This window comes from Notamacropus eugenii, chromosome 2, assembly GCF_028372415.1.
Source record: "Notamacropus eugenii isolate mMacEug1 chromosome 2, mMacEug1.pri_v2, whole genome shotgun sequence".
NCBI lineage: Eukaryota > Metazoa > Chordata > Mammalia > Diprotodontia > Macropodidae > Notamacropus > Notamacropus eugenii.
The window spans coordinates 219,773,650-219,917,828 of record NC_092873.1 but is presented as its reverse complement, the minus strand read 5'-3'; the positions used below and the strand labels follow the sequence as shown (position 1 = coordinate 219,917,828).

General features: G+C 37.1%; 2 protein-coding genes and 1 long non-coding RNA gene across 5 annotated transcripts; 1 reads left to right on the top strand and 2 right to left on the bottom strand.

The window, feature by feature from the left end:
* Positions 1 to 33,768: 33,768 nt before the first annotated feature.
* LOC140526831 (uncharacterized) lies at positions 33,769 to 35,600 on the bottom strand. Its single transcript, XR_011974552.1, has 3 exons — positions 34,985 to 35,600; positions 34,357 to 34,472; positions 33,769 to 33,894 (listed from the first exon to the last, which is right to left on the bottom strand). It is a non-coding gene; the product is annotated as an uncharacterized lncRNA (long non-coding RNA).
* On the top strand, positions 34,466 to 107,342 carry SLC2A12 (solute carrier family 2 member 12). Its single transcript, XM_072643391.1, has 5 exons — positions 34,466 to 34,810; positions 63,288 to 64,637; positions 92,480 to 92,602; positions 96,211 to 96,343; positions 103,212 to 107,342. The coding sequence occupies exons 1-5, from the start codon at positions 34,687 to 34,689 to the stop codon at positions 103,324 to 103,326; spliced, it is 1,845 nt and encodes a 614-aa protein (XP_072499492.1). The 5' UTR covers positions 34,466 to 34,686; the 3' UTR covers positions 103,327 to 107,342.
* On the bottom strand, positions 106,981 to 136,347 carry TBPL1 (TATA-box binding protein like 1). Of its 3 annotated transcripts, XM_072643394.1 has the most exons (8): positions 136,215 to 136,298; positions 134,982 to 135,188; positions 113,082 to 113,271; positions 112,262 to 112,344; positions 111,770 to 111,833; positions 110,107 to 110,210; positions 109,913 to 110,007; positions 106,981 to 107,517 (listed from the first exon to the last, which is right to left on the bottom strand). In XM_072643394.1, exons 3-8 carry the CDS (start codon positions 113,214 to 113,216, stop codon positions 107,438 to 107,440), a joined length of 561 nt encoding a protein of 186 aa, XP_072499495.1. In that variant the 5' UTR covers positions 113,217 to 113,271; positions 134,982 to 135,188; positions 136,215 to 136,298; the 3' UTR covers positions 106,981 to 107,437. The 3 variants fall into 3 exon arrangements, with proteins under 3 accessions (XP_072499495.1, XP_072499493.1, XP_072499494.1); XM_072643392.1 differs by lacking the exon at positions 134,982 to 135,188 and having other exon boundaries at positions 136,215 to 136,347; XM_072643393.1 differs by lacking the exons at positions 134,982 to 135,188; positions 136,215 to 136,298 and adding an exon at positions 135,681 to 135,770.
* Positions 136,348 to 144,179: the final 7,832 nt, after the last annotated feature.

The following is a 144,179-nucleotide window of genomic DNA, read 5'->3' as shown; positions in this document are numbered from 1 at the left end:
ATATAATGCATTCTAAAACTTAATACAAATCACGCTACTCTTACATTGGAGAGAATATTGGTTATGGAGTCAGAGGCCCTAGGTTCAGATCTATACTCTGATGCTTGCTACCTATGTGACCCTAACTATGTTACAACCTCCTTGGGCCTCAGTTTCTTCTTCTGTAAGGTGAGAGGGCTGGTCTAGATGGTCTCTGAGGTTCCTTCTAGTTCTACATTCTCATGAAGCTATGAACTGCTATTTGAAATTGTACAAATCACTGTTCCCTTTCATTTTTTGTGGTCCATGGATGGTCTTGGGAAAGATAAAGAAATAATAATGTTTATCTGGAGACTCCCTCCACCCCCATTTTTGTACTTCCTTCTCCCTTTCACTATTCTTTTCCCTGAAAGGCATTAAGGATCCTCATGCCTTGCTTTGTACATGGTAGACACAAAGTGTAAGCTTGCTTATTTGAATTTGACTGCTCAGGGCCCTAGCTCATCACTCCTGAATCATGTATATATTTCTTCCCTTTGACCAAAAGTTTCCCAATCTGTATTCCATTCCCTCATATCTGCCTAGATGACTGACTAATTTAGTAAGCTAAATTTTTTAAATTAAAAACTGTTTTTTTCCTTAAGGAACACACTGTAAGCCCAAATCGCTCTGGTTCTCATTGATTGGCCACCAATAGGTCTCAGGCCAGGCTCCACTTGGTCATTGTTTGGGCCTGACTGGCTCAGAGTGAACCTAATTTTCGATGTTTCTATTTTGGCCAGAAATCCTGAGGGTCTTCCCTGCCCGAATTGATTTTTTTTTTTGACTAGGTAAAGAGGCCATACTTTGCCTCATTTTTTACCTAGTCTTAATCACAGAATGGGCATTAAAAAACAAACTGTTAAAGACCTTAGCTTAAAAAGGCCAAGGTCTCCCACTGCATCCAGGGTCATCTCCAGTCACACTGGACCCAGATGGCTCTGGAGAAGAAAATGAGGTTGGTGACCTTGCACAGCCCTCCCTTCCTGAAATCAAAGTTAACTAACTGCAAGTCATATCATCATCTTGATGTCATGGTTCTCTTTGAGAATGAAGGACAAACTCAGTATCTTGCCACTGGACATGATGGCTCTGAAGGAGAAAGTGAGGCTGGTGACTTTGCACAGCCCTACCTCGCTTAAATCCAATTCACTTGCATGTCATAGCATTACCTCCCTCATATCATGGTCCTCTTCAAGAATGAAGGGCAAACAACATTTTCTGTGAATAGAAAGAGGAGCTGGTAAGGACAAACAATTAATCAGAAAGCTAATCAGAATTATGACTTTAATGGTTGGCAATTATCTTTTGGTCACCCCCTAACAATTTATATTTTATCTTTGACCTCTTTAGTGGCACTGGTAATATTACTCTCTTTTTTACAGGGAACAAAGAACAGGGGAAAGATTGTGTCTGAATATTAGGTGCTGTATGTCCCAAGGTAGGTCTTTATATTTGTTTGTTTTTTCAAATGTGAAACCTGGAGTATAGAAAGATATTCCCAAAGGGAGAAACTTGAACAGTGACTCAGCAGCCTGAAACTCACTGTAGAGAGGAAAAATAAGGACCAAAGCCAGATTGCCTTTGTGGACTGTCTAACAGCCCTGACAATGAGCTAGGCAAAGTGAGGAGCTGAAAGAGGAACAGGTTTTCAACAGGAAGAGAATCTCTGTCATTGTGATGGAAGAAGCCTGGAGGAGTCAGGTTCAGTGAACAGAGAGATGGTGTATTAAACAACCTCCTGAGGGAGGAGAGCCCAGGTGTCAACTTAAGGTCATTGGGAAGGAAAGCCAACTTCAAAACCAGGACCAAGTCAGCTGTTACCAACAGCTAGAGGAACTGCTTTAAATCAACAGGGACACAGAATCCTGGTCAAAGGCAAGAGAGAAGGAATTTTTCAGAAGGCCAGAGCTCAGGAACTCCAAGAAAAAGGGTGAGATAGGAGTGTCAAGGTGATGCAGAGAGCCTGGAGCCCGAAGTGGGATGCTTAGAGGGGCCAAAGTGGAGCAGGGCTTTTCATTCAAGGAAGTAGATACAATACCTTAATCTTTGTCTATGATCGGGGAGCAGAGAAGGTCACTTGGGAGATATTTCGTAAAGCTAGAGAGTTCTGGACAGGGAGCTGAGGGCTAGGTTAGCTGAATTTAGAAGGGCTTAAACACCCATGGCCATGCCATAATGAATCCATTGACCAGACATTGAGAGCTGAAATAAAACCAAGGCCAGAGAATGGCTGTTTTGGAGAACAAGTATCAAAAGAAGAATTTAAGTTAGAGGAGAGAAGGAATTAGGAAATAATAATCCTAGCTGCTGGGGGTAGATTCAGGATTAATTATTAGTTTTCCCACTATTTATTATTTTATACCCTTTTATGTACAGCTGAATTGTTTAATTCTAAATCCACTGGAAAAAAAAAGCAGAACATAAAGAAAGTGATTTACAGCTTTCAGGAAACAGGAGAAGGTGCCTGCACCATCTCTGGCAGGTTAAGTTGAACTACTCAAACCCCATCATCAGATTCAAGAATTTGGAACTAGAAGGAATCTTAGGCGTAGGATTTTTAAACTTTTTTTGTTCCAATGGCTCTTTTTGACAATCAAGTGAAGTCCCTGGACACTTCTCAGAAAATTGCTTTCAAATGCATAAGATAAAATATATAGGATTGCAGAATAAACCAAACAGATTGAAAAAATTATCAAAAGATTTTTAAAAACAAGTTCACAGACCCCAAGTTAAAACCCCTGACCTAAATGATAAAAAAAAAAAAAAAGCCAAAAAGAGATTTAAGGGACTTTCCCTAGATCACACAGGTAACAGTACCAAGGGCCTGGCACGTTGCTTTGTACATAGTAGGTGCTTAATGTATCTATTAAATTGAACTGAATAGAATGAAATTGAATGGAAGTAGAAGTAAAGAAAGAAAGAAGAGGTGGTAGAAAGGGGAAACCAGAAGAAGGTACTAATGAGTTAGTTCTAGAGCAGACAGAGGTGGGGAACCTGCAACCTCCAACTCACTAGGTTGGAGCCCTCTAGGTCCTCAGATGAGGTCCTTTGACTGACTCCAAACTTCACAGAACAAATCTCCTTAAAAATATTTGTTCTGTCAAACTTGGACTCAGTCAAGGCCACACTTAAGTCCTAGAAGGTCACATGTGGCTTCAAGGCTACAGGTTCCCTACCCTGTCCCAGAGTTTGTAGGAAGAGAAAATGGATGGGTGGATGGATGGATGGGTAAGTGGAATGCTTTTTAATAGACATACGGTGTTTTTGCATTTGGACAATTAGAGAAGCATTTGGGGTAAGGATACCTTTAAGAGGCATCATCAGGGTGGCCCCAAAGAATCAACTAGTTTAGAATTTGGCCTCATCCCTTAGTTGCAGAAGAAAAGGGAAACAGAAAAAAGCAGCTAAATGGCTCAGTGGATAGAGCTCTGGGCCTAGAGTCAGGCGAGACCTCAGTTCAAATCTGACCTGACAGAGTCAGACACAACTGAACAGATAGGAAATAGAAGAACCAACCTTCCTCATCACTTGCTTTCACTCATAAAACTTGTCTAGGAAGAAGGCCTGTGACTGAAAGCAAACAAAAGCCATTAAAGAATAATTATGCTTTATTTTGAAAAAAGATAAACAGAGAAAGTTAATTTATGACATGTTTGTGAGTAAGTTTCCAGTAGTGATTTGGGCAGAACATAAAGTGAATTCTCTTTATTTGAAATGCTGAGGTAGTGCAACGAAACATGAACATATGAACAAAACCAACCCTGGGATCAGTGCGTAGGATTCACAAACAGAAGAGTAGAATAGGTCAATTCCACAACAGTAATTCAAATGAACAAGCATATACAGGGCATCTCAAAAGGCTTAATGCAGTTTTAAGCTTTGCTAAGACTTGGCACTCTGTATTATAAAAGTCTAAAGCATTTTGCTAGGCTCGGGAGATACAAGTGTAGTAGGGATCACAACCTTTTCCCTTCATGATATGCTGGAAGGAGCAAATGTCACAATCCTTCTTCCATCTAGTGATTATAGGAAGAAGTCTTAAATCTCTTAAACAATCCTCTTAGGATTCCCCCAAAATTAGAGTTGTTAGATTAAAATACCTCAATATAGTTGTTAGAGTAAAATTCTTCAATACAGTTATTCTTTCCACATCTCAGGGATTAGGGGGTTGGAGCTCCTGCTCTCTGGAAAATCCATGTAAAATTTTTTGGCCCTCTCCTTATACCAGAGAAGAAATCTGAATTATTATGGTATTAAAATAAAATATATTGATATGATGCAATGTTATACGTATTTTTATGCATTTCTGAGTTTCTAAACTTTTTCGGTGTCATCTGTTAGCCTTCATGTGTCACCTGCAACTTCTGCAAAACTCCCCCCACATTCCCATTTAGTTTCTTATACCAACCCATGATATGTCTAAACTATGATGGGGAAAGTCATAACATGGAGGGGATAGCTATACTTAGAAATGAATACATTATCTCATCAATGTGTGTGCTGACTTCTTTCAGAAGAACAGGTCACAGCACATTGATGACTTCTCATCCAATAAGGCTCTTATCTATGTTTTCCCATAAATATTCCACAGGGTATCCACTCCATATAATGGGGAGATTCCAAAAGATCTTTTAATATTGATTGTATACCAGTGGAATTTTCAGTCTTTTTGTCAGTTCCTCTTGCTATGTGACTAGCTATCCTTATTTTTCTGGCCATACAACTCTCACACCACATTCTTTTTGCCATTTCTTTCATACAGTTCTGTTAGTGTAGTGGGGCTGTTAGATTAACCCCTATTTGTAGCTATCCATAGATGAAAGTGTGTGTGTGTGTGTGTGTGTGTGTGTGTATGTGCCTGTGTGTCTGTGTGCGTGTGTATGTGTGTGTCTGTGTATGTCTCTATGTGTATATGTGTATGTGTCTCTGTAAGTATATGTGTATGTGTGTGTATATGTCTCTCTGTGTATGTGTCTGTGTATATGTATGTGTGTATGTGTATGTGTGTATATGTGTGTGTGTGTGTGTGTGTGTGTGTATTTTAGAAGATAAGAACAACACTTTCCAGGTGCTGTCGGGTACAAACTCCCCAAAGTCTCTATTCCTCAGCCTGATACTTGACTTATGACTTTATTTATTCATTAACATCAAGTTCAAAGGCAGTCAACAGGTATTATAAGCTTGATTAAGCTACGCACAGCTTTCTTGCCTCAGAGGCTGCCATCTTAAAGCTTGTTTGTGGTTTTAGTGTCTGTGGAGTTGGAGCAGATGATTAGATATAGCTCTAACTATGGCCTTTCTCGCAGCTGATGTCTGGCCATGTTGGCATTCTTATCACACCCACAGGAGAGCAGCTCCTGTCTGTGCGTGGCCTGTCTTTAACAGTGTGTGTGTGTGTGTGTGTGTGTGTGTGTGTGTGTGTGCATGAGTGTATGTGTATGGGTACATGCATATATATATATAAAATATACACACACACACACACACATACATGCATATATATATATATATATTCCCTGAGTTACATGTAAAAAAATTTTTTTTTAACATTTGTCATTTTTTAAAAAAATTTTGAGTTCCAAATTATATCCCTCCCTCTTTCCCTTCCCCATTCCCCTCAATGGGAAACAATGTGACATAGGTTGTACATGTGTAATCATGTAAAACATTTCCATATGTGTCATTTTGTATGAAAAGACTTCAAGAAGGAAAGAAGGAAGGAAGGAAGGAAAGCGAGAGAGAGACAGACAGAGAGAGAGAGAGAGAGAGAAAGTACGTTTCAGTCTGTGTTCAGACCATCAGTTCTTTCAATGGAGGCAGATAGCGTATTTCCTCATGAGTCCTCTGGGATTGTCTTGGATCATTGTATTGCTGAGAATAGCTAAGTCATTCACAGTTCATCATACGATATTGCTGTTACTGAGTACAGTGTTCTGGTTCTGGTCACTTCATTTTGTATCAGTTCATATAAGTCTTTCCAGGTTTTTCTGAAATCATCCTGCTTGTCCTTTCTTATAGTACAATGATATTTCATTACGATCATATACCACATATACCCCAGTTGTTGGAGAATTTCCAATTTTTAGTCACCACAAAAAAAGAGCTGCTATAAATATTTTTGTACAAATAGATACTTTTCCCTTTTTAAAAAAATCTCTTTGGAACCCAGGGATTATATGAACACAATTACAAGACACTTTTTGCACAAATAAAGTCAGATTTAAGTAAGTGGAAAAACATTAGTTGCTCATGGGTAGGCCGTGCTAATATGATAAAAATGACAATTCTACCCAAATTAATATACTTATTTAGTGCCATACCAATTAAACTATCAGACAATTACTTTCTAGAGCTGGACAAAATAATATCAAAATTCATTTGGAAAAACAAAAGGTCCAGAATATCAAAGGGACTAATGAAAAGAAATGCTTGGGAAGGTGGCCTAGCGCTACCAGACCTCAAACTGTACTATAAAGCAGCAATTATCAAAACCACTTGGTATTGGCTAAGAAACAGAGAGGTAGACAAGTGGAATAGACTTGGCACTCAAGATGCAGTAGGCAAGGAATATAGCAACCTTCTGTTTGATAAACCCAAGGACCCCAGCTTCTGGGATAAGAATTCATTGTTTGACAAAAATTGCTGGGAAAACTGGATAACAGTGTGGCGGAAATTAGGCATAGACCCATACCTGACACCGTACACAAGAATAAAGTCCAAATGGGTACATGATTTAGGTATAAAGATTGATACCATGAATAAACTGGAGAAGCAAGGAATAGTGTATTTATCAGATCTATGGAGAAGGGAAGAATTCTTTACTAAAGGAGAGATAGAATGCATTATGAAACGCAAAATGGATAACTTTGATTACATTAAACTGAGAAGTTTTTGCACAACCAAACCCAATGCAACCAAAATCCGGAGGGATGTAGTAAATTGGGAAAGAATTTTTACAGCTAAGCTCGGGGATAAAGGCCTCATTTCTAGAATATATAGAGAACTGACCCAAATGTATAATCATACAAGTCATTCCCCAATTGATAAATGGTCAAAGGATATGAACAGGCAATTTTCAGAGGAAGAAATTAAAGCTATCTATAATCATATGAAAAAATGCTCTAAATCACTATTGGTTAGAGAGATGCAAATCAAAACAACTCTGAGGTACCACATCACACCTATAAGATTGGCAAACATGACAGAACAAGAAAATGATAAATGCTGGAGAGGATGTGGAAGAGTTGGAACACTAATTCATTGTTGGTGGAGCTGCGAGCGCATCCAACCATTCTGGAGAGCAATTTGGAACTATGCCCAAAGGGTTACAAAAATGTGCATACCCTTTGACCCAGCAATATCGCTACTAGGACTATATCCCCAAGAGATCATAAAAATGGGAAAGGGTCCCACATGTACAAAAATATTTATAGCAGCGCTCTATATAGTTGCCAAAAACTGGAAGTCAAGGGGATGTCCATCAATTGGGGAATGGCTGAATAAATTATGGTATATGAATGTAATGGAGTACTATTGTGCCATAAGAAATGATGAACAAGAAGACTTCAGAGAGGCCTGGAAGGACTTATATGACCTGATGCTGAGTGAAAGGAGCAGAACCAGGAGAACTTTATGCACAGCAACAACCACAGTGTGTGAGAGTTTTTTCTGGTAGACTTAGATTTTTGTAATAACACAAGAACTTCTTACCAAAAAAAAAAAAAAAAAATCCCAATGGAGGATCTCAAGGCAAAATGCCTGCCACACTCAGAGAGAGAAATATGGAAGTAACTCACATATTGTAGCAGATCATGTTTGTGTATGTGTATGTGTTTGTGTATCATGTTCTGATTTGTTATACGATTTCTTTCATTTATCTTAGTCTGACTACATAGCATGACTATAGTGAAAATATACTCAATAGGAAAGTATATGTAGAATCTATACAGAATTGTATGCAGTCGTGGGGAGGGAGGGGGATAGCGGGGAGTAGGTGGGGAGGGATAAAATCGCAATTGTATGGCAGTGATTGTTAAACATTACAAAATAAAAAAAAAAAAAGAAAAAAAAAATCTCTTTGGGATACAGACCTAGCAGTGGTATTGCTGGGTTGAAGGATATATACAGTTTTATAGCCCTTTTGGGCATATAAATTCCAAATTGCTCTCCAGAATGGTGGCATTGGTTTACAACTTCACCAACAATGCATTACTGTCTCAATTTCCTGTGGACTGGCTTTTTAACTTGGGCCACCAGAAAGCTACTACATCAGAGGCCCAAACCGTAGGCCCCTAAATTAACTAAATCTTGAGGACAACTTCAGTACCTTTTAAGGGGGAAAAAAAACTAGTCTAGCCAACATGAAAGATATTGTTTTTACCACAAGGAGGCATATTTTGATATTTCCTCATTAATTACAAAAAGTAGAAAATCTTTTTTTCTTTAATTAATTTACTCTAGGACACCAGCTAGGTTCATAAACACTCAAGAAATTTCTTTTTCTATTAACTTTCTCTCCTTCAGTTTTAAACCTCATTCTCATAGGCTTAGACAAACATCAGTATTACTGGCAATATAATTTGTTAATAGTAATAGATAACATAAAGATACATAAATATTTTAACAACATATCAGCTGTAAGAAATTTCATAGCCATCAACTACGATTGCTGATTTTTCTACAAACACTACAACCCCAATTCATTCCCATCAGTCAAAGAACCTCAGGAATTCTAAGGATGCCCTCACTACAGAATGTCAACAACAGAATGTCTTCTCTTAAATTATCACTTCAGATTCTCTCAAAGATAACAGTTATTAACTACAGTCTCTCAAAAACTCCTTGTCTTTGACAGTTAACTTTAGGTAAACTATAGGTTTTCCAAGTCCCCTCATGAAAGTTCTCTTCTTTTTCTCTTAATCCTTAAGTGGACTTCTCAAAGATGGCAACTAACTCAATCTCTCACAGATTTTTTTCTGCAATGGTAGTCAAACTGTTATTCCCTAAGACTCTCTTTTTTAAAGATATAGTAATGATATCCACATTTCTGTGAGAGAGTCCATTTATTAAGTGCCTACTATGTGCCAGGCATGTGCCTGACACATTTGCAATATATTGCAACCTATCATGCCCCCACTATTGCCCTTCAGATGTTGAAAAACTTAGAAGGACTCCAGCATAATAGGTAGAACCTCTATTGAGGAATTATGGGAGCAAGAGAGCATTTAATTCTGGAAGGGTTAGGATCTATTCATTAGAGGAGTTATAGGGTCATAGATGTAGAACTGGACCAACTTATCCAATTTCCTCTTGTTAATTCCTATACTACTGAAATCAGCACTACATTAGATAGTAACCTAGTTAACACTTAGTAAGGCTGGTAGGTTGCACTGTGAACCAATCAGATCCTTCTTGACAGGGTCTCTTGTTCTTCTCATAGACTGGGAACTTGGTTTTAAAGGAATTTTAATATTTGAACCCCAAAATGAGCATTGTTCTCTATACCCAGAACTTGCTTCTGACTTTTGTAGAACATTTTACGTAGAATAGACATGATCATTAATAATAATATAGCAATTATTATAGTATTATAATAGTATAATATATGATGTAATTAATATTTAATATATTAATTATTTATATAATAATATAACAGTAATAATCAATTTAGGGGCTACAACAGAATGGATTGGCTTTGACGTCAAGAGATTTATATCTTGCTTTTCAATTCAAGTACAACAAAGGCACAAGTACTGTTTGTACATACCTGAATTGCTTTAGTCCAGGGACCTGAATCTGTTCCAGTGTCACTCAGTTTAAAAATAGCCTCAGAAAGCCAGGCATAAGCCAAGAAGGCATGAAGAAGTTAGTGGCCTTATTTGTCAAGGTTCTTTTTTGAGTGTACTTTTAACCCTAAATTGATGTCAAAATCCCAGGAATACTTTTAAAAAAAAAAGAGTTCTTTCCAGTTAGAGTTTTCTCTGTTATCTTCAGGTCTAGAGCATGTCATCTGAAATTCTGAGGAAAGAAAAGAGCTGGGTCAATCTAGACTTAGCAGAGCAAACTGTAGCAGGCCTGTACAGCATACAGTTTGTGGAAAATATAGAGAATGTAAAAGAAAGCAAATATATAGCAAGTACTTTGTCCATGCCCTGAGTACCTCCCCTTTTGCTTGTCACCACTGAGCCTGCCATGTAACTTGGTGGGTGAGTTACCATTGCACACTCTCTCCTCTTTGTCATGTGACCCATCTGTCTCTAGTGTGAGATGAGTGGGAGTTGTATCTTTTCACTGTGTTTTTTGTAGCTACTGGTGTTGAATGGGGACAAAGTGAATGCAGTGAAGTAATTTTTTTTTTTTAACGTTAATGTGATTTCATAATAAATAAAAATCTTAAATAACAAATAAATAAAAATCTTAAATAATTAATTGATATTAATTAAAATTTCTCTTTAAAATATAGTTTATTTGTAAAATAGTTTAATCATTAAGTATACCTTTACTTGGAAGGTGAGCTGCTAAAAATCTGTCTGTGGCCCAAAGAACTTTTGCCTATTTTAATTTTGGCCCCTACCTAATGCCAAGTTGTGCAGGTCTGGATGGTAGGAAGACTTACTTTAGGCTTTGTCTGCATGTTACAAGTACATTTTTATCACTGTGTTTTAGCAGTTGAGTTAGGCTGGACCAAAGGACGGTAGAAAATGTTGACTATTAGTCTAAAAAAAAAACCCCAAAACCAAAACCCTGGATTTAGAGTCAAACTGGATGCCACAGAGACCAGTGATAAACATTAGCACCAAAGACTTTTGAGTGTTTCCTCTCCTTTCTCTGGTAGATCTTCACAAAGGCGTGGCCTTGGTGTTGAACTGGCTTTTCACAGGACACTGTATGTCTGCTGGATGGGTCAATTTGCTGCTGGGCTCCGTCAAGTAAGTTTTTCTGCAGCTGGGCAGCTGCTGCCAAACTGGACCTGACAGGTCAGTCTGTCAATGGGCAGTTAGTTCTATATTTAGAATTAGAAGGGATCTTCGTAGTCATCTAGGATAATAGTGTTACCAACTGATCTCGTTTTGCAGAAAGGAAACTGGGGCTCAGAGAGGTAAACTTACTTGCTTCAGATTATACACGTGATAAGTAGTGGAGGCAGGATTTGACCCTGACTCTTGGAGCCTTCTGACTTGGAGTCTTCTGATTTCTCCCAGAGTGCCACTATCTCCCTAAAATCATCAGTGATTCCCTGTAGCTCACAGAATATGATACACTTTCCCGAATTTGACTCCAAGTTATATGTCCCGGTTTATTTCCCATTACTTCCCTGTAGCCATTCTACTTCTAAGTCAAATTTCCTACTAGTCATCCTATTATTTTACTCAGCCCTCTCTCAGCCTCCACATATTTCCATACCTGCTTCTGAATTTCTACCTTCTGAAATCTCTCTTACTTCAAGGCCCAGTCCAGATACCACTTCTTTCAAGAAATTTTTCTTGATTTCACCAGCTCAAAGTCATTCATCATTCCTAAGTTTATTAGAGGAGTTTCTCTGGATCTCTTCTTTACATTGATCATATTTTATCCTGACCCTCCTCCTCCCAGATTGTAAGCTTCTTGTGGATAGGGACTGGGTTTTAATTTGTCTTTTTATATCTAGTACCTAGCATGGTACTATCTACGTATCATGGGTACTTAAATCTTTAGTTTTGTTGAGTTAAATTGATGTTTTAAGACAAGAAATTTGTTGTCAGTGTCACTATCTCTAAAATTTAAGTTTGTAGGAGTAACAGAATTTTTTCTTCCCCCTGATTACATCTTTGCCTAGGTATGCACCAGTTTGGTTCTACTGGGGATGAGAAAAGAAGGAAAAGATCTTTTAGTGACATATAAATAAATAACTATTTGAAAAGGTTTGACTGTGCCAGCCAACTTACACTTACTTTCTGCCAATATAAGCATGGAGTATAAACACACCCACAAAATACATGGAAGTAGCCAGCCAGAGACTTCTTTTGAAAGTCGTTATTGTAATTGAGTTCAACTGTTATCACTTAAACAGTAGATTTTGAAGCATCTCCCCACTCCCCTTCAAGCAGCTTCTGAGTTTGCATTTTGATGGAAAGGACTACAGTCCACCACCAGCAATCACCCACTGATTACTCCCTATCATTCCACTTTAATCACTTTACCTTGTCTAGACAAAATCATTGTCAGAAGGGTAAAGTCCAGGAATTCCAGAGTCTAGAACCTTTCAATTAAAGATGGCTCACTGTTCTTACCTGTCTTCAAGATGAAAATTTTGGAAGTCTTCAAAAAAGTGTCTCATATAATTTCATAGGATACTATGATGCACAGGGGAGAAAATACAGCTCTTTAAATTAGGAACGAGTCATTTCAGAGTTAACATTTGAAACTGTACCTGAAAAAAAAACCCCAACAATTTCTAGTGCAATCTTTAAGGTCTTGCAGAGATGTTTTTAAGATGCAGGGCAGTTCCTGTCCATCTATAATGTAGCCCAAAAGTATTTTAATTGAGACAGGGCATCAAGTGCATGATCCTTTCCAGACCACATAGGTCAGGAGGCTCCCAGGCAACTGGTGGAAGTTTCTTTTTTTAAATTTATTTTATTTTTAATTTATAGAGTAAAACATGCATTTCCCTAACTTAGTCTAATAAAAAAGATGATTGCAATGAAGTTGCAAATCTGTTTTGTACAACTTGTTATTCCTTTTAAATAGATATATTTCAAATGAAGAGGGAAATCTACCTGAGAAAAGCAAAACTGAGGCAGAGGGAAAAAGAATTGTGTTTCAATATTTGAAAGACCTATTGTGAGAAAGATATATGCTGTTTTCAGTCATCACAGGGGTTCGAAGCAGAGTAATTAAACTTCATTTTCAGTTGGAGAGAATTTGCTTAGACATATACAATGGCTTCCTGGCCATAAAGACTACTGTGGAATACTCATCTCTAAGAGTTTTAGAAACAAGATAGAGATGGTTTTCATTGTGACAATAAAGGTGTCCTCTGGTTTGAAGATCAGAAAACCAGGCAAATGTTTGATGGATTTATTTATTTATTTAAATTTATTTGATTTATCATTAAATTTATAAATAATTTTTTTAAAAACTTCATTTTAAAATTAAATAAATATCTGTTTTATTATTAAATAAATTTAAATTTATTTAAATGCTGGATTTATAGTGCCCTGGTCAATTCGAGAGCCAAAGGTCAGTAGGAAAAGAGGGTTCTACAAAAAGAAGTGAAATGGAATTATTTAAGATTTAAGTCTCTAGGAAGTAAACATGAAAGTTTGATTTATCTTTGTATCTCCCAGTACTTAGCATGTTTTTAAGTTCATTACCTATGATCTTAGTAGTGTAGAAGAAATTCTCCATAAAAAAAAAGCAACAGCCTTCCACCAAGGCAGATCAGCACCTCAGCTATTTAGAACATTGACAGGTTAATTGACTTTCCCAAAGTAACAGAACGAGCGCTTAAATCTTTAGTTTTGTTGAATCAAATTGATGTTTTAAGACAAGGAATTTGTTGTCAGTGTCACTATCTGTAAAATTTACAAGGAACACTGCAATCCAGATCTTTCTGACTCCAAGGTCAACACTGTTCACAGTGCAATATCACTTTGTGCATATTGGGTGCTTAATGAATGAATTGTATTACCTTTAGGATGTGACTCAGTGCTTTGCTTTAGTTACTTCCTTCTATACCATCCCTATATACACAGGTAAGAATCATAGGATCATAGATTCAGAGCTAGAAGGGACTTCACAGGTCACCACATCCAACCTTCCCATATTTCATTTTGCGGATTCTGAATCTAAGGCCCAGCAAAGGGTACCAAGCAAACTGTGTAGGTCCTTAAATATTCTAAATAGTATTCCTAGTCATGGCGCAGGAACCTGGCAACTTTTTTCTTTCACTTAAAGAGCCTAACTGTGCTCTTGTAATTTGATGCCAGCTATGGAGCAAACATAGAAATGTAGTTAGGCAGTCATGTAGACCCTGGTTCCCAGGGATACTGTTTGCCTGCTTGAGTTAATGCCCAGCTAAAGAAACTTGAAATAGGCTTTTAAAAAGTTGCTTTTAAAAGCTCTTTGGAATCCATGGAATCTTTACTAGGAAAAGATTTGTTGACATGCATTTAGATTTGGGGAGGAGTAAAAGGAAAATTATTTCTGGGACATAGATATCTCTAGATATATGAATGTCCAGGTGCATATCAACAGTCATGCAGACAGCAATCTCAATCTATTCAAATAGCCTCAACCTAGATTTTAAAAAAACAAAACACAACACAACCTGAATCAGATGAAAGAGCCCATCTATTCTGCTCTCTAGGAAATGAATAGCCGACGATATAACTAACATCTACTGAATCAGAGGCGAGGAATGATGAGATGACAGAGTAGTTTCACTTGGAGTGTAGCTGCTAGGAAGAAATGCATCCATGCAGCAAGAAGTCTTGCCTAGTCCCTGGCTTCAGATATTAGCTTTGTGACCCTGGGCAAGTCACTAAACCCTGTTTGTCTCAGTTTCTTTATTTATAAAGTGAACTGGAGAAAGAAATGGCAAACCTCTCCAGGATCTTTGCCAAGAAAGCCCCAAATGAGATCACGAAGAGTAGGGAATAACTGAAAAAAGGCTGAATGACAAGTAATGAAGTGGAAATGACTAAGGGAAACAATAAGAAGGGAAATCTAGAGCAAAATAGTCACAAAAGATTTGTGAGAAGAAATGCCCACTAATGATAATAATACCTTATATTTAATGTAATCTTTTAGCAGTACCCACTCTTAGGAAATACCCCTCCTTTATCAGTGGGGAGATTACTTGGTAACATCTGCAGTACGTTTAAGAAGTGTGTGTGTGCGTGTGTATGCGTGTGCACGTGTGCACGTGTGTGCGCATGTGTGTGTGTGTGTGTGTGCACATGCCCTGAATTCTCAAAACAGTGGTAGAGAAATAGACTAACAAGGTGAATACTGGGAGGTTAGTGGAACAAACAGTATCCTAAAAAATATATAGCTAGCCTTTATATAGCTCTTTAAGGTGTGAAAATTGATCTTCATACCAACCCTGTAAAGTAGGTACCATAATTATACCCATTTTACCGATGAGGAAAGTGAAGATAAGAGAGGTCAAAGGGTTTGCCCAGTTTCACTCAGCTAGGAGTTTTTGAAGCAGGATTCCAACTCAGCTCTTCTTAATTCCAAGTGGATTCATTGGTGTACTTTGTCACCTAGCTGCCTAGGAACGTTGTGTAATTTTATCAAATGAGCTAATGATTATAAAGATCTTATTATATCTTAAAGGACATACAAAAATGAATTATTGTTATTTCTGCGACAATATGTCTGTAATCTCCATTCTACAAATGGACTGGAATTCAGAGAGATCCAGAGAGGAGTGTGTGTGTGTGTGTGTGTGTGTGTGTGTGTGTGTGTGTGTGTGTGTATTATAAGAATATCTATATATTGAGAGAAGGAGATGGAGACTCAGATCCCTTTCTGTATGTAACTATTTTAGTAACATAGTTTCTTCTCTGGGTAGGATTTAGATACACAATTAGACTGAAATCTGTTTGAACAGCTTTCCACATATATCAAGAAGGAGGTCAGTTTAGAATTAGACAAAGGGTGGAAGGTATAGACGTTGCTGCTCAAAGAAGGGAATCATGGCAGTCTAGACCAGGGTTCTTTAATGGATGAATCATAGCAAATTTTTACCATTTCACAAAATTTGTATTATCAAATGTCCTTGCCATTTTTGTCTTTAAAGAGCTGTCATTTGCTCCCACCCCCATCCTCGGGTGAACCTTTTCTTGTGACAAAAGAAGAAAATTAAGAAAAAGTATCTGTACAGAAATTTTGTCTGGCAATTTTCTGTTTCAAGTCCCTATCTTTCTTCAGATTTCTTTAGGGGTTTTGGAGGGCTTTTTGTCCCTCAAGTTAGGGACAAAAGACAATTTTTTTCTAGGCTCATAAACAAATTATAAAATGGACAATGTGACTGTAAGTTATTTGTAGACAAGAAACCTAGGAGAAAGGCCTAGGAGAAACCCGGCTGCAATAGGTCAGAGGGTCTTACATCCAGAGTGACAGTTAGGGAAACAAATCTAGAAGGGCTGAGATCATAAACTGAATTCACTGGCCGATTGCCTAGAACTTGGTCTATCTAGCCCAGATAAATTTGGGACAAGGTCCTATAAGAAAGCGGGAATGACAGGCAAAATGAGGGCTGAAGAAAGAACAGGGCCTCTAATGATGCAAATAGGACTGGGCTTGACAACTCAGCCTTCTGCAGCTTTGTAATTTCATCTTGGCTATGCTCTTTTTTCTTTTTTTCTGACACCCTCCTCCTCATCCTTACACTGTGTGCATTTCCTTGTAATATAGTTAAAACCTTAAAATAACTAAAAGAAGAGTAAAGAGGAAAAACTCTGGTCTGAAGAAGAAAGACATGATTAATAAAAAACTAATACGGGGTTTTAGTGAAAGAAAAGTACAGAGTTATAGTGAAAGTAAGAATCTAATATAATATCTAATATAATATCTAATATGATATATATCTAATATAATGATGTATTCATAATAATAATGTAATAGCTAGCATTTAAATATTAATTTAAGATTTGCAAAGCATTTTACAAATAATTGCTTCATTTTATCTTCAAGTACTGTTATTATCCCTGTTTTACCTCTGAGGAAACTGAGGCAGACTATACACAAACAGATTAGGCATTCACTAAGGCGTGCCTTCTCATCTCAGCTAATCTCTTTCCTTGGACACATCATTTCCTTTTTTTTCCTCTCAAATTCAGTAGGTCAGGGACAATTGTACCCAAAAATGTGTTCTCTTTAGTCATGTGCTTAATAAATGTAAATCTGTCAATTTAATAGACAAAAAAGCCTAAAGATCATTCTATAACTAATCATAAATGCCCTTTATATAAGGGAAATTTTCTTAAAAATAATAATATGAATATGTTTCACTCAATAGTTTTTTTTTTGGTGAGGGAACTTTTCAATTCAGTCAGTAAACATGTACACCTAAACATGTCATTCTTTCTTAGGAAAGCTCTAGCACTCCTTAGATTTACTTATAAATTTATCTCAAGTTGATTTTTATTTATTTATTCTTAATGAGGTAATTGTGGTGAAGTGACTTGCTCAGGGTCATACAGCTAGTAAGTGTCAAATAGTCAAGTGTCTGGTCTGAGGCCAGATTTGAACTAAGTTCCTCCTGACTCTAGTGCTGGTACTTTATCCACTACATCACCTAGCTGCTCTTAAGTTGATTTAAAAAAAAAATACTGCACTGAAAGGACTAAGGCCACCCCTGCTAACTCTTCTATAAATATTAAGAAAACATTTTTCTCACTATCTTGATTTGAGGCATTTCTGAATGAAAAACAGAAACGTATTATAAAAAATGGTTGCAATGTTACATTTTTATATCATTCTTATCAAAGGATTAACCAGTTTCTAACACATTTAAAATTCCCTTCTGCTGAGGCAGCCAGGAACTCTTCTCTGAAAAGGTTGTTGCGTAATCAGACCAAGTAATGGAAGAAGACGTCAGTTAATGGAAGTTTCTCTTGAGTTTATTTTGACAAAGTGGAAAGGAGGTCCCCAAAAGGATATGGTCAAAGATGGATTGGTTTTAGGAAAATGATTCCCTAGGGTATATAAAAAGTTAAATATTCTTCTTTTGGAGGAATCAAACTATTAGCTGAACTCTGAACCTTTGCTCAATCTTGACTGTGGAATTTCGTTTACTGTTTGAAAAATATTACAAATTGTAACCCCCAAATGGGTTGTCTTCAAGAGAGGTTTAAAGGCATAGATTAACTCTGCCCATCTTTTGACATCTCTATTTCTCTAAGTAGATACCCTTAGGATTCATTTAAGTTAATAAAATTGTTTCTAGAACACTCGTCCCTAAAAGGCAGAATTGTCTCACACTACTGTTGCTTCCTATTAACTTTCTCACCCCCATCCTTGATCTCAAAGAAATCTTTCATCAACAATTAATTAATCAAGTATTTATTGAGAGACTACTATGTGCCAGTGTACTGTGTTAGATGTTTGAATGAAAATAGAAACAAAACCAGTTCCGTTTCTTAAGGAGCTTACATGGAATTAACATGTGCATATATAAAGGTGTATATATATATATATCCTATGAGAGTACTGAAAACTCTTGAAAGTAACTCTTGTATCCCATGGGTCTTCTCTTCTCCAAACTAAATATGCCCTTCAAATGATTCTCAATATGTAGGAACTCAAGGGCCTTCACCATCTGGGTTACCTTCCTCTGGACACTTTCCAGCTTATCTTTTTTCTATGATTTTGGATTCACAGCCGATTTGCTGATTTATTCTTTCTCTCTTTCACATTCACTCATAGCTATACATATATATACATATGTGTATATTATGTAGCTATACATAATATTATATCATATATTCTTAATTGTGTGTATATGTGCCTATGTATGCATAGGTGCATATATAAATATATGTACTATACACACACATTTCTTACATATGTATATGCATTATGTGTATGATACGCATGTGTGTATGCATGGGTGTGTGTTGCACACATGTACCTTTATGTAGAAATGCGTGTAATTGTATGTATATGCATTATATAGAGAGATAAAACCACATCATACACATAAATAAAATGCATATGTAGATCTACATATATGTTTGTTGTATATATTCACACATACTCATATATTTATATGTGGGTTTATATATACACATGTATATAACTATGTATATAAACATTTAGGTTTATATATACTGTATATAAATGTGTATGTAAATATGTGTATATGTAAACACATATCTATATGTATGTGTAAGTGTATAAGTATATGCATACACACATGTACATGTATATTTTTGTGCATGTATGTTTGTGTGTGTATCCCCTGCCTTTGGAGAGAGGGATCCTAGGCTCTCCACTCTGACTTCATTTTTAAAAGAAAGAATTGTGGAAAGAGTAGACTTGAGAGCCAAAAAAAGCAGGAAAAAAGAACTAGAGGACAAATCGAGAAACCAGGCAACTGGCCAAGAGATAAACCAGGATAGCTTATCGGAAGATCTATACTGATCCTATTTGGAGACACAAAGACCAAAGTCAGGCATCTGTAACTCCAAGGCAGTGGAACCGATCCAAAGAGAAGATCTAGGGATCTCTCCTTCTTTCTTTCTTCCCAAGGAAAGCTGTTTATTTCTGCTTCTGTTTAGACATGTGGACAAGCTTGTCAATTCTTTATAGACAGTTCAAATCTCATTTTCCTAGTATAAAACTCGGTTTGTAGAAATGCTAAACTATGTGTATATGTTATTTGAGGGCTTAAAAATAGAGAGAGGATAAGTTAGAAAAAAATTTTTTTTATTCCAGAAAACAAAAATTTAATCAGTGAGAACTAATTAGAAGCATTATTCAGGCAAAGGGATCGTGTGTGTGTGTGTGTGTGTGTGTGTGTGTGTGTGTGTGTGTTCATGCACAGGTGTGTTGGGGAGATGGGGGTGGTGAATGATACTAGATTATACCAACCTGGCACATGAATTAGAGATTCAGATATTACTAGAAATAAAGAACAAGTTAAAGAGGGTAGAGGACTGTGAGCAGCTAAATGTGAATAAGCCTAGTTTTACTTTTTAACCAACCAGTTGTTTCTGGTGGTCTGGGTTTGAAATGAAAGTCCCTCCCTTATAGGAGTAAATAGGATGAAAGAAAGCTACGTATCCCACCACACACACACACACACACACACACACACAATCTGCTTTATTTTGTATGTCATGTGTGTGTGTCTATGTGCACAACACATGCAAAGCAAGATATAAGGTAAACCTGGGAAGGGTTACATGGAAAAGTTAGTGCTCAAGCTGAAGCTAGGAGATTACAAAAGGTGGTGATGATAAGGGCATTTAAATTAGCCAGTGTAATGAAAAAGATGGGAGATGGTATCATGTAAGAGGAAGAGCAAACAGACCAGCTATGCCTCTATTGTAGAAATCTCCCTTACCATTGACTTTTAGAAATGCTTGTGATACTTTGAAAAGAAAGGAAGCATAAACCATTCAAAAAAGCTACCATAGCCACCAGAACTCAAAAGAACTTTTAAGTAGTTGTAGTAAAACTAAGTTTTGACCATGCCAAGAATCAAAATCAATGAGTTTCTACTATGAAGAAAACTTTCAAAATGACCTCATGGCATCATGAGTATGGAGGGGAACATAAAAAAATTAGAAAGGTGGGAGGAGGTCATACTGTGATGAGTTTTATATATCAAAAACAAGAGTTTATGTTTAATCTTAGAGTTAATGGAGAGCCACTACAGGTTTTTTGTTTTTTTTTTAGTAAGGAAATGTGACATGGTCAATCGTGTTTTAGGAAAACTACTTTGGTTGGCTGCCTGTTGTCCTTCATTCTTGAAGAAGACCAAAATGACTTCACAGTGTCAGAGTCAAGGTACCTTGTGTCTGACTGTGGCGGATCAGACCAGGTACAAATAGTTCACATGAACATTCATAGCGGAGAAGTCTCTAAATTTGCACATTTCATGTTTCTTTTGAGCTACTGAAATTCTATTTTGCTCATAGAGCATTGCACCTTCTTTAACATGGGCACACCATGCTAGGCAGTCTTTTGCCAGTGTCTCCCACATCTCACAATCGATTCCAAAGTTGTTCAGAGAGAGTCTCCTTGTAATGCTTCTTCTGTCTACCATATGAGCGCCTGCCTTGCATGAGTTCACTATAAAATAGTCTTTTAGGCAAATGTATATTTAGCATTTGAACAATGAGACCAGTTCACATTGGAGTTGCACTCTCTGTAGTGGATTTTGAATGCTTGGCAGTTTAGTTTGAGAAAGGTCCTCAGGATGTGGTACCTTATCTTGCTAGGTGATCTTCAGAATCTTCCTAAAACAGTTCAGGAAAATATAACTTTAGCAGTGGTATGGAAGATAAATTGAAGAGGGGAAAGATGAGGCAGGGAGATGAATTTGGAGGTTGTTGATTAGCCCAGGCGAGAAATGATGAGAGCCTGAGCTAGGATGTTGACTGAGTGTAGAGAAATGTTTTTGAGATAAAAATGACAAGGTTTAGCAACTGATTAGGTATGTGGGATGAGTGAAAGTGAGTTGTTGAGAATGACACTGATATTGGGAACCTGAATAACTGGAAGTATAGTGATGTCCTCGAGTATAATAAACTCATCCATAAAACAGCAGAGAATAATAAAATTAGAAAGTATGTTCTAATAATATATTATTTACAAGAAATACTCTTGAAGAATAAAGATGTACGTAGGGTTAAAATAAGGGGCAGGAGCAAAATCTGTTATCCTTCAGCTGAAAAGGAAAAGGTAGGGGTAGTCATCATGAACTTAGATAAGGCAACAGTAAAAAGGGGCTTAATTTAAAGAGATAAACAGAGAAAACTACATTTTACTAAAGAGTACTAGGGACAATGAATTAATATTAATACAAAACTTACATGCACCAAATCGCATAGCATCTAGATAAATAAAGGAAAAGTTAACAAGTTAGGAAAAAATAAAGAGGAAAAACCTTAATAGTGGTGATCTCAAGATATATCTTTCACACCTAATTAAATCTAACCAAAAATAAACAGAAAAACTCAGTATTTCAACAGAATTTTAGAAAAGTTAGATATGAACGACCTTTGAAGATTATTTGGAATAGAAAAGAGTATTACATGTTCCTCAGCTCTAAATGGAAACTTTACAAAAAATAACCATGCATTAGGTCATTAAAACTTCACAAATGCAAAAAGCATTAATATTAAGTATATTTTACTTAAAATAATATTCAATAAATGGCCATTGCCACAAACAATTTAAAATTAATAGAAGACTAAATAGTTTAAGCCTAAAGAACAAATTATAGAAACAATTAGAAATTTCATTAAAGATAACAACAATAAAATCATATACCAAAATTTTGGGGATACAGTCAAAGCAATCCTTAAGAGAAAATTTGTGTCTCTAAATACTTTCATCAGTAAAAGAGAGAAAGAATAGATCAACAAACTGGGCAATGTGTGTTAAGCATTAGGGATTAAAAAAGAAAAAAAAAAAGACAAACAACAGTCCCAGCCCTTGAGGAGCTCAGAATCCAATGGTTGCTGTCTTCAAGAAACCCATGCATAGTAGGAGAAGACAATACATAAAGGGGACCGGTGACCCAGGAGGAGTGTTTTGAAGAGGTGTGTCAGAGAAAATGGCAACTGGAGCCATAGAGTAAGTGATTAATATATTATAATAATATACTAGTACAATATGTAGCAACACATTATAAATTATTTTAATAATACAATAAATTATTAATAAGTAATAAATGTAATATTTCTAGAAATATTGGATTACTATTCTTAGAGCTATAGTAAGAAAGAAGAGGGGGAGGATATAGAACCAGGAGCAAGGGGTAGAAACTGCAGAGATGTAGGTTTAATATCAGGAAAAATATCCTAACAGAATTGTTCAAAACAAGTCCTTGAAAGTCTTCTAGCAGAAGGTAGAGGATGCCTTGTTGGGTACACTATAATGGAGATTACTTTTTGGCATGGATTGTTCACTGAGGTGTCTTTCAGTTCATAAATTCTGTAATTTTTTCTCCTTTATCATTTTCCAACCTGCCACCACCATGATTGTGCAACCTTAATCCCACTTCATTTTTTCTATTTGTTCTGGGAACTGTAACTGAGTCAACTGCCCTTGAGAGTCTGTAAATTGACTGTTGTATTATTATGTTCATTATTTTTGGGATTTCCCATACCAAAACACTTGTCTCTAGCCAGCACTTTCTAACATATTATCTCCTCTTTAGAATGTAAGCTCCGGGCAGAAAATGTCTTACTTTTGTATTTGTATCCCTGGCTATAATAGTGTATAGCACACAGTAATTGCTTAATATATCCTTTCATTCTATTTCATTCATTCAGGCAGTCTCTCAGTCTTGCAGCACCAATTTCCTATTAATATTTCAACCTGGATGTTGCTTAGGCATCTCAAGCTCAGCATGTTCAAAACACAACTCATTATCTTTCCTGCCACAATAATACCTTTCTATGGTCAGATTTCTTTTTTTCTTGTTTTCTGGTCATCCTTTTTTTTCCTTTCTTTTAAATTTGATCTCTGCCACTCAGGCTGTTTACCTGATGCTGCACTGATGTTGCCCTGAGGACCACAGGGGACCCTTGTGTCTGGTGGTGTGATAAGGAGGTACGCAGGAGCTGGCCAACACTGCTAGAGGCCATATAGGTCAGACAGATTACCTGGTACTGAGCTAAGGTCCTAGTGGTGGTGTCTGTCAGGTGCTAAGGCCTAGTGCATTTCCCTGTGGCTACAATGAAGCATGGGTCAGTCTGGCATCTGGAGGCTCCCTGTTTGCCTGAGGCTTTAAGGGTGGTGCTGGCTGGCTGCTGTCTGTTTGTTTAGACATCCATAGGATAGGCGGTTCTACCTGTTTGCCCAGGGCTACACCGAAGCATGTGATTGATCTCAGAGCTGGAGTCTGTCAGTTCCCCTGGATATGCTAAGGCACGTAGTGGGTTCTGGTGTTGACTTTTGTCTGCTCCACCACACCAGGGCTCAGGACGCCCACTGGTTTGCTGAGTTGGGGCATGCTGTGACAGTCCCAGTCCTGGGCTGCACTCCCCTTTCACCCAAGTGAAATAGAATTTTCTTGCTGATCTCCAAATTTTTTGGGCTAAAAGATTGTTTTATTTCATCTTTTTTGCTGGTTCAGCTGTTCCTGAATTTGTTTGGGGGCTCTATTTTATAGTTGTTTGGAGGTGAGTATAAGAGTGTTGCAGCAGTTTACTATTTAATCTGACATCTTGGCTCCCTGAAGTCCTCAAGCCTGGTTTCTTAAAGATGATTTTTTTTGTAAACTTCTGTATTTGTTGATTTTTTGGAATATTTAGAGACTGTTAGTTGCTGTGTTATGAATAGTGCACAAGTGACTTTATTGATAATAAGACGAGAAGTGTGAAATTTGCATCATTAAAATGTGAGTGCCTAATCGAAAAATATTCATATTTTTTTCATTGAAACAAACCCAAACTACTTGCCTTATTTTGAGATTCTTACAAACTATAAGGCCATAGGTTAAGATTTGCCTTTGTACTTAGAAATCTCAAGTAACCAATACTTAGTGTTTAATTATTTTCCTTGGAAATTTTGCCCCTTTAAGGGGCTTAATCAACGTTGCTTGCTACATTCTAACTAACTAAGCCTGTCTTGTTATTGGGTAAGTTTAGACTTCCAATGGGATTGCCCTTACATCATCAAGAAGTCATTAGAAGAAATTTGGGGTGCCTTTGTAATGAGAACCCAAAATAAATATTCCTAGATATCTAAGGGAATTGTTTATGGCATAAGGATGCCTAGAGAAAATTTGGTTCACCCTTTATTGAAAGGTACTCTTAGAAAATTTTGTCTAGACTCCAGCTGGATGGAAACAGAGTCTAAACATCATTTCTGCCAAAATGAATTTGAGTTTTCCCAGCAGTACTTCTTAGGAAGTTCTTCTCTGAGTAATTTATATCTTCAGATTTATCAGACACTGAGTTATTAAGTTCAATTATTTCTGATTCTTCCTTATCTAAATGGTTCCATTAATCTATTTTTCTGTTTTTTAGACAATAACAAATACTTTTGATTATTAGATCTTTAAGTGCCATTCCTCACTTCATCCTATTTTTAAAAATTATTTCCCTTGATGTTCTAGACCTTTGGTTTCCCCAGTTTTGCTATTATTTTGTCTAGCTCTATTGGTACAACAGGAAATCTGTAGACTGTGATAATAAGATTTTTTTATTATATTGACACAACCCAACCATGAGCATCAAGTACTTCTAGTTATTTAAATAATTCTTTATTTATTTAAAGGTAGTTTTGTAATTATATCTATGAAAAATTTGAAAATAGAAGGGGTTCTAAGTCAGAATCTTGGGATATATCCATAGTTGAGTGTGTAATGTGGAGAATGGACTAAGTGCACTGTTCTCTTCTATCTTCTGGCTCTGAATCCTGCAGCATAGTGAATTTTTAACTCAGTCTGATTTCTTTGTTTCCTTTCCTCCTTTTCTTCATATGTTTGGGTAGAATCAGTGCCAGTCAATTCTTGCAGGGTTTAGGGTATTCAGACATATTCATTCCCATGGTAGATCCTTGTGACCAGGGCCTGGTCACAATGAAAGAAGGAAAGTAGAGAGGAAAGAGGGAAGGAAGGGAGGAAGAGAATAAAGCTAAAGTAGGGAAAGAAAGAAAAAAGAAAAAGACATTTATTAATCATGTACAATGTGTAATGTAATAAGAGAAATGTCAGAGCAATTCCTACGCTCAAGGCATCCACATTCTAATACAAAGAAACAATACAAATAGGAAATTTCACCTGCAAGATATGGGGTCAAATTCTTTTTTTGTCACTTAATATCTGTGTGAAACTGGACAAGTCACTTAACTTCTACATGCCCAGGAAACTGCCTAGAATGTATTTTCTAAGTTAGGAAGCAACCTAGCACACTGGAAATTGTGATGAACATGGAATTCAAAGGACCTCAGTTCAAATTCCAGCTCTACTATTTACTACATATATGACTTTGGGAAAATCTCAAGCTCTTTGGATCTCAGTCAGGTTCCTCATCTATAAAAGGAGGAGTTTAGGGTTGGACTAGATCTATAATGCTAATTCATAGGATCATAATCTAATCTGAACATGACACGATCATGGATGGAGATATGCTGGTGGAGTTGCCATACCAGGACTTCTTTACATTGACAAAGAAATCCAAGATCCTTTGTATTCAAATTGTAACCATTTTGTCACTCTTTTGTTTCATTGGAGTGTTTGGTGCATTTACATTTTAAACTTATAATATAAAATATAAGTATAAATTTACATTTTAAACTTATAATTGCTTGGGGTTCTACTTCTTTTGTGCTGATTTTTTAAAAAATTTCTCCTTTTTTAATAATACCTAATATTTACATAGCACTTTAAAGTTTACAACATACTTTTAAATATATTATCCCATCCTTCTCAACAACCCCATGGAATTGGTGTCTTTATTTCCCTCTTATACTGATGAGGATGGAAAATGTTATGACTTTATCAAGGTCACAGCTCCCAAGTATTTGAGGCAGAATTTAAATTTAGGTCTTCATAACTTCAAATCCAGCCTTTAAGTATTCTGCCAGGTAGTTGCCTCTGTTATTTGTTAGCATTGATTATAGATTTCTCCTGCTCCTTCCAATTTCTCCTAATTGTCCTCCCCTAGACCAAAATCCTTGAATAAGGTTGGATCTTTTTTCTTTCTCTTTTTTTCCCCATCTCAAGTAAGAGTATTGCTGACTCCAGTTTCCTTCCTAAAATACTCTTTCCCTGCTTTCTTCTTACCACCCAAATAAGATTTAACACCAAACCCCTAAAAAAGAAACCAAAAACCCCAAACCCCCAAAACATAGCTTCCTTCCTTCTAACATCTGGATTACATGGGAACAATTTTTTACCTTGCACTTGTACCTTTCCTTCCCTTTCTCTATGCATGTCCATCTACAATATATATTTTTGCAGGAAGGTAGGTTTTAACCCCAAAAGCATTGATTTAAATCTTTTTTTTCCTCCTAACTTTTCCAATCTTCTTAGATATCTGTTAGATATATTTTGCCACTGAATATTGTCTTTGTTCTCTCATTGACCTTCAATAAATATGAGGTTGTGGTTTTTTTTAAACAATAGCATTGTCTATTTCTAAAAGCTTGAGTTTATTGATTTCATTTCTTTACTATTTTTTTTTTTTTGGAGTGGCGAAGGCAAGGCAATTGGGGTTAAGTGACTTGCCCAAGATCACACTAGTGATAGTGAGCGCGTCAAGTGTCTGAGGCCGGATTTAAACTCAGGTCCTCCTTACTCCAGGGCTGGTACTCTACTCACTTCACCACCTAGCTGCCCTTCTTTATGGTTTTCTAATAACTATTTACCTTTTCCCCCTCTCATTGGAAATGATTACACATTGAATATCCTGCTTATCTCCATTTTCTACTGGAGAAATAATACAGATTCCTTCTTTCTGGCAAAGATCTACCTTTTTTCACTGATTCTTAGGTTCAGCTTTGCAGAATGGGTTTTTTTTGAAGGCAAACCAAACTAATTTGCTTTTGGGGAATATAGATTCCAATTTTGTTTTTAATAGATAGGAAGTAGTCTTGAGTATTTTGAAGGATTTTTCCTTGGTACATGAAGGTCTTTCTTTTAACAACCCTGTTGTTTTTTTGACACAGAAATTCTGAATTTTGGATACAATGTTTCTTGATGATTAATTAGGTTTTCTCTCCATTGTCCTATGGATTCTAGCTGTATGTATCCTCTTTTTTTTCAATATTTCTGTGAAATTTTCTTATCTTATTTTCTGAAGTGCCATACTTTTACCAGAATTTTTAATCTATCATGTTTTTTTCTGGACTTCTGTGATGCTTACTATATTATTGCATGCTATTTTCAAGGACAGTCATTTTAGATTTTATTAAATCTGTGAGTTCTTCCAATGCTGTTATTTGGTTCTATTCTGTAAAATTATTTTTAGCTTTGATAATTTTGAATTCATTTTATTTTTCAAAATCCCTTTTGTTTTAGAGAGTTTCTGTATCCCATCTCTGATGCTTATTACCTGTGTGACAGTAGGTGGGTCAGTTATATTTCCTGGGCCTCAGTTTCCTCACATGTAAAATGGGTAGATTAGACTAGATGACCTCTTTGGTCCCTTTAGTCTTTATATCTATGTTTTTATGTGCTAAATTGTCTACTCTTCTATTTGTCTTTTGGATTTTTTTCTTTGTGATCACTGATTTCCACTCTAATTCCCATCTTAATTTCTTTATTTAATTTCTGAAGCATTTTGCAACTTCTTGCCAATGATTCACTCTAATTTCTGGAGGACCCATAAATTTATTACCTCACTTTCCTTTTTTATCAGAGATTTTTGAGTGTCTTAGCTCTATTATATCATAAGATCACAGATTTAGAGCTCAAAGGAACCTTTTAAAGACCCCTTCTCCACTGCCTTTTTCTAGATTGGTTGCTCACTTATTTTTGATCAGTCTTAATGCTATTTTATCTAAATAAGGGATGGGTCAATACCTAATCTTTTTTCTTGGTATTTATTCTAGCCATGCCTTTCTCTTCCAACTAATTCCCTGTTCACTGCATATTGCTTTCTCTTAACCAGAACAAACAAATTCATAATGTTAGTGACTTCTTCATATGTGAATATGAAGGTCTAGTTTAATCACTGATGCATGTCATCTCCAAGAAGAGACAGCTAATGCTTCCTTTTACCTTCCTGAGGCAGTCCTTTTTCTTCTCTACAGATTCATATCCTATCATTCCTCTCCCTCATCCACAGTCGCCTGCTTTTTTTATTGGTAGGGTTGAATGAGTTTACGGTCTTTCCCCAGTTAAAGAGGTTGGGGGATCAAAATTATTCCAAATCAGCTAGGATCAATTGGGAGAACTTTTATGGGTCAGCTTGATCAAGTCACCAACTAATATTCATTAATCACCACCCTCTAACTTTCAGGCACTGTGCTAAGTGCTATGAGATACAAAGAACGGTAAGACAGTTCCTGATCTCAAGGAGTTTAAAGGCTAATGGCGGAGACAACACGTATATCAGCATGCACAAATAAGATATTTACAGGGTAAATTTGGAGATGATATCAAAGGTAAAATGCTAAGATTAAGGAGGAATGGAAAAGGAGTTTTGTAGAAGGTGAGGCTTGAAGCTAAAGCTTGAAGGAACAAGGTGGAGATGAGGAGGGAGATCATTTCATGCATGGGAGACAGATAGTGAGAATATTTACTCAATAGATAAGAGTTTTGTGTTTGGAAAACAGCAAGAAGGTCAATGTGACTGGATAGAAGAGTATAGAGAGGAGAGAAGTATAGTGTGAGAAGGCTGGAAAGGTTGGAAGAGTCCAGGTTACGAAGGGTTTTATAAGTCAAACAGAAGATTTTAGTTTTTATCTTGGAGGCAATAGGAAACTACTGGAGTTTGTTGAATTGGGGGTTGAGGACAATGAGATAATCAGACCTGTGCTTTTAGGGTGATCAATTTGATAGCTGATTGGAGGATGAATTGGAATAGGGACAGAATTGAGGAAAACCAACCAACATGCTATTGAAATAATCCAAGAGTGAAATGATGAGAACTGATACAACAAGGGTGGTGTCAGATTCAGAGGAGAGAGTGGACATATTTGAGAATGTTACAAAAGGTGTGAGTTTGGGATGAATAATGAAATCATTTTTGGACATGTTGAATTTAAGATATCTAAGGAACATCCAGTTCAAGATGTCTAATAGATAAAGAGGTACAAGACCGTATAGGTCAGGAATGAGGTTAAGGCTAGACAAGTAGATCCAAGAATCATTTGCATAGAGATAATTAAAACCATGGGAACTGATGAAATCACCAAGTGAAATAGTAGAGAAGGAGAAGAAAAGTAGGCCAAGGACCAAACCTTAAGGGACCCCCAGGATCAGTGAGCTTGATATGAATAAAGATCCAGAAAAGGAGACAGAGGAGGAGCAATCACTAGGGTAGGAGGAGAACCAGGAGACAGCAGTGTCACAAAAACCTAGAGATAAGAGAGTATCAAAGTGAAGAAGGTGATTGACAGTGCCAACGCCTACAGAGAAGACAAGGAGGATGGAGATTAAGAAAGGACCACTAGATTTAACAATTTAAGAGATCATTAGCCATTTTGGAGAGACTCCTTTGAAGCCACAACTCAAAATATAGGTCCAACAGGACACACTAGAGAAGGTTTCAGGAATTACAGTAGATGCTGCCAATCAAGGCTCAGAAGTGAGTCTGGATCAACATTATGAAGAACAATCTTGTAATTACTGTAGGAACTATGTAGTCACGACTTGAAATATGGGGTGGGCTTTCCCCAGTGGTAATTATCTATATTGAGGTGGAGGAGGAGCATTCTTTTGTATCTTCATCTTGTTATTTTAATTTTTTTAACTGGTCCATTTTTTCATTGCTCTGAAATGGTGAGATTAGGAGCTCATCTGAGATGCAATTTATACCTCTGCCATTTTGTTGAAAGTTAAACCAACCCTCTCATTTTGTAGATGAATAAACTGAAGTCTAGCAAGGTTCACAAATGTTTCCAAAGCTATAAAACGAGGAAGTAATAGAGACAGAATTAAAACCTAAGTTTTTGACTTCATAAAATATTTTTCCATAATACCTGAGTATCCTTCAGATTACAGACTACTTATTTTAAAAGTCTGATAACACAAAACATTCCCTGAAGGTCACAGAGTTAATTATAATTCAACTGGCTTCTATCCTTTTATTTTAATATTTTGCAGTTGCATTTAGGCTGGATATTCTTTCATTGTACTTTAAAATTTAGAGATGAATCTAGGACTCTAGGATTGTTTCTGGGGACCAAATGGTATTTAGGTGCCAATCTATTGGGGCTCCTCTGACCCACAGACACTCTTTATCTGGAAAGTATTCAGGAGAATTCTTTCCGAGTAAATTCAAGGAAATGTAAAGAATTTTATAACTGGACTAAATAGAAACCGAACCACTGCTCCATATCCAGCTCTCCCCAACTTGTCCTCCTTTCCCACTCACCCATTACTTGCAGGTTTCTCATGCTGTGACTGAAACTTACTCTTTTATTATCTCTGTCATCTAGAATTCCTGTTTCTTTTGTAACTCAGTGTAAGGTCAAGCGAAATAAAATCTTTTGCTGTTTTTGTTTTACTAAAAGTGCCTCAGAATAATGTGATTAAGGAGGATCTTTCCCAAGCATTGTTGGGCCTGGGGAAGATTTGTAAGAAGGTCCAGGCCTTTTGTTAATGAGGCACTGGTTCCTAAGAGATGTGATGCCCTCTGGCTCTAAGAAGTGTATAAAGACTCTGAGGTGTGCGTTTTATTTTGGGGCTTAGTTTTTAGAAGTGTTTGGCCAGAGAGGACTCTGGGAAGCCACTGAGAATGGGTCACATAGCCTTTATTAGACTGAGGGGTTCATGGAAAAGTTAAGAATCCCTGCTATAGAGGATATGGAAGTGCCCCTTGGTACCTTCTGGAGAGTGTGGTTCAGTTATTGGAACTACCACCAAGATGAATTGGCTAGACTGGATCCTTAGAAAGGTAAATTCTTGTGAGAGGAGTCATCCCTTTGTGATGGCCTATTAAAGGTGTCTTCGTTGAGACAAGTATTTTCCTTTTTGACTTTTTTTTTCCTGAAGAGATACTGAAGGTATGATGTAGAATGACTGCCCATCCCCCTTCCATCCCTATAAAGAACTATTAAGGTGTTAAGGGAAAGACTTGTGGCAGAGGTAGCCATATGCTCATCCACATGGCTCAAAAGCAGATTTCACAACTGCATTCCTGAGCACTTGCCTTCTAGCTACAAAAGGGAATTTCCTAGGAATTTTGATCTTAGACACTAGATTCTGACACATAGGTGGGGACTTCCTGGGCAGTGCCAGCTTTGTGGGTTGCCTCATTGGTAATTGTAGGTTCAAGAGTGATGAAATTTGGGCTTCTGTCTAGAGATGAGAGCTTTCTGAGGGGCACCAGACTTAGGCTTTAAGGGTAACCTCAAATTGTAGAGTAAGGGTATCCAACCTTATCTGTAGAGGAGGGGACTTTCCTGAATAGCATGCCTCTTAGAGAGAGAAGATTTTTCGTGTGTGTGTGTGTGTGTGTGTGTGTGTGTGTGTGTGTGTGTGTGTGTGTGTGTGTGTAGTATGGCTCCTGATGCTGAATAGAGCAGCTTTAAGGGACCAAAAGCAAGGAAATAAACCAGCATGGAATCTGGAACCTTATATCCTGTTATTATAGTGAGTAATTTGTATAGTGAAGATCTGATGAGAAAGGGATTGTTAATCTAGCAGCTCCAAATATGTTTCTCTTCCAGTTGTCTGTCCAAACCACAGCTTGGTATTACAAGTCAGGGTGGGAGGAACTGTGCAAGATTATGTGAGAAAAAGAGGAAGGAAAAGTGTATTATTATTTATGGACAATTGTGAGTCCCTTTGTGTGTTTTCTGCATTTGTTGGTGGACAAGGGATTCTTTTGCGTGTGTTTTCATGCTTTGTGGAGCGAAATAAAAACTGCCCTGTACTCAATATGCATTTCACAATAAAATAATCAATGAAAGCTGTCCTGTGCCCAATCTGCATTTTATGGGATCGTAGACTTTAAAGACTGTCTAGTTTGAGGAAATAGAGTCCTAAGAAGGTTAAGTGAATTATCCCAAATCACCTAAGGAGTAAGCATCAGAAATAGGATATGAACCCAAGGATTCTGACTTCAGTGCCAGGGCTCTGTTACCCTGAATACTGTGTTACCGGGAACACATACCTGTGGAGACTTGTTGTTGTTCAATACTACCCAACAGTTTGGGGAACCCATATGGGGTTTTCTTGGCAGAGATACTGGAGTGGTTTACCATTTCCTTGTTTTAGTTCATTTTACAGAGGAGGAAACTGAGGCAAACAGGGTTAAGTGACTTGCCCAGGGTCATCCAGCTGGTCTGTGTCTGAGGCCGGAGACCTAATTAGGCAAGAATAACATTCTGAAATTTCCCAGGGTGAGCTCTGGCTGGGGATGGGTTACAACCACGTAAAATATAAAGGGTGTTTGTTCCCTGTGTGCAGAAGAGGAATCCTTCTGATGGTATATATATATATCAGAGCATGGTTGAAACAGTCCAGGCAAAATTTCACTCTTGGGAATTTTACACCCAACTCTGACTATTACCTTCTAGTCTCCACTTTCCAATCCTATTTTGACCTCGTGCTATTGGTTGTACTAAGTAGGGACAATGTGGTGTAACTGAAAGAACATTGAATTGAGTTGAGGGATTTGTGTTCAAGTCATGAATCTTCCTCTTACTGTGTGACTTAAAGCAGTTACTCAACCTCTTTACACCTCAGAGTCCTCCTCTATAAAATGGAGATAATAATACTTGTACAACTTAACCTCACAAGATTGTTATAAGGATCAAATGAGACAATGTCCATAAAGGTGCTTTGTAAACAATTAATTGCTTTATACACGACAGCCATTTCTTGTTCTGCAGGAAGGAAAATAGACCACAGAATCACAGCTGTAGAACTGGAAGAGATCTTAGAGGCCATCTCATTTTAAAGAGGCCCAGAGCTGTCAAATAACTTGTCAAAGCTCACACAGGTATTAAGTGACAGAGTCAGTGTTCAAACCTGGGTCTTCTCTTAAATTCAGTATTGTTTTGTTTTTTTTTCCCCACAGCACCATGCTGCCTCCAAAGAGTATTTTTCTGGGACATATTTCATAACAATTTATCTCAGAAGAAATTTTGGAACTACTCAGGAGGTTCAAATATCTAGGAGCAAATCTCATGAAAAAAATTACAAATTTTTTTCATACCCTTATTTTCTGCCTTTATCATCATCATACCACACATGCCAAGGCTAATTGGGTTCAAGGCACTGAACTGAGTGTTTTCATTTTGGTTTCAAGTCAATTTACATTTTCCTTCATTCTCCCTGTCACCCCAGTTTCTGCCCACCACCCCAAAGGCATTATCCGCAGTACTCTAAAATGTCATTTTTGACCTTTCCATCTTGATTTCCCTCTAAACAAATAACTGGATACAAATGGATTGTTATTATTTGGGTTTAATTTGACATCAAGATGCTATCAGAATTTTTTTTTAATCCTCTAGAACCTTTGTGTTTTCTGAGCTCCAAAACTCCTGTTTCTGGGCTTTAACTTGCTTGATGAGAAACTAGGAGAAAAGAGAGATGTGGAAAGAAATTAATCAATCAACAAGTGTATATTAAACGTCTACCATGTACCAGGCACTGTGCTAAATGAAAATGGTGCAAAGACAGTACAATTCCATTATTTTGGAACATGGCTTCTCTGTCACCACGAGGGAAAAAACAAAACGGGACATGGGCTAGGGACTGGGATGGAGATTTTTGCGTTCTATTTAAGGTGCTCAATGTCTCTGGACTAGCAGTCCTGGTGAAAATCTGACACTCCTTTCCTCCCTGGTATGTCTTAGCATAACTAGTTCCTTCTTCTGCAACCTCTGATACCATCTGCCTCGCTTTAGGCATGGAATTTAAGTCCTCCCAGTATCTGCTCTCTCACTTTCTCTCTCTTCCAAAGGTGCAGGGATACAAGAGGCATTCAGAGCCAAGGTCCAAGGAATGTATCAGGGCAGAAGTGTATTAACCCCTACCTCCAAGTCTTTGCTTGAGGGCTGGAGCAACACTTCCGAAGGATGGCCCACCCCCTGGCCGGTGATAGGCTGCTGAGAATAGCAACAGCCTGTGTCACTGGAAAGGGCAAAGCTTTCTGAAATAGAAACAAAAGTTGTTCACAAATCACTCCGGCTTGGCCTGAAGTTCCCCAGCGCCCCCTCCCCCTGAGTCATCCCCCACCCCCATTCTTCTGCTGTCACAGCCTCCTATGCCATGCTGCAATGGGGAAAGTAACCACTCCAACTTCTGTCGGCAGGGCAGGTTCTGATCTCGCATACCCCGAGGAAAGAATGTAACTTGGAGATGACATGATAATGGTACCTGTTCAAAACGTAGAGGAGCCCAGCCCGCTGTGCCAGAGCATGAGAGCGGCGGAGAGGGACAGCAGCGACAGCCCGGGCGGCGCTCAGCGGCAGCTTCTCGCTGCGAGAGGTAAAAAGGCACCCCCACCCCCTTCCCCGTCCCCCGAGCCGGGCCACGGACCCCGGGACTCTAGAGTAGCGAGCCTGGCTAGCGCCGCTGCCCGAGGATGGCGCGCCAGGATGGGCTAGGGATCGGTGCTCGGGAGCTGGGCGATTGGGGTCAAGCCTGCTCCGAGGGACTGACCTTGTTTAAAGACAAAAGGTGAGCTGCGAGCAAAATCTCGGAGCTGCCCTCGGCCGCGGAGACTTGTCCCAGGAGCAGCCAGTGCCCTGAGCGGCTAGTTCTCTCATTCCTCAGAGTCGTGCAGTGGCATGCATACAACCTTCTCATGGCAGAGAAGGCAGAAAGACCTGTTCACATCCATCTGTCCATCCATTCCCATCCATCCCATAGATCCATCCATCCCCCGGCGGGGATGGGGAGGTGGTTGTTCGGGCATTTTCATTTACTCTCTGGCACAATCACACACTCCCCTAGAAAAGCGGATTGCTGGATGACAGTGTCCTTAACCTTGGGTAAGTTAAATGGAAAATCTACAGTAAAGTCATTCAGGAGCATTCTTCCTCCACACACCCCCTTTTTCAAATCTCACACTTGCGCCTATTTGCAATGACTTTAAACCTCTTTTAAAGCCTGGACTGTCTTCTTGGAAGGAAACTTTTCCATTACTGTTGCTCATAAAGTTTGAGCTAATTCATTTCACTTGTCTCCGCGAAAGCAAAGTAACTTTCTTTGGCTCTAAAGTTACTTTGTTGTTAGTTTACATGCAGAAATTTCCAGTGCCACACAGCAGGTTTCTGGCTCCCTCTCCTCGATCACTATGTGCTCAAAGAATGAAAACTCATTTTGCTATTAGCCAAAGTCTAACGTAATCAGATAAATCTGCTGCTGAAAATAAAAATCATGTACTACATTCCAAAGACAAAACTGTGGGCATCCTTTGTAACTAAGGGTGTCTGTGTATCAGAATATGACACATTCATTCATAATTTAAGTGTGTAGCTAAGCCTACATAATAATGAGTTCTTATAATGGGATTCTACCGTATTCCTGGGTTTTTAAAAATGTTATTTATGGTTTTAAAAAAATGTTCTTTGACTGAATGCTTGTTTGCTGACAGCTGTCTGCCACTAATAGAGCATTCAGATTTAATTGTAATTGACTTTGATCATTAGGGCATCAATATTTCATTTCTCTCTATAAAATTTCAGAATATTTGCATAGCTTCACGTATGAAAAATAAGTTATGTGATAGAGTAAAACGTTTGATAATGTTATGCAGTAATTTAATTGGCAAAGATTTATCAGATGCCTACTGTGTGCAGTATACTATTAGGTACTGGGAGAGATAGGAAAATTTATGAGACATGGTCTTTACCCCACAGAATTGTTACACCAAGGGAGAGATGATATGAATACAATTAATTATAATATGAAATATCATATGTTAAATGCATAATAAAGGTAGACCTAAGTTCTGTGACTGTTCAAATGGAGAGATCAGTTCTGTTAGAGATTAGCAGAGGTGGGCATTTAATCTGGGCTTTAAGGGATTTAAAACTATGCAGAGATAGGAGTGTCAATAAAGGAAGAAGGGATTCCAGGGAGAAGAATAAATATTAATTGACTGATTTTATGAAAAAAATGATATAGTGACATCATAATAATAATTATTTAATAGACTATAAGCTCCTTGAGTGCAGGAATTGTTTTCTTTGTAACCTAGCACTGAGACAGTCTCTTGCATATAGGCACTTAAATTTGTTAAATTCAATAATATGTAGCATTTATTTTTTTATTTTTTTCATTAATTTTATTTATTTTCATTAATTTTATTTATTTATTTATACATTTTTATTTATTGTTCTACAATCACTACCATATAACTTAGATTTTTTTTCCCCTTTCTCCCCCCCTTCCACTCCTTCCCTGAGATGGCGTACAATTTTATATAGGTTCTACACATGCATTCCTATTAAATACATTTTCACTATAGTCATGCTGTGTAGGAGAATTAAAATGAATGGGAGAAATCATATAACAAACCAAAACGTAATACACACACAAAAAAATGATCTGCTACATTCTGCAATTGAATTCCATAGTTCTTTCTCTGGATGTGGAAGGCATTTTGCCTTAAAAGACCATTGGGAATTTTTTTAAGTCCTTGCATTGCAATGAAGTTCCAAGTCTACCAGAAAAAACTCTCGCACACTGTGGTCGTTGCTGTGCACAAAGTTCTCCTGGTTCTGCTCCTTTCACTGAGCATCAGATCATATAAGTCTCTCTGGGCCTCTCTGAAGTCTTCCTATTCATCATTTCTTATAGCACAATAGTATTCCATTACATTCATATACCATAATTTATTTAGCCATTCCCCAATTGATGGGCATCCCCTTGATTTCCAGTTTTTGGCCACCACAAAGAGTGCTGCTGTAAATATTTTTGGACATGTGGGACCCTTTCTCATTTTTGTGATCTCTTTGGGATACAGTCCTACAAGCGATATTGCTGGGTCAAAGGGTATGCACATTTTTGTAGCCCTTTGGACATACTTCCAAATTGCTCTCCAGAATGGGTGGATCAGCTCACAGCTCCACCAGCAATGAATTAGTGTTGTAGCTCTCCCACATCCTCTCCAACATTTATCATCTTCCTGTTCTGTCATGTTTGCCAATCTCATAGGTGTGATGTGGTACCTCAGAGTTGTTTTGATTTACATCTCTCTAATCAAAAGTGATTTAGAGCATTTTTTCATATGACTGTAGATATCTTTAATTTCTTCCTCTGAGACTGCATGTTCATATTCTTTGACTATTTATCAACTGGGGAACGTAGCATTTTAAGATGCAGAAATAACTTGTTAAATAAATCTTATGAGTTAGGTAATGCAAATATTGTTTTGCAGCCAGAGAAACTGAGACTCAGAGAGGTTAAATGAATTATCCAGGTGTAACACTATTGATTATGTGCCTGAAGGGCTTACATTATTGTGGAAAAATCAAATTGGTGACTAATGGAAAAAAAATACATTTGGCCTTGGAATTCTTTTTTTGTCTCTTATCTGTGAATTCAAAACTCTACTAAAGTAATGAAGCTCCACTGCTAAGACTGAACTCAATGAATGGGAAACCTCCCCAGATTTCTTATTCTATATCTTTCTTCACTTATTCCCTGATACCCTCTTTAAATTGGGAGTAAACAGTGTCATCTCTCAACAAGTTCCACCCCAAAGTAGAACTGCTATTTCTCCTTTAAGAATTGCCTTCACTGTCTGGCTCACATCTTTCCTAAAAGTACCAATTCAGAAAAAAAGTAAATAGAAATAGTAGTAAATCAATAAAAGGGAGAAGGTGATAATGTCATAAGAAAAAGATTTGCTAGGAAAGTAAATAAATTAACTGTGAATAATTGAAAATTGGTTGTGTAATTTTGTTGGTTTTGATAAAATGGTATATTTTGATAAGTTCTACAACTATACAACTCCATAAGTCTCCCACAGAAATGCAAAATATAGTTTATAAATAATGATAGCTGACATTTGTATAGCTGACACTGTATTTATATTATCTATGCATTTTACTTATATAAAAATGTACCTATACCCCTAAAAATGTATTGAAATTGAATTCTTTGAGTATTAAAAATGGTAAATGACTAGGCTGTTATGGCTATTCCATTTATATTTTAAATATATTTATTAATTTTTTCTTATTAGGATTTTAAAATTCTTAATTATTTCTAAAAGAAAAAAAACCCCTTCCTCTCTCATCTAGATTGAATCCTCATAATGAAGGAAACAGAAACACCTGATACAACGACTACATCTGACAATGTAAATGATATTCTGCCCTCTAGTCCTTTGCCCATCTTCCATGAGGAAGGATGTGTGTTTAAATGAAAGCATTATTGTATAGAAAAGGACTCAAAATGTTCCTTTAAAAAATCGTGGCAACTGAATCCTGCCTTGTTTTTTCTGCAAATGGTTTGGACTATACCTGAATAGATGAACTAAATTATTAATAGGAACTTTTCTAAACTACCCAAGGCATGTATGAGTTTCAAAGGCAATGATATAGATATAGATATAGATATAGATATAGATATAGATATAGATATAGATGTAGATATATATGTTGCATAATATGGTTGCAGACACACATGCTCTATATTAAAGAAAGGTGCTTTGTAAGACAAACAATTCATTCAATCGTTTTGGTCTTTAAAATTAAGAATGATAGTTCTAGTTAATGAGAAGAGTCAGGAGGCCTGAATTCTTGGCCCAGCTGTAACACTAGCTGTGTGACTTGGGACAAGTTTACCCAGCCTCTCTCCATTTATTCAGCTATAAAGAGGAAGGAGTTAGATTAGAAGATCTCTAAGGTCCTATCCAGCCCTAATGATATTTAAGATAATATTTGCCTCATACTTTGAGCTTCCACTTGAAGGATCTACTCCTTTCTACTTCTCTTTTATATAATTTAGAACATTAATGATCATGAAGTCATTAATGGAGGAAGGTTTCTGCATTTCCCTAGAGGCAGAAACTGAAGCATGAAGAAAGGTGAATTACACAACGAGGGCAAGGGGTCATGGACTTATAGACTTAAGTCTGGAAGGGACCACTGTGGACACCTTATGCAATTCTTTTGGTTTGCAAATGAGGAATTTGAGATCTAGGGAAGTTAAGTGACTTGACCAAGGTTATCTACACAGTGGTAGAGGCAGGAATAAAGTCCTGTGTCTTTTCTGTTATATATACCACACCCTCTCTGCCTGAGGATATTCTCTCCTTGTTACTCTCCCAAGATTCTGTTATCACATCATAAGGATTATTGATTCAAAAGATTCTCCTTCTTGACTTTGGGGATACAATGGAAAAAATACTGAATAGAAGAAGAAAATTCTATTCAGATCCTATTTCTTATGCTTATTACCTGTGTGATCATGGGCATATGATTTGGTTTATTCAAATGTAAAATGAAGAGATTGAATTAGAGTGCCTTGAAGATTCCTTCCATCTCTAGTTCCATGACCATATCATGCTACATATCCTTCTTTCTCTCTCTCTCTCTTTTTCTCTTTGTCTCCCCATCTCTCCTTCCCCCCTCTGTCTCTCTCCTTCCTCCCTCCTGTTCTTCTTCCTTCCTTTCTCTCTCTCTTTCCCTCCTCTTTCTTTTTCTTCCTTTTTTTCTCTCCCTCTGTCGTACTCCTTTTCTTTCTCTTTTTTCCTCTCCTTCCTCCCTCCCTCTCTTCCTTCCTTCCTTTCCTTTTTTTCTTTCTTTCATCACAGGAGCCAGAACTCATGTTGGTACAGTGGTTAGGTCATTGGACTTAGAATCAAGAAGATCTGGGTTTTTGCCTTGTTACTCTGGACAAGGCCCTTTACTTCTTTGAGACTTAGTTTCTGCATGTATAAAATTAAGAAGTTGAACTAGATGGCCCCTGAGGTTTCATTAAGCTCTGGAACTATGATATGGTCTTTTTCTCCCATTGGTTTTCCTCTCTTCTTCCTTCTTCTAGAAAAGTAAGAAATATCATAGACAGTATTCTACTCATTACACATGTAACTCCATCTTGATTCAAGTCTAGGCAGTTTCTTGCAGGATACTCCTGTGATGTTGAGTGCTGCACTGGCAGAGGGAGAGGATCCTTCTGATGGGTGAGAGCCTTTTTAAAGTAGAAAGACTCCGGATGGGTGAGAAGCAGAGCAAGGTACCAAATTTTCAGTGGTGAAGGGGATGCAGCACTCAGCATTACAGGACTGTTCTTCTATAAATTGCCTCAAGCTGGGGCTGGGAGTGAGGTTACACATGTATACAAGATGATAGCTTCATAATTTCTGATACCTCAGCCAAGACTCACAAATTTCAAGTGGAACTTTGCATAGAGAGGCTGAATTACAAGAAAGCTTCACCACAATTTTGTGCTTCAAGAGAGGACATTATTGGCTGTATGTATCAGACTATGGTGTATGTAATATATGCATATGAAGGATGAATCAGGTCATTTTAAAAATATTTTTTTAATTATAGGAGACTTATGTGGTTCATTATCTAAATATATCTAAACACTTAAAAGTTAATTGCTACATATACAACTTGAATAGCAGCTTCACCAGTAGCATTTTTCCAATAAAAGTTAGTTTAACATGTGGCTAGTAAAGTCACCCATACACATTAAGGATACATTTCTTATTCACTTCTCTAAAAAATGTATTAAATCTAAGCTGAACACTCATGAGTTTCTGAGATACTTCCTGATTTAGTACCAACTGAGAAAGTTATGTTCATAGTACACGTTCAATAGTGTACTGTTGTTTTCCTAGAAAATCTGGGTTTATTCATGACACAAAAGCTTTTCTCTTCTGATATATCATATGATATATTGGTGCCCAATCTTCTCTTACAGCTTACCTCAGGTCCCTAGCTCTTTGGACTATTTCTCAGAAAATTTCTTTGTCTTTACTTATTTGTACGCATGTTACATTCCTTACCCCCAGTAGAATGCAAACTTCTTTGAGGAAAAAAGTTTGATTTTCCTTTCTATCTCTAGTGCTGAACACAGTATTGTGTTGTGTTGTGTTGTGTTATAGTAAAGTAGAAAAATGCTGCATTTGAGGTCAGAACTCTTACTACCTTTTTGACACTGGGCAAGTTACTTGAACTGCTCTGGGCCACAGGTTCCTCATCGGAGGAATACTAGAGTTGGACCAAATGACTTTTAAGTTTGTAATCATATGATACCTAATAGGTGCTTAATAAATGTCAGTTAAATAAGATAAGAATCGCTGACTTGGAAGAGATCATTTTTTAAGTGACTGAATTTCAGGACTGTTCTAGTCCTTCTACAGTAATTGGGTCATTTTTCATAAGGCTGAACAAAAATGTACATAAAGCTGATTTCAGGGGCTTTTAAGAGTGGCAATTTTTAAATTATAAATAATTTTAATTAAGAAAAACAATGGAAAAATATAACCATTCCTTTCATTTATATTAGTATAAAATTTATTTTTGAGATAAGTTAGATATAATTTAAAAAAAAAAATGTGAAATCGTCTTTACCTAAGGTATTGAATGCTTCTTCAGAAATCCTCCTGACTCAGGCTAGTTTGGCATCCTATTTGTGGGTTACCAAACTGTATTTCAACATTTGTAAGCCTTGGTCTTTTCAGGTTTATAGTTCTGAAAGGAAGGTAAGAAAGATGGATAATGACAGTTGAGAAGCCAACGTCTTTAAGTGAAACCCCTAATGTAGACATGGAAGGTTTTTTTGGTTTGTTTGTTTTTAAGAGAGATATAGAGTTATGAATAATATGTACTTTGTAGTAAGAGTTCCAACCTGAATGGGATATTTCATTTTATTTAGGAAACTATAGGAAACCCCAAGGCAGGATCACAGGAAGACTGTTTCATGGCACAAACAGGTTTATTTTATATAGGGCTGCCAAGTTTGAAAACAAAAGGCATTCAAGCATTAACTGGTAAACGCTGATGTGCTGGGTAGTAAAGGGGTGGCATTTTTCTGCCTTATATTTCTCTGGCATCAGTAAACTAGACCATCCTTTACAGACTAACTCTGATGCCTTGTTATTACTTGGAGATGAACCTGGGTATTAGAAGAATATTTTAGGCTAGCTCTCAACATTCCTACCAAAGCTGGAAAGTTTGAGTATGGGCTTAAGAAGGAGAAGTTTAGTTAAATATTGAGAGACTCATCATCAAAAGGTTGGCCACTGAGAGATTTTTATTATTTATTCTTAGCCACAACAGTTTCTGAAGACCATCCACCAGGGCCTAGAACTGTTGTGATCCCACACTGATGAAATTATAAACTTGTGAAGTAAGATGGATTACCTCAGGTGCCACTTATTTGCTGTTTGACCTTGTGACTTCATTTTCTTCTATGATCCCTAAAGTTCCTTCCAGCATTGATATGATCCAAATAGCTACCCCTCCCACTGAGCTTTTGTCAATCTAGACAACACTGATTTTTCTCCTTTCTAATCACCTATAGTACTGTACCTATAGTACTAATCACCTATGTACTGTGCATTAAGGCACTTGATTGTATATTCAGCCCGTACAGTATTAGATGCTATTGCCTTGTAAGTCTTTCATGTCTTGTGTAAGTTTTGTCTGTCAGTTAGATTTCCACTCAACAAGTGGAAGGAGTATTGGATTTGGAATAAGAGGATTTGAGTCCCAATTCTATCACTTATGACCTAGGAGACCTTGGGTAAGATTTTTAACATCTTGGGTCCTTAGTTCCTCATCTGTAAAATGATAAGAATGAGCTATATGGTTTCTAAGGTCCCTTCTATCTTTAAATCTGTGATCCTGAGTACCTACTATGTGCAAAGCATTTGCTAGATGCTAGAGCTATGAAGAAAAAAAATCAAACAGTTCCTACCCTCAAGAGGTATACATTCTAATAGGTGATTAAAATATCTAGACAGATAGGAAAATAGAAAATAATATTGAGGAGAAAGAGACCATTAAACACTTCAGATAATCAAAAATAAAAAAAGCTTCCTGTAGAATATGGGTACCCAAGTTGAACTTTGACAAAAGCTATGGATTCTAAGAAGTCAAAGTAAGGAGGGAGTGCATTTCAGATATAAGGAAGAGCCAGATAGGCAAAGATAGAGACAGGAAGTAGAATGTCGAGTTTGGGGACAGCAAGTAGATTACGAGCTATTTAGGGACTGGCCATATTTAGTTATAGCTATACACACACACACACCACACACACACACACAGACACACACACACAGACACACACACACCTCCCCACAGCCCCTAGCACTGAGCATACTGCTGAGCTGGAAGCATTCAGTAATCATGTGTGAAATTGAATTGAGTTGAATAAATGATATTCTTAAAAATTTTGTTAAGGTAGTGTGGATCTGAGACATGAAATTGTCAAGGACTGCAAAGAAAACCAACGGATAAACATTTTATAAACTACGATGAAATATGATAGTATAGTTAGGTGGATTTGGAACTTGTTGAACAACTAGACCCAAAGAGTAGTTGTTGATTGATTTCAACTTTGAGGAAAATCTCTAATGAAATGCCCCAGAAATCTGTTATTGACCCTGTTCAATCTTTTTTATAGTGATATGGATGAAGGCGCATATGGCATGCTTATCAGATTTTCAGATAATTTAAAGTTGAGATCACGTTGGATGATGAAATGTAGGTCCTAAATTATCTCACCAGGCTAAATGATGGACCGACTCAACAAAAATATATAAAAGTTCTGTGATATTTTCTGTGTATGGAATTCCTATTGTAAGAACACCCTCTAGCAGGCTAATATCACAGACTGCTATTCATCTATGATTTAGCAGGTGAGTGAGTCCTAGGGATTAGTTTGAGGCTCATAAGAAGTAAATAATTTGTACAAAATTACACAATTTGTAAATATCAGAGGCAGTATTTGAACTCAAACTTTTCTGACTTCAAATTTAGCACCCTATCCACTATGCAACACTATCTTTATGAAGCTTCTATGAAAAGTCAGATTCACCTCTCATGCAAATCAATGCCATATCTTATCCAGACCCTGTCTCTCTCCAGAGCACCGGTCTTGTATCATTCTCTTGCCAGCTAGATGCCCTCCCTCCTTTCTCCTCTTCTCTCTTTTTTCTTCCTTCTGAGCCATTTTTTTTTGGAATTATTCAAAAATTTGTATTTATAACTTTTATTTTTATTTCTCAATATATGCATCCCTATCCCTTTCTCAAAGAACCAACCCTTATAACAAAGAATTTTAAAAAAGAAAAGAAAAAAAGTTTAGCAGTGCTAACCAACATAATGACCGAGTCTGACACATGCAGTATTCCACACCCACAATCCCTCTTTTTGCAAAGAATGAATGGAAGTACACTCTTATGTCTCTTCTTTGAGGACAGCCTCGGTTGTTATAATTATATAGCATCCAGTTTATCTTCAAGTGGATGTCGCATAGGTATCTCAACTTCAATGTGTCCAACAAGAACTCATTTACTGCTCTCCCTTCCCAAAAGCATCCTTTTTTCTGTTACAGCTCCGCTACTCTTCTAGTCACCCAAGCTTGCATCTTCTGAGTTATCCCTGAGTCTTCACTGTCCTTCATTTCCTGTATCCAATCAATTGCTAAGTCTTGTCAATTCTACCTCTACAACATCTTTCGTATCTATCTCCTCTCTATTTGCATGACAACTAATCAGACTCTCCCACCTAAACTAGCTCAAATTTGAATTGGTCTCTCTGCCTGTGGTCTCTTCTCTCTCCAATCCATCTCCCACACAGTTGCCAGATTGGTATTCTTTTAAAAAAAAATTAAATTTTTAAATTCTAAATATAAACACTTCCCAAATCCAAGTATGTACATATGTAAGAATGAACACAAAAGAGGATTGTATATGAAACTGCTTATTTTTAATTTCATACAGTTTACTTTTTCTTTAAAAAATATGTAATAAATTCAGTCTATTACTTTTAAAACTCTCCTCTTTGTCTCTGCTTCCTTCTGAGCTTTCATATGTTCTCTTCCATATATTTTAAAAAATGTTTCAGTACTCTTCTTTTTTTGGCATTACTCTTGCTAATCTCTCCACACTCTTCCCCCCCCACCCTCAAAATAAATGTAGAGGGGGAAAAATATCTTATAACAAACAAGCATCGTCAAGCAAAGCCAATGCCCACAGTGGTTATGTTCATATCTCTTTGCTTCCCTTGAACCTGTTTCTTCTGTATCAGAAGGTGGAAGCTCACTTCCTCAGCAGGGAGGTGCTCTGGAGTTGTGACTTGTCATTGCTTTGATGAAAGTTCTTATGTCTTTGAGTTACTTTTTTTTTTTTTTTACTGTTGATGTTATTGTACAAATCGTTCTCCTGGTTCGGCTCACTTAATTCTGCACTAATTCATAGTTGCCAAAATTCTTTGAAATGATCTCCTTTGACATTTCTTATGGCACAGTACTGTTCCAATCCGTGCATATACTATTGTTTCTTTAGTCATTTCCCGGTCTATGGGCACCCCTTCACAGTGTAGTTCTTTGTTTACTTTTTAAAAAATTTCTCCTCAGGATCAGGAAGTTTGTTTTGTTTGCAACTATTCCTTCCTTGGTATTATCCTCTGCCTTACCCGCTTCTCTTTCCTATTAATGCCTGTTTCCCTGTTGAGTCTGGTATAATTCTATACCAAATTGTATGTGTGTATATGTGTATGTGTGGTATGATTATATTTGTGTATGCATATATCTTTCTTCTTAGATAGGAGTAAGACTTACCATATGCCTGACCATCATAAACCTTCCCTTGAGAAGGGAGAGTTTTATCCATTTATGAGAAAGAGCACATTTTACCTCTTTCTTCCTCCTTTCTACACTAATGAATTCCTTTTACTCACTGTTCTGTTTCTCCTCTTCAAACCCTACGAATACAACCAATATATCCCCAGGTCCTCTGTTTTTCTTATTTAACTTCCTCAACAGCAGTAAGGTCATGAAGAGACATTTGTTTCTTCCCTCCCTATTAAATGTTAGCACTGTATCATCGTAAGCGTCTTCCAATTGCTCAAATAAAGTTTCCTTTCTAGTTTTCTCTTGACTTGTGTATATTCAGCTCTGATCTTTTCATTTAAAAATGCTTTAAAATTTCCAATTCCATTAGAGGTTCATTCTCTCTTTCCCTCTCACCCCCATCCCCACCCTCCTCCACCCCATAGAATTATGCTTAGCTTTTCAGGTAAGCACATGTACACTCTGTGTCACATGTCCTGCCATGTTTCTAAATGTTTCCTTTACTTTTCTTTTACTAATAATGAAAGAAAATATCTTTTAATATGCTGAGCTATTTTTAAATCTCTTTTAGTCAAAAAAATATAGCCAAAGCTAGGGCATGGACCATATTAGTCAGTGGTCACTAAACAAAGGATGCAAACAGGGCATGTTCAAGAGAGGGAGATGACACTATTTGAATGTATCCTAGAAACCTTATCAAAGGGGGAAGGTTTTAAATCCGATAAACTATTCTGTCACTCACTATACTCTGCCATTCTCTTCCAACAAAAAAAATTCTCTAAAAATCATAAATACAAAAAATGTTTTTATTTAAAATGAAAGTCTTAATAAAAAAAGACAACACAATCATACTAATTCATATCTTTTGCCATGGGCTTAAAGAATAATTCCTCTTCAAGGCCTTACAGATTTAAAAAGACACAGAGATGGTGATTATAGGTATTCATGAGAAATGATGGGAAATAAAGGCTGCCTCTCCATTGTACCTGGTGGGAATGAGTAGGTTACAACACATTGGCAGTGAAGGTTTGAGAGAAACTTGCTAAACAATACCTTCAGAAAAGTATTTAATTAGAAGGGGAAATGCACTTGTGCCATATTGAAGGTAAAGGATAACAGATAGATGGCCTGAGTGTTTACTTGTTATTCATGCTGTGTGGAGAGATCATCCAGAAGGCAGAACTAGAAAGAAATGGGTAGGAGTTGCAAAGAGATAAATTTGACTTGATATAATGAAGAAAATTTCCTAACAATTAGTGCTGCCTGAAAGGAGAAAGAACAGTCTTAGGAAGTGGCGAATTTACCCTCATTGGAGACCTTAAATGAAAACCGGGGCAATCCTTTATCAGGTATGTTATAGCAGAGATTTCTCTTTCAGGTATGGGTTGGATTAGATGGCTTTCAAATTTTTTTTCTCTCTTGAGATTCTGTGATTGTGCAACCTAGAAGAAGGCTTCCAGCATGTTAGGACCTCTATGGCACAATTACAGAGGGGCATCATCAAAGTCAGAAAAAAAGGTAAGGAAAATTGTGCAGCTTGCACCAATGAAGAAGAACCCATATTGGTGAGTCACGCATACATTTAAGTATCACATTATAGATATTGCAAGATGAAATCTTCTTGAGAGGAGAGGATAAATCAGGGGATAGGAGTGGGGAGAGGCACAGGAACTAGGGATTAAATGGTAGGGTAAAAAATAACTGAAATGTGGGTAAAGTATCGGGAGTTCCTAGAAAAATATTCAGCCATATCCTGAATGACCTTGGATAAGTCACTTAACCATTTAACCATTTTGAGACTCAATTTCCTCATGAGAACTCTTCAGAAATTAGAAGATATAATCATGTTTACCTTAAGACTTCTCTTAATGATTCATAGAGGAGGGAGAATGAAAGGAATGTGGGAAAAGAGAAGGAAAAGCTGACTAACCACTCTTAGCCTTGGATGACATTCCAAAAGTAACTGTTGACTATGATGTCGCATTCTCAGTCTACCAGAATCAGTGATGGAAAGAGTTATGGCTTCAATTCAATTCAATTTAACAAATATCTATTACATATTGAGAAGCAGCATAGCTGGAGTGGATGGAGAGCTGACCTTGGAGTCACTAAGGTATGGGTTCGAGTCCAGTTCGTGCTACACACTGATTAAAAAACCTGGGGCAAGTCACTTTACCTTTCCAGACCCCAGGCAATTCTTCAAGACTTTAAGTTTCAGAATACTTGTTAATCAGTTCTGGCAGAGAGAGTTCACTCATAAAATCGTTTATGTTAAGGGCTGGTGATAAGAAGACAAAATACAATAGTCCTTACCCTTAAGAATCTTACATTCAAGGGCAGGGGTCAGAGTCAGGATTGGGGATACACTTGAACATGAACAGCCTCAAACCAGAATTCTTCTTCTGGGAATTGTTGGATGGTGCTCACCATTTAGATCTGGCTTATTCATCTTAAATGGGGTGAGGGGGGACATGCATGTAGACATGGAAAAGTCTATGACTAAAGCCCTTGACACCAATGGAATTCTGACAACTCCTGTGCTTATTTGCATTGGCTTAGTAAGGCTGTATAGGTCCCTTTGTCTATGTAGGTTTAACACCCTCAACTGTGATCCATTGCATGCCTAAACCAAGTTTTAGCTTTTCTTCTGCCTGCTTGGATTCAGCTTTCTTCACATAGGACATCACTTCCTTTCACAATGCCAGAATGTGTCCTTAGGGAGAATAGACGGGTGGAGGGCTCACATGTTTTATGCCTCTTTTGTATGAATGAGTAAGTACACTAAATTAATTTGTCATTAACCTCTATAGTTGGTCAATAGTATGAGACCTTGTCTATGCTCCCTGAAATCCCCAAACTTGACTAGTACCTTGGGGTGTTATGCAAGCTAGGAGGTCCTTGTCAAGCCTTTTGTGACCAAGAGTCACAGTTGTTCATCTCTGAGCTGGATCTTATTATAGTCCCATTTATACAGAATTACATTTGTACATTAGATGTCCAATAAAAGCTATGTAATGAAAATGAAAAATATGATAATCCTTATATGATTATCAAATGGGTTAGCTGGCTACAACATATAGCATGATATAATACTTAAAAAGTATGGTATATATGTAGATGCATATGAATGTCTAAATATGAGTATGATTATAGATATTTAAGCATATGTATATATAAGTATATGTATACATGGGTATATGTATGAATGTGTATATTTTTGTGTATATGTCTATTTATGCATGCATATATGTACACATACATGTGTGTGCATGCCTACATTTATTTATATATCTGTGCTTCATTGCAACCTTCAGGGGAGAGAGGAGGAAAGGGAAAAAAAAGAACAAAGTAAAAAGTGCACAGGAGAGAACAAAGGAAAACTTACAAGGAAGCAAAGAAAGGTTGGACAGCTCAATACAATCTGTAGTATTTATTATAAAGGCTTTCGGGAAATAGAAATTTATTGCCGTATATTTTTAAATCTTCTCTCACACTCTGTTGCACACATAGCAATGCTTTTTTTCTCTTCTTATCTTGTATTATTTTAGTTTTTAGTATTTAAGTTTGGTTTTATTCTTATTTTGTATTTTAGCTTAAAATTAAAAAAAAAAGTCAAATTACAAAAAAAAAAAAAAAAAGTGTGACATGAAACCTAAAACGTGCAAGCCTGCATGTACATATTTTGCTGTATCTGTATACAATTCTGTGTGATGCTGACCTAGGGTGTGCCATTTAAATGAGTTTGCTGATTGAACTGAAGGGGAGAATGGACCAAAAATTATTTGAATACCTTTCCAGACCCCAGGCAATTCTTCAAGACTTTAAGTCTCAGGATACTTGCTAATCAGCCCTAGCAGAGAGAGTTCACTCATAAAATCGTTTATGTTAGGAGCTTTCCCACATGTATGACAATGTTGTCATCAGTTTAATCTTTGGCTTTATGTAGCAATGGACGTGTGGGCTTATCTTTTAAATTTGTAAGCATTCAGATTTTGATAAGACCTAATGAAAAATTGACTGTGGTGTGTGTGTGTGTGTGTGTGTGTGTGTGTGTCTATGTGTGTATGTGTGTACTTGAAGAAGACTGAAGGAGATAACTATGGAATTCCAGAACTGGAAAGGACATGGGTCCTTTTTGGACTAATTGGACACTAGTCTCATTTGCTCATTTTGCAGAAAAGAAAATCAAGGCCTAGAGACTTCACTAGGGCCATCTTGGCTTCAAGCCCGGGACTCTTTCTTCTTTCTCCAACTTCTTATAGAATTTGCATATATTTTTTAGTGCATTTTTGGAATCAGTCAACAAGTCTTTATCAAAATCCTAACAGAGTACATAGTCCCAGGCTGTGCTGGATCAAGAACATTGGACTCTTGGCTTCAAGCCCAGGACTCTTTCTCCTCTCCCTTACTCCTTATAGAATTTGCATATACTTTTTAGTACATTTTTGGAATTGGTCAACAAATCTTAATTAGAAGCCTAACAGGGTGCCTAGTTCTAAAGGCACTTGGGCAGGGGGAAAGGAAGCAAGTGTCCAGTAATTAAAATAGTGAGAAACTAAATGTTTCGTGTTCTATGCCAGTAATATTCATTTCGTCTGACTGGCTATGAGGAATGAACGACACAGCTATTATCGTGGTAACTAATACAGCCCCTGCAAAGGACTGTTTACACTCTGTCTCCTATGACCTTTTGCTGTGTGTCTGAGGACTCTCTTGTATAATGCCTTTTCCTTCTTATAATCTTCTTGAAAACCTCCCTAGACCTCTTTGGGGAAACTTCTTTTGTTCCTGCCCCCTGGCTTCTGTGGCTGCTTTCAGATTAAAATCCTGCCTTCTGCTAGAAGCCTTTCTTGAACCCCCTAAATTATCTCTAATTTATTGTGTATATGTCTTATTTACACATTATTGTTTGCCTGTTGCCTAACCCCATTACACTATGAATTCCTTGAGAGCAGGGACTAGTTTTGTCTTTCTTTGTAGCCCAAGTGCTTAGCACAGTGCCTGGCACCTAGCAGCGATTTAATAAATATTTGTTATTATTGTAATGGGCTCCCCTATTGATCAGAGTCAAGAGGGTGAAAGGGGAGAAGTTAGGGACCCTTTTTCACTGGACAGTGAACTATTCTAAAAAGCAGGGTTTTGCCAAGGAGGTAGCAAAGTCGACTGGCAAAATGCCCAAACAAGCTAAGTAGTGATAATTAAAGTGAAGTAAAACCTTGGCCTCTATGCCCAGACCTGGAGTATTCTCCCTCCTCCCTTCTGCCTCTTAGAATCCCTGGATTCCTTCGAGATTTGGCTCATTGCTGCTTTCTTCAGGAGGCCTTTCCTGGACCCCATGCTGCTAATGCCTGTCCCTATGAGATTACCTTATATCTATTTTGTGTGTTGACTTGTATATAAATATATATGCAAATGTCTTTCCCATTAGAATGTAAGATCCTTGAGGACAGACTTTCCTTTTTCTTAGTATCCTTAGCCCTTAGCACAGTTACCTGGCACATAGTAAAGACTTAATAAATGCTTATTGATTTGATCAATAGTATATGTATATGTAGATATCTAGAGATATATATATCTCTAGATATGTATATCTATAGATATATAGATATAGATATCTAAGTAGATATAGAGATATATAGGTGATACTTTTACATCTCTAGGTAGATTTAGAGACATACAGATGCTTATCTATATCTTTCTATCTAAATGTCAATATATAGATGTAAGGTATTATTACTTAATAGCAGGCAGGATTTAGATTGAAACTAAGGAATGTTCAACTAGTTAAAGAATTTTTCTTCATCTCCCATTGTGAGCTCGTAAATTATTTATGGTTTGAAGGAGGCTAAACCCAAGCTTCCATATGGCCAGTTGAAATGGTGACTGGCATGCTCCATCCCAGGAGGATAGGAAAAGGTACTGTTATATCTGGGCAGCTTGGTGGCACAGTGGATACAGTGCTGGGCCTGGGGTTAGGAAGGCTCATCTTCCTGAGTTCAAATCTGATCTCAGACACCTACTAGCTGTGTGACCATGAGCAAGTCACTTAATCCTGTTTGCCTCAGTTTCCTCTGTAAAATGAGCCAGAGAAGGAAATGGCCAACCACTCCAGTATCTTTGCCAAGAAAACCCCAGATGGGATCCCAAAGAATTAGACGTGACTGAAGAGACTAAACATTGTTATACTTACTAAACAAGTGGTGGCCAGGCACGATGTAGTATGAAAAGCCCCAGACTAGAAGTCAGAAGATTGGTAGTATACTGGATTCTACTGCCTACCAGCCTGAAATCTGGAGTAAGTTACATAACTTCTCTGGACCTTACTTCCTTCATTTGTAAAATGAGGGATAATACCTTTACTGACTACCTTATGATGTGATTGTAAGGATCAAATGAAATAATGTATCTAAAAGAGCTTTGCATATAGCTGCCCTAGCCCTCCTGGTCCCTGTACCTCCATGTTAATGTTGCTTTCTTCTAACTATACAGTCCTCAAGACTTGCTCTTTACAGTACTCAGAATAATTAGAAGAGATTTCCAAGATGATCTGTTTTATTTTTTTAATCTTTTTTTTTTAAACACTAAATCTAAATTTTTCTAGACAGATGAATCTCAATCTCAATGAATGCCCAAAAAGGAAATTCTCAAGTGGTTATTGTGATTGTCATGGTGACTACTGAATGTCAAGTGACAGTACGTGATCCCTTGAAAAAATGACATTGCATTTGTGTTGGGCAACGATTCCACTGATATTAACCAAATCCATCCCTGCTTCAGCAGAGGTCCTCAGGTGTTCACAGAGATCCCAGACTGGGAGCTGGAAGGGACGTTGAAGTCATAGAATCTAGCCTGTTCATTTTATAAATGAAGAGACTGTGGCATATAGAGGTTAAATGGTTACACAGCTAGTACAGTATTTGAATCCAGATGTTTTTTACTCATAAGTTCAACAGTTTATCCATTATATCATAATACTTTTTTGACTATGGCTAAAAATGCTCATCACCATCAGAGCACTGCAGTAAAAGGGAAGAACTGCTGGAGTCACATGAGCCAGGTTACAGTCCTGGCTATAGCCCTGACTGCCACTAATCAGTTGGGTAACTGTGTCTCCAAGGCTATAAAAGCAAGCACCCTGACACATCCAGGATGGTATGCTATCACAGGTTTTTTCATCTGCTTTTCTAAAAGGAGAGCAACTTTTGAGGGGTCAACAACCTATTTTATTCAAGCGCGTAAATCATTCACTTAGTTCAAGGGGAAAAGTGAACACTCTGAACTTTAGAGAAAATACAGGAAAGTAAAGATCAACAGACAGGACTTCTAGCTACCTGACCATAAGCAATAAATACTTACATCACAAATCAACAGATAGTTCCAACTGTCTGACCATACATATATAGTTACCAGAGAGAGAAGCACCAAGGTCTGAATTTTCAAAGCAGGGGGAGCCCCCTTAGTGACTTCCCAGAGTCTCATCTGGCACACAAACCTTCTTCCAAAAACTAAGCCTGGATAGAGCACCAGTGTAAGAGTCAGGAGGACCTGAGTTCAAGTCTTTCCTCATACACTTGACACTCACTAGCTGTGTGACCTTGGGCAGGTCACTTAATCCTAATTGCCTCATCCTGGGTCATCTCCAGTCATCCTGATGAATATCTGGTCACTGGATTCAGATGGCTCTGGAGGAGAAGTGAGTCTGGTGACCTGAACAGCCCTCCCTCACTCAAAACAAAGTCAAGTGCAAGTCATGTCATCATTTCTCTGATGGCATGGTCTTCTTTGGCAACTAAGGATGAACACACAAGCCCCAAAGTAAAACCTCACCTCAGAGTCTTCATACACTTTTCAGAGCCAGAGGGCATCACAACCCTTGAGAACCAGTGCCTCATTAGAAAATTAACAAAAGGTCTGGGTCTCTCCTAATCAAGCTTCCCTTAATGGACGGGCCCATCCATGAGTGGGGAAGGTCTTTAACTCATTAGCATTACAGAGGCTAAGTATTTTCTCTGGGACAAAATGGGGCAAATATTGCCTGTCCTGGCTATTTCCCGTGGACACTATGAGAATTAAATGACATCATACACATAAAATACGTTGTTGCCCCTAAGGCAGTAAGTAAATATAAGCTTTTTATTACTCAATAGCAGTCAAGATTTAGATGAAACTAAAGAAAACTCAGGGCCTAAAAATCTTTGTTCTAGACTCCTTTAGAATCTCTTTTCTTAGAAATTAATTTGTCTGAAAAAATTAAGTGGACGTATTGGAAAATAAGGGAAAAAAACCCAGATGACCTTGGAGATCGCTACCAATTGTTTTGCTCTCAAGCCAATTTTAAAAATCATTCTGCAGAAATAAGAAGTCAATCTGAACATTTAGTCACTGGCATTATTAGGCACAGGATAATACTTCTGCCCAGGGAAGGCTGGAATTACTACAATAGTCTGTAGGTTTGGTCTTGCCTCTTACAAGGTAAACAAAATATAGAGATATAAAACTCCTGGCTCACTGTGTCACAGTTTGTACAGTTGAAAGTGCCCTAGATTTGGGTCACCTCATCTGCTTTTGAATTCTGACTCTGTCCTTTATTTCCAGTGTGACCTTGGACAAATCACTTGACCCCTTTAGGACAAGATTTCCTTACCTGTGTAAGGAAAGGAATGGAGAGAGATGGACCAGATGAAAGGTCCTTAACCCACAATCCATGACCCTTTCTTAAAAATGTTGAATAACTGTTTCAATAGAGTTGGTTTCCTTTGTAATCCTATGTATTTTATTTTCTACATTTCAAAGCAATATTCTGAGAAGGGGTCCATAGGCTTCACCAGACTATCAAAGAAATACTTTTCACAAAAGAAGGACCCCTGGACTAGCGAATTTTCAAGTTTTCTTCCACCTTTAGGTCTTTTAACTGTTATTTTCTCTTCCTATAATTTTCTTTGATGCATTTTATTGTTGTCATCTGGTTGTTTCAGTTGTGTCTGACTCTTTGTGAGCCCATTTGGGGTTTTCTTGGCAAAGATATTGGAGTGGTTTGCCATTTCCTTCTCCAGCTTTTTTTTTTTCAGATGAAAAAACTGAGGGAAATAGGATTAAATGACTTGCCCAGGGTCAACTAGCTAGTAAATGTCCGAGGCCAGATTTGAACTCAGGAAGATGAGTCTTCCTGACTCCAGGCCCAGCATTCTATCCACCGTGCCACCTAGCTACCTTGTCGTTGATATATACATACCCAGTTTCCTGTGGCAGAAACTCAGGGTATGGGAATTACAGTGTTCAAAGTGCAAATAGTAGAGGTGATTCTAAGGGAGATTTTTTTCTGTAGCTGACTGTACACATTCACATTACACCTAAAAATCAATAGTATGGTACAATAGAAAGAGCATTACCTTTGGAAGGGAGAAAACAAGCATTTAGTAAGTACCCCCTATGTGCCATGCACTGTGCTAAATGCTTTATGGATATCTCATTTGATCCTCATAACAACCCTTGGACACAGGCACTATCACTATCCCAATTTTACAGATTAGGAAACTGAGGCACATAGAGGTTAAATGGTTTGCTTGGAATTTCACAGCTAGTGGACTCATGATGAAAAATGCTGTCTTACTTCCAGATAGAGAACATATGGACCCTGAGTACAGACTGAAACAATTTTTCCCTTTATTTTGCTTGCTTCTTTTTTATTCCTGCAACATGACTAATGTGGAAATATGTACCACGAGTATCATCATGTTTCTTGCTTTCTCAATGGGTGGAGGAGGGGTGGAGAGAGGGAGAGAATTTGGAACTAAAAATAAAAGTGAAAAATGATCTCAGGTCTTCCTGCCTGCAGGCCCAGTGCTTTACCCATTGGGCCACCTTGTTGCCTCTGGAGTTAGGAAACCCCAGTTCTAAATTCTCAATCTAATGCTTAGAACATGTGTGACCATGGGCAAGTCATTTACCTTCTCTAGGCCTTGGTTTCCTCATCTGTAAAATGAGGGAGTTTGATTTGGTCTCCTTAGTTTCCTTATAGCTTTAGACTATACTGTCTGAGCACCTGTTGAACCTTCCCAGAGATGACCAAAGATGAACTGTGGAATTCCAGGCACCGTGATAAACCCATGAAAAAGATTAACCAATTGAATAAATAAATGACTGGATAAAGGAATAAAAAAAAATAAGTGAACGAATTAAACAAACAAACAAATAAATAAGTGGGTGAAGACTTCCTGGCATCACTCTGATCAAGGCATGCGTTGTAGGCAGCTGCATCCTCCACTGACAGATGAGGTAATAAAAATGCAGCCCAAGAAATTGCTCTGTTCTGTATTCCAGTTGCTTATCTCAGGTCAGCTTCTGGATACGTTGGATGGAGCTTTGGGAATGGGGTGAGGTCACAGAATGGCAGGGGTTTTCAAGATTTCTGAAGTCACATAACCTTTATACTAGAACAAAAACGTGGAATCTTGATCAGTCAACGCAACTTGAAAGAGATCCGAGATCAAAGGTAATAAGATAAAGTTTATGTCTATAGCCTACATATATAGTCTCTAACTCATATTAAAAGAGAATGAGGGTAAGAAGAAGTCTGAAATGTCATTCTATTTTTGTTTGTTTATTTTTTTTACTATGAATTTAACAGTCTTTCATCCCTGGATGCCACCAGAAAGAGTGCAGAAATGTCATTATCCATAAGGTGCATGATTGTTTTCGGTTCTAGATATCACTTTTTAAGAGGGACATTGATAAAATGGAAAAGGGTTTAGAAAGGGTATTCTATAAGAAATGGTTAAAGGAATTAGGAAAGTCTAACCTGGAAAGGGAAAGAATTTGTGAGTAGGGGAATAAGAGTAGATAGTAATCTCTAGAGAAGTTTTAGGACTACAGAATACTTTATAAAGAACCCCATGGTTATTTTAGGCTATTTATACCTAATTTTGGGGGCACCCTGTATATATTATCTCATTTGATCCTCACAACACTGGGCAATATGAAAAAACTGAGACTCAGAAGAATTAAATTATTTTCCCATGGTTATACCCTCTTAAAAAGTAATCAGATGCAGGATTTGAGTCTCATACTTTCCCTCTGTACTTATACCACTACCTCCCAAATTGGTGAATAAGAAGCTAAGTGGTACAGTGGATAGAGTATTGGAGTTGCAGTGAGGAAGACCTGAATTCATATTCTGCCTCAGGTACTTGCCAGCTGTGGGACCTTGTGTAATTCACTTAATCTCAGTTTGCTTGTGGAGATTATAATAGCACCTACTTCCCAGAATAGTTGTAAAGATAAAATAAGGTCATATTTATTAATGTACTTTACAAATTCTAGTTATTGTTATCTAAAAGAGGAATTAGACTTAATATCTATGTCTCCAGAAGGCAGAATTAGAAGCAATAAATAGAGTTTAGGAGAAGCTTTTTGTCAATTTTTCTTTTTTTTATTGATTAGTCATGTCTAACTCTTCATAACCCCATTTGGATGATTTTTTTTGGCAGAGATACTGCCTAAATGGTTTTCCATTTCCATTTCTAGCTCATTTTTACAAATGAAGAAATTGAGGCAAACAGAGTTCAATGACTTGTCCAGGATCACACAGCTAGTAAATGTCTGAGGTCAGATTTATACTTAGGTCTTCTTGATCCCTGGGCCAGTGCCCCACCAGTATTCCATCCTGCCTTTTAAATACACTTGATAACAAGTATATCACTACAGCTTTAATTGTATAAGAAGGTATTTTGAGATAGAATAAAAAGAACACGATTCAGAATTAACATTCTCACAAAAGCTTAAAACACAGAGGAACAAAAAAACCCTTTAAGTTTCTGATTTTATGAAGGTACCTGACACATAGAAGCTTAATGCCTCTTGCAAAATCCCCCTACAGTGCCCAAGCTAGCTTCTGTGAAATATCAGGGCTAAAAACTCTGTCCTACGGAGTCTACCAGATGCCCGTCTCTCCTTCATCCCAGAGTCTGTTACATCTGATTCTGCCAAGCCAGGAGGTACCCTGGTCCATAACTCAAGACCCAGGCTTGGGTTATCTGGATTAGAACAACTCGGGAAACTTTTGTTCTTGCAAGCACCAAGCATCTCGATTTAAATTGTTTTTACAGTGATCCAGAGATCTCTTGACTTAAGAAGCCTAAGTGTACTCCAACCAGAAGCTTTGGGCTTACCTGGACTGTGTTTAGTCCTGTGGAATCTAACCTCACTTCTCTCTGTCTCTGTAGTAATCTAGGGAAATCTCTAAGACAAGCTAAGGTATAGTTTATATGTAAGGTTTCCCCAATATATGAGCAACTAACCCTTCTAGAAAACGCTCTGAGTAAGTAACAAGATTATTCAGTGTAAGGTAGCTATTTGTTTCCTGTAACATCGGAGGTACATAAATACTAAGGACTCAAAAGGCATAAATGAACAAATGTAGAAAACATAAAGCATCCCAAGTAACCCATAAGGTTCATTATCTTCCCTCAGCTCCTTTGAGGGTAAAAACAGCTTTGTGGTACTGGTGATCAGATATTTTCCATGTGCCTTAGGTGTATACTGGGAGTTCTTCACAAAATCCACATCTCCTTGCCAGTCAGGGCATGGCTTTTTCTAGTTTTCAGCTACAAGATGAATGTGGAGAAAGTTCTAGTTTCCTCTGGGTAGGGAGTACCCAGTTCAGGAACTCTTTTAACTCCTGAGGTAGCTGGCAAAGTTGAGAGTGTCCTTTTTTTCACTAGATTGCTAGTCACTGACCTGTAACTAATCAAGAAAACAAAAAGACAGAAGAAAGTAGCCAGAGATTCAAGATCTAATTTATAGACCCACGTAGGTAAAAACTGCCATATGCTTATGCTACAAGGTTCTTGATGTTCTAGGAAATTCTCTAAGCCTAAATTGGCATTGACCTGCGTTAGTAGATGAGAGTTTCCTCATTGTTTTTAGTTCTCTAAAACAATGAAGTCATCGATGTAGTCTCATATGACCTTCAGTTTTTACAACATGTATCCATTTGGAGCTTATCGTAGCTTATAGTGTAAGATGTTGGTCTAAACCTAATTTTCTACTAAGCTAGTTTTTGTCATATAAGGGACTACTTCCTTTAGGAGTGCAAAATTCTGTATTTTTGTACTTTTGGATTGGCTATCTTCTCCTCCTGGGACGTTTTTGTTATTCCCATCCCACTCCCCAATTAATCTATTTGCTGGTCTTAGATGGAAATGAAAAGCTATTATTAAGTACTTACTCAGTGCCAAATGAGGATACAAATATAAAAGCAAAGTAACTCGTGCTCTCAAGAAGTTTACATTTTAAAAAATATTTAATATTTTCCATTTACATGTAAATTTTAAACATTCATTTTTAAAATTTTGATTTCCAAATTCTCTCCCTCCCCCTTCTCCCCCCCCGAAATGACAAGCAATTTGATATAGATTATACATGTGAAATCATGCAAAATGTTTTTTATATTAGCCATGTTGCCAAAAATAAACAAAACAAGAAAAATAAAGATTTAAAAAAGTATGTTTCAATCTGTATTCAGACCCCATCAGTTCTTTCTCTGGAAATGAATGGGATTTTTTCATCATAAGTTCTTTGGAATTGTCTCAGATCATTGGTATGGCTGAGAATAGCTGTCATTCACAGTACAACATTACTGTTGCCATGTGCGGTGTTCTCCTGGTTCTGCTTACTTCACTTTGCATCAGTTGTTGTCAGTGGGTAGTTGGCAAAATGGATAGAATACAGGATAGTATCTTCCTGAGTTCAGATCTGACGTTAGACTCTAGCTGTGTGATCCTGAGCAAATCACTTAATCTGTTTGCCTCAGTTTCCTCATAAAATGAGCTGGAGAAGGAAATGGAAAACCATTCTAGTATCTTTGCCAAGAAAACCCCAAATGGAGTCAAAAAGAGTCAAAGAGTTGGACATGATTGAAAATGGTCATATACCTCAACTTGTTTAGCCATTCCCCAGTTGATGGGCAGCCCCTCAATTTTTAATTTTTTGCCACTATGGAAAGAGCTGCTATACATATTTTTGTACTTATAGGTCCTTTTCCTTCTCCTCATTTTTTTAAAAAAAATCACTTTAGAATACAGACTTCAGTAGTGGTATTGCTACTACCCTCCTACCCTTTTAGAATCCCTTGTTTCCTTCAGACTCATTTGAAACTTTACCTTGTACAAGAATTGTTTCTGATTCTGCCCCTCTTCTAGAGCCTTTCCCTCTAAGTTAACCTATGATTTACTCCAAATTTATCTTGTGTACCTAATATTTTACATGTTCTCTTCCCCTCTTCTCCACTCGCCACCTTGCTCCTTGAGAGTTTTTTCCTTTGTATTCAGTATTTAGCATAGTTTCCTGGTACATAGTAAAAGTTTAATACAGGTTTGCTGATTGAATAGGCAGACAATCCCTAGTCACTGGCTTGGAAGTTTTTGGCCTCCCTCCACATACGCAGTCAATTTTCAAGCTCTGTTTATTCTCCTTACACAGTATTTCTCATGTCTGTTCCTTTCTTTCCACTCAAATTGTCATTGTCCTAATGATCTCTGGATTGAATAAATGGTCTGTTTGCTTCTGGTCTTTCTTCCTTACACAAAGGATAAAGAAAATAATCTTTCTAGTCTTCAGGTTGGGCTCATAACCCACCTTAGACACCAACCTTATGATCACAGGAAATTCGCTTAACCACTTAGAGCCTCAGTTTCCTCATCTGTAAAATAGACAAGGAAATACTTGTATACAACCTACCACCCAAGGTTGCTTTGAGGAAAACATTTTACAATCTTAAAACATTAAATAAATGTTATTATTTTTATTAGTTTGTTATGGAAGATGCACAACAGCCCTACTCACTATCTTTTCTGCTTTATTTCAAATTATTCCTCTTCACATTCTCTATAGTTTGACAACATTGGCTTTTTCCTGATTTTGTTCTGCTTTCCTGCCTCCATGCATTCATGCAGGACATCTCTGTCTGGCTTGCCTCTTTCTTTAAGGTTATCTGGTACTTTCTCCATGAAGTCTTCCCTAATACATCTAACTGAATTGATCTCTCTTCAAACTTCTCATAGCTCTTTGTCTGGAATTCTCCTTTGTCCTTATTCTACTTTGTCCACATTCTACTTTGTATCATACTTATTTGTATACTTGTCATGTTCACCCTTTGGATGATGAGTTCTTTGAGGACAGGACACTTGTCATTTTTCATTCTTAAATCCCTAATGCTTGGCCTAATGCCTAGCACGTAATAATACTCAAATGCATATTTGAGCTTATTAATTCCAGAGCTCCCTCCAGCATTTCATCATGCCTATCCATCCTATGTGACTGTTGTCTATGTTCTCCCAAAGGAAAACTTTTTTGTTTTTCTACTAACACCGAAGGTACCAGTAGAACACTTTGGTAGTCCACTTATCTCTCATTCTTGCCAAATAAACAGCCCATCTTCTCTACCTACCGTTAAATTTCTTATTGTCTTCTTTTACTCCTATTTTTTGGAGTACAAAAATTGTTATATGTTGCTTACACCTATCATGTGCCTCTGTATTTCCATCTGTGTGGTCCTCATTTTCAGTTCTTCAAAGGCATTGTCTCATTTATCCATAACATATAATAAGAGAATTGTGAGGAATCCCTGGAAAAATAGCTGTAACATGTTCCTCAGCCTCCCAATCAAACATAGAAAAAGGATGGTGTGGTTAAAAAGGGGCTGAGAAGGGTCTTCTTGTGGGGTGGGCATGGCTAGGAGAGGCAGGATCTGGAATCTGACCATTTCCCAGCTCTGGGACTTGTGGTGGCAGTAAAGCCTTCTTCTACCACTGCTGGCACCTTCAAAGTATAACTTTCTTCTCTGAAGAGAAAAACAAAGATCCTGTCCGTTTTATTTTCTTAAGGCTACAGAGGTTTATTGGTGCCTAATTTAAGATTCTCAAGGAGACACTGTGGTATGGTAGAAAGAACACTGTCTCTAGAGTCAGAGGGTCTTGTTATTTTGTCATTTCAGTCTTTTCTGATTCTTTGTGACCCCATTTGGAGTTTTCTCAGCAAGGATAGTAAACTAGTTTGCCATTTCCTTCCCATTTCATAGATGAGAAACTGAGGCAGGGCTACATAACTACTAAGTGTCTGAGTTCAGATTTGTACTCAGATCTTCCTGACTCCAGACCCAACACTCTATCCACTGTGCCACCTGGAGTCCGAGGACTTGCATTCAGATCCTGCTTCTGATCCCTACTCTCTGTGTGATTGTGGACAAGAAGCTTAACCTAGTTGACCTTCAGTTTCCTCATCTGTAAAATGAGGGGTTTAGACCAAATGGCCTGTGGGACTCTGTGCCTTTTGCTTTCTGCTGTGCCTGGAATGACACCCCTACTATTCTTTAAAGCCCACCTCAAACACTGCTTCTTCCAGCAAGCCTTTGCCTGATCTTTGTAGTCACTGACAGCCTTGTCTTAGATATGTCACACAAAAACCTGTAGGATGCACTTACCATACAATTTTAGCTATTTATATTATTGGTCATGCTATGCTATTAAACTATAAGCTTCTTGAAGACAAGGACCAAGTCTTAGCTTACCTTGGTATTTTCCCCTTTTCCTACCACAGTGGTCAGCACAGACTAAGTGATTAATTTGTCACATCAAAAAGGTTAAAAACTATATTAAGGACTAGGGAGGGACTCCTTGGGTGATCTTAGCCCAGGATTTCTTCTTTCCCAGGCTACTAAGAAAAGAGAAGCCAAGGCTCTTCCTTGGGACGTAACTCATAGAAAGCTATCTTCAATTCCATTCCTGTCCAGAGGTTCTCCTCTTAGGAACTGGGATAGGATAGGATGAGCTAGGTTATCAGAATAGTTGAGTCCTTCCTAATTCCCTAACCAAATTCTATTCCTATATAAGAGTCTTTATGGTTGTTTGTTCATAGAGAACATTAATCTGCATGGTCATCTGCTTATGATTTAACAAATTTAAGGGAAAAGTTTTCCCTGCACCCCCCCCCCCCAAAAAAAAGGTGGTGGAAGGAAGTCTTTGTTTCTATAGCCAACAATGTCTGTTTTTCCTGCAATGATGCTGAGTTTGGTATTTGGTCTTTTCGTCCTAGCTCAGTGGTATGAAATCATTTGCTCAAGGTTATGGCCCAGTTCATACGTAGAAAGTTAAAATAATAATTTGGGACTGATATCTCTGTTTTTTGTCTTTGTTTTTAGGTTGTGGAATGTTTACTTTCCTCACATCTGTCACTGCTGCTGTCAGTGGACTCCTGATGGGTTATGAACTTGGGCTCATCTCTGGGGCCCTTCTACAGTTAAGTGGCTTATTAGACTTGTCTTGTCGACAGCAGGAAATGGTTGTAAGTTCCCTTCTCATTGGGGCCTTACTGGCATCTCTCACAGGAGGATTCCTGATAGACAGATATGGAAGAAGAATTGCTATCATTTTTTCATCCTGCTTGCTTGGGCTAAGCAGCTTGCTTCTGATCCTGAGTTTATCCTACCCGGTTCTTATTGGAGGACGAATTGCCATCGGAGTTTCCATATCCTTGTCTTCCATTGCTACCTGTGTCTACATCGCAGAGATTGCTCCACAGCACAGAAGAGGCCTTCTTGTGTCATTGAATGAGCTTATGATTGTAATTGGCATTCTCCTTGCCTATATCTCAAATTATGCATTTGCCCATGTTTTACACGGTTGGAAGTATATGTTTGGCCTAGTTATTCCAATGGGAGTTTTGCAGGCCATTGCAATGTACTTTCTTCCACCCAGCCCTCGATTCCTGGTGATGAAAGGGTGTGATGAAGCTGCTAGCAAAGTCCTAGGAAGATTAAGAAGCATCTCAGACACTAGTGAAGAACTTACTGCAATAAAGTCTTCCTTGAAAGATGAACACCAGTATAGTTTCTGGGATCTTTTTAGATCAAAGGACAACATGAGGACCAGAGTACTAATAGGCCTCACATTGGTTTTTTTTGTGCAAATCACAGGACAACCAAACATTTTATTTTATGCATCAACTGTCTTAAAATCTGTTGGATTTCAGAGCAATGAGGCAGCCAGCCTTGCCTCAACTGGAGTTGGAGTTGTCAAAGTAATCAGCACTATTCCAGCTACCCTTTTTGTGGACCAGGTTGGGAGCAAGACTTTTCTGTGCCTTGGCACCTCAGTGATGGCAGCCTCCTTGATAACCATGGGTCTTTTGAATCTTAACATCCATATCAATTCTACCAGTATCTGCAGAAATCATAATCCTATCAACCATTCCCTAGAAGATTTGACTTTTTATGAGCAAGAAAATTTGCCAATTAGCAATAACAGTCTCAAAGAATTATTCATGGGGTTCACTCCAAACAGCAAGAGCTCACTCATGTCAATTAAAAGTGACACTAAAAGGCAAGGGGAACTGACCTGGGCATCTGTGCCAAATGTTGGAACCTCTAGACCAAGCCCAACACAACAACATCAGGAAATAGACTCAGACAAAGTCCCAGAGTATTTGAAATGGCTCTCCTTGGTCAGCTTACTTTTTTATGTTGCTGCTTTTTCTATAGGTCTTGGACCAAGTAAGTATTTCATCATCCTATGTTCCCTAATCCAATTCTTTTCATGTTTAAATAGTAACCTATTGTTTATGGATAGTCAAACTGTTTATAGTTCATTGTAAGCATGACTTCTGAGAAAAGGTTAGCTTAACATATCTGTGCAATCTTCTTGCTTATCTAGCCATAAAGGTATAGTAGACATCAACAATTGATCACTACTGTCCGAGACACAGAATGGTGGAGTAGAGAGAGATTACATTTGGTGCCAAGACATCATATTTTTGCCTAAAAGTTTTGTCATTTATGAACTGACCTTGAGCAGTTCACCCAAACTCTTTGTCCTATTTCTTCCTCTGTAATACTTTGTCCTACCTGAGTTCACCACAGATAACCTGTGTGAAAGTATTGTATAATGACAAAGGGCGATAGAAGCATAAACTAGTATTATTCCATTTTGTGAAGAAACACTGCACTGATCTATAGCTGTCAAAGTCATATTTATTCTTGACTCACTCAAGTAAGCCAGTGTTGGACCAATGATTTTAAAGTCTTGCTCTCTTATAGAGCATCCCATCAATCATAATGTTTAAATTAGGAAATCACTTCAACAAATATTTGCCCCATATCTTCTGTGTGCAAGGCACTATTCTAGGTTCTAGGGATATAAAATCAAAATGAAGTGATCCTTATTCACTATTGATGGGATACAAAAATATATGCAAATAAGTAAATACAAAGTCATAAAAAATAAATCTAAGGCAGAAAGGAGAGAATGCTGATAACTTGCAAGAAGGGGGCATTGGACAAGACTTTGTGTAGAGGTGGTGCCTGAGATGTGCTTTGAAGGAAGTTAGGGATTCTAACAAGTTGGAGATAAGAAGAGAATGCATTCCAGACCTGGGGAATTATTTGTACAAAGACATGGAGGTGGGAAATAGGGTGTTATTTATATGTAACATCTAGCTGAACAGTTTGTTTAGCCTCTAGAGCATGTAAGTAAAATGAAATAAAAGTGGAAGGTCATTGGGAAAAAAGATTAGGCAAGGCTTTATGTACCAAATAAAAGAATTTGCATTTTTTTGTCCACGGGTGATAGTGAGCTTTTGAAAATTTTCAAATGAGTGAGTGGGGCAATGATATGATTTGTGTTTTAGGTATAACATCATTTTGACAGCTGTAGGGAGAATGAGGCATAGAGCAGTTAGGAGATGAGAAGTAATGAAGGCCTAAACTAGAAAACATATCTAAGATTTACCCTTGATATCATCTCCTTACAACTTCTGCAGAAGATTGCAGCCTCCCTCATCTCCCCTATCTCTTCAATCTTCTCCCTCTTCCTACTATCTTCAGACATGCCCTGATCAACCCCTCCTTTAAAAATCCTTCACTAGATCCTACCATGTCCTCAGCCCGTAAACTTATGTTTCTCTTCTTTTCCTCAGCCAAACACCTAGAAAATGCTATGTTTCCACTTTCTCTTCTCACTCATTCCTCCAGTCATTGCAGTTTGACTTCTGACCTCATCACTTGACTGAAGTTGCTTTTTTCAAAGTTACCAGTGATCTCCTTATTGTCAAATATGGATGACTTTTTCATTCCTTATCTTTCTTGACCTTTCTGCTGCATTTGTCCATATTGACCACTATTTCCTGGATATTCTCCCATTTCTAGACTTTTCTAACATTATTTTCTCCCATTTCTCCTTCCACCTACCTGTTCCTAATACTATTCCTTCTTTGTTTTCTTTTCCAGTTCATCATCCAAATCATGTTCTTCAAGACCCTATCCTAGGAATTCTCACTCTAGTACTTTCACATTCTGTCTCCTGGTGACTTTATTGGTTTTTGTGAGTTTCATTACCTTCTTTATGTGGATGACTCCCAGACTCCCCAGTATTTCCCTTGATCTTCATCTTGTACCACCAGTTGCCCCTTGGGCATTTAGAACTGGATGTACCAGAGACATCTCAAATCCAACACATGTAAAACACAACCCATCTTTCCTTCATAACTCAACTTCTTCCATACTTCCCAGTTTCTCTCTAAAATACCACCATTCTTCCAGTCTTCTACTTCATAACTTTGACATTGTCCTCTATTTCTCATTCTCCTTCAACCTGGATATCCATTCAGTTGTCAAATGTTGCTGTTTCTACCATCACATTTCTCCCATCTAACCCCTTGTCTCTACTCAAAAAACCACCATTTTAGTTCAAGTTCTCAACCCCCCTTGATTAAATATTGCAGCAACCTCCTAATTGATCTCCCTACCTCAAATCTCTCTCAATTTTATTGTTTTCCATGCTGCTTAAGCATAGATCTGATCATGTTATCCCCCTACAAATGGAATGTCTTTTGATTGTTTCCAAATTGGTCTTTCTGCCAAGGCCCCTTTCCCCTTTCCCCTTTCCCCTTTTGAATGGACTGTGAATCTCCATACCCCCTCTGTGCCAGAAAGAATCCAGAATCTTCACTCCACTATTACTCCAAGACCTACTATCCCTTTCCTAATCATGGTGGGTTGCTTCTGTGAGGTAAACATCTTTATGTGTGTTATGGACTTCTGAGCTATCTCCTTGGCACCGCTGGACCTTTCTATCTGAACTCTCCTATATGTGTTGTCCCTCCCAATTAGTCTGAGAGCTCCTTGAGTGTAGGGAATCTCTTCTTTATCAATTTGTATTCCTAGCACTTGGCATAGTACGTGACACAGAGAAAGCATGTAATAAAAGTTTTTCATTCATACATAAACTCCTCTGTTTAACTTTCAGAACTCTTCACAACCTAGAACTATACTTATCTTTCTACTTTCATTATACAGTATTCTTTCTCCCTCACTATGCAATAAAATCAAACTGGTCTTCTCTCTGTTCTTTCCACACAACACTATCTCCTGTCTTTTTGTTTTGACTGGTTATTTTCCAGGCTCAGAACATACTACCCCAACTCAACCTCATAGAATCCCTCTTTTTCTTCAAGACATAACTTAAGCAAAGTGGATAGAACACTGGTTTTGAAGTAAGGAGGACCTGTGTTCAAATCCAGCCTCGGACACTTCTTAGCTGTGTGACTTTGGGCAAGTCACTTAACCCCAATTGCCTTAAAAAACAAAGAAAAAAGATACATTAAGCTCTACTTTCTTTATGAAGCCTTTTTTGGATCCCTTCAACTGCTAGTGACCTTCTTCTCCATTTACCTTGCTTTTAATTACTTTGTATTTATTCTCTCTACATTTATTCTGGATATTCTTATATTTGTATTTGTTGACTCCACAGTTAGGATCACTGCTCCTTGTGAATGGGTATTGTTTTATTTATTGTACTGAAATTCCTCACCTGTAACCCAGGAGGTGGCCCATATAAGGTACTTAATAAATGCTTGCAGGTTGGTTGAGTGCAAAGAAGATGATGGATATGTGAACTAGTGTGAAGCTAGGGTAAATGAGACTCGACATCTTAGTGCATGTGAGAGTAGATGGAGAAAGAAGAGTGGAGGATGACTCCAAGTTGGATAATGATTAAAATATTGGTGTCATAGACAGTAATTAAGAAGTTTGGAAAAGGGATGAAACTGGGCAAAAGGGTAATGAGTTCTGTTTTGGACTTGTTGAGTTTGAAATGCCAGCAGGCATTTAACAACATTCCACTGGAGTTTAAGGGTTGAATGTATAGTTTTAATAGTCATCTGAATAGCTATGATAATTGAACTCATGGAAACTAATGAGATCATGAAGGAGGAGATTATAGAGAAAGAAAAGAAGGCCTAGGAAAGAGCCTTGGGGAATATTGATTAGCTAGCCAAAGAAACTGAGGAGGGGTCCTATAGGTAGGCTGAGAGGGGGAGAGAGAGAGATAGAGAAAGAAGGTAGAAGAGAGTGTACAGGAGTACAGATTACATACACATCAAGATCTTTCTTGAGAGGACTGAGAAAAGGCCATTGGATTGAACAGCTAAGAGATTGTTGGCATCCTTGAAGAGAGCAATTTTGGCAAGTTCTAGGTTCAGAAACCAGATAATAAAGGTTTGAGAATTGAGTGGGGGTGGGGTGGGGCATTGGATAAGGAAATGGAGATCTCTAAAAGGAGGCTTTTCTAGAACCTTGGCTATGAAAAGAAGAGGTGTAGGATGATAACTTGAGGGATTTTTTTAGGAGAAGGGATGCTAAGGCAGAATCTTAGGAAATGGGAAAGGAAGCAATATAAAATAAAAGATAAAAGGTGAGAGAAGAGGTAATGGTTGAGGGATCAAGCTTCTTGAGAAGATGAGAGGGGTTGAAATCAAGAGCACAAGTTTATGAGGTAGCCTTAGCAAGGGAGAAGGGCTATCTCTTTATCAGAGACTGGAGTAAAGGAAGAGAGAGAGGGGAAGGGAAATGATAATGAATTTTGAAGTGTGGAGTAGAAAACAAGAGTTTGAAATAAATAGCCTATATTTTCTTTGTAAGGTGTGAGGTGAGACTCTTTTATTTTTTTTAAATTAATTTATTTGTTTTCAGTTTTATACAATCACTTCCATATATCTTAGATTTTCCTCGCACACTATGGTTTTTGTTGTGTGCAGAGTTCTTCTGGTTCTGCTCCTTTCACTCACCATCAGTTCATATAAGTCCTTCCAGGTCTCTCTGAAGTCTTTTTTTTTTTTTAAATCAATTTATTTGTTTTCGGTTTTCTACAATCGCTTCCATATATCTTAGATTTTCCCCCCTCCCTCTCTCTCCTTCCCGCCCCCCCCTTCTCTCCCCAAGATGGCATGCAAATCTTATATAGGTTCTATACATACATTCTTATTAAATACATTTTCACCTTAGTCATGTTGCATAGAAGAATAAAAATGAATGGGAAAAACCATGAAAATAAAACAAAATGAAACATAACACATAATAAAATGGTCTGCTTCATTCTGTGATCCAGTTCCATAGTTTCTCCTCTGGATGTGGAAGGCATTTTACCTCGAGTCCATTGGGAATTTTTTTAGATCCTTGCATTGCTATAAAGGACTGAGTCTATGAGAATAACTCCTCACACATTGTGGTTGTTGCTGTGTACAAAGTTTCCCTGGTTCTGCTCCTTTCACTCAGCATCAGTTCACCTATGTCCTTCCAAGACTCTCTGAAGTCTTCCTGTTCATCATTTCATATAGCACAATAGTATTCCATTACATTCATACACTACAACTTGTTCAGCCATTCCCCAGTTGATAGGCATCCCCTTAATTTCCAGTTTTTGGTCACCACAAAGAGAGCTGCCATAAATATTTTTGTACATGTGGGACCTTTTCCCATTTTTATGATCTCTTTGGGATATATCCCTAGAAGCAATGCTGCTGGGTCAAAGGGTATGCACATTTTTATAGCCCTTTGGGCAAAGTTCCAAATTGATCTCCAGAATGGTTGGATCAGCTCACTGCTCCACCAACAATGAGTTAGTGTTCCAACTCTCCCACATCTTCTCCAATATTTATCATCTTCCTATTTTGTCATGTTAACCAATCTGATAGGTGTGATACGGTACCTTAGAGTTGTTTTGATTTGCATCTCTCTAATCAATAGTGATTTAGAGCTTTTTTCATATGACTCTAGATAGCTTTAATTTCTTCCTCTGAGAACTGCCTGTTCATATACTTTTACCATTTGTCAACTGGGGAATGACTTGTATTCTTGTACATTTGACTCAGTTCTCTATATATTTTAGAAATGAGGCCTTTATCACAGACACTAGTTATAAAAATTTTTTCCCAGTTTTTTGCTTCTTTCCTAGTCTTGGTTGCATTGGGTTGGTTTGTGCAAAACTTTTCAATTTAATGTAATCAAAATTATCCATTTTGCACTTCATAATGTTCTCTATCTCTTGTTTGGTTAAAAATTTCTCCATTCTCCATAAATTGGACAAATACACTATTCCTTGCTCCATTAGTGTCAATCTTTATACTTAGATCAGGTGTCCATTTGGACTTTATTCTTGTGTGTGGTGTGAGACTCCTTTATTGAGAGGGAGGATAGAAGAAGGAGTATTATAGGAGGTCTGAGAGCAGAGGAGGAGGTTTGGGATAACATCTATTAAAAGTGTGACAAGGGCAATAAGGGCAAAATAAAAAGATTATTGTACACCAGTGATGCTCCAGTTGAGATAAGATAACATAAGTTTGAGGTGAAGCCACTTGGCATGGATGAATAGGCTTGTCCCTAGAATAGGGATAAAGAGGGCAAGAATATAACCCAGGGTTGGAGTTTGGCAAGGTGTAACAGAGGACTGGACAAGGCCAAAGGACTCAAAGATAGTATATGATTGCATAAGTTAACTGTAGGATCCAGGCTGAAATGACAGAAGGGAAGCCTGAGCAGAGAACAGGAAGCAGAAGGACCAGAGATCAGGGTGGACAAAGAAGTTTATGAGGGTACAGGTAGAAGGTGATATTGAAGAAGAGGAAGTTGTAATCAGATTTTCAGAGTTTTAGTGAATCTTAGATTTAGAGCTGGAATGAACCTTAGAAGTTATGTAAGAGTTGAAAGAGACCTCAAAGGTTGTCTGTCCAACTCATATATGAAAGGAATTCCCACTGTAATATATGTGGTTCAATCTTCTTTTCAAATCAAGTCAACATGTATGTATTAAGCTATACTTATATATACTTCTGTACTCTACTGTATGCCAAGTAATGTGTTAAGCCTTCATTTATATATTGAAGAAACTAAGACCCTAAGAGTTTAAATTACTTACCGAAGTCATCCAATGAATAAGTAGCAGAGTTGGGATCTGAATCCAGGTCATCTGACTCCATAGACAGCACTTTCTATTGCACTGTAATTGTCTCTCTATTTCTGGAACACCTAAGTGAAGAAATTATGGGTCAAAGGTATGACTCTCCCTAAGTAGGGCTGAGATAAAGTCAGGGTTTACAAGAGCTGAGGAGTTTGATGACCCTGAGAAGCTAGGGTTATTCAAGTGGGTAAGGACATATAAGTTGAAGTCCCCAAGCATGAGGGAAAAGGTTGAGGCTGAGAAGAAAACCAAGTCAGGTTTATTATAGTGGGGATTCCTTTCATATGTGAGTTGAATAAGTTGACCTCTAAAGTCTCTTCCAGCTCTTAAGTTCTGTGACTCTGTGAGTAAGAATGACCTGGACTGAGCGATAGAGATGGATTGAACCTTGAAGAAAGAGAGCTTCCTGAATGATGGTTGGTTGTTGTCCTTCATTCTTGAAGAGGACTGAAAATGACATCATTACCTTGGAGTCATTAGTGTATCCTACTAGGGCTGATCAGATCAATATGAACTCAGAAAATTCTTCCACAGTATGCTTGCAAATGGACAGTCTAGTAGGGCCATCAAAGAGTGACAAATATGCCATTTAGGAATGCTGTTTCAGGGGGCAATAAAGAACATTCCCTACTAGAATCTTCTTAGGGAGGCAAGGAAAGACAGCCAAGGATATAGTAATGTAAGAGAGGGAAAGAGGTGAAAAGTTGTGGGATAAAAGGGACATCTTAGTAAATCCATTTACTTGGAAAGAAGAAAAGTGCATTTTTGTTTATTTGTTTAAGTTTTTGATCTCTTCTGGTGAGCAAGGAAGTGGGGTGGGGGACAGTTTTAATGTGACAGGACACAAAGAGGTCTTAAAAGTCTGTCTGAATTGCTCAGCTTCCCCTGTGATGTACATGGCTCATGACTTTACTTATGTAAACAACCTGGGGAAGAGAGGAAGGAGTGGTAAGAGGGAGAGAGGGGAAGGCATTGGGATATTTCTTTAAAGAACATTTCACCCACAGGGATAACCTCAGGAGGCACACAATTCATTTCCATTAGGTTCTCAGGGGGTTAGGCATCATGTTACTCAGTTCAGCACAATGCAAACAACTTAAAAGCTGCCAGCAGCAGCTGCGGTGTCAGCTTATTTCACAGGAGCCAGGCTAAAGGTTTAAGCATTTCTTTCAAATGTACATAAACCCTTGGTATTTGGCTCATTAGAATGGCGGTTCATTTCATGTCTCTGAGTGTTAGCTTCACCCATAAAGGCTGCCTACTCTATGTACTAATCATTGATATTCATACAAGTTTGGGGAATTTATAAAGTGCTTTGCATATATTATATATCATTTACTATTTCATTATACTTTAGATAATATTGGGTAAACTTTGCCTCTCCCCTAAGACTACTACAGTCCTCTGTCTCACAGTATGCTGAAAAGAGCATTGGAGCTGGAACCCAATGGCCAAGCCACTTAATTTCTCTAGGCCTCAGATGCCTCAAGAGGGTTTGACCTAAATTAACTTCAAACATCCTTTTTACCTTCAAAGATGGTTCATTAAAAAAAAAAAAAGCTGTAATTTTGTTAGCGTAGGAGCTACCTTATCCCATCATGATTTATAGTCAAGGTCTAGAGCACTAAGTCTGAAGTATGAAGACTCAAGTTCAAATATGGTCCCCAAAACTTACTAAACTACATGACCCTGGGCAAATCACTTAATCCCTGCCCACTTCAGAGTGCCTGAAGCTCTAAAGTTGTGATTCTATGTGTCTGTGAACAGTCACATTCATCTGAGAAAAAAAAAAATAAGGAAAGCAGAGTGGGTCCAAATAGATGCTTCTCTAGATAATGACAAGAATTGATCTGAATGAGTCTGGTACTGATTAACCAGGTTTTCTCACTGTTCCTAATCCTATCGCTTCAAGATCATAGAATTCAAGATAGAAGGGACTTTAGAGGCCATCTAATCCTCACTGGCCTCCTCCCCATTTTACAGATGAAGAAAATGAAGCCCAGAGAGATGGATGACATATCCTGCCATTGAAAGAATATCAACTCCTTGAAGGAAGGGACAAGCTTTGTTTGTTTGATTTGTTACTGTATCTCCAGTACCTTGCACATAGTAGATATCAAATGATACTTTATTAGGTTGGGTTATTGAATTGTTCCATATGTGAGACCAGCGGCTGAGACAGAATTGGAACTCAAGTTTCAACTCTAAATCCAGTCATTGTTCTCAGCAAGCCAGAGCATAAAACAGTTTCCAAAAGATTCTTTTCTGAAAACATATTTCTGGCCATGATTTAGTGAAGCTGGTTAGCTTTTTCACCAATAAGTGAGATGACTTGGGTAACTGTTCTACCTTCTGTTGACAAAATGTGAAAGGCACTCTAGTTTATACTTTCTTTTCCCAACTGTTAACATATCACAAGGGCAGTGAATGAGTGCTCTCTCAGAACTGGGACACAGTGTTTCTAATGATGATGACTAAGTACTGCAAATCCCCCTGTTGGAAAAGCTTCAAGTGGCATGCCACGAGATCTGCATGCCATATATTTGGTTATATTGGCAACGTAGGACTTTTTTAGGGGAGGAGGGAGGGTTGGAACTAAATTCTTTTTATTTAATACTCGCCCTCTTAAAATGATTTGTGGAAATGACAAGTGTCACTATGACTTCCAGGTATACGCACTAAAAAGAGTAGATCATTGTTCATTGAATTGAAAAGTGAAAGAGAGGCCCTCTCGCATTTAATTCAACATCCTTAATAGACAACACCGGGCTATCTATCAGAGCCCGTCCATTGCAATATGAGGGGCAATTTTCTTGAATTTCTAGCCCCACGAAGGGGGATGTGGTAGCATAATTAATATTCTCCCAATGCATAGGGTCACTATGACAACTCCTTTTATATGTTCATTTGTCAATCTGAATCTAAATCACTCCTAAATCTAGCAACCATCAACAAAAACAAACATGCAAATATACAAACAAAAGCAAAAAAAGCCAAAATGTACAGTCATAAACTAAAATATTTGTTTTAAATATGCATTTAAAATATTTTAAACATACATTAATTTTGATTATTTTTTTATTTTTTTGTATATTTGCCTGTTTTCTCCTGCATCATTCAACATCTTTTACTTCCTTGTAATTTATTTTATTTTTTTAAATTACAGTCATTACTGAGAGGCACCGTGGTGTAAAAGACAGATATATTTGACATCAGGAAAACCTAGGTTCATATTCCACCTCTGACACTTAGGAGATGAGTGACCATAGGCCAGTCACATGATCTCTCGAAGTCTCAGGTTATCCTCTAAGATTATAACTCAAAAGATCAGATTTCGGTTTGCATTGGTGCTAAATCATAGGTTCTTGAATGTGGTTCTGTTTTCCTGTTTATTCTGCTTTTCACCATTTTATATATGTTTTCTCATATTCTCGGCATTCCTGTTGTTCATTATTTCTTAAATTATAATAATCCATTTTCTTCTTATAACACAATTTGTTCAACCATTCCTCAATCAAGAGGCACCCATTTTGCTTCCAGATTTTTGCTACTATTAAGAAACACACATGTGCGCACACATACACACACACAGCATCAACTTTTAAAAAGTTACTTTTAATTATTTTTTTTTAGTATTTTGGATATTTGTTGAACCTTTTTTTTCGTAACTTCCTGCGCTAAGGGGAAGACAAAGGTAAATTGCTAGTAATGAGATTGTTAGATCAAAGGATGTAAACAATTTAGTAACTTTTCTTGGATAATTCCAAATTGTTTTCCAGAGTAGTTGTACTAGTTCATAGCTCCACTAACTTTGTTTTAGTTTGCCTGACTACTTTCAACTCTGCCAACACTATTTCCATATTTTATGATCAGTGCCAACCCTCAGGTGAAACCTTAGAGTAGTTTTAATGTGCATTTCTCATATTTCATGATTAGTAATTTGGAGCATTTTCTCTTACAGTTACTGATAATTTATACTTCTTCCTTTGAAAAATGTCCATATCCTTTCTTTGAAGTATTCATATTTGCCATTTCTTATTGTGTGATGTTACATTATGTTCTTATAGCACAATTTGTTCTGTCGTTCCTCAGTCCTGGGATATGCGGGCTGTTTCTAGTTGCTTGTTTCATTTTTATTTCTTGTTTTTTGCTGTGACCAATAAAATTGTATACCAGCACCTTTAATCTATTAAAGAACTCTGTCATTTATAACTTAAGGTCTGGAATGCTTTCCCTTTGTAGGAATTAGATAGATAGATTGATTGATATATAGATAATTTATTAAGCTTTTTACCCTCCGCCAGGCACTCTGCTAAACAAAGTTAAAAACATTAAAATTGACAAAATATATTGGAATATTATCATTAACACTACAAAGGAAGAATTTGCTTCAGAAATACTTTAGAATTCCTTTTAAGTAGCCAGTTCTCCTAATAGTACCATAGGATTTTAGAGGGGAAAGGATAGTAGAAATTGTCTTGTCCAACCTTGTAAAGAGCCCAGTCTCTCAGGGCTGAAAGGGACCTTAGAGATTATCTAATATGCTCTCAGGATTAAAATTCAGGTCTCTTGACTCCCAGGGCAATGCTTATATGCATAAGGATTTAAGAAAAGCAATAAAGCAAAGTAATCCTGTACAATAATGTTATTCCCATTTGGATGAGCTCTTACCTAATTAATTTTCTTTTGCTATTCAAATTAATTTCCTCATTTGTAAAGTATGTACACATGTGTATGTATATGCTTCAGTATATATATGTGTGTACATATGCTTCAACATATATATTTGTATACATGTATATATGCTTTAAGTGTGACTATACACACATGTGTATATGTATGTATATAGATATATGTGCTTCAGTCTGTGCTTTGAGTGTCTGTTTGGACATGGCTAATATGGGGATTTATTCTGCTTAACGATATTTTGCCATCACAAATAGGGCTGCTATATTTTTGCATGGAGGACTTTTACCCTTTTTTGTGATCTCTTTGGGGTACAGACCTAGTGTGGTATTGCTGGATCAAAGTATATGCACAGTTTGATTGCCCCTTGGCCAGAGTTCTAAATTGTTCTCCAGAATGGTTGGATCAGTTCTCAACTCTACCAGAAGTGCATTAGTGTCTTAATTTTCCCACATTCTCTCATATTAGTCAGTCTGATAGGTGTGAGGTGGTATTTCAGAGCTGTTTTAATTTGTGTTTCACTAAACCAAAGTGAGTTAGAGCCCTTCATCCTAATCCTATAGATAGCTTTGATTTCTTCATCTGAAAACTGCTCATATCCTTTGACCATTCATCAGTTGGGGAATGGCTTGCATTCTCACAAATTTGACTCTGTTCTCTATATAGTTGAGAAATGAAGCCTTTATCAGAGACACTTGCTGTAAAGATTGTTTCCCAGATTAAAAAAAATTTTAATGTCTAACTTTTTGAATCCGTGCACTCCAGAGAAATGTATCAATCACCTACTGCTAAGTGAAGTGCATTATCACTTTTTTCATTAGGACATTGGGATGATAATGAGGAGTAGTCAGTTGATACAAGGAGGGGGGAAAATGAAATCTAAAAAAAAATTTTTTTAATGTCTACAGATAACTTTTTAAATCAGCACACTCCAGAGAATTGTATAAATAGCCTATTGCTAAGTGAAATGCATTATCATTTTTTCCATTAGGATATTGGGAAGCTAATGAGGAGTAGTCAGTTGGTACAAGGAGGGGAGAAAATGAAATCTGAAGGGTTTTTTACATACCTTGTAATTAAGCGATATGGAGTTTATAGGAAAAAGAAGGGTTTAAGAGTCTCAGAGGTTATTGATCTTGTCTTTAGTAGTAAGAACAGGTAGTTGAGAAATTCATTTAATGTATCTGGGTATTTGTTTATTCTATAAAATGAAAATAAGGCTTCTTTGCAAAATGTGTTAAAAAAATTTTTTAAATTGTCATAAGCACTTGATAAAAAAAAAAAAGGATTCTATTTTTGACTTTCTGCTTTTCCTTGTACACACTCCTTAACTCCAAGTCCACTCTTTCACAGTATCATTGAATACCTTTAGGCTAGTGATACCCATATCTGCATTACCAAGCCTATCCTCATACACCAGCTTCAGTCTAGCATCCCCACCTGCCCCTTGGGCATTTCCCCTTTGAAGATTTCCACTTTGTCATCACCTCAAATCCAGTGCATCCAAATTTGAACATATCATCTCCATCTTCCTCTCTCAAGTTCCTTGTTTTTTTGTTTTTTTTTTTTACCATCACTGTTCTCTCATTCACTAAGGCAGGAAAACCTGCAATTATGTTTGATTCATCCCTCTCCTTCTTCCCTGTGTTCATTTGATCACAAAGTCCTGTCTACTTTTACTTCAGATTATCTCTTCCATCTGTCCTTCATTCTTACAGTCACCACAGGGTAGTAAAAGTCCAGACCCTCCCATTCCAATGCTCCATGCTTACATTACTGCAGTTGTATCTTTCTTAGTTGCCTACCTAGCTTTAGGCTCTCTTATCTTCAGTTTGACCTATTGCTGCAAGGTTAGTCTTTATTCAATATCATTTTTATCCTCACCCACATTAGCTTAGAAATACTTAATGAATAGTTCATTTATTTTCTACCACATCATGGAATTTCTGAGAGGCTGGAACTTTATGACTCATTCAGTTCAACTCTCACTTTTCAAATGAGGAAACTGAGGCTAATAGATGATAAATGACTTGACCAAGGTCACATAGCTATTTGTGGCAAAAGGAGGACTCTGCAGCCTAGATTTACATTGTATGCAAATACATATTAGCTTTACAGATGGATTTTTAAAAAAACTTGATTCTGAAAGCTAAAATTCTTCACAGTTCTACAAATATCAGATCCTTAATCTTTATATGTCATGAACTCATTTGGTAGTCTAGTAAAGCCTATGGACCCTTACAATATTTTTTTCATATATAAGATTAAAATATATAGGATCGGAAAGGAGATCACAAGCTAGTGAAAATAAAGATGTAATTTTTTTCCCCCAGCCAGGCTTATTGACTTCCTGAAATCTATCCATGAACTTCTTGGTGGGTCTTTTCAACCCAGATTAAGAAATCTTGTTCTAGTAATTCTTCAATTTCCTATTCTAGACTTTATGCATATATATTTATATATATATATACATATATTAGATATCTGTACCGATAATATATAAATTTCATGTATACTGTTCATACACAATATGCACATATTATATGTAACATACACATATATAAATATTATATACAATGTATGATGCGTATATAATAGACATCATATATAATGCAATGCATATATAGTCCACATATCATGTACAATATACATACATATAACATATATATTATATATAATACACACATAATGCACCACACAGTGTAATAGACACATATAATACACATGCATATATAACACATTATGCTATATATATTATATACGCATATAATGCACATATATCTCTAATGTATATACATATAATATACAATGTTATATTATGCACACACATATAATATATGCATGCTATATATAATGTACACACCTATGTAATACACATCTACCCCATGTAATGTATGCATATATGCATGGATACACATATCACATATAATGTACACACATATATCATAGATACATATGATGTGAGCATGCAACAGTAAAAACTACATGTGTAAATATGAGTTGAAATCAATTCTATTTTTAAAAACTATTGAGTATTTAGAAAAACAAAAGCAAAACAGTTCATGTTCTCAAAGGGCTGTCGTACTATTTGAGAAAAATAACATGTGTAATGTTAAGTCTATACAGGATAAATACAAAGTAATAAAAAGTGGGGTCCTAATGGTACAGGAGATCAAGAAAGACCTCCTGAGGAGAAGTCAAAAGACACTTAATATTTTAGGACTTTTTCATATCAGATTCTAAATATATTACAAAATCTTATCCATCTGATGTAGTTAGTAATCAACTATTGCTTGTGAAACAAGAAAAGTCCTTGATGTGAATAAACTAGGCAGTACTCTATACTGAAAGCTAAAGTCCAAAGAAGATTGAACATTCTCAATTAAACCTCCTTAGTTTTGGATCAGCAAATACCAAAAGATTTCATTTATGAGATACAAAGGCAGTATTTTTCCTGAACTTTGTGCTGTCAGTTGCTTTAAGACCTTGGTGAGAGAACCTAGAATCAGGCTAAACTTGTTTTTACAGGATTTTATAATCTCTCAAGTTAATTTCACTAAGAATCTTAACTTTGATCTTTCCAGAAGTGTTATGGTATAGATCAGAATTTTTAACTCACTAATCTAGGTGTTTTCCCATAAAAACTTATGTTGGAGGGTAAGACAAGATCTCTGGTTTCTAAGCCTGTTTTCAAATGGTGAGGCCTTGGTTCATAAAGATGATTTCTCTTTTCATTTTCCTTATGATTCCAAGATTTGGGTTTGTTTTATTTTTTAAAGTCCTTGGTTTTATTGTTATAGGTCAAGTTGGCAAAATATTGCCATGCAAAGAACACAGGTCTTGAAGTCAGAAGACTTCAGGCAAGGTTCTGCCTTGGACACTAACTAGATAGTATAATCCTGGAATCCCAGTTTTAACACTAGAATTCTACACAAATCAGTTCTCTGATTCTTAGTTTTCTCATCTGGGAAATGGGTATAATCTTCCTCATTGGTTTTTGCCAGTAAAGACCTATATAAATGAGAGTTGTTATCATCATCATCATCATCATCATCATCATCATCATCATCATCATCATCATCATCATCATCATCATGCACAGGGTACCACATTTTTGTTACATTCCCCATAATTTCTCATGGGATCCTTTATGTTTTGTTTTGTTTTTTCTTTTCAATGATATAGTAGAATAGAAGACCTACCTCATAGTCAAAAAGACATAGATTCCAACTTTAGATCTGATCCATACTGACTGTGTGACAGTGATCAAATTGCAAGTATCAATACATCTAGGCAACTCTCTATACAATAAATTATAGATCCCTGCATTTGTGTAGGGAGATTTATCAGTGGCAGTTCCTTCTGTTGCTGTTGAGTGGTGTTTGACATCATGACCCTGTTAGGAGTTTCCTTGGGAAAGATAATAGAGTGATTTGCCATTTTCTTCTTCAGGTCATTTTACAGATAAGAAAATTGAGGTAAACAGGGTTGAATGGCTTGCCCAGTGTCACACAGCTAATAAGTATCTGAGGCTGGATCTGAACTCAGGAAGATGAGTTTTCCTGACTCTAGACTCAACACTCTATCCATTGCACCACCTGACTACTTTAGGAGTTTTCTACACTGATGAAAAAACAAGTTCAGATTCTCCTTCAAAAAATAGGTCATAGTGAAATATCTTTGATCTTAGGAGCTCAAAGTGTTTACCAGTACTAACTTATTAAACAACTCTCCTATCTCACAGCTATTACCTTAAAGAAGAATAATATTAAGGAACTTAAGAGAGATTAAGTCATTTATTGGAGGTCACTCAGCAGTTAGTAAGAGAAAACTATGGTGGTGATATAATAACCTTCTTAGCCACAGCTTAACTACTCAGGTGGAAATACTAGGTTGCATTGATAATGATGGATTCTTAACTCTTGCTTCTACCACTATCAATTTCTTAAGAGCAATTGTGGAAGAATTAATGGAGAAACAGGCAGCAGCCCTAACAAAGGAGTACCTTATAAGTGAGACATTACAGTGTTTTGGACAGAGCATTGAATTTGGAGTCAAGAGAGTCCTGGGTTGGAGTCCCACCTCAAATACTCTGAGTTAGGTCAACCTAAGGAAGTCTTCTGGTTTCCTTCAACCTCCTTAACTGTATTGTGTGTGTTTCCAAAGAGCATCATGACATCAGGGAAATGATGATATGATTTGCAGTTGACTTTGATTTGAGTGAAGCGGGGCTGTGCAAGGTCACCAGCCTCAGTTTCTCCTCCACAGCCATCTGGGTCCAGTGGTCAGATATTCATCAGGACAACTGGAGATAGCCCTTTTAGGCCAAGGCCTTTTCAGGTTCTCCCTTTGAGTGAGGTAAGGTCCCTTAGCTGTAAAATTGTGACAGGAATACTACAGCACTTATCTTACAGAGGTGTTGTATCAAATGAAATAATGCAAAGGAAGCATGTTACAAACCTTAATGTGTTCCTGTAAATATAGACTAGGGCAGCTAGGTGGTGCAGTGGATAGCGTCCAAGGCCAGAAGTCAGGAAGGTTCAAATCTCACCTCAGGCACTTACTAGCTGTGTGATCCTAAGCAAGTCATTTCTTGCTGTTTGCCTCAGTTTCCTCATCAGTAAAATGAGCTGGAGAAGAAAATGTTTAAACTACTCCAGTGTCTTTGACAAGGTAACCCCAAATGAGGTCAGGAACATATCGTGGACACGTCTGGAACAACTAAACAACCACAAAAGTATCAGCTATTGTGGAAGGAAGAAAGAAGAAAGAACAGAAGGCTAACATGAAATTCCTTTTCCAACTCTCCTCTGCCATTATAATGCCTCAGCTGCAGTAGAAAGAATAATCAGACCGCCTGATGACTAGGGACAAGTCAGTTCCCTTTTTCGGATCTCATTTTCCTCATGTACAAAATGAGGGGATTAGACTAGATGGCCCCTACCATCCCGTTAGGCTCTGAATCTATGATAGCTTTGTTAGTCATTATACTCTTATAGCAAAGTCCATGCCCTCAGAGCCAACCAGACTAGCAAACTTCACGTCATCTCACCTCATTTCTGTACACCCTCAGTGTAGAACAAGTTTAGAGTGTGCAAATGTGTGGCCCCAGAGTGATCTGGCATTCAAAAGAGTTTTCCAGGAAGTTATGGATTTAGGGTTTAGTCAGCTTTGGGGTGTGTCTGGAGGTATGGCTCAGTGTAGGACCCAGCCCCCTCAACTCCTGTATATCATCTGAACTTTCCTCTCAATGTGAACTGAAATCTGATTGTTGTTTGTCCTTCATTCTTGAAGAAGACCATGACATCAGGGAGGTAATGCCATGCCTTGCGAGTGAATTGGATTTAAGTGAGAGAGGGATATGCAAAGTCACAAGTCTCACTTTCTCCTCTGGAGACATTTGGGTCCAGTGGAAAGATGTACATCAGTATGACTAGAGATGCTTTGGACCATGCAGTGGGGGACCTTGGCCTTACTAAGCTAAGGTCTTTTCCAGGTCTCAGTTTGTGTGAGGCAACACCCATCCAGTGATTATGGCTAGGTAAGAAATGAGGCAGACAATGGCCTCTTTTACCTAGTTTTTTAAAAAAAAAATCAATCTGGTTGGGGAAGACCCTCAGGGTTTCTGAACAAAACAAAAATAATTGCTATTTACACTTATTTGAGCCTTTGGAGCCCAAACAATAAGCAAGTGAGGCTTGGGCTGGGACCTATTGTTGGCCAGTCACTGAGAGGCGGTGATTTGGGTTTAAGGCATGGTCCTTAAAAAAGAAATCTTGCTCATAAACCCCAGGATAGCTTGTGAAGTTCCAGGGATCAGAATTTGTAGAAATCTGTACGGCTTCTAGAGCTTCCTCAACCTCTTGGAATAAACAGGCCCCAGAACTGGAGCAGCCCTTACTCACACTGGCCCTCGTTCTGGACCTGAGTCAGCAAGCTAAGATTGGGGGGTGGGGGTGGCATTTTCTGAGCTATTAGCTTCATGGATTTAGTGTTGGAAAACAATTTCCTAAATGAACAAAGCAAATCTAGAATGTATGTTGCTACATTATTGCCAAGTCCCTGTTACTAATTCCACTTGGTTGATTGTTGTCCTTCGTCTTCAAAGAGAACCAAAATGACATTACCATGATAAAGTCAGGTTTCAGTGTGTCCGAGTGTAGCTGATCAGACCAATATGAGCTCGGAATGCTCTTCCACAGGTTGGGTACAGATAGTCCATGTTAATATTTAGGGTGGATATCCCAAATTTGTGCATCCTGCATTTACTTTGTGCTGTCTCAATTCTGCTTTGCTCATAGAGCACAGCACCCTTTCTGATGTGGGCACACCATGCTGTGTGGTCCTATGCCAGTGTCTCCCATGTTGCACAGTCAAATCCACAGTTCTTGAGAGAGACCTTGAGAAGTGTCCTTGTATTGTTTCTTCTGGCCACCATGTGATCACCTGCCCCATGCGAGTTCTCCATAAAATAGTCTTTTTGGCAAGCATACATTTTGCATTTGAACAACATGGCCAGCCCATCGGAGTTGCACTCTTTGATTAAATATTTACTATGTGCAAAGCTCTGGGGAGGGGATATGGGGTTACAGGGGCTAAACTTAGTGAGAGAGAATTATATATATGTACACACACATATACACGCATATATTACACACACATATATACAAATTTGTGTCTATGTCTATGTATGTGTGTATATATATGAGATGTGTACAGATAACTATAGCCATATGTACATGTATACCTATGTACATATATGTGTATATACATGTATTCACACACATCTCATATACACAAATATACATAGACACACAAATATATATATTTGTGTATATCTGTATGTGTGTATGTGTGTGTATGTGTATATATATTATATATATATATATATATATATATATATATATGACAAAAGGTAGGATGTGATAAAAAAAGTGGAGAGATCCAGACAAAGTACTTTAGACAAATTTGAGGAGGGAGTAATTTTATATTTAATTTGCTAAAATTGAAGGATTCTATCCTTTATGATCTTAGGCAGTGTATTCGGTACCCTATGTCTATCAACTATGTTTATGTATAGAAAAAATCATTGGATTAGTTAGCTGATATGAAGAGGTCATTTTTCCCCCTTCTCTACTCCCTTCTCCCCATGTTTCCTGAGTTAAATATGCAATGATCTGGAACAATTTATTGCATAACTACTTAGTGATTCTTAGAACTTTAAGAAATATTTTAAAGGCTCAATCCTAGTCTTAATACTTGTACCAAATACCTTGTTTAGCTATGTAGTGTCAGTCCAAAGTTAAGAAAAGATATGTATAGGAAGAGATGCTGAGAATAAATATAGTATAAAGAAATAATGAGGTTTTGCAAAATCCTCTTTTGGAATAAAAATAGTCATTTTTATTTTAGAAGGGAGTTTATCTCCTTTAAAATCCTTAGTTTAGGATTTTATATCAAAAGAATTCTTGATTTTCCAAAGGACAGTTAAGAACATGAAGTTGCCAAGTTTGAGACTATGACAAACAAGTACAGGGTCATAGAACAGCAGGTTCTAATTTGGAAATTTACTTAGTTGCTTTACTCCAGGATGTGAGAAGAGAGGAATAACATTCAGAGCTACATCATATGTATCTCAGAGTTTGCTCTGGCATGAATTACGTTTTCTTCTAACCCTTGGAACTTAAAATTGTGATTCATCACATTAGACCTAATTTCGTTAATAGCACCAAAGCTCAATTTATGGAGAGATTTGGAATTGGCAAAATACTTGTCTCACATCATCTCAATTGATCTTTACAACAACCCTGTGAAGTAGGGTTCTGTTGTCACCCCTCTTTTACAGATAGAGAAAGTGATGCTCAGAAAAGTTGAGTGATTGCTCTAGAGTCACACAGCTTGTGTCTCTGGAACAGAATTTGAACCTTAGGCAGTTCTTCCTAATGCACATTCCAGCCCTTGATCTATTATGTGATATTCCCTCTTTTAATTTGATAGCAGTTCTTATTAAGGGTCTAATATGTACTATATTACATAACAGGGAAGCTAAGAAGTTTAGTTAAAGGTTCATAGATTTAGACCTGGAAAAGATCCCAGAAGTCATCTGGGTCAGTGGTGACAAACTCAAACAGAAATGGATCCCTGAGGGCATCATATTGACTTAGAAAGCCAGAAATTAACATTATCTATATTGTAGTTTTATTTATTTTGTCCAAGATTTCCCAATTACATTTTAATCTGATTTGGGCAAGAGTTTTGTGGGGCTGCTAGTTAAAGGCTGCACATTTGACTCCTCTAAATCTAGTCCAACCATCTCATTTTACTGAGGAAGAAATCGAGCCTTAGGGAGGAGAAGATCACACAGTAAGTAGGAAACTGGGATTTGAACCCAGATCCTCTGATTTCAGACCAAAAGACTTTCCAGTGTGCCACAGTGCTGACAGATTAGTCTGCTGCCCACATGGAATTTAGTGTGTAACTGATAATCAATCCAATGTATCTATTCTCAACGCTTGTTTTCCTTCTCAATCCTCAAAGCCTGAGATTTTTTTTCATTTTGCTTAAATTCCAATTTGGGAGAATGCTATTTTATGCAGTTTATGGTTTAGCATAACTGAAATGAAAGAGCATGTTGATAGGAAGAGTTTCGGGGAAGAACTACTGAAGGAACAATTGGCTAGTTTATATCTGGTCTAAAGAATCATTGACTCATGATGTGATACAACACAATTCTGAGCAAATATTTGCCACTACTTACTCCCCCTACTAAGAAATTATAGTTTCTTGGCATATAGGCATGCCTTGAAGTAGCTTACTAACCTAACCCTAACCCTAACCATAACAGGTCTATTTGTGAGAAAATTGCTGGACCTGACAAATGGATCATAGGGTGGGAAGAGATAATCAGAAGCCATATAATATACCCTCATTTTGGAGAAACTGAGGCATGAGGATAAGGCCCAGGGAAGCTAACTAAGCTAAGTCATGCAGATCTGTGGCATCAGAGCAAGATTTGACCTCAAGTTCTCTGCCTCCAGATGAAGGGAATGCCAGCATCCCAGTTTTAAGATAAAGGAAGCAAGGAAGTGGTGTGACATAATCGAAGGAGAGAATCAGATGAACAGAATTTTTTTTCTGAGCCCTGTAACTATACAAGAAATGTGACCTTGGAAAAGTTATTTAAGGTTTAGATCTTGAACAATCCTTAGAAATCATCTAGTCCAACCCTTTTATTATTTTATTTTTATCATTGCATTGACAGAGAAGGTAAAAACTTTGTAACTGACAGAGAAATAAACTAAATGTCACCACCCTCTTCCAGCCATTCTGTGGGGTGGGATTTGCATAAATTAGTTTGGTAAAATTACAAATGAGTTGAAAGGAATTTTCTAACCCTCAGTCATGTAGTAGACTAGATAGGAGCAAAGATGTTAAAAAAAAAAAAAAAGTTAGAAATTCCAGAAGCCTAACAGTTCTCCTGCCTGGCTATGGCCTGGTTCTTAATTATAAAGAACAGAGCTAATCTTTAGGGTTATGAGCTAAAAGAGCCGATAGATTCCCACCCCCACCTCCCATGTGAGGAGGAGTCGAAACAGCTGCTGAAGACCAGCAAATGGCAGCAAAGAAGAAAAATAGTAGCCTGCAGCTCAATATTTTACTCAGCTAGCAGCTGACATCCACAGTCCTTTGGGGATGAGCAAGTGCCTCATTGGAGTAGAGAGGGATCACAGTTGGGACACAACCTTTGGAGCATGAGTTGATTTAGCTATCTCTGCATGATCCCTAGGAATAAAACTTCCCTGGCCATATATGCTCCTCTCCCCAGTGGTATAGGAATCTGTGAGATGAGGAACCTTTATGCATATTAAGGGTGGAAGAGGCAGTTTCCATTCTACTTATTTAAATGTCTTTTGCTTTGATCTACTTTTTCATCTTGTTGATAAAAGAAAAATATGGATGGACGCTTGTAAGCTGTGGTTTTGAGTGGATGTTGGCCTCAAGACGGTTTTGAACTTGAGGTGGATTTGAGAGAAGCCATATGTAGGCCATGTTTATGTTTAAAATATGTTTAAAATAGTTAATTGCTTTTCATTTTTTATACCAATAAAATTATTCCAATATTCCAATACCAATAATTATTGCAATAATCACTTTCTCAACCACCAAAACTTTCCTTTATAAACAACAAAAACCAATTCATCAATACCAACCAATATGTCAACTGTGTCTTTCAGTATATACAATATTCATGCACCCATATCAACTGCTTCTTTACTAAAGGGAGGGCAGGATGTTTGATCTTTAGTCTGAATACAAAAATTGTATATCATAGTTGTTCTAGACCATACCCGACTCAGCCTGATATGGTGGTTCAGGATTAAACATAATAAGACACCTGTAAGTAATCTAATATTTAACAAAAGGGGCTTACTTATCAATAGCATGAAAAGAATATGTAGCCAAGATACAACACTGTTTCAGTTGATTAGACACAGCTCCCTTGTCTCTGCCTGTCTGATGGTGGAGATTCCAATCAGTAAGAGATTCTTAATAAATGCTGTTGACAGATGGGCTTTTATACTTAGGTGACCAGGAAGCAATGTTCATAGGACAAGTCAAAATCCCCTGAACCAACAAAGTCTTGAATGATTTTGGTTTCAATGACTTTTAAGGGAAAACTAGTCCAGTTGACATAGCTGAAAGGTTATTAAATATTGCTCCTAGTCTAGTAGTCACTATTTTTATTTTTCTCCTGGTTCTGCTTTCTTTGGTCAGAATTAATTCATACAAATCTTCCCATGTTTTCCATCTTACAGCACAGCTACATTCCATTCCATTAATTCATTCAGACATTTCTAATTGATGGGTTCCCACTTTGTTTCCAGTTTTTGTTTGTCTGGTTTTGCTATTACAAAAGGTGCTGCTATGAATATTTTGCAATATGTATGTCTTTTCTTTCTGTGATTGATCACCTTGGGATATATACCCAAGAATGGTATTCTTCCATTAAGGGGAATGAACACTTTCCTTTTCTTTCATAGTGTTTTCACAATGGCTGTATCACTAGCTGCTTTTACAGATTAGGAAACTCAAGTCCAGAAAAGTTAATAAGTACCTTGCCCAAGAGCACATATAAGTAGGAGAACCAGGATTTGAACCTAGACTCTGGGATTTTCCATCCAACCTTCTCTTCTGTACTATACCAACAAGACTTCCTAGGTCATCTAAGATACAGTTTCCTTATCTAGAACATGAGGAGACAGTTCTAATTACCTTGATTGTTGGTGCTGTCTCCCTCCTCCTCAAATGAACATATGTGTTTTTATCCTAATTTTACATGTTATGTTCTCTAATAGAATGTGGGTTTCTTGAGGACAGGGGTGGCTTTTCATTTTGTCCTTGTGTTTTCAATGTGTGGCACAATGCTTTTGTACATATTAAGTACACTAATGCATGCCTTTTGAATTGGATTGGATTAGATTGTCTGCAAGGAACTTTGGAGGAGCAGACACAGTAAAAAGAATCAGTGCTAGAGAGGAAAAAGATTTTAGGACAACTGCTTCTTGTTATTTAAAAAATATTTTTACTATTTCAGAAAAATATATGCCTTAATATTGGATATTTCTGGAAAATATTTTTATTTTTTCTTTCCAAAACCAGATGAGTTAAAATGCAAATGTGGGAAATTGTTTTTCCACTAACTAAATGAAGAGATTGTTCCCCCTTAACCTTCATGTTAATATCTTCTATGACTGAAATGACTCAAATATGGGGAAACCTCCTGTGGTTTTAGTTCGAGAATTTAAAAATAACAATTTAACATGTAGATGTACCTTTAATTTATCAACAATTTTGGTCAAATTTGATTTTCATTCTTTGAAGGCAATATCTTAGTCTCCATTTTGTAAAAGCAGATATTTTATTTATTTATTCATGTATCTTTTGATATGCACAGAAACATTTAAAAAATATTATAAAATAATTTTTCCCTCATTCCTTCCCTTTTTCTATCTTTTCCACTTTGAAATGGGAAATCTCCTGCTAGAAGAGATTTCTATCAACTGAATATGCTGCCTTTGTCAAGGCAAAGGATTCAATTAAAGGAACAGTATGACTCAATACAAGGTGAAGTAGAGAAAAGGAAGAGTTAATTAGCACTTCGCTCCTCTACATTTCCTATTTCTTGCCCCCTCCCTCCCTCTATCTCCTGCCTATTTCCTTTGGGCTAGAAGTAAAGAGTGCTCACGTCCTCATTCCATGTACAATAGAAAAAGAATGGTCACATCGTCATTCCATGTATAATCATGGGGGAAGTTACTAATTGTGAGGTTGGGCTTCAACAACTGCCTATTCCTATTTTCCCTGTATTTGTAGGTTCTTAGACTCCAAATATGAAACAGTGAATGAAAATTAATCTTAAATGCAACACCATCCTCTAATCATTTTTAAGCCCAATTATATTCAGCAAATTTTCTTGTACATAGCACTTGGATGCTGTGGGGATGCAAAGAACTCTAACATTGTGTTCCTACCCTTAATGAGCTTCTCACACACACACACACACACACACACACACACAGAGTTAAATAACAATATAAAATCTTCATAATACAGATGCTATGTCTTAGTGTAAAAGTAAAGTCCTGTAGTTACATTCCCCAAATTTCCAGTTATTTTAAAACACCTCAGTTAGAATAGAGTTATATTTTAATATCTGTTCTTCCTGTAGGCCACTTCAGTAAAGGTAAGACTGTGAAGGCTGGTTGCTCAATCAATGTTATACTGATATCAGAGAACACCGAAATAATAATACTTCGTCATAAAATAAATGTATTTTTAATTGTTTCAGAGCAGAAGCATGAGATAATTCAGTATGTGACTTTGGGTCTGTAGAGGTTGTGTAGACACACTACCTACTTGCACTACCTACTTGACAAGGTTATTAAGAAAGCATTTTGTAAACAGTAATGTTCTCTAGAAATGTGATCTGATTTTACATGAGATAGCATAAAAAGTAATGGTACAGACATGTTGTATGATTAAATTGTACTTAACATGTCTGTGAGGTACAGGGTGGATTGGAGAACAGTGAGAAAAGAGATTGGAGAGACAGAATGTTGCAATAGTTCCATTGTAAATATAAGGTGATAAAAAAGTAAATTGAACTGGAAACAATAGCGAGAGTAGCAAGAAGGGGAGGAATGTACAAGACTTGGAGAAGGCAAAATTGGCTGGACTTTTTGACTATGGAGAGCAAGAGAGAAGGAGAAGTCAGATATGATTTGAAAGTTCCAAGTTTAGGTGACTGGAAAAATAAAGGTATTGGTTTTCCTACTCTGTGTTTAGCACAGTGACACTAGGCACTTAATAAATTTTTATTGATTAATAGTTCTATCATAAATAATGCATTGCCTTGCAGCTTGCAAACTTCATGTCTTTTGCTTCATGTATACCTTTTTTAGGAAAATGTGAAGAGGAATTAATTGCTAAAGCAAAAATGAAAATTATGAATGTCATTTTGACTATTATAAATATCCAAATTAACCATAAAGAACATATGAATACTATTTGCATCCAGAGAAAAAACTGATAAATAGAAATGTGTATAGAATAGTTTTACATTTATATACATATTTGGGTCTAAAGGTCTCTAGAGTGAGGGAGAGGGAGAAGAAAGAAAAAAAGAAATTGACACAACTTTATTATATATATAAATATTATATAGTTAAAAAGAATAGCAAGTTGTAGACAATTGATTTGCATTTGCATGGGCAATCACCTTTATTTTTACAATACTAATTTATGGAAATACTTGTTTTATTTCACAAATTAAAAATAAAATAAATAAATCTGAAAAAAATCAGCACTATAAAAAAAATGAGAACTCTAGAAGAGTAGATCCCAGATCACTGTTATTGTTCTTTAGTAGACAAGGATGAGAATCTGAAAGATTCTTGGTGCACTGACCTCATATGTGTCTAATCACTTCATGAAGATAATGACAGACCAAGAACCTTATTTTTGCAGGAATTACTTCATCTTCCTTCTCAGCCACCCCACCCCCTTCTTATAGGGAAAATATCAAAGTATATAAAAGTAGACTGAAGATTAAATGATCCAAATTATACAAATTCCCCAGCCTGGCATTTAAAACCCTTTACAAGCTGGCTCTTGCCTACTTTTCCATGCTTATTTAATAATTCTCCCCCTAATACTCTCTAGGTTCTAATCAAATTGGCCTTGCAGTTCTTCTTAGTACAACAATCAATTATTTCTTAAGTACTTATACGTGCCAGGCACTGTGCTAAATACACAATATATCTCTCACCTTTGGATTAAGACATATATGTTCTTTCACATAAAAATGTACTTTTTTCTTACCTCCACTTAGTCACTTCTTACACAGAAACTTTCTTAATGCACCCAGTTATTAGTCATTTCTCTGGAAATTATATTTGATTCCTGTGTGAGTATTTATGTATATACTTTGTATGCACTATTTATGGTATATTTTGTATCCTTCCAATAGAAGCATAAGCTTCTGGAGGGCAGGGAGTGTTTTCTTCCTTGTTTTCTGTATTCCACAGCTTAGCATAGAATCTGGCATATATTAGATTCTTAATAAATGTTTGCTTGGCTATGGAACCTTGCATACCCTTTGACCCAGGAATACCACTAATAGGTCTGTATTCCAAAGAGATCAAAGAAAAAGGAAAAGGATATATTTACAATAGTATGTCCAAAGAACTGGTAATTGAGGGGATGTCCATCAATTGGGCAATGACTGAACAAGTTGTGGTATATGAATGTAATGGAATACTCTTGTGCCGTAAGAAAGGATGAGCAGAGGGACTTCAGAAAACCCTGGGAAGATTTATATGAACTGATGCAAAATGAATGAACAGAACCAGGAGAACATCGTACACAGCAATATCGTAAGGATAATCAACTGTGAAAGACTTAGCTATTCTGAGCAATACGGCGCCCCAAGAAAATTCCAAAGGACCCATGGTGAAAAATGCTGTCCACTTCTAGAGAGAGAATGGGTGAACTCTTGAGTAGAGATGAAACCATATTTTTCTAAACTTCCTCTTTTTTTGTTTTTTATCAGTGTGTATTTTCTTTTGAAACATGGAATATGTTTTGTATGACTTATTTAAAATGAGTATCATATTACTTGCTTTTGGAAGGGGTGGGTGAGGAAGGGGTGGAGGGGGAGAATTTAGAACTCAAAATAAAAAAAAATCAATTTTTTCACATGTAACTGGGAAATATTTAATTAAATAAATAAAATATATTAAAATAAATGTTTGCTGAATTCAGTTTACATAAAAGTAGAATCAAAATTATGCTTATCCAACTGGTTCACTGGAACATGGTTGCTTATGTTCTTTTCTCATCATTTTTTTCTGTGCTTCAGTGCCCTGGCTGGTGCTCAGTGAAATTTTTCCTGGTGGAATTAGAGGAAGAGCAATGGCTTTAACTTCTAGCATGAACTGGGGCATCAATCTCCTTGTCTCACTGACATTTTTGACTGTAACTGGTAAGGAATCTTTGTCTTCTTTTTGTGAGGCATATTTTGAATTTTTCATAAAAAAATGGACCTTCCCCATCTCCTAGTCCCAAGTCAGTGAAGCAGTTCTTCTGAATATTAACTATCTGTGTTATTAAAAAAACCCCAACAAACTGAGCCCTGGGCCTCAATGTCTGATTCTGAGCCCCTGCTAATGAATTTTAGAAGTAAATTCCTTTACGATCTTACAGGGCCATAATTAGGGGTCCTATCACCAGGGCAAGCAGCCCAGAGACAATGGGTGTGGAAGCCATCCTCAACTGGGGAGTCTTTGATAAGTTGCCTGGTGAGGGAAAATAGAACCCCCAGATTAGCACAAGTCTTCTCCTGAGGGGCTACTGTCCTTCCTCCAAGAAATGGTAGCTTCCTGTTTTAACTAATTATTCTTGGCAACTACATGCTAAGGTCAGTTGCTTCTTTCTACTTGGCATCTAAGAAACCTGATTATGGGGGAGAAAAATGAAATGGTAAGACTTAAATAAAATGGATCTATGCTGTTGGTAAGGAGGCTAAAAGGTGACTTTGATGCCAATCCCCATAAATCTCTCAAAGTATAATATTGGAGCTGGTAAGGATTTTAAGGATCATCAGGTCAGCTCCTTCATTTTATAGAAGTGGTCTTTAGAATAGGGAAGTTACTTGGCCAAGATCAGAGAAGATGGTTCATTAAGCTATTACTGAAATTGGAACTGAGATGACCTAGGGTTCAATTGAGGTCAAATCTCATAGACTCATGGATGGTGAAAGCAGGAAGGGACCTTCTCCAACTGTTTAATTTTTCAAAGGAGAAGAAAGGGGCCCTGAACTAGTGGTCAAGCAAGGCTTTGATCTGATTCCAGCTTCTGATTTCAAGGCTAGCACTGTTTCACCTACAATATTGAAATTTTGGTTTCTTTTGGATCAGCCATAGTTCCTGGTCTCTTGATTCAAAAACAAACAGATGAACAAGGAGGGAAAGCCCCCAGTCTTTCTAAGACATGGATTTTTAACCTGGTGTCTACCCCCAATGGATAGATTCCAGAAGTCTTATGAAACTTGACTGGAAAAAAATTGCATTTTTATTTCTAGATAATTGATTTCCTTTGTAGTACTAATTTTTTTATTTTGTGTGCTTAAAAGCATTCTGAGAAGGGGTCCATGGTGTTCAACAATTCATGTTCAAAGTTAGTCCTACCCTCTATCTGTTCAACAGGACATTGTCGTTGCCCTGACCTGGTTAAGGCTCTCAGGTCATTTCTAAAGTCAGAAAGTAGGGTAGCAAAAGAACTGGTCATTCCCTCTGACCAGTTCCTCCCATGTATATTACCCTCACTGTCCATCCTCACATCTGTCAGTTATTTGTGGAGTGGAAAAGAGAAAAAGAAAGGATAGAATGGGAAAAGAGGAAAGAAAACAGAACAATAGACAGAGCAGGGAAGGAGAGCTAAGGTGCTGGCTAACAGACTCAAATTTCAAAAAGATCTTGTTTATCAAGTGACCCTGACAGATTGGAAAATGGAAAATTAGCTGAAGCTAACAAGATACTATTTACCAAGGATAAATGTGAAATCTTGTACTTGGGTTCTGAATATCACTGGATTAACAGTGGTTCATGTGACAAAAAAACCAAAGGCTTATAAATTGACTATAAACTCAATAAAATCCACCATTGTTGCCAAAAAGCTAGCGTGGTATTGAGCTATATTAGTAGGAAGTACAGATTCCAAAATAAGGGTGATAGTAGTCTCGCTGTACTGTACATTGGTTAGAACGCATCTTCATTATAATGCTTAATTTTAGATTTTTAAGAAGTTTTAAAAAAGGATGGTGACAAACCAGAGTCCATCTAGATCATAATATAGAATCTAGTTTTGTTGTTGTTGAGTCATTCTGTGATCCCATTTGGGGTTTTCATGGAAAAGACCACTCTAGTGGTTTCCTTCTCCAGCTCATTTTATAGATGATGAAACTGAAGTAAAGGTGGAAGTGACCTGCCTATGTCACACAGCTTATAAGTGTCTGTCGCTGGATTTGAACTCAGAAAAGTCTTCCTGACACCAGGCCTTACACTTTCCACTGTGCCATCTAGCTGCATTTTAAAGAGTCTAGTAACCATGTCCTATTATAATCAGTTAAAGGGATTGAGAATAGTTATCCTGGAGGGTAAGCGTGGAGGTAGGAGTAGGGAAGAGGAGAAACATTGGCAGGGGTTGAAGTGAGAGATGGGGGAGGGCATAATAACTCTTAAAATAATCTAGTGACCTGTTATGTGAAAAGGGATTAGATTTACTGTATATTTGTATTCAGAAGATATTAATAAGCAGAAATTGTAAGGAGGTGGGTTTTGGTTAAAAATAAGAGACCTTTGTAAAAATTATAGCTCTAAGTGAAATGGATTGTATTAATGAGTACCCCATCATGAGAAATATTTAAACAGAGACTAGATATTGTAGAAAAGATTTCTGGATAGTAGGAAGCTGGACTAGATGACCTTAATGGTCCTTTTCAATTATAAATTTCTAGGGTTTTATTATTTTAGGGGAAAAACATACAAGAGAAGAAGATAGGTGGATGGGAATAGAAGGTTAGAGAACCATACTGAAGAGATTTAAAAAGAGAGTAAAAATTAAAATTAATAAAATAATTGAAATGTAGTATTACAAGATTCAAGGAATAAGAGCACATTATAAGTACACATTTTAAATTTATGGGTCATATTCTGATCAGTTTTTGCAGCTTCATTCCCATCAGTAGGTTGTTTTGGGACATCCCCTAGTTGAAGGTCATCAAGCAAAAGCTGGATAATCATTTATCCACTGTGTTGTAGTTGGGGTTCTTCTTTGGGCATGGGTTGGCTTACATGACTGTTGAGATTCCCTTCCAACTTCGAAAAATTCTGTGGTCAGTGGATTTGGTTGGAAATGATTAGAGGAAGTATCAGGCTGTGAATTCAATTAAAAGACAATAAAAAAAAATGAACAATAACCATGAGGGTCCCAGGTCTTGCTAATATTGTTGTAATTTGATACCTTTTCATTATGAGCCATATACCTTCTCTTCCTGAACCTAGAAAAACAGCTATTATGAATACATGTGATAGCCATTTTAAATGGCATTATTAGACACTATGAATTGATTTTTTGGATAAAGAAGTATGAGCTTCTTCCAAAAAAGAAAAAAGAAAACACTGTTAAAATGCATCTTTAAAATCCAATATAAAATGCTGGCATTGAGGCTGAATTGCAATAGCAACCAGGTTACTAATTCCTTCCCTAAGGGAAAGTTGGTAGGGTGTGTAGTTCATGAAAATTCAACCTTGGGATAAGTGACTGATCTCAGAATTCCTGATTTCTATTTCCCTAGTTATCATTAGTAAGATTAAAATCAGGATTCCATATTATTTATGAAGCGGTTTGTATAACAGAAGAATTTTGCGCGTTCCTTGTAGAACTTAAACCTTTGGATAGTGGCTGACCTTAGAATTCCTGATTCCTGTTTCCCTGGTCATCATTAATATGATTAAAATCAGAATTGCCTATAGTTATGAAGGGATGAACATAACACAAGAATTAATCAGCTTTTCTGTATGTTCCTTGTAGAACTTATTGGTCTGCCATGGGTGTGCTTTATTTACACAATAATGAGTCTAGCCGCACTGGTTTTTGTTGTTTTGTTTATCCCGGAAACAAAGGGATGCTCTTTGGAACAGATATCCATGGAAATGGCAAAATCGTAAGTATTAATGTTTGACACTTTCTCTCTGCCAACATGTGACTGGTAAATGAATAATAGATAAGCAGCCGATTTAGGATAGTCTCTATGGACTGAGATCATCTAGTGCATGATGGCTGTTTTGTCTTTCAAAGATTTGTAAAATCAGCGTGACACTTACGGAATGAGACCAGATAGCCTTCTGTAAAGTGAACTTTCTAAGTTCTCAGAAGAACTGGGAGACATTGAAGCTCTCCTGTATTAATTTTTCCATCTCCAATGAAGTTTTCTTCCTATTTTGGGTGGAACTAACACTACCATATGTAATTGCTTCCTTCGCAGTGTTGGAACTACTGCAAGGATTTTGGTACCTCCGTTGCTAATATATATCCCAGCCAAAATTTAGAAATCTTTGAGAAAAACAAAACAAAGCAACTTTAACAGAAATGCCAAGATTTCTTTTTAACATGTGCGAAAATATCCCAGCTAATAATGGTTTAAGTTTAGGGAGTCAGAATAAATAGAAGCTTTAGTAGGCTGGTTTAAATAAATTTCAAACTTGAAAGTACCATTATCTGACTTAGAAGTGGCATGAAAAAAAGGCCTTTCTCCTTTCCCTTGGAAGAATCTATAGGGTCATCTGTTAAATGAATGGTTAAGTAACAAACACAGGCAAAGTGTAGTGCTTTGCACATGGTGGCTACTTCATCAAAGCTTGGAGAATGCCTAAATAACTACCATAATTGAAGGTCTTCAAGTCAAAATGGAACGGCCAGTTGTTGGGAATGTTGTCACAGGTTTTTATGCTTCAGGTAGGTTTATTCTAGATGACCTTTACAATCCTTTCCATTGCTAAGATTATAAAATTAAATGGCTGAGTGAAAGGGTATTTAAAAATCTTGTGATTTCTCTGGAGGCTTCTTTAGTTCTTTAAATATGAAAAAAAGTAAGAATATATTTTCTTGAGCAAGTAAAAGGGAGGAAATGAACAGGTTTCTGTTTTTTAAAGTTCCTTTTTTAAAAAAAGGCAAAATGGTAACAATGCGATGGTATAGGTAGCCATTGCAATAGACTGCAGTTATAATGATGCTTCTGAAAGGAGTCAATTCGGTTCTGAAGGAACCAAATAGTTAATCCCATAGGTGGAGTTGACTGTGAATACTGAAAAGACTTTTCAACATTTCTTCTACAATTCCCACCCCGATAAGTCCTACAAAATGTAATCTTCCTTAAATGTTCCTTACAACTTTAAACAACTTGAAAAAGTTCCAGGAATGAGTTGAGTAAACATCTTTCCTTTAACTCGGTCACTGGACTATCTTCTGAAATGTCAATATAGTCCTTTTTGTCAAAATTGAGGACAAGGTTACAATGATTCTCCCTTAGTCAAACCCAAGTGTTTTTCTCCACTTCTCGTCCTTTCAACCCCTCTTCTGTAGAAGCTGTATTGAGAATTCTCACTTTTCTTCCTCAGCTTCCACTGACATTGTACCTTCCCAGAATTACAGAATTTTAAGAGTCAGATGTGACTTTAATGGCTCTTTTTCAACCAATACTGGAAAGGAATCTTTACCATAATGTACCTAAGTGGGTATTGAGACTCTGTTTGACAACCTATAAAGAAGGGGTCCCAGTTCCTCCAAAGGCCACCTGTGAACTTAGCCTTTGGACTTCAGTCAATTCAATCCTGCCCTGCCCAGTTCAAGCCTCTTCTCCTGCATGAAACTTTCCCTAACTAATCTCAGCCCATAAGTTTTCCTTTCTAAAAGAGGCATAGTATATAAAGAGTTAGCTTTGAAGTAAGCAAGGCCTAGGTTTAAGTCCCAAATATGAAACATGGTGGCTCTGTGACCCATTGCTCTAGGCAACTAAGATGATAAATTGAAGGGAATATGTTGACCCATGTTGGTGGAGAGTTTCTTTAGCTTAGAGGTGCCCTATATCAACAAAATCATAGATGTGTTTATGTTTCTATAAGGACTTATATTCTATACTTCTCAAACTAATACTCATATACTGGCTTGTACTGTGTAAATTAGTTTCATTGCCTGCTATAACTAGATTAGAAACTCTCTAGGTCAAGAGATGATTTCTACCTGTTTGTCCAAGAATGCTCAGGTTAGTGCTGGGTACACAATGAATAATAATCAAACACACAGTAGTTTCAATAGTCTAGTCTGAAAGCCTGCAAAAGGGTTCACTAATGAACCAAGCTTATGAAAACAGACTTATTATGGTATACAATAACAGGTCTCTTTTTTATGCTGTCAGGGGATATAGCAGATAGGGCAGTAGAGAGAGCACTGGGCCTGAAATCAGGAGGACCTGAGTTTAAATTCAGTCTTAGACACTTATTTTATGTGTGACCCTGGGCAAGTCACTTAACCGGGATTGCCTCAGTTTCCTCACCTGCAAAATGAGCTAGAGAAGGAAATGGCAAATAACTCTTTGTGTATCAGTAAGCACCCTGACATACACATGGGGGCCTGCCATCACAGGTTCTTTGATCTGCTTCTCTAAAAGGAAAGGCAACTTTTAAGGGGTTAACAATCATTTTAATCAAGCGCATGTATCATTCATTCAGTTAGTTCAGGGGGAAAAGTCAGAGAAAATACAGAGAACTCTAAATCAGCTGACAGAGCTTCCAAACTGTCTAACAGTAAGCAATACATACATCACAAATCAACAGACAGGTCCAACTGTCTGACCATAGTTACCAGAGAGGGAAGCACCAACATCTGGGTTTTCAAAGGGGCGGAGGGGCACAGGGGTTGCTTATCAGCTTCTCAGAGTCTCATCTGGCACACAAACCTTCTTCCAAAAACTAAACCCCAAGGTAAAACCTCACCCCAGAGTACTTATATCTTTTTTAGAGCCAGAGGGTATCCCAACCCTTGAAAACCAGTGCCTCATTGAGGTGTGGGCCTTCCTACAAATCTTCCCTAATCAAACTCTCTTTAATGGATAGGCCCATTAATGGGTGGGGAAGATCCTTAATTATATCAACAATACAAATAAATACACTGTTTCTAGTTAAAGAAACTCTTGCTTCTGTACTTTACTTCTTGTAAAGATTCTTGATTGATCAAGGCAAGATTCCACCAGAGTCACTTGACTATACTAAAACCAAAACAGCAAAAGATCCCACTTTGCTTGCCCTCACACTTTGCCACCAAAACTCCAAATGGGGTCTTGAAGTCAGACAATACTAATTGATTAAAACAACTTAGAAATTAACAGTGTTAACCTGATGCAGGTTTTTGCTAAGTATAGGTATGATTTAGATTTGCCCATGGTATAAATAAATACATGTTAACAAGAGGCACCAGGTCCTGTTGCAATTAATGTAAATAACAGATATATTTTTTAGAATACTAGCTCAGTTAAGATTTAAAAGGCGAATGAGGCCTCAAAATACTTGATATAGTAGTTATTCATACCCATGAGTGTTTTAGTGCCTGTGAGCTACCTACTATACCTTTGGGCTAAAAAAGACCATAGGGAAGTTCTCTAGTCAGAAAAGCTTCTCAAAATGTGGTTCAATAATACACAGAAAAAAAGAGGGGAAGAGACAGTAGGCACAGAACTCTGGGAACCAGTTGCCAAAGTACCTCTTCTCTTTACTTCTTTCCATACCTCGAAAAACTAAAAAAAAAAAACCTCATAAAGGAGGTCTGGTTGCGAAAGGGACTATGAAATACGCAGGTCTATCTGTGATATGGCACAGTCAAGATCTGATTTTTAGTTTAGGAGAAAAAGAAAAACCTAAGTACAACCCTCCCACCTAGTGGACAAACAAAATAGTCCTTTAGAACATACTAGTGCCTATGAAAAAGTCAGTTCACAACTCATACGTAGCTTGTGACTGGTAGGGCAAGCTTATCCAAATTAGAAAAACTCTGAATTATGGACTATTTTAAAAGGACAGAAGTGTGTTTGCTTTTAAGCTTTCTCTTCCCAATCCCTCATCCAAGAAAATTAAAAAATTCAAATGAAAGGAAATGGCAACAGGAAGGTCAAAAGTAACATGGTACTTTAAATGGAACTGTCTTTATATTAGTATTTATACTTGAAGACTTGTGAGGGAGAATGAAGATAGAGGAAAGAATTAGTAGAGGAGAATAAAAGGCAAGGAGGAGTGAAAAATCCTTATTTTAAACTGGGTTACCTATTTATGACATATGTAAAGCAAACTGATGGGTTCATCTGACATGTTTTATTTCCTCCTGCTAATTTACGATGACAGATAGATAGCAAGGCCACTGTGTCTCTTAGAACAAAAGAGATGAAGCATGGCTCCTTGATAGATATTGAGGGAATGACATTTGGATTAATATCAGTATACAAATGCCATTTCCAATTACTCAGAAATTTCATTACCACTCAGTTTCACAGCTATGTGGGTGGATTTTTCTTATTTCTTGTGAAAACTGGTAGTTTTCATCTGAGTAACAAACCATTTGAACTATTGGTTTGTCTTCAAGGACTCCCTGGAATGCCAGTTTCTTAGTGGGTAATGTAGCCTAAACTGATAACTGGTTGTCCCAATTTACTCCAGTGAGATTTTTAACAAAAAAGTATTTTGCCCAGTCTACACAAACTAGGAGGTCAGTAAGACTTAAACACTTGCCCACTGCTACTATTCTGTTACTACCAGTAGGAATAGTACTAAAGACCGGGGTCAGTTAAGTCATTTTAGTTGAAAGCAATTCACATTATAGCTAAATTTAAGTTTCCCCCTCCATGTATTTCTGACTTTATGGCCAAATGCTGAAAAACTTTCACACTTCTCTCTGCACTGGTAAGGAAACACAAATTTCTGCCTGCTCACATCAGCCCAGAAAACAAAAAGTTCTAGCTGAATTGCTTAAAGGAGAACATCAGATTTGATTTCCTTTTTGATCATGGAATAAGATAATCTACATGCCATTTAGCTGGAATAAGTACTTTCATAAACCAGAAGGCCACATAAGCATGACTGCCATAGTATCACACATCTTTTTTTTTTTTCATTAGACATACCCCACATCCCTCTTTTCTGCCTACTTTTCCCATCATGTTTTTAAAATTTCTGTATGGCATTTTGTTCTCTCTTGCAAAAAATTTAAATACTGACATTTTGTTGGTTGATCAACAGGTAAAATTCATTTAAAATGGAGAAACACATTTTTTTTTTTAAAAATCCATGGAAACACGTGAAAAATATTTTACTGTAGTAGAATGGCAAGGTTGGACTAGATCCCTATGGTCCCCTCTAGTTCTGAAAAGCTCTACCATGTCCAAGGGTGGTATGAGTTCTCCTCTGCCTTTCAACCTTCCTCATTTTCTAACAATCTCTTCAGCTTTATTTTTAAATGCCTTCGAAAATCCTGTTCTGAATGACTTCATTAGAATTTAACACAGTTCATTCAACATCACTTGCCCTTGTGTGAAGTACTATCCCTCCAAACCCCAAACATAATTCTCTACAAATTTGCACTCTGTTTAACACTGTTCTTTGTAGCCTCTTTTCCTTAACCATGTAACACATTCTCTTAAACACTGTCTTACTCTTCTATGAACATCAGGTATATTGTCACTTTTACAGTTAAGACATTTAGAAATGATGCAAATGATTACATTTTTTAAATGCCAAAGAGACTTGAAATTAAAATATTCCTTCATATGTTGAAGTCCAGAGTGCTGTGAACTTAAGAGGGTAAGGTATTTCTTTGTTGCAGAGTAAGGATCCAATAGCCTGGAACCCTAATTTTACATTTACCACTGAAAATAGTCTTGGTATAGGAATTATAGTAAAATATTCTAAGGACAAAGTCAAAGTGAATGCAGTATCTAAAATACTATCATATCCTTTATTGTTTAACATTTTTCTCTCACATTTGGAGTTAAGGCCTTCCATCACTATTCTTGCACAATTAGATAAATTTATATAACATTCATGGTGCCTGGTATTCAGTAAACTGAGGGAAGAACATTCTATAATGTTCATAATTTCATTTCTAATATCAAAAAAAGAAAAACTTCTGTTTTGGGCAGTGAATTCAAAATAAGATGGTTCATTATCTTAGTTATTTCAGTTATGGAACTTACTCTTTCCTTTTAGCCAATTTTTTTTATATTGCTGAGATCTGTGATTTCAACAATGTATGGTACTCCCAGTGAGGAAGCTCTCTCAAAGTAATGCAAATCAGAAATGGTTTTGCAAATTATAATCTTAGAAAGTTACTTGCGTAATGGGCCAGGATCACACAGTGTAAGAAGAGAAAGAAAAAAGAAGGAAAGAAAGAGATGAAAGAGAAGGAAGAAGGAAAAAGGGAGAAAAAGAATGAATAAAAGAAATGAAGGAAAAGAGGAGAAAGGAGGGGAAAAGAAATGAAGGAAAGTAAAAAAAGAAAAAAGAAAGGGAGAGAGGAAGAAAAACCAAGAAAGTCATTTCACAGAAATTGGTAGTTGGTGATACCTACATACATTGATACAAATGGCAAACACCCCAATGAATGGGGGTGGGGGAAACGATTGTAATGACTCATTTTCCCCCTACTAGCAATTAACATTTTGTGTATTACAGTGAAAATGAGAAGTAGTAGGATTTATGGACGATTAATTTTTTGTGGACTCATGTCAAGCTTAACTGTAACACTGTACTTGAAATTCAGGTAAAACTGTGCTATGACATCCTTGCAATTCTTTTGATAACTAAATATGCCTTGGACAGCATCCAACAAAAACTCATGTTCTAAGACATTATAGGGAAGGACTTCAACGTCAAAACACGACCTCTGTGTACCTCTAGAATTTTACAAACTCCAGGGTGGCTCTTAAAATGTCTAATATTTTTTAAAAACATCACTGTATAAAGCAAAAATGATGTTTTCTCTTTCTCTTTCAGGAACTATGTGAAACACAACATTTATCTTATGAGTCATCAGAGAGAGAAGTTAGTGCCCACTGAGCTTCAAAAGACACAACACCGAGAGCTCTTAGTGTCAAAGGTTGCACAGTAAAGGTCAATCGAGGCAGCTCTTTCAGGAGAAGTGATGCCATACAAACAATAACGATAATGATCTGGCATAAGGACACTTAGTGTTGTCTTCATAATAATATACATTTGGTATTTTTTTGAACTTCAGTATCTGAAGCTAACATTTTAAGGTATTTCCTAATCTGGTCACAAATGGCTTTAAAGTCAGTTCTTAATAATAAATCTAACTAGGGAAAGAGGAAGCAGACATCACCAAACTACCTGCCACTCCCTAAGAATCAGTTGAGAACTGGCCTGACAAAATGTGGTTGAGTTGCTTTTCAGTGTCCCAACTGAGCAATTCCAGAAAGAACAGGCCTTCTGCAGTCAATCATTTGACCACTCTACACACCAAATATATCTATAAAATAAAAGTTTATTTTCAGAAGTCAGATTTCTAAATATGACTCTACCACTACAGAAACCGGACCTGCGGAGTGGATCTTTCTCTTTTCTTTCTTTGTAAGAGAAGGCAATAAATTCTATGGGTGCATTTCATCTTTGTTAGTCTAGAAAGGGTAATGCTCTCTGGTGGCTACATTTTCGATTGGTTGTACTTGCTGACCTGCACTGAATTAAAAATAGCAAAGGTTTCTATAGCTGTAATTAAAATTCATGTAGTAATTTTAAAACTTTGTTAATTATTCTTCAAGTGGGCTTTCTGAACCTATGTGCATATTCCAGATCTCAATGCCCATGTAAAGAAGGAATCAATGCTGTAATGGTAGATGACAATTCATTTTTAAACATTTTTCCTTGTTACCAAAGTGAGATGCCAAGAGAATGTAGAAATATGGGACCATATTTAGTTGTACCTTAGTGAAAACTTATGAAAAGATTCATGAAATTCAGAAGTTAGATAATTAATCAGTTATTTTTATTTTGTTGCCTTAAATAAAGTAAGCTTTCAAAACTTTCTCCTATCAAGGTTTTCAAAGCTGAAGTGCCGAATGTCTACAAATTCTTCATAATTCTCAGGAATTTCCTACCTCAGGCTACAATCAATAGGCCATTAGAACAGTTAAACATGAGGCTGCTGCAGATTGTGTAAAATTACAGATGTCCAAATACTAGGCCATCCAACACACCTATTACACTTGTCCTTAATCCCACAGACGTGAACAAGTTATGTATGTTTTCATCTAAGTAAGTAATGCATCCAATCCAGGATTTGCTTTCTGTGCTGTTATTTCCATGTGGTTTCTCCAATTTAAAGACTTGGGCAACTGTTTACATGGGAAATATGTCAGAGTTTGAGAGAATCAAAAAGCCACAACCACCAAAAGTTCATGACACCAAGATATAAACCATAATTAAGAGACAGAAGATGTATATCTGAACTTTCAATCATTAATTGATCCAACTTGACAAAAAAATTCAAGCTACATGTCCTTTCTTTTAAAAAGAAAGTCCAAAAACCAATGACCCTTTAAAAAAAAAACTTATTTTGTAATTTGATTTGATAACAAACTTCTAAATTTCTCATAGGCCTTTATATTCAAATTGGGGAAGACAAAAATCTAAGATAACTACAACCGCTCAAATATTGGAGACGTTTCAAATTTTAAAAAAATGCAATTTAAGAAATAATTCTACCTGGAGAAAGGCTAGTAGGTCCACTACTGAAATTTCCCTGGAATATAAGGGAAACATGGAGAACAAGAGATATTATAGATGGGAAGTAAACATGTAAGGTTTAGTTTTTGTTTTTTAAATAAGCTTCTGAGGTATTCCTTCCAATGCCTCGGTTGAAGTTCAAATAGTCCACTCCATTATACCTCAGCATGAGCTTTCATGATCAACAGATGCTTGTAAACCTTGTTGGTTATTGCTAGTAATGCCAGTATCAAAAAACTAGTAATTCTGTTTTCCAAATAAATGTTTACTCATTCTCACTTATATCAGAACTTCTCGATTTTCCAAAAATAGGGAGAGTTGTGGAGGAAGATATACTTTTATTACTCTTCCTCCAGTATAACTCTGTATGTGTGTGTGACAATGTTTTCTAGCCATTTATCTCTTACTATATATCCATTTGTTGCTCTTACCCTATTGGGCTGTAATCTAACACTACCTGCTAATACTGATTCAGCTATATATAAACAATATCCATCCTCCCAGCACTGTCTTCCCTCTCCATTTTAAAACCAAATACTCCATTTGAGAAAGTACTAATCAAGCTGGTTTAACCATTACTGAAAATCTTGAGATCTAAAGTCTACTCACTGAGTTTAGTCATTTTTTTCCTTTTTCCTAGTTTTTAAATAGTTAAAAAAAAAGTTATTGTTCCATATACACTTCTTTTCTTATTTCTCCCTTGTTTATTAACAGCTTTGGTTTGGAAGCTCATTAAAACCAAGTATATGTGCTCAAACTATAGTATCCATTTTGATTCTTTACATTAGATGACCTATTGAATTTTAAAATAAATTAAATATAGAAGAAAAACTATTAAGGAGAACATTAAAATAACCTATAAATTCAGAACCATTTTCAAAGTCAGGCTTATTACCCAAGAGAAACCTCCACAAGAAAGAATTTTATTTTGAAGTCAGCCTTTTCACTTCTCATAGGGCAATTAGGATGGAGAATGATAAAGAAGAGGAAAAAAGAGGGCACAAAGAACATATAACATTTGTACGAAATTGTACCATTTATCCTAACTTAGCATTCTCTAATATACAGGAAAAATTACTTAATGGAGCTCATATCTTTTAATAATTTATTCTAATGTTTCATAAAATTTTAATACATTTAGATTCTGGTGTAGTATTTTGTTTCCTTTTGTTTCCAATGATTTGTGGAAACCCGCAGTTTTATTTTTTTCGGGATAAAAACACCATTGGCTATGTTAAATTCAAATTGAAGGACATTCCTGCAGCATAATTACCATTCCAATGCTCAGGAATTAGCCAAAGAGGACACTGGACCAACAAAGTGATTTAATATCATTTTTACTGACAACTAAATAATCTCTTATTTGTTAGCTCCATTAAATAAGACAAAAATCAGAAAGAAAGGACATGTCCCACAAAATGGCTTCTAAGCCCACAGTGAGTGTCCTAAGTATATAGTGGTAAAGGCATGGTACAGCCTAGGGGCACACATCTTGTCATCACCATACAACTTTATCAAATTGCCAAGACTGGCAGAAGCCTATAGTGAAGGCCTGAATTGAGAATCTCCATCACTTTCCTTCAGCTGTAACTGAAGGTCTTTTCAGAGTAACAATGAGATACAACCCAACAGAGCTGCTTTTTCATATCCCATCTGTGGATAAGAAGAGTTTCTTTATTAAACTAATATTCTTTTAACTCTCAAAAGATATTTAACACTTATCATATTAAGTTAGTAATGTAAGACATTATGTTTAATCTATAAAGTTCTACTCTTATTCCCTATAGTTTATATACATTTTTTATTTCTAATTTGCAAGAAAAACTGACATTTGGTAACACAGCATTAAGAACATACTGTACACATGTGGCATATATACAAAATACACTTCAAATGGAAGCCAAAAAACACTTCAGCAAAAGACTAAGTTTGCATAGTTTAAAAAATGAATTGAGTAATACAATTTCAGTTAAAATAGAAAATGGGGAAGAAAAAATAATAGAATAGGTATGAAGAGAGATCTTTTCCAAACTTTTATTTGTGCACACATTCATCAATTGAAAAAAGATAACCTTTACAGCTTCTTTGGTGCCCATGTTCAGCATACAAAAATGTAAAAGACTATTCACAAATAAAACACATTAGCTCAAACTGAAAAACAACCAAAAAAAACCCAACTAAAATGTCTTAAAAGTAGTGCACACTGTGACAGCTCTGCTTATGACACGAGAATTACTGCGAAAATAAATAGAATGTCCTTTTGTAAAAGCAGCAATTTCACGTCTTGTAAACTTTTTACATTACAGCACTGTTCAAAATAAAATCCAAAGGGACTGGAGCTTACACTGTGGCCATGAACAAATAAAAGAGTCTATTTCCTCAGTTACTGTTGGTCCAGTTTTCCTTTTGCCTTGAGTCCAATGTGCAGCAGTTTTAAAAGGTGCTCAGTTAGGGAACCTAACCAATTGAGTGGTGAATTATAAAATTTCTTTTCTGCTTTCAAACACATATGGGTAAATCTGTTCCACAGCAGTAGCAACAGCCTTTACATTTGGCCCTAAAACAAAAAAAGGAAAATGCCATGAAAAGTCAACCTACTAAATGTAAATTACAATATTTCAAAATGTAAATTAAGATGGATATTTTTCCTGGTCAGTAACTACAAAATGATACACTTGGGTAGATGACAGATAAGAGAATTAAGCTAAAACATATCAAGAATTTCAATGATCCTCAGTTTTAAGACTCCTAGTTATCTTACTATTGATGAGAAAGGTTCATGCAGGCTAATTAATCTTGGGAACTACAAAAAGGATTCCACTACTCTTGGTCAGTGTAATCTGACATATAAAAAGTAAATCATTATTTTTTACAAGTGTGATAGGACCAGGACTTACCAAGGTTTCCCCCTCAACAATTGGTAAGTTCATTTTTCTAAAAGGTGACAAAACTGTCCCCAGGACTTGATTGACCCAGGGGCTAGGGCTCAAGGCATACATCATTTGATGCATCCTGGTAGCTTCTGACTGTACTGATGTAGCTTTCTGGTCACCCAAGGGAATTAAAATGTTTAACCACATGGGTCAATAGGGTCCTTCAGACTTGACAGATATCCCAAGACTGGTTACCACTTGCTATCCTCCTGACCATAGATATATCCATTTGGAACTCAGCTACATGCTGGACTATCCTTGTTGAGCATTCTTTCTATGTGATCACTAAGTCAATCACTGTTAACTGTTCAATGACCTATATATAAGTGCCTCAGAAGTTCCTTGCACAACTGATAAGCACATGTGTGACAGAAGATACACGCATACACATATAGACCTGACAATTTATAAGTCCTCTGGGCACAACTGTTATTTTAACAGCAATGTGATAAACTGGCTTGTTTACAAGTTGGCAAGTGAACCTTGCCCAAACACTGAGGAAAGAGATTTGGGGTATAAATAATGCATCCACTGAGTGTGTACATATACCCTATATCCCACACTTGTAGTAGCATCACTTCTGCAAAAAAGGGAGGGAAGCCCATCTTCTTTGGGGTCAACGTTGGTCATGACAAAGCATTGTGTAGTTCTTTCTCTCTGCACTGTTGCAGTCAATTATATATATTGTTTTCTTGGTCCTATTTCACACTCTGCATTAGTTCATTGTCTTTCTATGCTTATCAGAATTCTGCCATAAGGTTAATTTAAAAAACACTTTGAACTGAGTAAAAACTAATTTTAAAAAAATCCACTTGTTTTTGGACTAGAAGTTTTTAAAAATTAATTAATTTAATTTTTCACCACTTGCCAATTTACTCCATAAAGGTAGATTTTTGGAAGTACCTTTTAAAATTTCTGACTGGTTTTTCTTTGTACTTGGGCAAATTGCCTCTGGAAGTTTTCAGCTGGTTGTTTCAGCACACATACATTTTATATGCTGCATATTATGTGAACTATATTCAAAAGACTAATAATAGTTCACATATAGTACTCTGCATTTATAATTCATTTTCTTCATAATAAAACAATGTGGGTGGGCAACTCAAATACTATGTATCCCCTTTTTATCTATCAGGAAATTGAGGTGGAGAAAGATTAAGTGACTTGCCCAGGGTATTAAGGGCAAAAAGTGGTGTGGCTAAAAGTCAAAGACATCTTTTCTGACAAAAGAAGAAAAACTAAACTTGATCTAAAAATAAAGCAGAATGTCAAATCTATTTTCTACCTCAACATGAAAGTGTAAAGTAAAAGAAGATAGTGATTGGAAGTCTACCTAGAAGACAGTGTACTTGGTGACACTGTGGGGAAAATGGTATCAAGTTGGAGCCACGGAAGTAGGGACAGCCAGAAGAGGGGAAAGGCCAAATTCATTCCCCTGAGGAGGGATCCAGGCTATAGATTCAGCAAGTTCTGTGAAGGACATAACACCTTAAACCCTAAACAGCCAGTTCCAGTTATCTTTCTTAGGAATAAGGAATAAGTAGGAATAAGACGCAGGAGATATACTCATAGATCAGTGACATAATGGAGGAGGAAATACTGAAGGCAAACTTGTCTATTAACATTTTGCTTTTTATTGAGCCTGACTTCCATGTATGGACCTCCTTCCATAAACCTGACAATTACGATACCAAAAATAATTTTTAAAATCATATGTTGTTTGCCTACAATTGCTTAACTAAAGTTTATAAGAACTGATATAACAAGTTATTGCAGGAAGTTTACCAATTACATCTCAATTGTTTCCTCAAGTAACACTTCTACCACTGACTTCACAAAATCTGAGGTTCCTTTGTATGCTGTATCAAATTCATTCTAGCAATTCAAAGAATTAAACATAAAAACATCACCCTGGGTATTAACTAAAAGTATGATATATTTTGGTTACTTTATGTTAATATGAAAATCTCTTATCATATTTAATCACTTGTCACATAATTAAGACAGATTATAAAGTACCTGTTACTGTGATACTTCCTGTTGAAAAAATCTGTAATGTAGCTCGTAGAGCTTTTATGCGATAACATACTGCAGGGTGAAGCTCAGGTTCATAACTGTCAAAAAGAGATACTCTAATTAATATAAGACACAAATTTAAAGCCTTCCAAATGATTTCAAATGTAAAAATCCGGTTTCATTCTTCTAAGACCTACCTGGCATGAGGCCTATTGTTCTTTGTGAATTCTGGCAATCGGATTTCGAAGGGCATGTTACACACTGCCAAAACATTAACGACTTTAAAATCTGTAAATATTACCTTTAGGAAGAGATAAGCAGAATCAAGTAAATTATTCTGAAAATGAAGAACATCTGGTTATCCTAGGGCATTTTTTCAAGAATCTCTGGAATATCAGTGGTTTTTTACTTGGTTTGTTGAGCATATGAACAAACAAGTTAACAGTGAGGATTTAGTACAGCAGTATGCTCTGTGGAAAAGTACTGGGCCTGGAAATGGAGGGTCTGGACTCAAGTCCTGATTTCCTGATGACCAGCTAGCTATTTCATCTGGATTAAGTCACTTATTCTCTTTGAGGTCAATACATATATCATAGTCATGCAACTCAGGAAAATATGGGACAAGGATGAAAACTATGAATAAGGTATATAAATGAAATCACAGCTGGGACATTCTTGCAAGTTATCCTGACAGCTTGGACAAAACAAGGTAAGTGATCCTCTAGAGCTAAACAGCAAGAATCATTTTAGTATACTAAATGAACCTACATTAGGTATTTACAAATTTCTTTTATCTTTTATGTAATACACTCATCACTGTGACCAATATTAAGTTTCAAAAGCTCTGATGAGCTCTGATGATCTCACAGCACGTGTGAGGTAATTTATTGGTATTAAGAGAATGCTATTAAGACTAAGGCTTACTTTTCCCACTGAGGGAAAAAAAATCAGTATTTATTTTATTTAAGAATAAAAAGAAACTCTTAAAATCTCAGTATTTTAATCCAGGAAGATATTTCTTATAACACAAGAAGGAGTGAAGGGCTGGTTCACCTTTTTTCTGAAAGGCCAACTTCCTGGTTCCACTGTTATTTGGCAATAGAAGCTAAATAAAGAGGCATGTGATAAAATTAATCTTCTCTACTCTAGAGAAAGCATTAGCTGATGGTTCTCAATCATCAAGGTAAAAATGGGGCTAGAAAAAGCATAAACAAAGGATGCCTACTATTCAACTACAGTGAGTCCATCTTCTCCTCTAGGCTAGATTTGTGAAATTCTGAATGGATTTATAAAAGTACGAGGTAAGAGCATGGTGAGAAGCAAAAAGGCGCAATCAATTATTGATTATTTGTCTACCATATTGAGGGACAATTCAAAATACTACCATATATGAAGTTTAGCACTCATTATTACTAAGCACAGAAAACCACATACAAATTGGAATTTTTCTGATGATCATTTACTTCAGTTACATTCTACAGTCTAGTCAAGCTGGCCTTCTTGCTATTCAATCAATCAGCAAGTATTTATTAAACGATGATTACATGCCTTGCACCTTGCTAGGTGTTGAAGATAAATGAATGAAGAATGAGACAATCTTTATCCCCAGTGACACCTTTCTTAGCTCTCCACACTGCCCCACACCCTACTCTCGCTGCTAGTGCTGGCTCACTTTTCTCACAAATGATTTTTCATTTATTTTGCATCTATTTTGTATTTACTTCTATATGCTACTTGAGGGAAGGTGTTCTTTACATTCCCAGCACTCAGCACCTGGAACAATGCTTGCTGACTCACTGATCTTGAGTTCTAAATGCACATCCCCAAAATTTTCAGTTTAAATGTTTTTATGTACTTTACCTGAAAACCAAGTTTCTGTAGACTTCGGGCTAATCGCCTGGCACCAAATTTAGCTTCTTCTTCACTATAGTTTAAGAAGAAAGAAACTGAAAAATGAGCTATACAAGAACTAAATGTAAACCAAAGAAGATTCTATTGACTTACATGACAATGCTTTATAATATATTTTATATTTCAATATATACAAAAAGAGGCAGTATGGTTCAGTGGACAGAGTTCCAGTCTTGGGGTCTGAAAGAATGGTGTTAAAATACTGCCCAGACACATGCTGGCTACATGACCTTGAATAAATCAAGTAACTATTCAATGCCCCAGACAATGAAGACTAAGTTACAAAGCACATGCCAATATGCTTTTTAAGAGGGAGGTTCCTCAACCTGGAGTTTCCAACACAAATGAAATCACAAGTGTGAACCCCCCACCCCCCGCCAAAAAAAATCTAGGAAAATGTTATTCTTTTCATTGGAAAAAAAAAATCTAGGTATCACTTACCTTGTGGCTCCTGTGCAAATAATTTTTCCTGAGGACCAAATCGTAGCTGTAATTCTAGGTTTTCTAAGCTTCATTAACACTTTCTACAAAAAAAGAAGTTTAAAGACAGTAAATGGCAATATTCAAAAGAAATTTCTCAAGTTAGAAGAAAACTGAAAACATTGTTTTTATATTTCCTCTAGAGTAACTAATTGTAGTTGTCACCAATAAATGTCTATCTAAGTCTGTCTTAACTGCCTCAATGTCAATATGAAACCAGGCAATAAACATAAACTACAATATCAAGCCAAAAGGAAGAAGACCTTGAGTTAAAATTTTATAATAATTATCTACATTTAGTTTATTTTAGTATTATAATTCTTGTACCATGGAGTTATTCCAATTAATCTGTAAAGTCAGTCATAATGTGACCACAAAAGAATTTCACTAAAAGTGTCACAAATTTATTTCAAAACTTAAATGCAAATTACCAATTTCCTTTTTTCCTTGCTTTTAATTTTTTTGAGTCATATTTTAAAAGGTAGAGATGTAAATATGAATTATGTTATCTAAGCAAGCTTTCTATAGCTTAACAGAAATTAAATGTTCCAAATAATTTATAGGTTTAAAAATGTAACACTGTAAATTAGAATTGCTTATTCAAATATACTTTTTAAAGAATTATGAAGTACTCTCAGAGACAATGAAATTTGGCAGAACAAAATATTTGTGTAGCCAACGAACTCCTTGACAAGACTGTAAATGGTAGTTGGTGTTTCAGCTCGGCACTCAAAGCTTTCTTAATTTAAATTAGGTATTCCACATTTTAAATTTCACTTACTCCAACATCTCGCTTGTAAATCACATTTGCTCCCTCTAAAGCAATCTTCCTTAAGTTCAAATGGCATCTGGTTCTAAAAACACAGACTACGTTTGTAATTAAAATGTCCAATGCAACATCACTATCTGCATCCATTGGGGTAGTTTACAAACTCAGCTTCCCCACCAGTGCACCATGAAGCTCTCACATCCTGAAAAAGAGAACAAAGCAATTACACACAGTGAAGGCAACATGTTTCTTTCTTCACTAGAAAATGAAATGAAAGGAAAATAATCATTTTTTTCAATTATGTTATATTTACTTTAAACTACAATTTAAGAGAAAAAAATCATGTATGTAGTTCTTTTGAAGAGTGTGTTGTGGTTTGATAACTGTGGTTCAGCTTTTCATTTTTTTTTTATGAGGATATACAAAGAGGGTCAGAATTAACAGATCAGTTTGGCATGTTCTAATATTAAACTTACCTCCTCCAAAGAAATAAATGTTTACATTTTTACTGAAAAAGTAAATAAACATCAGCAACATTTCAATACTTTTTTACAAAAGACTGGGTTGTGAAAGGCTGAAAATTCAACATGCTACTCACCTCCTGACAGAGATAGTGAATGACACAGGGTTTTGGACATGGCCAATGTAGGAACTTGCTTTGCTTGATTATATGTATATTTATTATGGGTTTGTTTTTTGGGGGGTGGGGTGGGGTTGTTCAGTTGAGAAAGGGAGAAGAGAAAATAAATGCTAATTAATTTAACAAAATTAATTTTTTTAAAAGAATATGATTGGCTTACTCTTTATTTTTCTATCTATATCTCTTAGGGAGTTGGCACAATTCTGGAATAACACTCCTTAGATGAATTGTTTTCAAACTATATAATGATGCCCCTTAAAAATATATAGCTGCTATGCCCACTCATGTACTGCATAAAATAATCCATAAAATTTTCTTAGTTCATATTGTATCCAAATAAAATTAAGATTTTATAACAAATCTGAAAAATAAAAGTAACATGTTAATACTTTTTACCTAATTACAGAAAAAAGATTAATAATTAGAAATTTCCATTTAAATATAACCATAAGCATAATAAAATATATTGCCAGGACACAGTAGTATTGATGTCAGCACAGAAAAACAAATGAAAATTCTTCCTTTTTAGACTTTACTTTCACATAAAATCTTAACAGAAATTTAGTAGAGCCCCCAAGCACGCCTAAGCACCCACTTCTGCTTATTTTCTTTGGACCTTGCCAAATGTCCCTTGGAAAATAAGCTAGAACTCAACAAATCACATATATCAAGCTGCTACAGAATCTAGCAATTTCACCATGACACCCAAGATTTCTGTACAAGCAAACCAAGAAACTATAGGGAAATGCATTTCCTTCTTTTCACAAATTATTTTAACTTAAAAAGAAGTCCCTTCATAACAAATAGCACCATTCAGGGAGTGCAAGTATGTACTTACAAGCAGTGCCCTAGGTTTGAGCTACATTATGGATGGAGTAGCTTTTATTCCACATATGCCTTGAATGGACTGCTCAGCCTCTATGACTTTTTTTTTGCGGGGGGGGAGGAGTGGAATCTCTGAGATCCTAGGTAATCTTAAATTTGAAGTAGAGCTTGGGAACCAATGTTCTGCACATCAATATATGATCTTTTTTCCTGCCCATTTGAATTTCAAAACCAAATGCACCTAACATTTATTAAACACATACTATTCCAAGGCTATAACCCATGTGCATCAAAAGGTGCTATGGATTACAGAAGATATGGCTAATGTCTCATATATTTTGGTGAAATCTCAGAAAAGGGAGTAGTCAGCTGGAGGCTTTTTTCTCTAATTCTAGGTCTTTGCTATGTTTTAAAAACACTCCTCTTTAAGAGGGATGTCTGGGGCTGATGGAGTAGAAGAGGTAGGAAGAAAGATGGAAGAGAGGAAATAGGAATGGCAGTGTAGGAAAACTTGAATAGCTTGGATGTCTTCAGTTTCACTTAGTTTTAAGCACTGATACCTGAAAGGTGAAAGAAAAAAAAGGTGGTAGGTTCACAACACTGCTGCTGAAAAATGTAAAGAAGGCACACAAAATTTCCTATAACAAGGGAGAGGACAGAGAGCTTTCAGTGGATTATGCGGCATGGCAATAGCGTGTAAAAGTGCCATCCCTGGATTCACACACACTGGCTGTGTAACCAGAGAAGAGTCATTTAATGTCCCAGTGGCCCCAGACTACTCTCTTAATACTTTAAGCTACAAAAGTATTGCCATCTGTATCAGGGAGTTTACACATTAGACCTTTTCCACAATGATGAAATCACTTATAATGAAATCATTCATTATAAATAAAATAGAAAATAGAATAAAAATAATACCATCTAAACTACTTTAATTATTCAGTACCATACCCATTAAGCTACCAAAAGATTACTTTATCAAGATAGATGAAAGTAATCTGAAGGAACTAGGTGAAGTAATTCAAGGAAAATAATAAAAAAAAAAGAGGGAAGGAAGAAGGCCTAGCAGCACCAGATTTCAAACTATACTACAAAGTAGTACTCAACAAAATGATATGTTACTGGTTAAAAAACAGGCAGAGGTTGAATAAATTAGTTTCACAGCATATAGTAGCAAATGAGCAATAATCTAGTGTTTGATAAATCCAAAGACCCCAGTTACTGGGATAAGAACTCACTATGTGATAAAAACTGCTAGGAAAACTGGAAAGCAGTCTGGTGGAAACTAAGTAAAGACCAACATATCACAATGTATAACAAGATAAGTTCCAAATGTGTAAATGCCTCAAACATGAAGAGTGATATCATAAACAAATTAAGAGCAGCAAGGAGAAAAATAACTTCATTATGGATAAAGGAAAAATTTATGACCAAATAGAGAAGATCACAGAAGACAAAATGGCTAATTTTGATTATAAAATTAAAGTTTTTGAAAACAAAGCCAATGCAGCTAAAATTATAAGGAAAACAGATGTGGGAGGAGGTGGAGAACTTATGCAGCAAAGTTCTCTAACAAAGGTCTTATTTCCAAGACATGTAAGGAACTCATTCAAATTTTTAAGAATAACAGTCTAATGTCCAAAGTACAATGCTAAGTGCTAGGAATCCAAAGAGAAAAGTAAAACAGCTCCTGGCTTGAGCTCTCAAGCTCACTTCTAATGGGGGCAACAAAACATGAAAAGTTTTGCAAGTTGCAAGTCAGATGGAAAGGTCACTATGATTCTTGGGTTTCATTTCCTGTGATAAAATAGTATTCCTGATGTTAACTATTTAACAAGAAGTTTCTTTTCTGGTTTTTAATAAATATGTCTAAAACACTTGAAGGAACAATGGCATCATCACAGGATTACTTCTTAGGATGATGGCTGTGTGCCAAAAGCATCACTATTGCCAAGATTCTTGCGTTCAGGGTTCTGGACTATGTCCACTGGGTCTAAGGGGAGATGGTGATCAGTGGGGGGTAGTGGTTTGAATTATATGGCACATGCTGCCTCACTGTCCCTCAGGGTTCCTTGCTATTTCAGTACTTGGCTTGTTGGCTGGGTGGGGTGGGGTGCTGTTGACTGAAAATTCATAGAATGATTGGCCCCTTTTCCATAGGAGTTGCTTTCCCAGATAAGTGCTTCAAAGGCTGGACTAGAAAGAGGAACAGAAGTCTCAGAATGTTACCACTCCCAGTGCAGTCCTTGTGCTTATCTATCTATTGGTAGCAGCTGCTCAGACATTGTTACCAGTGGTGATGAGGAAAGTAGAACTCTTCTCCACAATGATTCCTCCCTTCAACTATGGCTGCAGGGGCTGGGCTGGAAGCAGATCAGTGGTCTGAGGGACACAGTCATTCTCAAGTCTCTTAGGTTCAGGGTCCTGATATGTTTTTCATCAAGGTTTTGGAGAAGGTGGTGGAAAGTAGTTTGAGCTGCCTGGCATTTGCTACCTTATGTCTCTCCTTAGGGTATCTAGATTCTTCAGCTTTCTCATTCTTTGAGTGGCAGTTGGTGGGGATGGCTGGCTCCTCCTCCACAGAAGCTATTTCCCTGAATGATGGCTATGAGCTCTGGATTGGAAGGACTGAGGGTCTCTGGGGTACTGTCACTCCCAGTAGGTTCTTGTGCAATTTTCAAAGGAAGAAATCCAAACTATCAATACCTATCTGGAAAAATGCTTTAAACAATTAAAAATCAGAGAAATGAAAATTAAAGCAACTCTGAGGTTCTACTCTACATTCAAGAGATTGGCAAAGCTGATCAAAAGGAAAAAAAATGGCAAATGCTGAAGGGGCTATATTAAAGTATATTAATGCACTGTTGATAAAGTAGTAAACTCGTCTAATCATTCTGGAAATCAATTTGGAACATTGAGACACTGCTAAACTGATATCCTTTGACCCAGTGATACCACTACTGTAGTGGTCTAGACCTCCAAAGAGATGAAAGAAGGAGGAACTGGATCCAATATGTAAGAGGGAAAAACAACAACCAAAACCAAACGTTAGAATTTACATAGATAGTCCTTTAAGGTTTGCAAAGTGCTTTACAAATATTATTTAATTTGATTCTCATAAAATCTGTTGGAAATAGGTGCTATTATTAATCCCACTTTATAGCTGAGGAAACTGAGGTAAATGGGATGTTAAGTGACTTGCCCAGAGTCATATAGCTAACTATTTAGTTAGTTATGACTGTGCCCCTCAGACCACTGATCTGCTTCCAGCCCAGCCCCTGCAGCCATAGTTGAAGGGAGGAATCATTGTGGAGAAGAGTTCTACTTTCCTTATCACCATTGGTAACAATGTCTGAGCAGCTGCTACCAATAGATAGATAAGCACAAGGACTGCACTGGGAGTGGTAACATTCTGAGACTTCTGTTCCTCTTTCTAGTCCAGCCTTTGAAGCACTTATCTGGGAAAGCAACTCCTATGGAAAAGGGGCCAATCATTCTATGAACTTTCAGTCAACGGCACCCCATACTACCCTAACTATGGCTAACTAAATATTTAAGGCCATTTATGAACTCCTGACTCCAGGTCTAGCACTCTATTTGCTGTACTACCTATCTACTTGCAGCTCTTTTTGTAATATAAAAGACCTGGAAATGAAATGGGTGCCTAATATTTGGAGAATGGCTGAACAAACCATGGTATGCGAATATAATGGCTATTATGCTATATGAAATGGTGAAAAGAATGGTTTCAGAAAACCTGATAAGACTTGTATGAACTAGTACAGAATGAGGCAGTAGAATCAGGAGAACAATTAATGCAACTACAACTGTAAAGATAATCAAGGCTGAAAGACTTGAGAGCTCTGATCAACCCATGACCAACCAAAATTCCAGAGAAATGAGGAGAAACATCCTACTGAACTTCTGACAGAAAGAAGATGGACTCAAGATGCAGATAAAGACACATTTTTTGAACACTGGCCAAATGGGGAATTTGTTTCAGAATTTTTCTTTTTTTCCTATCAAGAAGTTGAGAATGTGGACTTGCATCAATTAAAAATTAAAATAAAACAGAGAGAGAGGGAAAGATTGACAGAGAGAGAGAGAAACCCTACATGCAAAGCACTTTGCCAGGTAGTGAAGGTACCAAGATGGAAAACAAAAGTTTTTGCCCTCAGGAAGTATAAACTTAAACTCTTTGAGGGCAGATAAGGCATTTATAAATATAACTGAAAATTACTTGATTCATTCAGTGATAAAATAAGGGCAAAGGAGAGATCAAGACAAAATGTTATAAAAGCGTGAAGAGATCACTTTCAGCTAGCTGGGCTAACGAAGAATTAGAGAAGATTTCATGGAAAAAGGAGCACTGACACTAGGCTTTGATGAAAGCAAAGGGTTTCAATAGGCACAAGAGGGAGAAAGAACAAATTTCTAACATGAGGGACAGCTATCACGAATGCATGGAGGCAGCAAAATGAAGGACCAGATAAGGTAGGGCAGCTTTAGGTCTGTCTGAACTGACTGAAAGAAGGCATGCACAAGGGAGAAGAGAGTAAAATTAGACAGTAAAGATAAGGTGGAACCAGATTTTAGAGGGCCTTAAGTGCTTAGGTAAGGACTTTGTATTTTATTTTATAGGCAACAAGGAGACAATTAAGGTTTGTTTTTCTTCTCTTGAAAAATTAAAAACTCATCTGATTTATAAATTTAGGTTCTAGCTACTAGATCTATAACAAATTTGTCAAGTTTTACAGCACGTACCATTTAGCAACTTCTTAAGCAGTAGTATACAAAATTGACTAATACAACCAAATTAGTCGCTGTGTAAAATACTGCTCAAATATTAACTACTGAGATGTTTAAGAGAGAAAGAAGGGATAGAACGATCTTGAAAGTAAAGAAGAAACAATGGAGACAAGTTATCAATAGCAGTGAAGAAAGCCAGAAAAGAATATAATCATCACTAAAAAGCTTTTGCTGAGCACACAGGATCAAATTGTAGATCAAATGGTTCTTCTTATCATAGATTTAGGGCTTGAACTAACCTTAGTGTTTATTCAGTCTAACCCACTCATTTTATGGATGAAGAAACAAGCTCAGGGAGGTTAAGTGACTTAAGGACACGAAAGAAGTAATTGATGTCAGAATCTGGACGTTGGTCTTTGACTCCAAATTTCAGGCTTTCCCCTCCTATACCCTGTTGCCTTTCCACCACTCAATGCGGGGATCTAACTACCAAAGAATCAAGGCAAAATTGAGGTTATCCTATACCTAAGAAACTGAAATTCTGAGGTTGAACCGAGAAGCGCATTAGCTTATTATACATATCCTGGCCAGGAAGCTATCCAAGTTACTTATCAATAAACTACAGCAAATACAAGTTTAATACTTATTCAATAGCTGGTACTACTATCCTAAGAAAAAACTGGCAAGACAAGTTCTTTTCTTTTAGAGGCAATATGAAAATCAAACTATTGTCTTTATAAATGATTTTCACAAGGTGTGAATCAAGTAATCTCAAAATATTTCAAATTCGTTTCCAACTCATTTCATAGGCTCAAAACCTAGATATATACACTATGCTAAATTTGGTGGATTATCACTATAACATCTTTGGTTAAGAAAAATATCTTTGTGACTCCTGATTTTCAAACTTGATGCTCTATTTTAATTATTAATTAAAATTGCTTACTCACACCTCAACAGTACCCTGATTTACTTCTACTTCTCTGAGAGGGCAGAATAAGAAGCCTTTTTCCCTACTCTCCTTTTATGGAGGGCTCAAAATCCCAGCTTTTTCAGCTTCCTTTTATGTATGATCTTTCCTGATTACAGTGTAGCCTCCTTTAAAGGCTGGGATGATGCTCCTTTTTCTAAATTTCTATCTCCAGCACTTAGCACAGTGCCTGGCACATAGCAGGCACTGAAATCAATTAATCAATATTTGTTAGCACCTAGCACAGTGTTTAACATACCATACTGAAATCCACTAATGAGAAAAATTCCACTAATCTACTACAGCAAAATTCATTCTCTATTCAATATGTCAAGGTACAGAAGAGAAGCAGCAAGAAAGCTCTAGCTCTGGCCCTGCTACTAACTAGCTGAAAAAACTTGAATAAGTTCTCTTGGCGTCTATTTCTTCATTTGTAAAAAAGAAAAAGATTACCTGCCCTACTTCCTAAAGTTGCTATGAAAATAAAATGATCTATGTGAAAGCACTATATAAATGCCAGATAGCATTAATGATGAAGTGTTCATTTGCAAATAAATTTGCACTAGTGTCACTTCTGTCTATTTATGTTAAAATTGAATTGTCTGCCTCTTAAAAGATTTCAATCACAGTTTGGCTTTTCTTTTTCTCTAATGGGAGAGAGAGAGAGGCTGGGTGATATCTGACTTTGAATGTTTAAGAATAACAGATCAATAACTCAATCTTAAGTATCACTATAACACTTGATAAAGACAGTGAGAACTAGTTCAAATTTAAACAAACTACAAACAAAAGCCGTGCTTCTTAGTCTTCCTTCGCTAAGGAGACCTTTTTAGATTTGCCCAAGCCACTAAATCACCTCTTAAACCCACTGTCACAATTCTTTCCCACTAATGTGGGGCAAGGAGAAAGGAAGCAAGCATATGTTAAGTACCTAATATGTGCCAAGCGCTGTGCTAAGAACTTTACAAACATCATTTCATTTGATCCTCACAATCCCTCTTGAAAGCAGGTGCCATTGTTAACTCCATTTTACAGGTGAGAAATAAGGAGGCACACAGCAGTTAAATGACTTCTCCAGGGTCACAGAGTAACTAGTAAGTATCTGAGGTGAATTCAGGATCTCCTGACTTCAGGCTCAGAGCTCTATCCACTATACCACTATCTATCTATCTATCTATCTATCTATCTATCTATCTATCTATCTAATCTATTTATCTATCCATCTATCTAAATACATACATATATAGATATATACTATAAATCAAAAACATTTATATTATAATCATATTACATAAAGACTATATAGATATGTAATATACATGAATAGTATTTAAAGCTGGAAGGAATCTCAAGAGATCCTCCTAGTCAAATCCTCTCATTTGACAGATCCAGAAACTGAAGATTCCCTCTAAAGATCCACACCTGAAGACCTAGAGGGTCACATGTGGCCTTGAGGCCACAGGTTTCTGATTCTAGGCTGCTAAAGCTAGATATGTATGCCATGCTAAATTTTTCTTTCCAATACTTGACTTATGAAGCAAGACCTCAAGTGAATAAGAGGTAATATTTTCTTTTATATATTTTCTTTCTATATGAAATTCATATGCCATTAAAATAAGAAAACTATACAGTATAAATATTAAGTAAATAATTTTAACTATACATAGCTGCACGTGAATTTGGATCCTACTCCTACTTTATTTTGTTACATACATTCTGATATTTATTTGCTTTAATTTTGGCTTCCATTTACAGTTTACATTGTAAAGGCTTTCAAATTGAATGGACTTGTTTCAATGGCTGATACAGTATTTTTCACATACACATATTCAATAACTAGTATTTCATACTGGTGAGGAAGGGGATGATTAAGAGGAAGAGGATGCTGCCATTCTAACTGAGGGGCATGTTTTGACAACCCTCCAGATAATCCCTAAAATTAGCCCAATTTCTTGTGACAGGTCTCTTTCCAACTAAAGGGAAGTACAGACTACAGCTACATAACTCGTAGGGTACCCTAACGTGGTTACTCTTGGTCAAAAAAAAATTTAATCAAAGACTGAAAGCAGCTGCTTCCTGGGCTGTATTCTTGTTTACAACAAAATCATCAACTATTTTTGTCAGTATCAACTTTTTGGCAGCATTCAAAATATTATACAGCCACTACATTTGTTCAGTAGTGACTTCTACCTCATCAACCTAATACCTTTTCTCTCAGAGGCTAATGGAGAAACTGTGCAGTTTAGGATATTGCCATTAAAGACTATTAAATCATCTGTGTTGGAACAGATGACTGCAGATTAGGAAGAAATATTTTCAAACTTTAGAAATGGTAAAATAAAAATAACTTAATCCTCTAAGGATGGAAAGGTAGGGGGAGCCAGTGTGTAATTATGGCCAGACTAGAGTTTGCGTATCGTCATATAAGAACCGGGACCTACTAAAGGGTTTTGAAAAGGGGGAAGACAGAGTATGACATATTTTTGGCAGTTCTAGGTAAGATGTATGTGTCTGTGGGAGAGAAAAGCAAATAGACAAACAAAGAATGTATTACTGTCACAAGACAAAACAGTCAGAGTTAAAGGTGATGAGGATTTGAATTAGCTTGTATTTTCTTGCAACAGTGAAACTGTTACTTTGAGATATGTTGATGACTTGAATATATACTATGTCCATCAGCCACTCACGACATTATCTCTTCCACCACTCCAATAACACTAACAATAAAAAATATGAGATGCTCACTAGCCATTGACATAATAATCACTGTACTCGTTTGAACTTCATCATCTCCTTATCAACAGAAACCTCATTATCCTTCAAGATGCTAACAGCCTTGTTATTCACGTATCATCAGGATCCGATGATTGGAGAGCTTCATGATGAAGTTCTTCTCAAAGCTTCCGCTCAAGGAGGTGGCCCAGGCTGGCCATCTCTGCATTTCCCACTGGACTGCAGGATACTCTCTTCTGGGCTTCATCATATCCCTAAGCCAGGTACCCCTTTCTCAGCTTCTTTTTGTGTGTTGTCTTCTCCTATTAGATTATAAGCTCAATGTGGACAAAGATAGTCTTTTTTTCCTTTCATATTTTTATATCTAGTGCTCAGCATGGTGCCTGCCACAGAGTAAGTTCTTAATAAATCTTTATTGACTGTGTGATGAGTCAATAAGCATTCTGAAGTGCCTACTATATACCAGGTGTTGTGTTAGGTGGTGAGTATATAAATGTGAAGGTGAGACAGTCCCTAACCTCAAGGAGACTATGTTCTATGAGGACTTCAAGGCAAGCTTACTGACCTAGATATATACAGATTTTCTTCTCTCCTTTTTAAAAATATGTGAACATATTTGCTATTCTCAAAGGCTCTGATAAATACGTCTTCTTTCAAAGATAACTGACAGAGGCTCAACAACCACAGCTGCCAGTTCTTTCAGCACTGTGGGATGTAGTTCATCTAACCCTGGGTAGGAGTCTATCTCCCTATTCATTCCAGATTCAATTCCCTATTAGTTGTTTTTAGTCTATCCTTCCTAGTCTCAAAATCACCTCTTTGTCAGAAAAACACAGTAGCAAACTAAGAGCTGAATAGCTCTGTCTTCTTTGTGTTTGTTTTCATCCCCTATACCCCAAGCAGCAGTCCTGTTCTTTTCTTTGATAACCTGCTTGAAAAGTTTGGCCTGTTTTGTTGTCCTTTGCATTCCTTACTAACTTGAACTCACTTTGGGCTTTAGGATTCCTGACACAGTTTTCATAGGACTGTTACATGTTTGTATTTATCTTCTATACCTATCCTTGTGTTCATCTCTTTTACACTTTCAAAATCTAAGTTTGTTATTAAATTTGCTGTGCATCTACACTGGTTTCTTTAGTCAACTCTTATCTTTTCATCATCAAAATTGGTTATTTTTATATTCTCATAATTTCATTTTTTTTTTTTTGGAAAATTTCCCCATTCCTTTTGGGATGACTTTCCCCAAAGAATTTTAGGCCACAGAACCTATTATATCAAAGATTTCAAAGCTGAAAAGAAAGATAGGTAGCACTAACACAAACTGTTACCATAAGTCAGAAGTCAAATGCATACTGCTGGGGAACATATGCAGACATCTATATCATCTTCAAATATTCAATTCAGTACAAAAGGCAATTATTAAATAAGTTCAAGGAACTACGCTAGGCACTGGAGATACAAAGTTAAAAATCAAACAATCTCTGCCCTCAAGAGGCTTACTTTCTAGTGGAAAGACTATAACGTACAAAATTAAGTATAATATTGGGGAATGGTTGGCAGAAAGAACATTAGTAAACGGAAGCATTAGGAACAGCCTCGTAAAATGTGGCATCTGAGAGTTAAGTCTTGAGCGGTGCTAAGAATTAAAGAATGAGCAAGAACTTATTTCCACATAATGAGAGGGATAGGAGACAGTCTATGCAAAGCCAAAAAGGAAGGAGATGTATATAGGGTACAATAAGTCCAGAGAATATCCTGACAACAGGAAAACCTAAAAAAAGTAGGTTAGAGCCAGATTATATGGAGGGCAAATAGCAAAAAAAGGGCACTTGTATTTATTCATAAGACATTGGGAAGCCTGAACGAGAGTGTGACACGTTTAAATTTGTGTTTTTTTGGGAATATCAATTTGGTGGGGTGAGAGACTAGAAACAGACCATTTACAGAGGCTACAAAATAGTTAGAGATAGGTAATGAAGGTCTAAATTAGGGTGGGGAGAGACAATTGGATAGACATGAGGGATGTCATAGAGGCAGAATTAACAAGACAGTACCTGGTTGTGGTGAAATGAGAGAACATGAATAATCTTCAGGATAACTGAGATTGGAAACCTGAGTGGTTGGAAGGACAGTGGAGCCTTTGACAGAAACAGGCAAGTCAGGAAGAGGAATGTGTTTAAGGCAAAAGATAATGAACTCCATTTTGGACATATAGAGTTTGATATGCCCATAAGACTTCTAAGTAGAGATGTTCAGTGGGCAGTTGCTGAAGCAAGAACTTGAGATCAGGAGAGAGATTAGTGCTTGAGACAGATAAACACATAATACATACACATACAAAATACACTCATATATATTGTTTAAATACAGATGTGAACCCTTGGAAAATGCTGATTAAGAGAATGAGACTATAAAGGTGAGATCAGACAAAAGGAGAATTAGGAGAAATATGAAAACCCAGAAAGTTGAGGGCATCCAGGTGAAGGGAGCTGCCAAAATTAACAAAATGTCAAAAGCTGCAGAAAATAATTGGAAACCTTGGAAAGAACATTTTTAAGCTGGTTGGTGAAGTCTGGAAGTCAGATAACAAAGGGTTGACAAGAGAGTGGGAAGTGAGGAAATGGGGACAGGGAGTGAGCATAAATGCTTTTTCAAGGGGTTTACCTTTGAAGAGAAGGCAGATACAAGAAAAAAAGATACAAGAAAGATACAAGAAAAGACTTGAGAGACTAGCAATATCAAGTACTGCTTTTTAAGCAGGCATGACTGAAGGTCACAAAGAGGATGAAGAAAAACGAAGCAGAAGAGGAGGAAAAGAGGCCATGGTCTAAAAAAATTTCAGAGTTTTAGGGGTGTGTGTGTGCACACACAGTGTGCACTAGGTTTATGAGTGATGAATAAGTTCTGGAATGGGAAATGAGAGACTTAACAGAAGAGTTAGTTCTGCTATTAATTATCTCTGATTCTGGATGGATAAAACATAACCCTTTTGGACCTTAGTTTCCTCATCTATAACATTAGAGGGCTAAAGCTAGATGATTTCCTGAAGTATATTCTGGCTATGATATTCCACTAATCTTACTATTTTAATACTATTACTAAAAGCATTAACACATTTTGCATCGTGAACAGTCAGGAAGGCTTGGTTAAAGTTGCTTCTGACACATACTGATTGTGTGACACTGGGCAAGGCACTTAACCTCATTCCCAGTCTCCTATTCCCTCACCCTCAACTGTCACAAAAACATTACATAGTACAGAGTTCCTTATACCAATGAAAGCACAGGTCCAGTCTCCCCCAGAACACTAATGGTAAATACTTCTTAGAACACTGTATTTGTAGAATGCTTTTTATTATAAAAGCTCAATCTGTTTTTTGGTGAAACTATACTATTTATTTTATCTTTTCTTCTAGTGGTGTAGTGTCTCAACACTTTTCAGATTCAGAACCTGTGCTGACTATGAGAGTACAGTTACAGAACATCACCATCTCAATATTCACTTTTCTAAACAGACTAATTGAAGCCATGGCAGTGAACTTAGTTATTGAAATAGATCATCTTCAACCCACTAAGACTTTTATTCACTTTCAGAAGGAAAAATGAAGATTTTACTTATTTTCATAATAGCTAACATTTACATAGTGAATACATGTCAGGCACATACTGTTTTCTCATTTTTTTCCGCATCAGTCTGGTAAAGCAGAGATTAAAGTGTTATTATCCCCTTTTTACACATGAGGAAACTAAGGCTCACATCTGAGATTGAGTCAGAGGCCCCTGACACACAGCTAGTACGTGTCTAAGACCAGATCCAAATGATATCGTTTGATAAAGGTCAGTGCTTTGAGCTACCTCAAGATGCCTAAGGTTGTTGGTTCTTAGAATAATAAAAGGAGAAGAAAAAGAAAGACCAAAGCATGGCAGAACTGAAGAAGCAATAGTAAAACTTCATCTCTAAGCATATAAACAATAGATTAAATGTGTGCGCGTATGCATGCATGTATATATGCGCATGTATACACACACATATACGTTCTAAGTTTCAGATCAAAGGCTTGCTTGCTAATAATAATAACCAGCACAAAAGGGCAACCAGAAAATTCACTAAATAGACATATATTTCTCAGCCTACATTATTTTTTGGCTACATGCACACAATCAAGGCATAACACTTATAAGAAAAATAATATAAACCGAATTGTATTTTTCAAATTTACTGGTTATTCCTGCTGTATGCATCCTCTAGCATTTTAAATGACCCAGCTATAAGTAAATGGAAGTTACAATTTCATTGTCATTTTTGATCCAGCATTATATATACCTGAATTATCTGGGATGGAAAGCAACTGTTATTTAGAATATTAAAGTTTATAAGTAAATGGCTTAGTACTAACACTGACCAATAATACTTTTTAAGCAGAAAATGGCAAAGTTTATATAGCTTAAGAGTAAAGAGTAAGAACTTAAATGGCTTATTTTACTAAACAAATTCATTTTCTCTTCACAACCAACTCTACTGGGAAATACTATTTCAACTGCCACACTAGGTTTTGTTGGCCTCTCTTTTCTAAGAAATGAACATCTCTCCCTCTCTCTGCTCAAACCATCTGCCATGACTGATAACCAGATGCTTGTGTGAGACAATAGGGAGCACAAGTACAACTCAACACCTTAAAGTGGAGTGACATTTCAGATGTACTTCAGAATAAGTATTAAAAAAAAAAAAATTTGTGACCCACCTATTTGTCATCTAAAACAAAGTTATTGGAAATATACATTCATCTAGTTCTTGTCCAGAAGTAATTCAAAGTAATTTTGATGAATCAAAACTTGGGCAGATCTCTTTTAAGTAAAAAACTAACAAGAGACATATTAACCAAAAGGAGAATTCATAGGTTTCATCATGAAATCCTATGCAAGTAAAAAGCATCTTCTAGTTCTAAGAGACCATTTTACTAAGGAGAGGAAAGTTTTATTCATTTTACTAATTGAAAAAAAATGAAGAGACTAAGCTCTTAAATCAGCAAATCTCATAGCTGCCTCTTTCAAGGAAAGAACAATCCAATCCTAGAACCACAGCATTTCCCCCACATGTCACATCAAAATTGTCCCTGATACATGTTTTTTATAATGTTCTCTCTAGGTCACTTCTTTCACTATGCAATAATGTTCTTCAGATTGCCAGACCAATTTGTAGTTTGTTTATCATGAGAAACATGAGCACATTTTCACTAGTGACATGACAGATTTGTATATGCCTAAAAGTTCACCTTGTCACAAATTATGTTCTACAGTGAAACATCTTAACAGTCATACAATGACTGAAAGGGATAAAGACCGTAAGATCCCACTATACTTGCTTGATGACTATAAAAAACAAAACAAAACAAAACACATGTGATTGGGTAGAGCAAAATACCCCCAATAAGATACTATATGTATCACAAAATCATACCAAGTTCCTTGAAAGATAAAACAAATAGTTTTGTTCACTCATCAATAAAGTTAAATGAGGCACAAAACAAGGAGACATACATTTGACAAAGGTGTTGGCTACAGAATCCAAATCAAAAGAATTCTTTATAAATCTAAGTTCTTCAATTGCTCCTTGCTGGATGGCTCTGTATTGATGCAACAAGCCTTGAAATATTACATACGTCTCCTAAACTAGATCCATATTTACTCAAGATTTGGTAGACAGAAAGAAAAGTGGTTTAAAAATACCTATTTCTCCAATTATGGGAGGGTTAGATAATTCGCAGTTAGTCCATCAGAGCATACATTCTGGAAAGAAACTAAATGTTTAATGATGTCTAAGAAATTATGACTAAATACTAAAGTAGACCCAGAGTTGAATAGGGAGAAAGAGGTGCTTCTCCCTATAACAAAGCATCATCTTTATAAAATGATTATTTTTTCAATTATCCTGTATAGTTATGAATCAAGGAATCAATTTCCAAAGAATCAAAGTTTAAAGTCACTCAAAGGACAAAGATGAGGCACATGATGAACCTGAATCTCATCCTGTTACTCTGTCAATGTACAAAAATCCTCTCATTCTATTTCTTAGAGATAAGGGGGCTGACATCAACAAAATTTTAAAATGTTTACAATTTTATAGCTGAGAAAAAGCACTACTATTTTCAGAACTCCAAAGCAGTAGTCAGAGGATAAAGCTAGGACACTTGGCCTTTATTTCATTCTTCTGAACAAAATGTAAAAGAAAAAACTGTTAATCTTGACTAAGCACTATGCCCTTTTATAGATTAGGACCATGCCCTTTACATTTTATTATATATGCAATAAAAATCACAAGTTTGAAAAAGGTCCCTTTTCATAGCCTCCCCTTAAATGAAATATTTATGCCTATATATCTAAATTCTTCCTTATTAATACCTTTGACCATGAGGTCCTTTCCAGCTCTAAATCTATGACCCTATGACATTGCCTCTAGGTCTAAACGGTCTCCCCAGAAACTCAGGTCACACTCCAAACAAATATCAGTTTAAATAACCCAGAAAAACATTCATTCAACATAGGTGCAGTGAATGTCACAGTGCAAGACACTGTGCAAAATGCTGGAAAGTTTCACAAAGATAACTAAGATATGATCCCTACTCTCAAAGACTTACTCTAAAAGGAATTAAAACCTCTACAAAGGCAGTGATGAAATTTAAATGTAAAGTTGTATGTTTTCCATTCATGATTTTAGTTATATTTATTTACCCCTTCCTCTCTCACAATTGTGCTATAAGCTACTAAAAAGAAATGTGTCTTAATAAAAGCTTGTACAGCACCTGGCAGAATGCCTATGCACATGACAAGTTTGACAGATATTATAAATGATAACAATCTTTGGATATTTTAGATAATTACTTCAAAACAAATGTTACAATAAGATATTTTTCAAAGCTCAGCAGGTACTGGTTCTAAGACATTGTTCTGACAACATTCCACTGTTAATCCTTTTATTTCTATTACAATTAAAGTCTGTTATGCATTTAATCATTTAATCACATGGATCTTGTTATCCTGGAAGAAAATCACTGACAAAAATCACTCGCTAGGAAATTGTTGTCCTATAGCCTTTGGAAAAAGTGCCGTTTTCCTTAGCCAGAAGCTATATAATACAGTATGTGTTAAAGACATAATGCACCACACACCACTCTAAGAGTAGCTCTACTTGTAAACACATTCAGATGTCATATAAATTTCATGTTATCTGTCACCATTTAAATCAATTCTGCCTGTATTACAGACTTATACACTCATTCAAGTAATTTTCTTGTATCAAACTTCTACATATTCCCAACTTATAACCAATATTAAGATATTCATAGCAGGATGAAGGCAAATTTGTGAGACCATTTTTAACAGTTTCCAAGATTTGGCAAAATATAGCATGAATCAAATAATAAAAGGTGGAGTAGTCTGAAAAAACGTACTTGAGTCAGATTCTGTACCACTGAGGATTCTCTGTACCTGAGTTAGCTTATATTTGATAATCTGGGGGAAATTAATTCTTGAAAATGAATTTCACAGAATGAAGTTAACTGTTAGTAGAGGCATTTCAGTTTAGAAGAAGGCTAATCTAAAACACAGTTTTTTTATTTTTCCCCCCAATACCATTTCTACTACTTAAAAAAAATTAATTTGCTAAAATGTTTAATATTAATATTTCCTAGAATTTCTATATCACAATTTTCTGAAGAACTTAAAAGTATTTTCAGTATGTGGTTTCAACCAAATGGTGAAATGGGAAGGACCAAGTATTACCTATAATTTGTAACTGAAAAAAAACCAACCAGATATAATAATAATAATAATAAAAATTTACATAATGCTTTAAGATTTTCAAAGAGGTTTACAAACATTATCTCCTTTTATACTCACAACAACTCTGGGAGGTAGGTGCTAAAGGACTTATCTACAACCACACAAAACCAAAGTGGTATTTAGCACTCCTATTTCCCAGTATAACACTCTTATCTACTAAGCTAAACAGTCATTCAGACTAAGGAAGGAATTAAGGATGAAACAAAAAACAAAACTAAAAGAATAGCCCCCACCTCTATCAAAAGCTACCAAAAAAGATGTGTTCCAGAAAAGGACATTTTTGACTGGAATCAGAATTAGATATAATATAGTTATATAAAGATGCTTTCCAGGACCTAAGATAAAGAGGGGTTTAAAATCCAACTATAATACAGTCAAATGTACGCATAGATACCTCTGACTTTGTCTCACTATATAAATGTATACAAATGTATCTGAGAGTTTTGGGACAAAAGTAGGGGCATATATAGGGGAGGAGACTAACTTATGAGGAAATGTCTGGACTGAATAGATCTACCAGGTTACCTGAACTAGAGGCAGAACTCCAGGTCCTATAAGAGGCCAGAGATGAAAGGAAGAAAGTCAGAGAAGAAAGGGCTCTTCCCTGGTTTCCAATAGTGTTTAGTACTATAAGCTTCTCCAGCTCCTCTACCTAGACACCTCAAAAAGAGGGAATCAGGTTTACCACCTTACCAACCTGCTAGCAAAGGCCAATATTTCTGTAAGTTCTCCACCCCCATCCCTTTACTCCCCACTCCTGATTTTCACAATTAATTAGAGATAAAAGGTTTAACACCTTAGTGTGAATGACTTCTACCATCACTCAATCCACAAGCATAAATGGCATGTTTTGCTAAGCAAATGAGACTAGAGAAAGACAAACGGATAAAGACGTTTACAGGGGGACAAAGCAAACAGAAAACCAGGTCCAACTACTTCAGGATTTTGCCTAGGACTGACTCTGTTTACCTTCAAATTGGCCTTGACAAATATATACAAGTAGTGGAGTGAGTTCATGAAGCTGCAAACACATGCAGTTCTGCCTCCATGACTTCTGAAGATTTTGTTTTTAACTGTATAAAGAAGCTTTGTTCCCAAAGAATTAACTAATAGTATCACAATACCTCATATGTGAGGTCTTTTCATTATACCACAGGAAAGTTTCTTTTTAGTCACTTAGAGAAGTTTGGAGTAAGTATAAAACCACTAGGCAGTCTATGACACGAGACCAAGAATTAGTAAGACATCTGTATTTATCTGTACGAACTATGGACCAACTCAGGTGCCCAGAAAATGTCTTATACATAGGTAGGTAAGCTGCCATTTTCTCATATCTTTTAATCCAGGATGGTTCCACCATAAATAGCCTAGATTTAGTATCTCTAATTCTTTGCCACTCTAACTTTTTGAAATCTATCTTCTGCCACCTTCACTAGATTTCCTCTATTCTGAAGGTCACCAATGTCCCCCTTAAATCCCCAAATCTAATAGCTTCTGCCTAGTCCTCTTCCTTCTCTACTTCTTTGTAGTATCTTACATTGCTAATCACTTTTGAAGCTCCCTCTATCCCATACTTCTTTAATGTCAGATTATCACTGTTATCCATTCTTCCTCTGGTTCCCTTAGGTTCTGTCTCCATCCCTCATCTTGTCTTCTGCCCACTCCCTATATGGCCTTGGTCACCTGAGTCATTCTTGAAAATATATGACTTTAGTTCAAATGAGGAAGGGGCATAGAGACAGAGCTTGGAATCATGGCAGCTGACCATTTTATTTCCAATTGAATCTCTCTCTTTGGCAGTTCAAATTCAATCTTTCTAAAACCTGTCCCTGGAACTAATCCTCAAGATTAAAGAATATTCAGAGGGAGTCTCAGGAGCACCTAGTCTATCCCTTTATGTGGGCTTCTCTATTTCTTTTCTCTGAGGCTCTCCAGTTAAAATCCTGGTGTCATTTTTGACTCTCCCTTCATCCCCAAAATCCAATCAGTTGCCAGTAAAACCTTGCCCGATTCATCAAGCCATTTATACAGTTTTGTCTGATAGTCTCACCCTAATCCTTGCTGAGACTTCTATTCTAACTCCTGGCATCTGGCTTTGCATTTTGGACTCCGATTTACTTAACTTTAAATATGAATTTTCATCTCATTCTTCATATCTAGACTGAGTCTTTTTTGTTCTGATTGAAAATAGTTAACATGGCATCTTCTAGTTTTAACCCTGTTTTGTCATTACTACTTCTCTGGCCTCCAATCTGTGGGTCTTGCTTTCTCTGACAGTGGCTTGTTTTTACCTTAGATTTCATTCTCCATTCTGCATACTAGGTCTGAACTTAGTTTTGACAGCTATGGTTAAAAAGAGATCAGTTAAGTAAGGATCCTTATAGGCTTTGAGGAAGATTTGGTTACTGATAGAATTTTTTAAAAGATGATATATTAAAGATAGCTTGTTTAGTGAGATCTCAAGTTCTCTTCATATAGAAAATAGGAAAACTAATAGGAATACTATTCTTTCATTAAACAACCTTACACAGAAAACAGAATTCAATTCAGTAATCAAATGCTCACTATGTGAAAAGCACTATAAAAGGCAGTGGGAACAAAAGGATAATTACGAAGTGACCACTGCTTGCTACAAGCTTACAACATAGTACTAAGGATGAAAGATAAACATGTTTGCAATGAAATTTAAACATTTATCAGGATCTTAAGTGTAAGACAGTAAATATAAAATTACGATGCAGAACAGAAATATAATAGAAGCTTAAGAGTTAATATTAAAATACAAAGTATTATTAAGAGTCGGAGGAAGGAAAGATAATTTCTGATTGAGATAAGCTGAAGATTCCATTGAGGAGATGGTTTCTGAGCTGGGCCTTGATTTCAAGGGTATTTAGAATCTTAAAAAAAACAAAAACAGATGGCACGAGGAAAATTATCTCTGGTATAGTTAGTGAATGGGGTCAGCATAGGTACAAACACAAAGCACAAATGTGCGGTGGGTAGTCAGGTTCAGTTACAGCATTACATTATGTTGAGAGGAAGGAAATGAGATAAAACTGATTAAACAGGGAAACACCAATATACAAAGCACCATGAATTTGGGCTACGGAGTTTGGATTTTATCAGGAAGCAATAAAGAGCTACTGAAGGATTCTGAGTAGGGATATGCAATCTAAAGATGTGTGTTAAGGACAAAATCTAGCAGTGTTAGAAGGATGGATTGAAGGGGAAGAGTTTAGAAAAGTGCTATTGTAGTATTCCAAGTGGATGATAAAATGGACCTGCTGTCAGTAGAAATAGAAATAAGGGATCAGAACTAAAAAAAAAAAAAACAAAACTGAACATGAATGACTAAGTAAACGGTGTGAAATAGGGAAATCCAAAGAAGCTGGTTTGATGAAGACAGTATAAAATAGGTATTGAATCCCTGTGGCGCTCATCTTGAGTTAAGTCATTTAAGTTTCCTTGAGACTCAGTTTTCTCATCTGTAAAATGAAAGGTCTGAACAAAGGGGTCTCTACGATCACTTTCTGCTCCTTGAAGTCCTGTAGATTCATTCTATCTTTTGGAGTGTCTCCACATGTATCCCAATCCTTTCCATTCCAACTGCCACCATTCTAATTTAGAATCTCATTTCTTCTTAGCAGGGTTATTGTGAAAGCCTCTGAACTAGACTCCTCGCTTTCACTTTTATTCCCCTCCATTTCACTCTATTCATCACTGTAAGTACTCTTCATAGCTCCAATTATATTAATTTTGAATTTTTAAAATCCCCAGTGTTTATCACAATGACTGACAAATAGTAAGTGCTTAATGAATATTTGTCAAATGCAAGTTGAATGACTATTCTGTGCTAAATTAAGTCCAAATTCCTTAGCTTTGAATTTACATTTCCCTCATAATCTGACCCTAATCTACCTTCATCTACCACACCTTCTATCCAAACAGAACCATTCAATATTTCCCCAAAACATTTTGCATTTTCCCTCCTCCCTGTTTTTAATTTCCTCTCCTTCTCTCAAGGAATGCCTCCCCCCAAAATAACTCACGTTTGCATGACACTTTAAAATTCTCAAAGAAATTCCAAGTATATTTTCATTTGATCCTCAGAGCAAATAATAAGGAGCCTGAGTTTCAATGATCTTCAAGCGACTTACCTAGTGATTCACTGATCCCCCTGCTACTTCAAGCACCATTTTCAATGCCACCTCCTCCATTAAGCCTCTCATTATACCTGTCTTCCATGAGGATTTGATCCACTCCTTCTCTGAATTCATACAGTATTGATTTACCTCTCCAGTGGTACATGTGCTTGTATTCCTCCTAGTCATTATGGGATTTACTCATTTTGTGACCTGTAGCATCTAACACATGGTGTAAACACTCAAAATATTTGTCATTAAAAAAATAATTACATTCCACCAGAAACCTCCGACCCTGACACCTTGAGCCACAAACCTCCCGTCACTCCCACTTCATCCTCTCCCAACATCCGCACAGAGCTGGGGCACTCTGGGCACCTCGAGGACAATGTTACAGTTCCTGCAGCAGCCCGAAAATGTAGGTCAAACGCAACTGCTGGAGACATAATAATGCGGAGGCAGGAAGAAAGTCCGAAGATGCCAATCGGGCTACAAGGGGAAATGAATTAGCCCTTTCTTCCAGCCTGCACACAGCAGGCGCTTCATCAATGCTGCCTGACGGGCCCCCACTACTGACAGACCACCCTCCTCGCTCGGATTTCTCTTCACGACGATCGGGGGGAGGTCTGGAAAGGAGACCCCGACGGTGTCATCTAGGGCAGGGCAGCTCCCACATCCTCCCAAAGACCTCCGGCCCTCTCCCCGCCCCCCTACCTCGGACAAGTTTCCTGGGAGGGACAACGGGGCCCGGAGCCGCTCCTCATCCTTCGGTTCGGCATCCGGGAGGAGCCCCCCACAACCCGAGGCAGGGGGCCTCCGCTCTCCCCCTCTTCCCCAGCACGGACTGACACGTTAAACCGCCCCGCACCCGACGCCTCAAGCCTAACCGGGCCCCCCCATTCCAAGCCCCCCACCCCCATTCCTTCCCTCCCGTCCAATTCGGATCCTTACAGGCTCTCCCTGGATGAAGCCCTCTCGGAGAGTGAACTGTCACCTCCCCACCACCATGGATAAACCGCAGCCTGGATGGGACCCCCCCATCCAACCCCGGATAAGCCGCGGGCTGGATGAGAAACCCCCCCCTACTTAACCCCGATAAGCCGCAGGCTGGATGGGGACCCCCCATCCACTGTTTCTGCCCGTCCCGGGGCCGACCAACCCCCGCGCCTCGCACCTTCCCAGCCCTCCCCTCTGGGGAGCAGCCCCCCCCCATCCTCCCTCAGGCCGGGCCCCGGGGGCTGCCGTTACCGAGGAGGAAGAAGGAGGCGGCGGCAGTGCGGCTGACGGTGGTGGCGACGGCGGAGCAAGAGCAGCAGCAGCAGCGGGAGGCGGCGGCGCTGCCCAGTCTCCATGGAACTCCCGCCCCGGCTCGTTGCTAGGAGCCCCCGCGGCCCCGGCTCCGTAGCTCGCGCTTTGTTGTTCCGGGTCCGAAGCCGCAGCCGCTTCCCTGCGACAATAAACAGCACAAAACGCGGCGAACTGGGGGGTGGGGGCGGGGAGAGGGCATAGAGAAGGTGCCCGGCCAGAGCGCCCCCACAGAGGTGGGCCGCAGAGCCGCGCTAGCCGGCTATTTCCGGTTTCTACTCCTCCTCCCGCCGCCGCCGCTTCCTCGGTCTCAGGGTCAGCCCCCGCAGGGGGAAGGAAGGGTAGACGGAGGAAGCGCCCCAGCGGGGCCAAAGGGGGCGGAGCTCGTTGAGAGCGCACCTTCCCTCGCACCTCCCCCTACCCATACACCCCCAGAGGCGCGGCAGCGGGAGACACCGCCCAGCGAGGAGGAGGGGGAAGAAGGCGCGGCCTCCCGGGAGCCCTGCACTGGGCCCAGCGTAGCAGGCGCGGCGCTCCGAGCACGCGCACTCGCCGTGCGCGCGCCCCTAGCGGTGGGCTTTCTCCGCTGCGGGAGGGCCTGGGGGCGGGGCGGAGGGCTCCCGGGACTCGGTTAGACTTCCGCCGGGCTCTCCCTGTGGGCGCCAAGGCCCCGGAGGGGACTGGGAGGCTTAGGCGTAGCCTGGACCTGTAGCCGTCTTTTAAATGCTAATAATGACATTCCGGAACGCCGGGAAATACCCCGGCTCCTCCGAGTGCGGGTTTGCAATTAAAGGTGATGAAGGGTCGATCCGCGTGTCATTTTTTAAGAAAGCGGCCGTTGCGGCCCGGTGCGGGCAGCGCGGCCAGAGCCGAGGAAGTGGGCGTCCGGCTTCCACTGGAAGCGCTGGCCCCGGCCCTGCCCCCACCGAAGTATCGCCCGCGGGCTGATCCCTGAGACCCCCCCCAGCAGTTTTGGGGTCCTGCTAAGGAGAACAAGGTCCCGACATGCACATCTAAATGTAAAGGCCTAAACCGTCTCCTCCACGTCTACGACGAGCGTAGCGTGGACATCTTCTGACCCGGAGGCCGTCTGGACAAATAACGGGGCCTCTTGTTCTTTGTAGCTCTGGAACGTTTCCCTCGATTGTGGCCTGGATTCGAACACGTGATTTACTTCCTCATATATAATATCATTACATATGTTCACGTAATTATATACGTGTTATATATAATACGATCGTTATATATTGCAATTTCCTCATTTTCATATACTAAATGGCCTCTTTTCAGCGGAGATTTCATCACAGCTCATAGTCGTTTCCACTTCAACATTTTATATTTCAGGATCTGAGTAATTTCATAAGAGATTTCCCTCCTTCGCCGGAGCTCTGAGGGTCATTTCAGGCCACTTAAACGGTAGGTTGGTTTGAGACGATTCTTCTTGAGCCACTGTTCGTAATTTGTTTATTCATAATTAGTAGCTCCATCCGAGTTTTGTTATGTCTAGGGGCCAAGTTAATCCTTGGAATCTTTCCAATCCTTCCCGAAAAGTTTTACACATAATTAAAGGTAAAAAAGGGTATGGATGGCTCCCTTTGTGTTTATTCCAAATATGACGGATAGAGTTTTACATCTAAAATCCAAAGGGAAGATTAAGTTTTATTTGTCATCCACAGAGGTCTTAACAAGAAATTGTGTCACTTGAATAACCCTTATTAAGAACCAGGGACCTTAGAAGGCATCAAGTTCAACCCCCTCATTTTAAATAAGAGGAAACCGAGGAAGGTTGTATTTTACTCACAGTGACAGAGCTAGTAATTATCTGAGGCAGTATTCTTCTTGACTCCAAGTGCAATACACTATCCATTACACTAATAGTTAAGTAATAAATGAATTTTATTATTTAAATTAAATAAAGTTTTATAGGGCTTGCGGCTAGATTAAAACAAAAAACCCCTGTCCTTCATATGTAGGAAGCACTGGGTTGAGGTTTATCTACTACAATCATCCAGTATTGTGACTGACAAAAAGTATGAGGATGTCTCCTGTATCAGTTATATTGCACATTATTTAATATGCAGTTTTTTGAAAGGAAGCAAAGAAAAAATCAATTTAATACAATTCTAGAAATAGAATTCAAATTGCCCCTTTTACTAACCATGCTCTTTGTGAGAAGCCACTGACCCTCCCTGGACCTCATGAAACTTCCTAGGATTTATCTGCTAATTACCACTAATCTCACTCACTAGGAGAAAGTTGCCCCTACCAGATATAACTGATCCTTTTAAATAATTTCTAGAGAAGTCCAAGTAGAGGAGAAAACTGCTGAATTTTTGAGCTAATGCTGAGTTTATGGATTGAATGGCAACACTTTCCTAGTCTTTCAATCACATAAGCTTAGAGTTGAGGGGACATCAGAGGTCGTTGAATCTGACCCTTCCCAAGTATGGATTCTATCCACAAGATTACTAAGGAGTGAAAAGAGTAAAGTTGTTAATATAATGCTAAGGTCGAGTTAAGAGGTAAGGTTAACAGTCTGATTGTTATATCAATCACTTTAATACTTGAAGAGTTTATGATTTCATCAGTATATGGGTATAACTTCTGCACATCAGTGTCTTAATATTTATGGTTGCTGTGGCCAGCAATTTGTCATCTGATGGCTGATTTTCTAGAGATGAGCCTCATTACTTTTAACTCTTCTGGTCTTCACACAACGGACATACATACATCACTAGACTCATAAAGCTTTTCTAACTTAGTAGGATCTGCCATACCTTTTGTTCCAATGGGTCAGCCTTTGAAAACCCAGTTTTCTCCAGACCACAATGAGACCCAACAGCATGACTTTGTTGGAGTGTTTTCTTAATAAGAAAAAGTCAGGAAATAAGAAAGTCTTGATGAAATAACCCAAAAAAGAAACAATTGGCAGAAAATTATCCTTTTTAGAATTCCATGTGGGAGCTAGCAGAAAGTGGTATAAACAGAATAATATCACCTTCCACATATTGATTATCAGAAGCACAAAGAAAATATTACAAAAAAATGTCCAGTGACACCCTGTTTCCCCTCCCCCCTCAAGTCCCACTCAGATGCTTCATGGAATGGACATGGACCTGGATTCTTTAAGGCTAACAGCAGATTGCAAGCTCCAGTTCTGTCAAGCTACCAAGTTCTATCAAGCTCAAGTTTTACTAAGCTGAGAAGACTTCAAATACAGGCTCAGTCAATATCTCCATTTCCTATTCAAGGACTAGTCTAGCTAAATACAGAACAGAGAGGTTAATCAGTAGAGTTCATATGCATTTTTGTCCGCAGCACTGTATGTCAATCAATAGCAATAGTTTAAAGTGCTGGTTGCAGTTTTAAATTTAAAGATAAAACTATTACAATGGAAAAATATATGTAGAGTCATGTAATATAAAAAAGTAAGAAAAACAGGAAAAGATACGTATATGTTTTATTGAGTTGCTATTGTGTTAGTCTAACATTTCACTAATATTTACTACCAATAAATACAGATTAATTTTAGTTTTGATTGGGGGTTATATGTCATAATTAAATGAATTGCGTATATATTGGGTTACTTCATGTAACCCAGAAAAGTATCAACTCTCATACAGTGACTAAATTGGGAGGCTACTTAAACTGTTACTTAATTATGATTAGATAGGACCTTGGTACAGCAGAAAGAACATTGTACCAGGATTTGAGCCCTGGGTATTAGTCTCAGAGCAGCTACTTACTGGCTTCATGGCCTTGGGCAAATTATTTGACTTCTCTGAACCTTATTTTTTTAATCAAATGTAAGAAAATTAGAAAAGATGATCTTTAAGATCCCTTTCAAATGGAACGTGTTATGACATTATTTCAAATGAAATCTAAAATATGTGGCGATATAGATCAGTGCAAAGTTTCCCAAAGTCTTAAGTAATATCTATCCATGCAGACAGTATTTGAGGATTCTGTGATGTAACCGCTGAAAAATATGTCTATATACAATAAGAAAAAAGTTAAGCTAAATATGAACTAGAAAAGAACATGCATATTTATTAAGCAAGCACTGTGTGCCAAGCACATCACAAATTTTATCCTATTTGATCCTCAAAACAATATTGGGAGGTGTTATTATTACCCTCATTTTTCATTGGAGGAGACTGGCACAGGAAGAGGTTAAGGCCACACAGCTTGTTTCTAACGCCAGATTTAAATTCAGTTTTTCCAGGTTCCAGGTCCATTGCTCTATCCACTATGTCACCTACCTACATTTAGACCAGGGGTTCTTAATCTTTTGTGTGTGTGTGTGTGTGTGTGTGTGTGTGACATAGAACTCTCTTCACCATGTTTTTAAATGCATAAAATATATAGGATCATAAAGGAAATCAATTATATTGAAATAATAATGTCCCCCCATCTAAGTTCACAGACCCCCCCAGAACTATATTCCCAGACACCTTTGGTGTATATAGACCTCGTGATTAGAGCTTCTGCTTTAGGCAAAATAATTTTCTATTTTGAACTTTCTCAAGAAATTCCCAATGGAATAGTGTCACAAAATATTAGAGATGGAAAGGAATTTAGAAGTCACGTGATCCAAATCTTTAAATTTATGGTTTTATTTATAAAATTTATTTTTTGTTTATAATATATGAGACTTAAAGTTAAGCAGGACACTAGATTTAGAATTCATTATTGTTGGATCTGTCACATACATCTCTCTGGACTTTGGTTTTTTCTTTTTGTAAAATAAATGGTCAGGATTAAATGATCTTTAAGATTCCTTTTAGCACTAAATCCTGTGATGCCAAATGACTTGTTCCGGGTCCAGTGAGCTAACTGTAGAGCTAGTAATATAGAATCATAGCATTTGAGAGTTGAAGGTAACTACAGAAGTTTTCTGGTTCAATATGTACCAAAATAGGTAACCCTAGACAAAACATCCTCAGTGTTCTGCTGTCCAGTTTCTGCTTAAATAATCTAGCCATGGGAAACATCTCCTGAGGGCGTTTACTCCACTTTTCAACAGCTTCATTTGCTAGGGAGTTTTTCCTTATAGTTAGTAAAAATCTCTCTCTCTGCAACTTCCACCCACTCCTAATTCTGCCTAATGGGGCCATACAGATATAGTCTAAACCTTTTCCATGACAAGCTGTCAGATACTTGGAAACAGTCATCCTGTTCCTCCTAAGTTTTTTTCTTCAAGTTAAATATCTCTAGAACTATCAACTGAATTTAACTTTTTTAGCCTTCTCCACCCTGCAGTATTTTGATTGCCTTTATCTAAAAGGGCTCTTGCATATTGATATCCTCTCTGAAATGTGGCATCCAAAGCAAAATACAATACTCTAAATGTGGTCTAAATGGTACAACAGGACTATCACCTCCCCTTCCCATGTTGTAGACATTATGCTTTAGTTAATGGAGCCTAAGACACAATTACCTTCTTTGGATAGCTTATCAAGTACTAACATATTGAGCTTGCTGCCTATCAAAACCCCTAGGTGTTTTGTTATGATTATGACTATTATTTATGATCATTACTACTGTTATTTTAAAATTATTTTGCAGTTTTAAAAAATGTCATTTTATGTCTTTTGTTTTCATATTATCCTCATTTCCAAATATATCCGTTCCTTATCCAGAGAGTTCTTTCTTAGAACAATGATTTTAAAAGACAGAGGAAAAAAAGCACTTCACTTTTCAAAAAACCACTAACATATCAGTGGTTTCTGACGGTGCATATAATGATAATCTATGTTCATAATCTCCCATGACTGCTCTATGGCTCCACTCACAATCTCTGTGATGCCCCAGATGAAAATTCCTTTCCCTGACTTGAGTTTCTTACATGAGTTTTCTTCCCTTAATCACTGAAAGCAGGAACTTTCTCATTTGTATTCATGCCCAGTGTCTAGAACAGTGCGCAATATATAATAGGTTCTTTAAAATGTTCTCTTATTTGTTCTTTGTTTTATTTGTTCTTTGTTACAAAGAATAGTTCTAGTAGAGGGGAGGCTTGGGGAACACATTTGGAAATACAAAAAAAAAATGTTTAAAGAGCGTCACTAAAATTTTAACTCATTAATTTATCCCTTTATTCATTCATTGAGTTTTCTGTTCGTCATGTCAATCTTTTCAGGGTAGGGGTTCTTAGCCTGAGAAATGGTCCATTCTTTACCAGATAACTAGAGGGATCCATGACACAAAAAAGGTTGTTGTTTTTCAGTTGTGTCTAACCCCATTTGGGGTTTTCTTGGCAAAGATTCTGGAGTGGTTTGCCATTTCCTTCTCCATCTCATTTTATAGAATAATTGGAATAGAATATAGGAAACTAAAGCAAATAGGATTAAGTGACTTGCCCAGGATGACACAGTAAATGTCTTGAGGCCAGATTTGAACTTAGGTCTTCTTGACTTCAGGCTGGTGCACTGTCCGCTGAACCACTAGCTAAACCCCTATTTTAAACTGTTCCTTATTTTATTCCTTATTGACATAACTTACTGTAATGTTGGAATTTTGTTCATGAAAGAATTTCGTTATTAATCCAATTTCTTTTAGTATTATAGGCCAAGGTATTCTTCCCTGCACTTGAAAAACAGTCTTTCCAAATATAGGGCAAATACCTCACTGTGTTGCTTTTACTGCTTTATTTATAGACAAGGAAAGTAAGCAGGCACTGTTAGTGTTATTGAACCTATTTTGTGGTTAAGGAAAATGATTTCTTACTTAAGAAATACAAGATGGAGGAGATGTGCCTAAATAGAAGTTCATTCAAAATAAGAGAGAAAAAAATCTGAAGAGTTTAGTAGAATATATGCCTGGCATAAACCAACAATTTGATATGGCAGCCATTCAGGCAGCAAATAAGTATTGCCATAGGCAATTGGTACAATGTGCCAGGCACTGGAGTGCCAGAGATATAAAGAAAGGTAAAAACAGTCTCTGCTTTCATGGAGCTCACAATCTAATAAAAGAGAAAATATGCAAACAACTTTGTACAAATAATGTACAAGATAAATTAGAGATCATCTGAGAACAAACTAATAGCATTCAGGAAAATTGAGAAGCTTCTTGCAAAAGGTGGGACTTTAGCTGAGACTTGAGGAGCCAGGTGGAAGAGGTGAGGAGGAAGAGAATTCCAGGCAAGGGGAACAGCCACTGAAAAGGCCCAGTCTGGAGATGTAGTGTCTTTATATGAAGAACAGCAGGTTTAGATATCCAATAGGCAGTTGGAGACAGACTAGAGGTCAGGAAAGGTTAGGGCTGTACAATGAGATGCAAAAAACCAACTGCACAGAAATGATCATTGACTTTATGGGAGCTAATGAGCTCAACATGCAAAATAATATAGGGGGAGAAAAGAAGAGGGCCCAGGGCAGAGCTTTGAAGGACAAGGAGCCTTTCTCAGCCCCTCTTAAATCTAGTCTTCCCTCTTTTAATCATCTCCTTTTTAGCCTATATATAGATTATTTGTACATATGGGTTTGTTTATTATCTCTTCCATTAGACTGTGAGCTCTCGGAAGTCAGGGATTGGTTTTTTTCCCCCTTCTTTTTGTATTCTTGAGGCTTAGCACAGTGCTGACACATAGTAGGTACTTAATAAATGATTATTGACTGGCAGACAAATGATTAGTGGGTCTGACCTGGATGAAGATCCAGCAAAGGAGCAGTAATCTTGCTGGGGAGAAGAGGGTGGTCAACAGTGTTAAAGCCTATAGAGAGGTCAAGAATTGAGAAAAGGCTATTAGATTCAGCAGTTAAGAGATATCGCTGCTAACTTGGGAGAAAGCAATTTTAGTTGCATGATAAAATTGGAAAAATTCTCATAAGAAGTTTATCAGAAACCCAAAGTTGACCAGCCTGACTTTATTAAGCTTCTTTTAAATAAAATATACTGTGCTAGACA

Bases quoted from the DNA above. Each gene is read 5' to 3' on its own strand.
- SLC2A12 (XM_072643391.1), top strand. From the start codon at position 34,687: ATGATAATGGTACCTGTTCAAAACGTAGAGGAGCCCAGCCCGCTGTGC. The intron at 64,638-92,479 runs GTAAGTATTTCA...TCTGTGCTTCAG, and splicing joins TTCTATAGGTCTTGGACCAA to TGCCCTGGCTGGTGCTCAGT. The intron at 96,344-103,211 runs GTAAGTATTAAT...TTTCTCTTTCAG, and splicing joins TCCATGGAAATGGCAAAATC to GAACTATGTGAAACACAACA.
- TBPL1 (XM_072643392.1), bottom strand. From the start codon at position 113,216: ATGGATGCAGATAGTGATGTTGCATTGGACATTTTAATTACAAACGTA. The intron at 112,345-113,081 runs GTAAGTGAAATT...CTTTTTTTGTAG, and splicing joins TTTACAAGCGAGATGTTGGA to AAAGTGTTAATGAAGCTTAG. The intron at 110,008-110,106 runs GTAGGTCTTAGA...TCTTTTTGACAG, and splicing joins AACAATAGGCCTCATGCCAG to TTATGAACCTGAGCTTCACC.